We start from the raw sequence: 144,179 nt of genomic DNA, 5'->3' as shown, positions 1-144,179 counted from the left end.
CACTAATTTATTTATATTGCAACCAAACACAGCCCAAAGGAACAGATCAGTGATAAGTCTTTAATCGGCCCAAATCAGCAATTTAAAGGAAATTAAGGAAACATACATTAGGGGTAGGGTCTTCGGGTTCTCTTACACTTTTTTTCCCTTGCACCTGCATCTATATCCATCTATAGTTCTATGCTATATAAGGCTGATACTTGGTATTTGTGCAAATAAACCATAAAAGTTAAATTATAGCATTTGCATTGTAAGTTTTTTTTTTTTTCTGGAAGAGTACGGACAAGCCCAATGCAGATTTATGAATTCAACTGCAGACCTATAAACATTCAAAATGTCAAAAACCCCTCATTCTATACAATTGGCATCAATTCCCTGCTATACCTACCCCAATTGTACTAATTTGGGCTTAAAAATTCTGACCCTGGGCTGAACCATCATTCACCCTTTCTTTTACCCTTTAATCATGGACTCTTACATTGGTAAGAGATAAAGCTAAACCACTTGCACATCCTTCAGTAGGTTAGTCAATAGAAATTAAGAAAGATGGATGAAACTCATGTGGAATATGCAAAAGAATTTGAAAAGACTAAAAGGATAAAAACATTGAGGGTCCATTTGGTTTGCAACTGGAATCGAAATGGTCTAATCCTATAGTCTGTTTGGTTCAGACAGGAATAAAAATGAGAATTGGAATCAATAAGAATGAAATTTCATTCCTAAGGAAATGGTAGGAACTGGCCATGTTCTCAAATAGGAGAATGCCACTCCAGCAGAAATGGGATTTGGATTCTGCTCAATCAAACAATTGGAATCGGAATAGTTTATTCCGATTCCGATTCTAGACCCCTATTGCCACAAACCAAACGGGGCCTGAGTTTTAAGTGGAAGACTTGATACGAGAGAGAGACATTTAAGATCAATTAGTACTCAACAAAAATGTTGTGAGGTTGGTGTAAGATCAATTACAAGACCCGTTTGTTGATGTAACTAATTAGACTCAATTAGCTGGTGGGATACATCCAGCAAGTTAGTATCACCTAGAATTAAATATTAACACTATTCATATTAAATAACCTTAAGAAAATGTAAAGAAATAATTGAGGCTACAGATCTGCTTTCAGAAAAACAATGAGGTTATAGATTTTTTATGGAACTACACAACCAGCCCCATTCCCCGCTAAAGGTTGGGATTGATCCCAGGTCCTTGCTATAACTTTTTTAAGAACTTTCTCTCAAATTTACGTTTTTCTTTTATTTTCTATCAAATCAAACATAAACTTTACCACTTGAGAGCAGTATTAATGGCATATTTTAGTTGTATGGGAGGAGATGGGATTAGCTGAATGCAATATTTAGCTGTTTAGTAAGTTGTACGTGAGATCGATAGTAACATACCACACTAGTCATAAAATACATGAAGCCCACAATCATTCAACATCTCAGTGTGGGTCTAATGTATTTTGTCACTGCTTGGGTTATTATCATTTGAACCACATCCTGCCACACAGCTAAAGCGTTGAGCCAATCCAAATTCACATCAGATGCATAATAATGAAGACAATATCATCCTTATTGTTGTAGGTGCTGAGGATCGACTTCTCATTGTACATGAAAACTAATAAGTAGGTGTGCAAGACTCATCAACGGTGATCATATGGTGGATGAGATCAATATTACTGATGTCACTAAGGCTGTGTTTGGTTGCAATGCAAATAAATTTGTACTGATTCAAAACTATGATAGTGCAAATGATTTGAGTGTAAATTCTGACCTAATTTTGTTTTAAATTTTAGCTTATTTTGTTTGATTGCAGTACAAATGAAATAAATTATGACCCGAAGCAGAATAAAGTAAAATCCAAAACAAAATTAAACAAGAATTTACATTTTTTTCATTTGAACTCCCATGCATTTGTATTAGTGCATATAAAATTGCACTGCAACCTAAGACTCAATTTGGAAGGAGCACAAATACATACATACACACACATATATATATATATATACACACAAAACTTTGTACTCTATATATTTGCATTTGCACTCTTTCCAAACTAAGCTTAAAAATTAAAACATCCTAAGAAAGGGTTAATAGAAAAAGATTTGTGCTACGGAATAGGATTACTGGGCTAGCCCAAAACCTATAAATAAGTGCTTAACCCCTAAGCAATTCAAAAGGAAGATCTGTATGTAGAAATGCTTTATTCTAAATATAGTTTTTACACTAGGACTGTAGGAGGCAAATAATGCCACAAAAAAGCATCAGGGAAAAGCTTCCTCAGTCTGTAATGATAGGGTTTAATTGCTGGGTAGGGATCTATTACCAACAAACACTCCATTTTGCAGCAGTGCATTGGAAACATCTCCATTGTCATTTATAAGTCCGGATCAACTGCCAATGAAATACTTCCCAACATCCTACCAACATGATCTGACATCACACTTCTCATACATGGTGAGTCCAAGTCTCATGATGTGTGGTGTTAAATTTTATTGGTAGGGTGTTGGAACGTGTTTTATTGGTAGGAGATCCCAATTCATCATTCATAGTGAGATAATCCCTGTTGCCTTGCATGAGCCTAAGAAAAATCATCTTCCCAATGAACTTATCCTAGTTCATTTATCTAAAACACCTCAGTCAACACAGAAACCCTCTCACATGGGCCTTTATGTTCAGGCTTAGGCTTTATTGGGGCTTGAGAGGTTAATTAGCTCTTTTCTTTTGAACGACAAATTTTGATTTTTGATATCCAGATCATTGAAGTCCAAAGTTTAGAGCCCATGTTTTGGAGGCTCGTAACCAATGTTCAAAATATTGATATAAGTTGATACACCAGTTAGGGTGTATCGGCCTGTATCTTGGCTCTTTTTTTTTTAGTATTTTTGCTAAACTGATTTAAAGGAGTCGGTTTAAGGACCATCTAACTAACAAACAAGGATAATCATTTGGCTAGTCTAGTATGGTCTAACTCAGTGGTTGAATTGAAGCTGAGGTAATATCATATTTCTTCTATGTTGAGGAAGCAATGTTGTATGACAAATTGAGCCAACCACTAAAATAGGGGACCCTCTAAATTACCTACTTGTTCACATCAGCTTGTACCCTGTTTTATGGGTGTTTTCTGCAAGTAATATTGGCTGTTTAAGTTTCAAACTTTTATATTAAAGTCGTCCATCAAAGAGTAAAAAGATCATATGACTGGAAGTATTGGGCTCCAATTTATTTATATATTTTATTTTATTTTTTAAGGTCATTTATATATTTAATTGATACTTGTCTTATTCTTTCCATTAAATTCAAATATCATATATTATAAATATCTTAATATTTACTTGTACATATGACTTTATGCATTCCATATTATAAATATCTTAATATTAATGCTGATAGCCTACTATCCTGGACTGAATTTGGGCCCAATCCAACTCGAGTCCAAATTCAGCCCTTATGTCAGGTTTAATTGATTCGGTAACCTACACATGTTTATTAACTTGGATAAATGAGCTCAAGTTCAGATATGGGATTGTAGTAATCTTTCTTAACCCGATTCAGGAAACCCTTTTACATTTATTTATTTATACTAAATTAGATATTTGCATTGGGTTCTGTACAAGTTATAAAAAGTTAAATTCAAATTATATATAATTAATATTTTCTTGTAATGATATTAATGTTTTTATATTAATATTATTATATAAATTCAAATTACAATATTATTATATAAATAATAAAATTAATATTTATTTGATTTTTATATAAATAATAAAAAATTAAATAGAAATATATATACATATACATATATGATTATTATTATTTATACATGCTCTTACATTAATATAAGAAAATTAGGACGTTAATTTGCTAATGTTTTGGATGGGCCTAGGCCGCCTAATGTTCAGATATTTAAGCTATATTTGGTTTAAAGGAAAATGTAGGAAAAGGAAATAAAAGGTAAAAAAACCTTTATAATTTTTATATTGATTTTCCTATCTTTTCCTACTTTTCCTTCCAACCAACCATAATTTTAAAGAAGAGTTTTAATAAATAATAACTTTAACCAACTAAGCAAATTATTAGACCATTAATCTCTTTTTCTATAACATTAAATCATTAATCTCTTCGAGTTCATATTGATTGGTCCATTACTGCCAATAGGAGCATTTGAAACCTTAGAATTGGAATCTCTCTTTTTCATCGTGTGGTCATTCCGAATTATCAAGCAAATAGATGCCAATCCAAGTGTAAACAACAAATTTTCACTTCACCCTATACCAATTTTGGTGTGAACAATTGAGATTCTGGATGAAATTCCTGAAAATTTAACTTTTTTATTTTATTTATTTTTCTTTTTCATATTTAGATTCTCTCTCTCTTTCTCTCGTATATCTTCAACCCCCAACCCCTCGAAGCTCATTGAAACCCTAACCCCAACGGATCTATCGCCTGAAATCCCATTGCAAGAAGTTTCGAACTGTCTGCAATTTAAATCTTCGACGGTCGGGCACACTATCATGTAGGTTATCACAAATTCCCCTCTCTCATACATCCTTTTTTTTTATTATTATTGAGCGTTTAATGGTTATTGTTCAAACCGTGTTCTGCCACTTGATCCAAACCTCCTGCTTTTGTTATGGTTCGTCGACATTGAAGCAATATTTTTGAGCTTGCAGATTTTCTAGGTGCTGTCAGTAATACTTTTTTTTCCTTCCCTCTTTTTGGGGGCTTCCCCTGAAACATCTGAGTAGTTTTTGTCAGGGTTTTGATAATTTTGTCGAACTGGATTCTCCGGCTAGGTGCGAATTCGTCGTCGCCGGGTCTTTGGTCTTATTTACTTTTTAGGCTTTCTATTTCCCTTTCTAGGGTTAGTTCTGAATCCTTTTTTTGTGGCGTGTCCAAATTTGATGCCTGTTTCTTTCATCAAAATACTAATTTTTCCTTCTGTCGCTATTTTAACGGATACATATTATCAACATTCGAGAGAAAGTCCCGTCTTCAAGTTTGTATAGGGAGAACTGCGTAGCATTGTAGCTTCTTAACGCTGTAACTTCTGCCTCAAACTAAACAACTCTGCTAGGTTCGAAGGTTCAGTATTTTGAGGTCGCTGAAGAGTTGATTTTGGGGTCCAGAAATCTTCACTGGTAAATCCTAAACTGAGAGAACTGTAAGGTTGATCTTTTCTTTGAATGTGTGGATAGGTTTTATTTGCATTGCACATTAGAGGACATAAGTTTTAAAGAAGTAGCCTGTCTGTGCTTGCTTTCCATTAGTCACTTTTGCTTTCTCTCTATCCCCTTCTCTATCCAAAGGAGGGAGTTATTTAAGAGAGCACCGATTAGCCACGGGTTAGTTTTGCATGGGCGATCATGAGGGCTGGTCACAGCCAAGTGGCCTATTGCCCAATGGCCTCTTGCCTACTGAAACAACCTCGGTAACTCAAGTTCTTGACCCCGAGAGATGGTCCAAAGCCGAAGAAAGAACTGCAGAACTCATTGCCTGCATTCAGCCCAACCCACCCTCAGAAGAGCGAAGAAAAGCTGTTGCAGAATATGTACGACAACTTATCATGAAGTGCATTTCCTGCCAGGTTAGCACTTTCGGGTTTGTTTTATTTGATCTGTATTGTTTGCGTTTTTTTTTTTTGGCATATTGTTTGCATTTTGGTGAGTGTTTTAGTTGTTGCAACCCATAATCAACTCCTGAAAAATGATAAAACCATTGGTTATTAATGCCCTATAAATTGGCCTTTTTTTCCTGCAATCAGCATTCTGAAAGAATGTTAATCTTATTATCATGTTTCTTCCAAAAGTTTGAAATTGCTTTTCCTCCATTTTTTTTTCTTGCTATATTCTGCCATTCTAAAGGGAACTAGTTGTAAATAATGACCCTCTGCCAAATAAAGGAAGAACAAAAGGAAGGGAAGAAAATTAGACAGGAAGTAGCAACCAATAGAGACCATCTCTACAAAATTCCATCCAATGAAAAGAGACATTGTGCTAACAGAACTCTTTAAGAATCATTTCTATGAAGTGAAACGAGGTGAACTTTCAGAAACCATCTCTACAAAATTCCATCCAATGAAAAGAGACATTGTGCTAACAGAACTCTTTAAGAATCATTTCTATGAAGTGAAACGAGGTGAACTTTCAGAAACCTTGCTCGGTGAACAAAAATTAAATTCTAAGGATGAAAGATCCTCCAAAGGTAACACCAATGTCTGTTCGAACACCATAGGACACATGAAATTATGAAATGGAGGATTCTTTGATCCCATTGGTCCCTAAATAGCTCCACTTTTTGGTGGTCCCTAGTACACCTGCACACTTTTGTGCTTTCTTTTCCCTTGTTTCTTATCAGAGAATTTTTTGTTCCGACCAAAGTAAATTGACTTCCTTATTGATGCTGTGAGGAATGGGAGAGCACAATATCAAGAATATTTTCATAGGCAAGTTTACCAGGACCATCCAATTCATATGAAACACAAAAACAATTTTAGTTTAACCTACCAATCCATTCATTCATTTTTACAGAAAAGGAAACTTGTATTCATTGTGTCCCTAGCAACCATAGAGAATTTTTTTTTCCCCCAGAGAGACTGCAACCAACAAGTTGCACTTCTTTCTTTCCATTCACTGAGATATGAAATTGCATTTCAAGAACACATGTTTCTTCCCTGACCTTTATTGCTGGCAGTTTCTAAAAATATTGCCTGTTGGCATTTTTACAGGTGTTTGCTTTTGGATCTGTACCCCTAAAGACCTATTTACCAGATGGGGACATTGACCTAACTGCTTTCAGTAGGAATCCAAATTTGAAGGATACCTGGGCTAATGAGGTTCGTGATATGCTTGAGAATGAAGAGAAGAGTGAGAATGCTGAGTTCCGTGTAAAAGAGGTTCAGTACATTCAGGCAGAGGTATGTCATTTTTGATGTCTTAATGACTTTACTTGAAAGGCAATCTCCAACTCATGTAGTCATGTCAGCCAATTCAGTTTGTTGCACATTTGGCTACCATATTGAATTTCTAGTCTTGTTTTAGACCTTCTTTAAAGTGTTTTCTTTAATTTTATTACTTTGGTTGAAATGTTTGGTGATTAACCAATCAATAAATAATTTGTTGCAAATGCTCAACAAATCTTTTATGTTTATGTGGCTTTTTTATATTTATGGTTGTCTCACTATTGTAATTTTTTATCAGCAACACAAATTATTTCATTAATTAGAATAGATCATGGTTGCAAGTTGCAACAAGAGGTTGCGGAAAAAGAGCACAACTTTAGAAAGCTGACCCAATCCAAAATTACAATTGAGCCCAATACAGATGAGTTCTTTGTACACCTTGTTTAGCTAAACCATCTGCCAAGCTATTGGCAGTTCCCCATGCTGATAAAAAAAAAGCTATTGGCAGTTCCCCTCACCCATCCAACTCAGATTGACATTTCCTTTGCTTGCCATTTAAATTGCCTAAATTCATTCCTCAATTGCCATGTCACCCCCTCCCCTTCTGCAGCCATTTCACAACAGTTTTTAGTCTCCCTCAATGATCAGTCTATTAATACCCAACTCTTTTTCTTTTTCAACCCCATTTACTGCAGCCAAAAGCTTTGATCTTGCCATGTCACCTTGTTCCGCAGGTCTGGAGTATAAAGCAATAACATTTCCTTCTTTATCCCTAATGGCCCCCCTATGCCTGAGGGGCCTGGATTACCTAGACAACTCCCATCAAAATTCAGCTTCTTCCAGCCACCTATTGGGGGTGACCATGTCTCAGCAGATTTCTGTCTTCTAGATGAAGAGGCAGCAATAATGTTTCCTTCTTCAATGATCAGTCTATTAATGCCCAACTCTTTTTCCTTTTCAACCCCATATACTGCAGCCAAAAGCTCTGGTCTTGCCACGTCACCTTGTTCCACATGTCTGGAGTATAAAGCAATAACATTTCCTTCTTTATCCCTAATGGCCCCCCTATGCCTGAGGGGCCTGGATTACCTAGACAACTCCCATCAAAATTCAGCTTCTTCCAGCCACCTATTGGGGGTGACCATGTCTCAGCAGATTTCTGTCTTCTAGATGAAGAGGCAGCAATAACACCCCAAGCCCTACAAGTGTTTTCAATCTTAAAATCTGAAAATAGCTTCATGCTTTTTGCCTAGTCTACCACTGTCAAAGTTATTATTTCTACCAAGGCTTCCTTGCTTCTTTCTCTTTCTTCAAATGTTCTTGCATTTCCTTCCTCCCAAACAGTCCAAAGCACCACTGCTCTAGTACACCTTCCCGAGATCCTACCCCTCCTTTTAGTGCAGCTAAAACCAGTAGAGCTAAACAATCCTTCCAACCTGTCAGTAGAGGACCATCTGCATCCAAAGAGGGCAGCAAACCAATTCCAAATAAAGCTAACAAAAGGGCAAGGGATTAGAAGATGAAATGCAGTCTCACCATTCTTAAATTAAGAAGTTTTATCAACTCTGGGAAGTCACTTGTAAAACAGTTTGCTAGTAATTTGTAAGATTCATCAACTGTGATGTAATGATCAACGCATTCAAGCATGCATTTATCAGACTTTTGTTAAATAAAAAGTAATAACATGGCACAGTGGTAATATTACAGCAGAAGAGATCTATCAATCTTCCTTCACCCTTAGAAAAGAGAAATAGCCCCACTTCTGCTCTCCTCACATGCACTATCAGATGAAGATAAATAGCAGAAACAGCATACTAGCACAGGTGCTATTGTCTCTAGATTTGTGGAAACATAGAGTTGTAATTAAGGCAAGGGTCTACAGTTTGTATTTTTGTAGACATTTAAAGATATTGCTTTATTTTCTATTTATCTACAGTGGTTGACTCTGGGTTTCTTTGGTTCTTAGTATGGTGAAGATGAACTTTTCTCACTGTTCACTGGGCAAGACTAGTGATTATATGAGATAGATGCAAGCTGACTAACAATGAAAAGTAACAGCAATTGCAACATCTTATATATATATATATATATATATATATATATATATATATATATATTCAAACGAAATTGAGAGTAGACCAAAACCTGGAACAAAAAGAAGATTCAGAAGCACATCTAAAAATTCTGGAAGGACCTGCACCCTGTTCATGATATGATGCCAATATCAGCACTTATCTTTTTCATTTTCTGTTGAATATTCTTATGTTTCATTTTTTTCTTTCCAAGTCCCCAAAAATAGGAAAGGGGGCACAGTTCCAGAATTTTTTATTTTATAAGTAGCTCCAGAAAAATTTTGCCTTCTTGCTTCCTAGTTCCTTGTATAATCATGGGATTTAATCCTTGAATAATGTCATTAGTTGGGGGCACAGTTCCATTAGTATTGCCTTGTTAGAACAGTTAATCCTTGAATAATCATGGGATTTAATTTATGATGGTGATATCTTTACTCTGATAAATGTCATTAGTTGGGTATCTGGCAAAAAAGAATTGACTGTGCATATTGTTCTACATAACAAAGCTTATTTATCTGTCCACCGCTGGCATTAATACCCTTTCTCTAATTTCTATGGTGGAAAAGGAAATGAACATTTTGTGAATAGAGGAGTGATACAGTTTCAGTAAATTCCCTCGCCCCCAGTACTTTGTTTTTAATTGATCTTTCCCTGCCATTTGTTATTGACAATTTTACTTTCTCACATTGTTTAGCATGATGAGATTTACCTTTTTCCTTTTCCCTGTTCCATTTACAGGTGAAGATAATAAAGTGTCTTGTAGAAAACATAGTTGTAGATATATCCTTTAATCAGCTTGGTGGGTTATGTACCCTTTGTTTCCTTGAGGAGGTGAGTTGCTATTATCCTCATCACGCGGCTCTAAAATTCTTTTGTGTAGATATATCTGTTTTTTAATGTTCAACTGATGAGTAATCCTCTCTTATATAGGTTGACCATTTGATAAGTCAAAACCATTTATTCAAGCGCAGCATTATACTGATTAAGGCGTGGTGCTACTACGAGAGCCGCATACTGGGTGCTCATCATGGACTTATTTCAACTTATGCTCTTGAGACTTTGGTTCTATACATATTTCATGTCTACAATAATAAATTTGCTGGGCCACTTGAGGTAACTGTATTGTCAAATCCTTTTCCTTCTTTATTATTCTTTTGTTTTTTTGTTAACTTTTATGTGTATGAGTATTTGTATGTGTATGTATTAAACTTTGTTCCTGAAAGTCCTTCCTTACATCTACAGGTTTTATATCGTTTCCTGGAATTCTTCAGTAATTTTGATTGGGATAATTTTTGTGTTAGCCTCTGGGGTCCTGTCCCCATTAGTTCACTTCCGGAAATGGCAGGTATAGATGGAATAACGTGCATGTGTTTTTTTTATTGGTTGAATAATATGTATGTGTTCCCCATTGTATTTCCTTATTTACCTCCATTAAAAATATCAGTCAATTTGACAGTGTATTCTTTCTTTATGAAAATTTTCAGCGGAACCTCCTCGGAAGGATGGAGGAGAGCTATTACTCAGCAAAGTGTTCCTTGATTCTTGTAGTACAGTATATGCTGTTTTTCCTGGTGGCCAAGAAAATCAGAATCAACCCTTTGTTTCCAAACATTTCAATGTTATTGATCCTTTGCGTACAAACAACAACCTCGGGCGCAGTGTTAGTAAAGGTAAGTAAACATTAAACTTTATGCTTTTCTGTGAATCTTGTTTTCTTTATGTTCTTGTAACATTTTCTGCAAGATGATTGGTAATTCCATCATTTTCATTTTGGACATCGTACTTTCCTTTTCTTTTGTGTTTAATTGTATGCTAAATGTTTGACTTTATTTTCCCCTTGCAAAATGCTTAACTTTATTGATGTGTTTAATTGTACCAAATAGAAGGATTCACACTCAGTTAAATATTTAGGCAATAAACTTTGCATTAGAAGGATCAAATGCATTAGTGTCAACATGAAATCTTTCATACTATTTGATGACGGACAAGATTGAACATAACTTGCCACTCAGACTTTGCCCCAGCTTGGCAAATGCAGTTGTGGAGCCAACTCTGTCATGGGGTTCATTTGGGGACCATGTCATACCAGACATACACATCTACAGGGGGGGTATGTATGAATGAATTGGGAATGTACTTTATGATCACTTATTGAGTACAGATTTGGTCCTAAGAATAAGGTTCAAGCCAAAAGATCAAAAGAATCCTGTTTGTGCCATATGGCAGTACTTGTCTTATAGACATCTTATAAAGTTTTACTTTAAGATGCACCTCTCTACTTCAACGTGTCTTCTTCATCATCATGAATCCTGTTTAATATTTATATTAAAATAAACAAAAGATCAAAAGAAAAAGAAAAAACTTCAGTTCTTGTAGATAGCTTTACTTTATTTTCACAATTATAGATTTATAGTGGTATCCTATTTTAGCATAAAGCTACAATAAAAGATAAAAGGTGAAAAAACATGAGGGAAAATGTTTCCAAGCCTGAATTATGTTGAGTTAATTACATTTATGAGTTCATTTTAGTTCTAACACAGCATCATGTAAAATCACAAAATGTTATAATGATTAAAAAGGTTTTTTTTGCAGTTTAAGAGTTCATGGAGTGTTTCTAATGAGGAATGACTTTATTTTTACAAACAATGTTTATGAAGTACTGCATGCAATGATGAATACTAGCTTGCCCCAATTATGTTAATTGGAAATGCAAATTGGTGAAGTAGGGTATGAATATGCTGGCATGATATGTTTAGCAGATATAGATGCATATACAAAGACATGGTGTTATTATCCAAGTATAAAACCACATGAACTTCCATGTAGAAATCGATTTGACTACCCTGCATGGATTTTTTGGATTTATCTATTGTTCCACTAGAATACATTTACATATGTTGTTGCATTATTGTTATGTGGTTTATCATTTTTGCATTCTTTTCAGGAAATTTCTTTAGGATACGTAGTGCCTTTGCATTTGGGGCTAAAAGGCTTGCCAGGTTACTTGATTGTCCAAAAGAGAACTTAATTGCCGAAGTCAATCAATTCTTCATGAATACATGGGAGAGACATGGCAGTGGCCATCGCCCTGATGCTCCTAGTCCTGACCTGTGGAATTTGCAACCATTAAAACCAAATAATATTGATGGATCTGAGACTGCAAGGTGCTCTTCAAGCAGCAAGAAGAAGGTAGAGAATTCCTTTGGCAATGAATCTGAGGTTGAGGCAGCTCATGTTTATCATGGTATCTACTCTCAACATAGTAACCCTCCCTCAGAAGGCTTGTCTAGGACTAGTAATATATCTGCAATATCTTCCACTCAAAGCCAGAAGAGTTATGGCAGCACAAATAGCTCAAGGGCCTCTGATCAGAGTGCACGAAATATTAGCTCCAGTGACAGTGTACGTGCTGAGAAAGGTCAGAGAAGTAGTAGAACAGACTCCTTGGTGAATGAAGTACAGGGAAGGTATCATTTTGCAAGGACACGCTCTAGTCCAGAACTTACAGATTCATCTGGTGAAGTTTCAACTCGAGGAAGGCGTAATAAAGTACCAGAGACGGGAAAAAACCAGATTACTTCTGCAAGGTTAGATTATAGCTCTAGGAGGAAGAACTTGGTCTCTGATGTTTCTGGCAATCAAAATACAAAACCTTCAATTGATGATCCTTCATCAATGAGACATAGTTCATCCCATCAAAGCCTTGATGCTGCTGTTGATTCAAATAGCGCTTCAAATAGTTATAATGATGAGGCTGGGCTGGGTGCAGTGAGAGAAGAGATTACTTCTGTTGCTGAGGCAATAGAGAGGCATCAAGAAGAGCAAGACCTTGTGAACATGATGGCATCTTCCGGGGTCCATAGTTTTGATGGGCAGGTTCAGATACCAATAAACTTAGCGGCTTCTGCTCACCTACCTCTTCCAATATCACCTTCTGTTCTTGCTACAATGGGTTATAGTACACAAAGGAATCTGGCTGGGATGGTTCCTACTAACTTTCCCTTTATTGAGCCTCCTTGGGGCTCAAACATGCAATTTCCTCCTGGCCTAGTTTCTTCATTACCCCATTATTTTCCTGGTGTTGGACTGACGTCAAATGCTGAAGAAACTAGTGAAACAGGTAATGAAAATTTGGGTTTGACAGAAACAAACCAAGAGGATGTTGATTGCAGTTTTTGGCATGAGCAGGATGAAGGTTCCATCAGAGGCTTTGATTCTGATAATGGAAGTCTCCAAATGCTACAGTCGGATGATAGGCAACAGTCAACTTCAGTAGGGTTTAACTTTCCTCCTTCTCGGGGGAGTAGCTCTTCTAGTTATTTTAAACAGAAATTTGTCAAAGAAAACAGAGCGATAAGGGAGGAGCATGGTGATACTTTCCGGTACCAAAATAACAGGGGAAATGAGATCTACTCTACAGATAGAACTACAAGTTCAAGATCCTTATCTGTTTCACAGGCTAGTTCTTCAAGAGGTAAACTGTCATCAGAAAGTTCCTGGGATGGGTCTATGAGAGCTTCTAAGTCAACAAGGGACAAACGTGGAAGGAAAACGGTTCCATCTGCAGTTCCTTCTACCTTGTATGGGAAAGGTAAGAGCGGTTGGCAGCACGAGGGTCCTTCATTTGATCATGTTTCTACTCAAGTAGATGATGACAACAGAGACTGGATTCCTTTATCAACCGTTGGCACTGAAATGGCAGAACAAAGTGTGGGGCTATCATCTGTGGCTTCACCACATGTTCGAAGCCATCATATGCCTGGTTATGAACCCTTACAAATAAGGGCTATGGACAATTCTGGAATGGTACCTATTACCTTTTACCCCACAGGGCCACCTATTCCGTTTGTAACAATGCTTCCAGTGTTCAATTTCTCAACTGAAATGGGAAATTCTGAAGCATCTACAAGCCATTTTGATGGAGAAGAGAGTGTGGATAATAGCCACAATCAATCTGATCAGAACTTTGATTCAGCTGAAAGTGTTGAGCAGCAGGAAAACTTCAGTGCTTCTAGTTCTATCAAAGGCACTGCTTCTGTGGAATCTTCTGAGGAGCACAAATCTGACATTCTTAATAGTGATTTTGCCAGTCATTGGCAAAATCTGCTATATGGACGGTCTTGCCAAAACCCTCGATATCATGGACCTTTGATATATCCACCACCTGTTATGGTACCACCAATGCATTTACAGGGCCATTTCCCGTGGGATGGCCCTGGAAGACCTCTTTCCACCAATATGAACCTCTTCACTCAGCTTATGAACTATGGCCCCCGCTTTGTTCCTGTTGCTCTCCAGCCTGGTTCTAATAGGCCCGCGGGTGTTTATCAGCGTTATGGTGATGAAGTTCCTAGATATCGTGGTGGAACAGGGACCTATCTGCCAAATCCTGTAAGATGATATGACAATTACTTGCCACTGATTTTCCATTGTCATGAAACCTACTTTAATTTGTTCCTTAATAATTGTTTTGTCTATCTCTAATGTAAATAGGCTGGGTATTAAGTCATTTGGCACAAGGATAATTCATATGCTTGATGTGTCTGCCCCACATGGCATATTTGATGGACCTTTTTTTGTCTTTTTTTGCATGTTCTGGGTTTCCCAAACTTTTTCAAAGAAAATTTATAGATCTTCCTATACAAGCAAAAGCACCGTCAACAGGTGATCAGCACATCCATGCATTTCAAGTATCCAAATATGTAAACAACTAAAACTTGACAGATCAAATGAAAAAAGAAATGCAAAAGAAAAGAAGAATTCTTGTTTGGTGGTGATGCAGCACCCCAAACCAACTTTGTTTAAAAAAAAAAGAAAAACAATTTAAGTGTTTTTTTCCTCAAAAGAATGATATCACAACCTGTTGTTTTTCTGTTTGAAATTTCCTACCAAGTTTCAGGCCAAATGGACAAGATTTGGTACGTATATAGGTTTTTTTTTGGGGGGGGGGGGTTGCATCAATTTGATATGAACCAATATTTCAGAGACACAATGTGTATGAGTTGGTATTGAATGATACTCATAGATATGGGAGAATGCCACCAAAACATGGCTATTCCTCTCATACATGCTATGCTGCAAGTTTCCATGTTCTTTCAGATATTAAAGACGATAGCACTAACCAACCCCAAATAGTTGAGGTTAAGGGGTAAGTATGCATTAGCAGTAGCAGTAATAGCAATTACTTTGACATTGTTCTATTTTGCAAGCTTCTTTTGGTAGAATTTACGTATTCACCTTTACTTATTTATTTATTATTTGTTTATTTTTCAGAAGGTTTCTTTCCGGGATCGGCAAACTTCAACCACCAGAAACCACAGAGGAAACTACAACTATGATCAGAATGACCACTATGGTGACAGAGAAGGAAAGTGGAACATAAACATGAAACCACGAGCTACTGGTCGTAGCCATGGCCGCAATGAGAAGCCAAGCTCAAAGCCAGACCGACTGGCAGCAAGTGATAACCGAGCTGACAGGCCATGGGATTCATACAGGCATGATTCGTTCCCTTACCAGTCCCAGAATGGTCTATTCAGTTCATCAAACTCCATGCACAGTGGCTCTGCAAATGTTGCATACAGCATGTACCCACTTCCTCCCATGAACCCCAATGGCGTGTCACCAACTGGACCTGCTATTCCATCTGTTGTCATGTTGTACTCCTATGATCATACCTCCAATTATAGTTCACCTGCTGAGCAACTTGAGTTTGGCTCTCTTGGGCCAGTGCATTTTTCAGGTACAAGTGAAGTATCACAGCTCAGTGAAGGAGGTCCAGCTAGGACTGTGTATGAGCAGCAGAGATTTCAAGTCAGTTCTCCTGCACGCTCTTCGCCTGATCAACCATCATCTCCTCAACTTCAAAGGTAATAGCGCTGCCATTTTCTTGTGCAATATAAACTTTAGTTACATGTAATGCTAGACTTTTACTGGCCTAGGGAATGATTTTCTGTCTTTAATTTTCTCTTAAGCCAAGTGCTGATTTTCTTTACAGAAAGGGGCTTGTATTACAGGATAAGCTTAGCACAATTTAGCAGACCAATTCTTTGCCATACAGGGATGGGGTGGACATGTTCAATTGCTCATCAATCTAGAAATTCAATTTGACCAACTATCTCTGTTATTGATAACAAATTTGTAGAGCGCCCTAATCTTATTATCCCAAACAAAAATGTCCTGATCATATTGGTTGGATGGTAGTGGCATTCAGTTGTTGGGAATTTCAGAGCCCCCCATGCTCATCAATCTAGTTGGTTGCCATACATGTAGTGCTTGATCTTTAGTAATTCCTCCTTATTCCTATGTGGGATTGTTTGTGATGCTGTCAATGTATTATCTTAACAGGGGGGTTTGATTATTTTGCCAGATCGGCTGCTCAGAGGATTTATCAGTTGAAAGATGAAGATTTCCCACCTCTGAAGTTTCCAAACCAGGGAGGTAATAATGGTGATAACAACTATGATGACAGACCTCATTATCAGACCTTCTTGTTCACACCTTCCTCCTCCTGAAAAGGGGATCTGGGCCTGTTGCCCAAGGAGTTTCTGTACATTTCTCTCATGTAAGTGGAGACCCATCATGCTAATGTAGTGCTTGTATGTACACTACAAAGTAAAATTTTGACCTAAATCCATTTTACTAGGGCAGAAGGATGGTGGAGAAGACAATACAGGGCAATCCTTGTATTTAGTTCCATTTTATCTTTTTCTCCATTCTTGTACTTCTTCGAAGGGTACTACACTGAGCATTTAATTGTTTGACATTAGGATCTTTCAATGGCTTGGGACTTTAGCTGTCACCATCCTATAAAATTGCCCATCTTAGGTGTTGTTTTACATGGACTAGCTTCTTTAAAAAAAAATCATCAGTTCATTGTCCATTAGAACCGACTCTTTCTAAATTTTACATGCTCTGTTTACAGTGTAGAATATTATTGTCAAATGATAAATTGGTTCATGGAAGATTTCCATTTTTTACTGACGCCATATATTACGTTTCAATTTATTCTAGTGGGATCTGTACTACCCTTGCCAATTTGTTTGATGCTTGCCAATCATCGTTCTTCTTTCTTTCCTCTTGGAATAGTGGAGAGACTGTGCAGCAGACTGCAGAACTGCACTCGTATTCACGGGTTGAGCAGCATATAACTTAAGACGGAATAATATAGTTTACTTATTTTTGTCTTGTGTAGATCAATTTCTGTAAAATCAATGTGGTTGTGTATGATTTCAGATTCCAGAACAATCATGATAAACCCACTTGGAAGTGTGCACAGTGACTGCTTTTTTTAACGTCATCAACTTTGAAAGGCAATTCGTGGAAAGGTATTATATTGTAAGATGTATACGATATAAATACCAAGAAATATTAAAAGGAAAAACAGAGCCCATCTCAAAGGAAGATCAAACTATATCCTGCTTTGTTCTCTCATGGATGCTGGTAACTCTTGAATGTCATTGCCATGTTGCTATAGCAGCAGGCTGTGCAGTACTCGGTATCTTAAATGAAACAGGTTTCCTGGTGATAATGTTTCATGTGTGGCAGGTTGTAATTGTATGGGAGTTTAGTCGTTCCGAACTCAAAGGAGCCAGCCAATGTACGCGTCTACCTTATAATGACAGATTGCATTCATCTCTGATTCTCTGGGAGGGGGATATATATCATGTAATGCGGCATGGGTTATCGTATTTCTTTGTACATTATGAAGATATCTTATGAAGCAGGTCAACCTTGATTAATGGCAATGTGAATTAATAGTGCATGGCTGTACTAATTAAGAAAATAGATTCAATTCGGAGTCGATTTGGCTTGATCTTGCTATCGTGTAAAGCTGAAAGGAACAAATCTTAGGAATCTTAATTGAAATTCAAAAATATAATCTACGATAAAAAAGAGTTCGAAGCATCCTACATTTAAGGAGTTGGTACCTTGATATACAACAAGTACAAGCTATGTTGAAGGAATGGATTGGTAAGCTATTTCCCTAATAACCCGGTCAATCTTTCCGAGTAGTCATACTTGTAAATTCGTATTTTTTCTGTAGCCATGTAAATTTCATATTCGCAATTTGATGCTCAGAACAGCCAATATTAGTTTTGCAAACCCCCAATACAGGATGATCTAGTATATAGGTTATTTAGCAAGCTTTTTTTGCAAGTCTGCATTTGATTGCAGTGTAAAAGTACAAATACACTTGGAGTTGTACATCGATGTAAATGTTTAGATTGTTTTTTAACTAAGTTGTCTCGATGTGAATGAAATTTTACATCAAATTTCGGTGTTTAATTATATATCATCCAAACAGCTACATAACTGAATCGAGTTTTAATTACCAGTCCGGTGCTTGCACACGCAGCCTAAATGACCAATGAATCTTGTATGCGGCAAATTAATTTAAAGTTAGAAAGGGCCTTGATATGTGCACGAATTATGTAGCAGTGGTCAAGTTTGTTTTTTAGTCTGTTAGTATCTTTGAATATCTTTTAGCCAGTAGTAGATAAGCTTAGCTTGTTTTAGTAGATAAGCCCCAGGGGTGAGCAGTTCCTATTTTATTTCCTATTTTATTTCAGTCATATCAATGGTATCAGAGCCGGTTCCGACCATGGATACTCGCAGCAAAACCAACGCAGAATTTTGCAATAAAGTCAACGAAATCTTAGCACGATATGAGTCAAGCTTTGATCAGGTGAACTCTACCTTACAAGCAGTGTTAACCGAGTTCCAAGCCCTATGAACCACACAAATCCCTCCCGAGATCAACCCCTTTGCACATGAAGAGTCCTCACACCAACATACTTCTCGTTCCAACCCCACCAATGATCACCCTCATCAACACCTCAATTTGTCTTTCCCAAAGTTTAATGGGGATGACCCAAGTGGCTGGATTTAAAAGCAGAGCAATATTTTGATTTCAAAAATATTGTACCAGACCAACGAGTGCAACTAGCTTCCTTCCATTTAGAAGGCATCGCCTTGCAATGGCACAGGTGGTTGACAAAACATCGCGGACCGCTCACATGGGAAGAATTCTCCAAGGTTGTGCTACATCGATTTGTTCCAACCGACTATGAGGACCCGTCGAAAGCTTTAACTCGCCTTAAACAGACCACAACTGTGGCAGTTTATCAAGAAGCTTTCGAAAAGCTCTTCCATCGAGTTCACGGCCTGCCCGAGAGTTTTCTAATTGGTTGTTTTATTGCAGGACTTCGTGATGACATTCGCATAGACGTGAAAATTAAACAGCCTAGAACCTTGATAGATATGATCGGAGTGGCTCGAATAATTGAGGAATGAAATCAATTACAAAGGAAACCAAACCAGCAAGTTCATTCCTAACCAGCCTTAGTGACACAGAGGGTGTCACCTAACCCAACAGCTAGTGTGCTAGGGCCTCCACCAACCCAGCGCACAAACCAGATTTCCAGTGCTCCACCAGCAACATTCTAGCGAATCACCAACCAAGAGGTGTGAGAACGTCGCGATAAGAGGTTATGTTATTATTGTGATGAGAAGTTCACTACTGGCCACCATTGCGAATGACCACAATTATTTATGATTGAGGATCCAGTCCACGCGGATATTGAGGATGTCAAACTAGAGGCAGAAAATCAAGAAGTTATCCCTGAGATTTCTTTTCATGCAATTGCGGGAATTGAACACCCACAAACCATACGTGTTCTAGGCAAGCTGAAAAACAAGAATGTGATGGTGCTAATTGATGGCAGCAACACTCACAACTTCATTGACCAGGCAATAGTCTCTAAGTTTGAGTTACCAGTGAGCTGAGACAAGAAATTTCAAGTCATGGTCGCCAACCGAGAAAAGATAGAATGTGTTGGGTAGTGTCGGGCTCTCACCCTTGCCATTCAAGGATATTCCATTACTGCCGACTACTACGTTCTTCCAATCGCGACATGCCAGTTAGTATTAGGGGTGCAATGGCTTGAAACTCTTGGACCCATCAAGATGGATTACAAACAGATGACCATAACGTTCAAGAGGGAAGGAATTTCTCGCACCTTCGAAGGATTGGGATGAGCCAGCATCATCGAAGCCCTAACCAACAAGGAGTGCAATGGATTACAAGGTACTGGGTTCCTTTTTCAAATAGTTCCTTCCAATAGCAACAACCAACCAAGTTGTTACCCACCTGAGATGGACCACACCTCCTAATTGAGTTTTCCCATTTATTTGAACCACCCACCAACTTGCCTCCAAGACAACCACATGACCATCAAATTCCACTCCTTCCAGACAAATGACTAGTTAGTGTGAGGCCGTATCGATACCCATATTATCAGAAAACTGAGATAGAGAAGATGGTGAAAGAGCTTTTGCAATCAGGATTGATAAGGCCAAGTAACAGCCAATTTTCGTCATCGGTTCTGTTAGTGAAGAAAGCTGATGGAGCTTGGTGATTTTGTTCAGACTATCAAGCACTGAACCACATCAATGTTAAAGATAAATATCCAATTCCTGTTATCGATGAACTATTAGATGAGCTCCACGAATCCAAATTCTACTCCAAATTGGATCTATGGTCTGGGTACCATCAAATCCGAGTACGAGAAGAAGACATCCCTAAAACAGCCTTCCGGATGCATGAAGGGCATTACGAGTTCATAGTGATGCCATTTGGCCTAACGAATGCACCTGCAACCTTCCAAAGCCTCATGAACGATCTCTTCCGTCCATACCTCCGAAAATTTATTTTGGTTTTCTGTGATGATATTCTGGTGTATTCAAAATCATGGAAAGACCATATCTCTCATTTTCAAATTGTTCTAAAAATCTTATCCTCTAACAATTTGTTTGCAAAAATGTTGAAATGTTGATTTCGTGCTTCGCAGGTTGAGTACTTGGGTCATATAATTTCGGAGCAAGGGGTGTCGATTGATCCAACCAAAATACAAGTTGTTCTTGAGTGGCCTACACCTACAACAACAAAAGGGGTCCATGGTTTTCTCGGTTTAGCAGGTTACTACCGGAAGTTTATTCGTAACTTTGGAAGCATAGCGGCTCCTTTGACCCAACTCTTGACCAAAGGAGGATTTCAATGGAACGAGGCAGTAGAGATGGCTTTCGAACAGTTGAAGAAGGCACTAACTTCACCACCAATTTTATGTCTTCTGGATTTTTCTCAATGATTGTGATTGAGCGCGCTGTGAGCAGAACTGGAATTGGTGCAATCCTTACCCAGCAAAATCGACCAGTGGCATATTTTAGTGAAGCACCGAAGGGTTAGGCCTTGGCACTATCCACCTATGAGAAGGAGATGTTAGCTATCGTCAAAGCAATTAAGAAATGGCGCCCATATTTGCTTGGGAAACCCTTTATAATCCGCATAGACCAAAAAAGTCTTAAGTATCTAATCGAGCAACAAATAACTACACCAGCACAAACACGATAGCTGCCAAAGATACTTGGTTATGACTACGAAATTGAGTATAAAAAAGGGGCTGAAAATCAAGGTGCGGATTCTTTGTCACGTGTAGTTGAATTTCAATTTCTATCAATCTCAATACCACATGCAGATTGGTGGCTGATGCTGCAAAAAGAAGTCCAACAGGATGCATTTTATGATCAATTGATGAAGAAATGCCCCTCTCGTTCAAACCACAAGTTGTTCCAACGAGATGGAGTGTGGTTCAAAGGAGACAAAATTTATTTGAGCTCTGCCTCAACCTTGATTTCAAAGGTAATTGCTGACTGCCATTCATCTCCAGTAGGTGGGCACTTTGGATTCCATAAAACTCTCTCTCGTATCAAGCATAGTTTCTTTTGGCCTAATATGCGTCGGGCGGTGAAGGAATTTTTGCAAACAATGCGATGTATGTCAGCGCTTCAAGACAGATTGCATGAGGCCAGCGGGGTTGCTCCAGCCGCTACCAATTCTCGCTCAAATGTGGACAGACGTTTCAATGGACTTTATCGAGGGGTTACCGCCTTCTAATGGGTATATTGTTATCATGGTAATTGTTGATCGATTGACAAAATATTCCCACTTCATACTCCTAAAACACCCATTTACTGCTGTGACTGTCGCTAAGGCATTTGTCGCCAACATTGTTCGCCTACACGGAATTTCAACATCAATTGTTAGCGACCACGACAATGTGTTTATCAACTATTTTTGGCAAACACTTTTCCAAATGCATGGGACGAAGTTGTGTATGAGCTCAAGTTACCACCCCCAAACCGACGACCAAATCGAAGTTGTAAATCGAACCTTGGAGAATATTTATGATGTTTTGCCGGTGACCAGCCACGAAAATGGCTCAAATGGATTCCTTGGGCGGAGTATAGCTACAACACATCCACTCACTCTTCCACCAAGATGACACCCTTCGAAGCAGTTTACGGTATCCCACCCCCAAGTCTACTGGCTTATGTACTAGGTACTGCCCGTGTCGGGGTAGTAGATGAGTACATGCATGATCGAGATATCATTCTACGTGAGTTGCAACACAACCTTCGGCTAGCTTGGGATCGAAAGTAGTGTCAAGCAGACCAGCACCAACGTGAGGCTTCATTCATTGTGGGTGATTATGTGTATTTGAAACTGCAGCCTTATCGATAGACTTCTGTATATTTGAAGCTACTTTAGATCGACGTATTATCCGCAAGGGTAAATACCGTCCAAAATCTAAAATTGTGGTGAAATGGGTAGGTGCACCAGCAGAGGATGCAACCTGGGAAAAGGAGTGGCACTTCACCAAGTCATATCCTGATTTCCTTGTGGACAAGGATCCTTTAGGGGGGGGATGATATGTGCACGAATTATGTGGCAGTGGCAACATGATACTTGGCCAGTAGTAGATAAGCTTAGTTTGTTTTAGTAGATAAGCCTCAGGGGTGAGCAGTTCCTATTTTATTTCCTAGTTTGTAGCATTGTTGTTACACAGTAAGGCTATAAATATAGCCTGAAAGAGTGAATAAAAATCATCAGCATTTTCTACCGTAGAATTATTTCTTTCTCCCTCTTTTTGACCCTCTTCTCCTTTACTTAAATTCAGTCGTATCAGGCCTCCGAGTATAATTGTCAAGGCTTCACATGAATGCCTTGAACCATGGTTTAAAAACCAACAAAAAAATGAAACCACTTAGACAATTGATTCTCAGGACAAATGGTTCAACCTTTCAGTTCAAACCCCAGCCAAGCGGTTTTTAGGTCCAAAACTGGGCCCAGAGCCATGTGACCTGTTAGTTCTTGCCTTTTTGGGTCTACGTCAAACGGTCCAAAATCCATGCCTTGAATTATAGTAATTAGGTGCTTGCCCAAGCGATAAAAATCACAAGCCGCGTATGCATCATTACTAATAAGTTTTAACATTGAAATTTAAAGCATCCAAAGGTTTTTGAAAGAGAACAGAAAGAAGAATAAGGAGGTTCTCTTCCTTTACGTACTTTTTATCTATTCTTTTTTCATAAAAAATTATACATATGCATTTGCTGATTTTATATGAAATTGCTTTATATCTTTGAAAGTATTGAACTTAATATATTAAAAAAATTATTGCTCTATCAACTTATTCCATCATTGTCGGTAGCGGAGCCAGGAATATATATATATATATATATATATATATATATATATATATATATATATATATATAATTTTGAGAGTTGGAGGAGTGTTAAAGAGTATTCCTTTACACTTTAGTTGATGTTTTGGAGGGGGCCAAAAACCCACTTTATTAGGTTTTGATCCAACCTCCACTTAGTAATTGCATATAAATAATGGTTTTAATAAAAGGTTTGGGGGCCACCTAGATACTTGGCTGATCATTATGACGTGTGAGAAGCAATGTTTTAAAAATCAGTCCAAAAAATACACATACATTGAGTGTATATAACTTGTGATTCAATGGCCAGATTGAATGGACCAACAGTTCAACTCTGGGAGCCAAATGGATTTTACCAATAGTTTTTTTTTGTCAAACGCTAGGTTTCAGTTAAATCGGATCTGAAATTGTGATGATTCAAATGGACCATCTAAATCAATGGCAGGTTGAAAACACTCATGAAAGGTCAAACTAAGACACGGGCATCCAAGTGCACAAATTTGTGGGGAGATGTTTCTGATGTGTGGATGGATGCGATGCTCTTAGAGTTTTCAATTTCAAGATTTCCCATGTCACTAAATCATACTCTTCTTATTTTACACACACATAGTTGTAAAGCAGGTCGAGCCATCCATGAATCGGCGCAGCCCGTTCATTGTAGCAATAGGGTCGTCACAACCTTGGCACAAACCTTTGTGTCATGTTGGGCTTGGGTTTTGACGCCTAAAGGCCAGCACAACACGAAAAAATTGGTCGTGTCAACACAGCCAGTTATTGACCAACACAGCACGACATGCCATGCACCAACCTACCCAAATAATATAGGCATTGGGGACCCCTACAACTATTTTTCACTTTTTTGGAGGGGTTTACAGAAATAGCTCTAAATAGCTATGAACAACTAGTTTGGGGGTATTTGTTTATTTTGGCTTTAGGGAGAAAAAATGACTTAAATGCCCACAAAAGCTATATAACCGTTAGTTTGGAGGTATCTTGTAAAGTGACAAGTATCTTTGTGAAAGACCGAAATTCCCCTCCCAACAACTATAAAATGGTTAGTTTTAAAGGGTATTTTGGTTAGTTGAATTTTATTTTTAACTCTTACAAACACCCTTACCCTCCATCATTCTCCTCACACCAATTCTCATACTCTCATATACTCAAACATTTTCTCTCACTCTCATACTCTTGTTGTTTAGTCCCTAATTCTCAACTTTGTTCAAGTTTCAACAAAGAGAGAGTTTGCTCAAATGTCTCAAGTTAGCAATTTGAAAGGTTTAGAAGTTTCACCAATTGAAATCAAGTTGAGATTTTGGACCGATAGATTGGGTAAATGGTAACCAATTTTCATTTTTTAGGGTTTCAATATTTCAAACTTTTTGAAAATGGTCAATTCCTCTCAAAATCATTTTCCTTACAACTTTAGCTTCAATGTTGTCCAGTCATAGTATGATAACACCGATATCGGCTCGTAAAAAGCTCAATTCGGCAATGGATTTCAATTGTGTTTGAGATTTGGTTTGCTATATATATATATATATATATATATATATATTGCAAAAAAAATTACTTCCCGGGATCCATCTGAGCAGAGAGTGTGACACTGCACCTTGCAACCAGGGGAGAGGTCCTTCCCTGTTAGGCAGTGTTTGATCATTATGGGCTGAGAGGTTAAGTGTAAGAGACCATTAAGGGCTGATTACCTAATAGGCTTTATCTTACTTAAGTCCTATCCACGGGTCTTCATAAGATGGTTTAATTCAATGATCATTTAAGTGTAAACGTTGGGTCCATATTGAGCCCATAGTGATGTGCTCAAGGGTTCACTGCATTTAGCAATGAATTCGGCCAAGCCTTTTTACAGAGGCTGGGACGAACCCATGTGGACATATGTGAGGTCATTGTGGGGTCTCACACCATACAAATCAGGCCCAACTTGGCCATGCAACACCCTTGGGTCGTGAGCCTTATAGTTGATGGGTATAAGGCCCATAATTAATATGATTAATTTAACATGTGACATGGGACTAATATGAGTTTAGATTTGGGTATAGAGTACCTAATCTTATAAGATGATAAGGTATATTTCAAATTAGAGTTCAGATCTGACTTAGATCTGGATTATCTCCTAAATAGATTAGGAGATAGCTCCATAAGATATTATAAAAGAGGAGAAGGTGGACCAGTTCAAGACAGTTTCATATTTTTGTAGTTTTTTGTTCACTCTACACCCTTTTGTCTCTTAGTTTTTTCCAGTTCAACTTAGCTATTTAGGACTGATATAGATCAAAATTTCCTCTGATTTTTACAAGATAAATTCAGTGCATATCAGGCTCAACTTCCCTAATTCCATCCAAGCAATTGGGTTGTAGTTTTGCTGAAAAGTGTGTTATTGAATCTGAACCGGCTTCAGTAATACACTGCGTCGTCTTTAATAGAGATTGTTTTAGGACTGATTTCGACGTGAACTTCCACATTGGGATCTGCTTTTGTGGTATATGTATCGGATATACATCCTCTTTGATTGGTTTCAAATCTAGTCTGATTCAATGTAAGACTGACCCTAAAAAATGCAATTTTTCAAAACATAGAGAATTAAATTCCCAAAAGAATTAGGAAATTTTTGAAATTTCGTCCAGCCATCTAGCATGGTTCAATGATCCATATGATGGACCCTACCCTTCCAACAGTTGACACCCTACCTATCAGCATTTGAATTTTTAAGTCCTAACATGTCCAACATGTCTCTAACCACCTCACTAACAACCTAATTTTGTCTTAGGGTCTCTCTGAGTTGCTCTTCCCTCCCATGTCATTCCTTTTAATCCACATATCTTTCTCCTAAAAATTACAGCAGTGGTTGAATTGACATTTTGGTATGAATTGTCTTCGAGATTTAAGAATTTTAGGCTTGTAAGCTTAAAGAAGTAACTCAACGACTAGAAATGCTAGGGTTTATTTGCTTTGCAGTCAGAATTGGAATCGAAATCAGAATCAAAATATGTCAGAAACGAAATCATAATAGGAATTGAAATCAGATAGGGGATGGAATGGTCATTCCCTCAAATGGGAAAATCCCATTCCACTAGAAATGGGAATGGGATTCTCATTAAGTCCAACAAAACAGTTGGAATCAGAAAGGCCCATTCCACTTTTGATTCTAAACCCCTCTTCCCACAAACTAAACAGGCCTTTAGATTTCTTTTTGGTTGTGATCAACATGAACTTGATTTACATTCACTTGAAATGAAGAAAAGCAATCTACACTTTGTTACAAAGGCCTTCAAATTAATGAAAAAGAGAAAGATTAAAAGACTTAAACCTCCCTTACATTTCACATATATACAGAAACATCCCCTCATTTTTCATATTAGATTAAAATTTCTTTTGTTGGATGAAGTTATTAGACAAAGATCCCCCCTCCCTTAACAATCCTTTAATATCAGTTATGACATGTTGCTAAAATATTTCAAAAATTCAAAATTGCCCCTTAATGATACTTTGGCCACGATTAAATACCCTAAATCTTGAAAGTTTGATCGTTGTAGATCTTTGGTTTGTATATTAATGTTGCTACAATTAAGGGTGTAAATTGATTGGTTTTGGTTTGGATCCAAACTTATCAAATCAGATTTTGACGGTCCATTATAATTATTGGATTGGGTCAATCCTAAATAAATTGGTCAATATTCTTATTGGTTTGAATTGGACCTAAACCAATTTTCCAATAATCCGATCATGAGGCCAAACCCTTGTTCAATTTGAAATCAATCAAAGCTAAAACCAGCATAAAATCACTTTTATGAAAGTACTTTTACGAAAGCACTTTTATGAAATGTATTTTTACGAAAGCACTTTTATAAAAATAATTTTACAAAAGCACTTTTATAAAAATACATTTGCGAAAGCATTTTTATAAAAGTACTTTTATAGTAGTTTTATAAAAGCACTTTTACAAAATGACTTTAATAAAAGCACTTTTACAAAAGTGTTCTTTCATAGCCAAAAGTGCTTTTATATAATTTTTTATCTTTTCATTCAATTTGGATTGGATCCAATCCAATATGTTTACATTTTAATGGATTGGATTTGGTTTGTATTGGATTTGGACTGGATTGTGTCGTGTCCATTTGTAAGTGGACTCACATTGGACTGGATCTAATTGGACCAAATCCAGTCCAATTGACACATCTAGCTACAATACATAATTTATTTGTAATCTTGCCAGATTGTCACGGGGGTAATCGTTGAGGCCCCATGCGGCACTCGAATGGGGTGAATAAGCCTAAGCAACAAAGAAAACACACACAAAAAGACAATAAGATGGCACACGAATTAGCAAAAGGCTATTTGTATTGTATTAATAGATGGCAAGCACAAGCACACAATTCAATGTCAAGCGGATCCCATGCTTAACCTTTACACGCTACTGATTCACTCGACTACCTACCTCCCCTCAAAGATTACCTTAAGCTTTGGGGGGAGTGACAATAAGAAACATCAAAAAGGTGAAAAATCATACTACAGAATTACAATAATGCCATTGGAAATCCCCCGTACAAAATACATGCAATGTCCCACACAAGACACACACTTGGACACTCAGATGGCATGCTGTGGGCGTGGTGATGGCACTTGAAGGCACAGAAAAATTGTCACTTGTGACATTCTCCCCCACTCAATTCTGTCTTCGTCCTCGAAGACCAACTCTAGCTTGTGGCTCGAACTTCTTATTGGTGAAGGAAGGTTCTTCAACTGCTCCACAAATAGGGTTTCTTCCAAGGCTCGGATAGAAGGTTGGGTGGAAGGTTTTTAGATGTTCTTGACAGTGGGAAAACCTATGGCTAGTTCCTAAGTTAAGTCCCTGCCTAACTGCTTCAAGGTAGGATTTTGGATGTTCCCCACTGGTGGTAGGAAAACTTGTGGCCAAGGCTGGGTCAAAATGATGGTTTGGATTTTTTGGGTATTGGTTCCCCTGCACATTTGCCCAAGGATGGTTGTTCACTGTGCTATTACGTGGTTCAGCTTGAGGAGGGGTGAGAATGAGATTGTTCCTATACGGTTTGGGTGGCACTCGCTCTCCCCGATGAGTGAGGTAGTGGGTACGGCTACAGTTAAAGTTGGCCTTGGGTCTTCTCTTGAGCCCATTAGTTGCGGGCGTATGCAGCTTCTACTACGAAGGTGGCTTTCGCTGCTACTGTTGGTGTTGTGGCAGTGTTGGCGCTGGCATTGACGTCTTCTGGGAGTTGCTACGATCACTTCTACTTGTAGTAATGGTGGTTGTTGTAGATCTCTTTGCCATCCCTTGATGTTGAGGTTGGTGTTGGAGCTACAAGGCTGAAACTTGCTTCTTCTTGGTACTGACCGTGGTGATCATGTTGACCATGCAAGGTGACTGCTCGTCCAAGATCATCAAAGTATCAAGGTGAGGTGTCGATGCCGCTTTTGCATGTACCAAGAAGTCCATTCTAAGGACAACATCAAAATCATCCATGTGAACAACGAAGAGATCAATCTCCCCATCCCAAGTGTCGAATTATAACCTAACTTGGCGAGCCATGCCTTTAGTAGGTTTGGCACCTGTGTTAACTACTTTGAGCCAGCTTGGCTCTCTAGAGATGATCAAATTAAGTCTCTTGGCCTCTACAATGGATATGAAGTTGTGAGTGGCCCCTGTGTCAACTAGGGCCTTAGTCAACCTTCCGTCGAGGCTTATATCAATGTACTTTAGTCCTCTCTTGATTGAGGCGGGCTGCTTCGAGGTAGCCCCCTTCTTCATTATAACATTAAAAAGCTGGAGGGCACCCACTCTTGGCGCCTGGGTACTCCATTCCCCATCACTCTGCTCGTCATCACTTAGTTTGGCGATGAGGGCATTCAACTTCTCCCGCTTTGGGCAATCCCTGGTCAAGTGCTCCTCCCCACAAATGTAACAAGTGGGAGGACAGCTTGGTCTCCCTTGATATTTGATGTTGTAGTAGCTTCGACTTCCTTGTGGCTGCTTCCCTTTGTAGTACTCGACTAGTTTGTGGTTGAAGGTCGGCTTCTCCTTTGGGGGATTTGGTTGTCTATCTCCCCTACTCAAATGCGTGGCACGTGGGCTGGTTGTTTTGCTTCCTTCATCATCTGATAGTCTCAGTTCACCAAGTTGTTCGGCCATGGCCATGGCAGAGGTAAGGTCTTGAACATTACGTCGTTGGAGCTCAAGCTCGGCCCAAGGCTTTAGGTCATCCATGAAATTGAACAATAAGTCCTTGTCGGGCATATCGGTGACTTCTAGTGTGAGAGCTGAAAATTTTGACATATTCATGGAGCGACTCGCCTGCTTGAGAGTTTTCATCTTGCGGTGAGCGAGGTACTCTACGTTCTCCGAGTAGAACTGTCTCTTCAGCTCTCGCTTAAAATTAGCCCAGGTATGAATAGCACACGTACCACGTTCTATGTCAACACACCTTCTGCGCCACCACAACATAGCGACATCAGTCAAATACATAGTAGCAGTACACACATTAGCCGTTTCATCAGTCACACTGGCTGCGACAAGGTACTATTCCATTTGCCACAAGAAGTTGTCAAGCTCCCGTGCGTTGCGGGCACCCGAATAGGGAGTTGGTTCCCTTATCTTGATGTGGGAGGGAGTATGTGCAAATGAGGTGCTAGCTGGATTGGCGATGGCCCTCTTCAAAATTGCACACTCAGCTTTGAGTTCCTCTAATTGAGCTTGGACGTCAGAGGAGGCATACGCGGTTGACTTCATTGAGGCCCACTCCGCTTTCATTTCATCTAATTGGGCCTGGACGGCCATTGATGTGGAGATGGTTCTTTTCCACGTTGCCCATTCCTTCTTCATCTCATCGAACTGGGCTTGAAAACTGTCAACCTTTTCTTGGACCTTCGAGTTGGATGAGCTTGCTTCTTGTTGGCGCGTAGTGCTGCAAATTTCCTTGAGCGTGCCATTGATTATGTCACGGACCTCATCCATGACTCCACTCAGGTGGCCTTCCATCTCGACCAGTGTAATGTCCATGGCTTCCATGTTTTGATGCAGCTCGCTTATCAAGTCTCGCATCTCACTTACGATGACTTCACAATGTAGCATGCGCAAGTTAATGGTTGCATGCTTATTGGTAGATTTCTCACATTTGTTGGGCTTCGGTGCCTTGTCCTTGCTGATGTCGTCGACGGGTGCATCGTCGAGCTCATGGGATGTGGAGAGTCCATGCTCAATCTCCTCCATGATGTCTCTGTTGTGCTTCATACTATTACTCGCGTCGCGGGTCAAATAGCTAGGAAGGAGCTTCTGCTCTGATACCAACTATCACGAGGGTAATCGTTGAAGCCATGTGCGGCACTCGAATGGGGCGAATAAGCCTAAGCAACAAAAAAAAACACAAAAATGCAACAAAATGACACACAAATTAGCAAAAGGCTATTTGTATTGCATTGATAGATGGCAAACACAAGCTCACAGTTCAATATTGAGGAGATCTCGTGCTTAACCTTTACACGCTACTGATTCACTCGACTACCTACCTCCCCTCAAAAAGTACGTTAAGCTTTTGAGAGAGTGACAATAAGAAACATCAAAAAGGTGAAAAATCATACTACAGAATTACAATAATGCCATTGACAATCCTCCCATACAAAATACATGCAATGTCTCATTCAAGACACACTTGGACACTCGGATGGCATGTTATGAGCATGGTGATGGCACTTGAAAGCGCAGCAAAATGGTCACTTGTGACAAAAAGTCCACGAGCTCATGTTCTGATTTCTACAATTTTAACCACTCTATGCAATCTGCTCCATCAATAGGTAGTCGGTTCAGTGAAATGGGAACATATTTATCAAGGTTGAATGTAATTTAGTGCACAGATGTATATGGGCCGAAATGCGTATGAGAATCAATCTTTCATAATACGTCTAGGAATATCTAGAATGAGAATAAATTTAGCTCCGAGTAATTATCTCTAAGGATTTCTCTCGCGTTTTTCCAAGTACAAGTACTAGGCTCAAGTAAAAATGAACTGTCATGAGGTTTGATCTGCACCTCACTTTAGTTGCAATGGTGGTCCACTGGTCTGTCTATACATTAGGAGACTGAAGACGCATCTTTAAGAAAATCTCACATCACAATTTTAATCAGCTTGCTGTAATTCCACTATTTTGAAAATTTGAAGAATTAAAAAAAAAAGTAAAATGCACTTTATGATAATTTTATTAGCCATAATTTAACAAGGGAAGTATTAGTCCAATTTAAAAGGAGGGGAGGTTTAAGTGTTTACAACAAATATTGAGGGAGGCCAAGTCTCTTACCCAAAAGAGAAATACACATGACCTCCCCTGAATGCCATGTTTATCATTCTGTCCTTTATGTATGTATTACAAGTTATAGCTTTTATCCAATCGGAGTATCACAAGCCCCAACGGGATGGCACTAAACAAACGTATCAGCCTGGTGAAACAAACTGACTCCATATAGTTGAGACAAGGTTTAGATAATGATGAATTTAAGCTTTTATACCCTCGAGAGGATCACATGCCCCAATTTCATGTGTATATCTTTTGCATCCGGACCATTGGTGCAATACCAATTAGATGGTCAGAAGCATGTCAACTGCATGGATCAAACAACGGAAAACCTACAACTATTATAGCCTGCAGCACCAGGATTTTCTTAAATAAAATAGGGATTTTCTTGCTTTTTTCCCTTCTCAATTCATTTTTTCAAAAGCAAAGAAAATCTTCCACTAGTAGCAACAACTCTTGGTGGAAGTATTCCCGCCTGCAGCAGTGGTACAAGTGTTGTCCTTCTACATAACAAAAAGGGAGAAAAGTGCATTTATCGAATGAATTAAACCGGTTAAATTCCTTTGTGATAAATTATGAAGAATTGCAAGGATTGAGAATGCACCAACTTGCATGACTCGCTGCCTATTTGGAGCGCAGGCCAGGAACATTCCTGAGCCCCATCTTTCCAAGAACAAGTTTTGGGATGGCAGGAGGATTGTCTAACGCCATGCTCCTGCTGAATTCATTTGCAAGTTCCACAAGCCGGCATTTGTCTCGGCCTACAATCTTGTTCGAATTGTAGAAGCCAAGCCAGGCTTGGTATGCTGCTTCTTTGTTCTTCATCTCTACGTGGGACAATGCCCGTTCCACCTGTTCAGTCAACCCTCATCTAAATTAGTACTAGTCTTAAAAGTAACTCATAAAAGAGTCAGATCCAGGAAAAAAAAACCAGACTTCTACTACTCTTAAGGCATTCATAAAAGTAACAAGGCACAAGCAAGGTTCAAAACATCAAGACATATGGGCATGTATCGACAAGTACATATCAGTTTTCAGAGTCACCGAAATGCTAAATAATGAAAGTTGGGTCATTTCAATTGTTTTGATGGTTAACTCTTGATGTGAGATGCCCTTGTCAAGTTATCAAATCAAAATAATAAATAAATGGCCTTTTTTACAGTCCACTCCACCTCAGAATTCATAAATTAATTTCCCAAATGTATTTACTTTGATAAGCTACACCTCCATACTGTGCTGGGTCCAGAGAAATATTCCCAAAGCCAGCTTGAGGGAGTTCCATGGATCATGATACTCCATACTACCTAAAATTCTAGATTTTATTGTTACTAAAATTCTAGATTCCATTGATGAGTTACACCTCCATACTCCATTCTAGATTCTATTGTTACAACAAAGTTTCATGTGACACACAATGTGTATATTTATCTTCATGCTTTTATTTTTGTTAGCGTCTATGTGGTCAACAATGGTAGGATGAAAGTTTCAACCCTCAGGGTTTAGACACTAGTTTGACAAAACCAGCAGAAGCTGGAACCAATGGTTGTGCTCTACCCTGCTCCTGATGTTTTCCAGGTTTCTACAGCCATGGCACATTTAGAAGCATTAAGGATGAAAATTTCATCTTCCATTTGGAAGATGAACAACTTCCTTTATTTATTACCATATACTCTTCATTTTTATTTTATTTCCTTCTGGAAGGGGGATAAATAAGAGAAACAGGAATGCCATCAATACTCACTTTCTTCTTTGTATCTGGATCAACTGAGGGCATTGAGATCTTTTCTATTGGCAAATCTTTGACACTTGACAAAAAGAACTCCTCCCAAGGTGCCAGCAACAAAACTCCTTGCCCTTCTTTACCCTTTCGGCCAGTTCTACCAAGTCGATGAATATACTGTTCTCTGTCAGTCGGCAAACCAACCTGCATTTGCAATGATCAGCATATTAATCTCTGTTAAGCTGTATGGAGAAACCTTAAAAACAAATTAACAAATTTCACCCAATAAACCAAGCTAATTGAAGAAAGCATTCTCTAATGGCTTTTACTTATCCCTCAAGAAGCAAGAGCCCAACCAGAAATTTCTCTTGGAGGGCCGGAACAAAAATACTGAAGATAACTTACAATGATTAACCATAGATCAAGAGAGAGCAAAAACAATGCATAGTTTGTTAACTTATCATTTAAAGCTCTTTAGATTGTATAATTGTAATTGAAACCTTACAAATTGTAAATGTTTTTTATGTTTGACATTTTATAATTTTTAAATCAATTTGACCTAAAATTTAGCCCAAAATATGCTGACGTTAAGTAAAATTTCAATATCTACAGAAACTGTTACAAATAAAAAATGGTATTTTAATTTCTTCATATAGAACCAAACAAAAATCTCCAATGTTTCAGAAAGAATTGACGAAACTAAAAGACAAATTGAACTTCAGTGAACTTTACATTCATGCTTTATATAGAAAACTAGAAAAGTTATTAAAATTTTTTGAATACCAAATTCTTATATTGGGTTGGTAGGCATCCAACTTAACTCACTCAATTATCATTTTGCAATTGTAAATGCACTATCTAACAAGTAACAACATTACTATTTTTCTTAATTTTATGTTCAAATGCAAGGAGAAAAACTTAGACGGATTCAATTACCATCTCACAAGAGGAAACAATAAGAACCTTTCGGATAATAATGTTTTAAGCTAAAAATACCATCAATATAATACATAAAAATTGTCTCCAAGTTAAGCATATCTAAGCATGTACATCACAAAAGAATTTATTAATAAGAAGTCAAACCACATATATAATACAACGCAGAAAACTAGCAATAATCTTACTAGCATGGAACCACTAAAAATAAGGCCTGTTTGAGAGAGATGCCCAGTTTTCTTCTCCTCTACTTATTTCTGACTAGAGGATGGGATAGAAGGACGGGGAACTCTGCTTAATAGGGAGGGATTATGTTATTTTGGAAGAGTTAGGGTGTCAATTTCTTATAATGAACAAGTTCAAGGTTCAAAACATTGATACATCCCCATACGTTGAAAGGGGTGTATTAATACTATGAACCTTGCACTTTTTTTTTATTTTTAGTTTTTTAGGTATATTAGTAAGCAAAAGATGCAATACGATACACCCAATACAGGGCGTATTGTATCAAAATTTTGAACCTTGAACAAGTTTACTGATCAAAGGAAACTGGTTATTCAAATTGAAGAGTTGAAATAGCCCTTTGCCGATTTTTTATATTCCTGGTAATCCTAGCCGCTGCCAATTGAAAGATAGTATGTTATTTATATGATAAATGGCAGTTTTTTGATAGCCAACCCATAATGCATGTTATCCCTTTTTGCTGAAAAAAAAAATAAAGCTTCTTGTAATTCATTTTTGGTGACTATCAAGAAGGAAGAACAAAGGAGTTGTCGAAATCATAGGTAAAGTTGGCAGTGTTCTCAAGAATAGGCATCAATCTGTTGATTTCTTACCCTTCTTCCTTCAGTACCTAAAGTGGGTACAGCCCACATAAGTAGAGCTTCCATTCATTCAAACTGCTATACCATTTAAGCACCACCTACCAGGTACTATATAGAAACAGAACAAACACACAATAGTCTAGATTACCTGAACATAATGCCTACTTTAAAACATCTAAAGCAAGCAAAGATTAACATTATATCACCTGTATAACTAGTGTAACATCTGGATAATCAACTCCACGAGCGGATACATCAGATGTCACAAGAATAAGACCTTTTGACCTCCGAAATTCATCAGAAACCCTGGTTCTGTAACTCTGTGGTTTTCTTGAATGGATCTCCCGAACATTCAAGTTCAGCTCAGAAAGAAGATCAGCAACAAGTCTTGTGACCATTGCAGTTGTGCAGAATACAAGAACCTGAAGCTCCCATAGCATAATGTGGGTTATTTATGGTACATGCTTGGAGAATGCAATTTATATATTTAGAAACATGGAACCTATATTTTAAATAACACTTGCATTTTCTATTTCCACAAACTTTTCTTATTTTTCACTTCTAACCATCCAAGTCATTTTTTAAGAAAACCAAAAAAGAAAACAAAATGGCAGAAAACTTGTCTTGCCAATAAACTTCATAGAAGAATATATAGTGACTATACCTTGTAATCAACATTATCTGAAATGTGCTCCTTTAGAAGAACATATAGCAGTGAAAAATGCTTGTCGAGTGGAGCAACTAAGTGCTTCTGGATGACCTGAAACAATCTCAATTTGAAATTTGTTTTGATTACAATTTAGTGTGGAGAATGAAAAGGAAGCAAAAACACAGTCAGTTTCTCTCATGACATCTTAAAGACATAAAAAATCGATAAACTAAAATATGAACCAATAAAAGTGTCCACCTGTGAGTGTGTCTCCTCACTACCCTCCGCAACTGTGTTTACAAATTCATGGTCTCGCCTCAAAGCAATATGACTGATTTGGCGGACCTGCATAACAAACAGCTTACTGGGAGCTTTCCATAGTGTAATATTAATTTGTGTTTGAGAAAGAATAGAACCTCTTCTGGAATGGTTGCAGAAAATAGAAGTGTTTGACGCTGTTTCGGAACTGCAGCAATGATCTTCTCAATGTCTTTTCGAAATCCCATATCTAATAAATGGTCAGCCTCATCGAGGACAAGCACCTTTACACCCATCAGCCGAGTTGCAAATCCTGCTGTGTTCTCAATATGGTCTCTAAGCCTGCCAGGTGTGGCTACAAGAATCTGAGAATTTCAGGAGTTGAAGGTAATTAATTTAATAAGGTTGACCCCCTACTTGATAAATGCCACATATTCAGGGATAAAGTCATAGAACCACAAATTTGGTATCTTCTACAAAGATATCCTTGACACTCACTTGGCAAGGGTTTGCTTGCATGCGCTTCTGTTCCAGAGCAAGTCTTGTGCCACCTATAACAACTTGTACACCAATAGAAGGATGATACTTCAACAAAGTGTTGGCCTCTGCAGCGGCTTGCGTTGCAAGCTCTCGTGTTGGACATATAACAAGCACACTGATAGGGGGCCTCTTTTGATCACGGTCAATGGGAGGTGATTTTACAATTACTTCAATTGCTGGAAGCTGAAATTAAGAACTTCAATGACGAGTATGAAGAAACAAAAAGGTGAGCATGCATTCATGAAGAAACAAAAAGGTGAGGCATTTTACCAGAAATGCTACAGTTTTTCCAGTGCCTGTTCTTGCCTTGGCCAAGACATCCTTGCCTGCAGAGTAAAATCAGTTTATAGTACACACAGTATTTTAGCTCTGGTGAAATACTTTTTTCTTTTTTTCTTTTTTTCTTTTTCTTTTTCTTTTTTTTTTTTTTTTGCTTTGCCCCACATCTGGGGAGACTGATATAGCTCTGGTGAAAAAACAAAGACAAAAAAGGCACAGAAAGATAATCTAAACCATCACCAATCAAAAAGATGATCCTAACCATCCAAGATTGCTTTTTTTCTCTTTTCTTCTTCATGAAATGTTATAGATTGGATGCCCGGGTAGTTCTTATATGTTTTTTCTCAGATCAGCACATAAGGAGTCCTTATGTTGCTCTATCCCCTCCATACATGCAAGGAAAATGCTTAGATGGGTCTGAACATAAGTAGCATATGGACACACCCTGATACATCTTCTAAGGATAGACCATCCCTATACAGATTTCAGCTTTAGCTGCTAAAATGAGAATTCCCTACAAACACTTATTTGAGCAGACATGCCCTCCACAATCCCCACACAGGTTTCAGTTTTAGCTGCTGAAATGAGAACTCCCTATAAGCACTTATTTTTACAGGCATACCCTCCACAGAGACAACAAACTTTTATCTAAGCAAGTTCAACTATTTCAGCTCAGTTGAACAAATCCTGATGTGTCTTGCAATCTATTTAAGGATATTGGATAAATTTGAACTATGATATCTAAAAAGCACAAAAGCTCTTTTGACAGCTTTGATATCTGAAAACAGCATATCTGCTTTTCTGCTTTTTTCAGAACCTCTGTAATATTAAAAAGAAGGGTATTTTAGTCATTATGAGTCATCTAAAACACATCTACTCGCATTCCACTCATGGGCCACCTCTTACCAAACCAGACCTATTACCATTTTTCATAAGTATGGTTCAGATATTGACATAAACAAGATCAAACCTATGAAAAGCAAGTCCTTCGATGCCAGACCCTGTTTCAGCATTTTTTTTATCAATGTGTTTCGGCATTATCAAACACCACCTAAATGAACCAATGGTTTGTACTTGATGAATAAAGGAGAAAAGTCAGTGTATCTCCAACGACAAAACACCTTGAATATGCTGACTTAGACAAAACGCTAGTTTATACAGCAACTCAAAACATTTTTATTACTTCTAGAGGATGTTTGGAACCGTGGCCATTTTTCAAAAAATGGTGCCACATCAGATCCGCATAGGCGTTTCAACAAACGCCCATATATATGAATGTTTGGTTCAGGCGTTTATTGAAAAATCGGGCATGCCTCGTAAATCAAGACCCCACCGATGCATGAAACGCCAGTGAACCGTTTCCCCCAACGGTTGACTGATGTGTATCCTATGCGGTGCTTACCTGTCAGCACATACATGAAAAATGGTAATGAAAATCACCTTACCAAACAGCATAGTGTTGCTCACTGCCTATGTGGCAGAAGTGTTTTTTTTGTGAAAAACGGGTCTTGAAAGCATGGGCATTTTTCTTGAAAACCGATCCCAAAAAGCGCCCACGCTTCCAAACACCATCTTAGGTGTTTTGGGTTTTTACCATAGTTATCAAGGCAACACCTAGGCGACAAGGCGCCCTTAGAGGCTTGCCTCACCTAATCACCGAGAAGTTTTCTATAGTATGTTAGACAAAAGTTTTATATTCTTAATTTTTTGAGGTTATAGTTTTAAAATAGACATTTTTAAACTAAAATATTCATTTTGTGTGTTTATATACTAATTTCTTTTTATTATTTTCTTATTTGTTAGGGTTTAATCAACACAAACATTGCTAAATTCTGTATTGAACCCTGAAAGACTTCAAAACCTGAACCAATAAGTAAGGAATAACTTAAAATGTTTTCTAATCAACACATTTGCTTCTTTTTCTTTACTAATTTTGTGTCTATACCATATACCAATTTTCTTCTTCCACCTTTTCTTTTCTTCTTTTCCTATAACAGAAATAGGATTCAGCCCTTATATTTTTTGAAATTTCTTTTCTTTCTTTTTTTCTCATGAATATGTTGGAATATGTTGATTTCCTATACTTTAACATGAAGTTTATACTTTCCTCATGAAAATTATGGATAACTATTAAGGAAACATGATTATGGAACCTAGGAAACTACCCTAGGGTACATATTTTTAATTGAAAAAATTCATCGCCTAGGAGACTGCGACAAGGCGCCCCCCTGTCGCCTAGCCTCGCCTTGGCACCTTGAAAACTATTGTTTTTACTTAAATATCATGAACCATGTTTAAGGAACAAACCTTTCAGGATGATGGGGAGAGTTTCCTCCTGCACCATAGTCATTCTCTCATATCCAGCATCCTTTATTCCCTTTAGTGACAAGGGAGAGAGGGAACATTGATCAAATCTATAGACATAAAATGAATATCCAGATAACAATCAAAAGAAGGATCTAGAGAAACAACACAAAATTAGTGATTGTGAATTCATTGATCCTATTGGAAAGATGAATTTTATTGTTCGTTTGTAAAATTTCAAATTTAGTAGTTAAAAAACAAAAAATATTTATGCATCCAATCTCAAAAAAAAAAAAAAAAAAAACAAGGAATGTGTAACTGACATTATAAAGTGGAGTGAGGGACTCACACTTTTCACCTGCTACAATGTAAAACATAGGCTTTATACACCCATTCCTATTGGAAACATTAATTTTATTGCTCCTTTGCAAAATTTCACCTTTAGTAGTTAAAAGAAAAAATTGTTTATGCATCCGATCTCAAAAAATAAATAAATAAAACTGAGGAGATTTTCATGTTATTTCCAATTTCTAGTGAGGAACTGACATTATAAACTGGACAGACTCACACTTTTCACCTGCTACAACATAAAGCATTAGGCTTTATACATTCATTCTTTGATGTATTGGACTAACTAAAACAAAAATACAAATAGTTCATGTAGACTTTTCCATATTCTTAGTTTGTCCTAGGGAATATCATAGATTGCACGGTAGATGGGTCCCATCTTGAGTCTTTGTCATAATATTGTTCTTTCGGTAATATTGTTCTTAACATCTAAAGGTCATATGTTTGTAGAAAACTTCAAACAAGCACCCATGTGCTTTTTGCTTTAATTGTTCATATCATCTTATGTGCTGCCACTTAGAGCCTTGCTGGAATTAATTGATTAAAGGTGAGGACGCTGGGTGCCCTGGCATCAAATATCCAAGCCTCATGTAAATGACATTACATAAGATGCTTACACCTATGTCAATGCCATATCTCTTAGAAATCCATCTAATTTAAATACTCATTGCATAAACTTAGCATATAAGTCTTAACTAATTCTCAAATCCATTAAGGTGTTCTCTTGCTCTTCTTTTCACCCTTTTCCTGACAAGTGCCTTTGGGATTGGCCCTCTTTCACCAAAGTCAAAGTCTCTTGCTAAGAAGCCTCCATGATGGTAAACAACATAGGCAAAATGCCCCAGCATAAAAGGACTACTTGGTACCTAACTACCTATCTCCTCAAGTGTGCATCCTCTGATTAAGGAGTGAAGGTAATGCCAGTTACCTCATTCTGAAGTGCCCTTCACAATAGAGGTATGGTCCTTTCTTTTACCTTCTCAGTTTTACTCGGTCTGCTCCTTCAGATGTGTCTAGTTGTTTTCTTCATAACTCATCCCCATTCACACCAATAGGGGATTATATTTTTTTGGGACTGCAACAAGGAGTTGTTCCATAAGGTGTTCATGTGAGTGCAGTTCTAGAATTCTTTTTCAGACCAAAAGTTTAAGATATAGATAGCCTTATTGATATTTGCACAGGAAGCACACTGGATGGCAACTAGAGATAAATTTAGAGAAGTTCCAGTGGACTCAATAGTCAATTCTAAGAGGATGGTGAGCTATTCAAACCCAGCTCGGATCAGTAATTCATTAAGGGCTGAACTGCTGGCCTGCTAGCACCTCTCCAAGGGGGTAACTGAGTAACTCTATAACTGTTGATATCTATTTCGTTGGTCTTACTTTGTCAGCCAGTGGTTGTATAGCAGGTTCTGTCCTAAATTTCTAAAGACTTTTGGAAAGCAGTTTTATACTTCACATGCAATGGAAATTAATAGAACAGATTATTTGATATTGATACCCAAAAAAAAAAAAGAAAAGAAAAGTCTTAACAATAGAAGAAGGAAAAAAACAGATGACACACCATGAAAGGTAGTATTTTGGGACTCCAATGGAGTTGAAAACTTGCCTCGTCTGACTTAGATAAGAATCAGTTTTCGCAGTTGAACTTTTAGGCATTGTCTGCACATTAGCTTCTTTCGCTGATCTGGGCAACAAATTTGCATCCTCAAATTCGTCATTATCATCACTTTCCTCACTACCTTCCTCGCTTAGCAAATCTCCAAAATTAGATGGCAAACCTTCATCCTCATCATCTTCAGAAATCAGAGGGGATTGCCTTCTAGAACCCTTCCCCCCTCTTTGCAAATTCCTACCCCCATAGCACAAATTCGAATTTCTCCCACCACTCTTCACAGGGGCAGCAGCACCCCGAGACCCAATATCCCTTCTTCTTGGGGAAAAGTCTTCATCTCCATCCTCCTCTGATTCACTACGGAATCGCCTCTTTGATTCAGATAAGGAAAACCTTGAATCTCTTGAAAATGATCCCTTTGTGCCCCGGGACTTGCTCCCCTGAGAAACAGCAAAATCATCAGAATCACTGTCTCTCCACCTCTTCGAACGCGAAGTCCCGACTCTCCGGCTCTTCATGGATGAAAATTCATCCCTACCCCTACCCTTACTACTTCCCATGTCTGAATCATCGCTTTCACTGCTCAGTCCAAGTCGGATAGGATCTTTCCTCAATTCATCGATCCAATCACTAAGCTCGGCTTCGTCCTCAACGAGACTCTTCGTTTGTCCACCTCTCCCGCCAAAACCCCCCGCCTGAAACTCTCCTCTCTCCATGCCACGACTACGTTCGAACTCCAAATTCCTACTAGACCTACTGTCACTACCACCTCCACCATTTCTAGACAGAAATGAACGGCTCGAAAACCTCCGGACTCCAGATTCTTTACTTACCCACACAGGAAACCCTAGCTTTCTCGAAAACACCAGGTACTTCAACCTAAAAGGAAATACCTGGCGGAAATTGGAGACTCCTCGGGAACATTGAAAGTTTGCAGCATGTCTCATACTGGAGAAACCTCTGGCTGAAACAGAACTGTTGATCAAACGGATGGGTAGAAGATGTCCAGGCATAGCAGCTTCAGCAAAAAGGTGACAATAAAATGTCAGCCGTCAATGCTATAAGATTCACGTAAATGAACCGAAGTGACGAAGCTTGCACGAACAACGACAGAGATTCTTGTATGAAATTTTGTTGCAGAGGCTATGGGTTTCTCCAAGTTTCGAGTCGAGGCGCATATACGAAAGTACGAGTGGATTGTAGAACTTCAGGCATCAACGAGGGAGGATGGAAGGTCGCTGGTTAGGGTTGTAGTAGGGTTTAAGTCGATTAAATGGATAAGCTTTTTTGCGCGGTTTTGTGCCCGCGAGGCAATCGCGGGGTTTGAAAATCGACCAGACCTTAAACCGCTGAAAACGGTTCAGGCCTCAGGGTTGAGTATGGACGGTGAGATATGCCTGTGGGGTCGGTCGGTGTAAAGTGTGACGGGATCTGCTCCTCACAAATGGGCGCCTCACAGACACATACATCATGCATAATGACTAATAAGTACAGGAGATGTTCTCAATGCATGATAGGATGTGCATATGAGGCGCCAGGTGTGAGGAGCAGATCAGGTCCCGTGTAAAGTGCCCATTGTGAGGAACAAATCCTAATTCAATATTTTCGTATAATGGGTCAAACATTGTGTATGTTTAGAGATCGGGGGCCAAATCCCGAGTCCCGAATCACGCCTTGAGTGCGATAGGGGGATATAGGAATTAGGAATTAGTGGTTGTTTGAGAGATCGGGTTTTTTAGTCCTCATAAACGTTCTCACACCGTCTTCACAATATTTTATAGTCGTCACATCATCGGGAGATGTTCCCAATACATGACGGGGATGTGTTGTGGGGCGGCCCCTCGTGGGGCGGAGATGTGAACTCATAACTTTGCAGGTAGTGTCAAGTTATGAGACCAGATCTACTCACACATGGCGCCTTACACTGACCTCACGGGCACATCCCACCGTACATTGGGAACATCTCCCATAAATAATAATACATAAGTACAGGAGATGTTCCAAATGCATGGTGGGATGTGCTTGTGAGGTAATTGTGAGGCACCTTGTGTGAGGAGTATATCCCAATTCTCAAGTTACTACCCAAACTTTGTATCAATGCAGTATCTAAACTTTTAAAAAGTGTCAAGTTAGTCATTGTTGTTAACCAACTGTCAGTTATCTGTTAAAAAATGTTAAACTCTGGAGGAGTTGTGCTAGATCTTTAGAATTTCCGATGAATCGGGCAGTGAGACTACTCTTCAACATCAACATTTGATACTTAGTGAAGCCATGTCATCATTTTTGTAGATCCAAACAAATGAACAGTGGCTTTTCATTCACCTCTATACTCAATTGGGTATAAACAATAGCCTGAGGTCATTTCGAGAGGAGGAAGAATATGAATATTAAATTCTACTTCCCTTCTCAATTCAATGAAAATGGGCAATTTGGTCAACAAAAATGTATCGAAGTTTGCAAATCCATGAAACTTTATTTTTCTTTTTTCTTTGTAAAAAGCCCAATATTGAATTATCATTAATATCCATCCATCCATCTATCTATCTATCTATCCATAGGCAACCAAGAAACATCTAGTTGATAACTCAATTTTAAAATCCATGGGATGAAGGTCTTAAAGAATCCAAACTGCCTAATGTGACTGAATTCTAAATAGCTTCTCCCTTTTTCAAAATTTTTATATTTGTCAGCTAATTCTTGACAAGGGGAAATATCGTCTGAGGCTCCCCATGAGGTCCACCAAACATAGGCCCAATCGGGGAAGGGGCTTTAAAAGTCTTAAGAAAACCGAATGAACCATGAGTGTCTAAAGATGGAGTTTTGTAGCAGAAAAAACTTTATACCAAGCATCTTGATAGTCCCAATAGTTGAACATTATGGGTTTTTTGTCAATTGGCTTGGTAATAAACCTAGGCTTGCTGGAGTCACCCCATCCAAATTTAGTCATAAATCTCACTATTACTAGCTTAGAATAAGCTAGTTCAGTTTCGTTAGGATCTCTGAAATAATGTTGGATTCTTGCAGATCCTGTATGCACTAGGATTTTCTCATAATGTTTTTGGTTTTTATTTAGACCGCAGACAGTAAAATGATGACCGTCGAGAACCCTCGAAGCGAGATGCTGAAGAGCTCATTCCGGATTGGCATGAGACTAGACATAAGAAGCTTCTTATCGGGAAACAGTAACCACGAACTCAGTTGAATTATAGATATATTGGCTATAAATAACATCTTTCATGTCAGGTAATGGATCATTGATTAAGGGAGAGACTTAGTCCTTGAGTTGGATCCGATCTGATTAGATCTTGGATTGATCTCATTATATCTCTTTGGTTGCCTGGAATTGGGACTTATCGGGCGGCATTCTGTCGGTCATCTTGAATTAGATAACCTTGCAAAAATTCCCTAGTTATAAAATATGGCAGAGCATTATCAAATCCTTTAGTATATTTAATTTCGAAATCAAATACCAATAAAATAGTTTGTCATCTAGTGAAAATCTGTTTTGAAACCATGTTTTTAACATCTTTTTTCTAAAATCTCTTTGCTCGATTTGCAATCTATTTGAAAAGTAAAATGTTGATTTATCAAATCACTTTGAAATTTAGTGATGCAGAGGACTATGCTGAGCATTTCTTTTTTGACGGTATAATATTTTTTCTAGGTTTCATTCCAAGTTCCCGAGGTAAATCATTCTTTCTCAGTCTCCTTTGGAGCAACAAACGGTCTTGTGCCAAGTCTTTGTAGTAGTATGCTACGTAATTTAGACTTCATAAAAATCTTTGATATTTTAAATATAATCTTTAATATGGCAAAGTTGGAAAATTTCCATATTTCTTATTCTAAAATGTTTTATATCATAAATATAATTTTTATATTTATTTTTTAATAGTTGCACTATAATTTTTATAATTAAATTTAATTTGTAAGTTTAAATCTTTTGAACCGACTGACCAAACAAAAAAATCAACCCAAACCGATACAACTTGAGTGGGTCGGTTTTTACAAAAGGTTAGTCAATTTCAGTTGACCAACTCCCCAACCTGACCAGGTCAATTTGGTTTGCCAAATAGCTTACGACCAAACCAAACCAACTCATGAATACTCATAATTTCACCTAAATTAATAGTTTAATCTCTGATAAATAACAATAGTTTAATCTCCAATAATTATTGAAAATATATAGCAAAAATACACAATTATTGAAAATTACAAAAAATACAATAAGTACTAAATATATTAACTTAGTCAATAAATAGCATAATATCAAATAATAGTTTAATCTCCAATAAAGATTAATACAATAAGTATAATAAATTAAATTTAAAAGTTTCACTAATAGTAGTTTAATCTCTAATAATTATTGAAAGTTTTATATTAAATAAAAAAACAAAATAAATTTATACATAATCATTGAAAATACATTTATCACAAAAACAATAAATAATTACTAGAATACAATAAATATTAATCATAGTATATATACTTATATAATAAATACATATTAAGAGTTTAAAATTATTATTAATAAATATTAAATTTTTAAAAATTAATTTCTTGAAATATTACTTGATATAAGTGAAATTAGTTATTTACAATATTATGTAAAAATATTAAATTATTATTATTTTCAATACTATGTTATAATTATTTTTAAACTTTTCAGATTTTTTTTAATTTATTACATAATTTATTTATTTTAGCTATTTAAAATCTATCTATGTTAAATATTTTGTTATCTAAAATACCTAGTTATTTAAATACTTAAATAATATATAAAATATTTAAATTTTAAAATATTAGTTATTTATGGAATTTATTTATCCATAAAATCACAATTATACAATTATTACATAATTTCATTATTATGTTATAATTATTTTTTTGCTTTAAAGAAATTTTTTTAATTTGTTACATAATTTCGTTATTTTAACTATTTAAAATATAGTTATGTTAAAAATCTGGTTATTTAAATATTTAAATAATATATAAATTATTTATTTATTTTTGTTATTTGAGTTTTATTTATTTAAAGCTATTATATATTATTAAATGTTTGAAAAACATTTAAATCGATGATCCAAAAAAAAATAATTTAAATTATTAGTACATAATTTCATGATATATTTTGTAAAAGGATAAAAAATATTTATTAGATAATTTCGTTATTTTAACTATTTAAAATATAGTTATGATACATGTTTAGTTATTTAAATATTTAAATAATATATAATATATATATTGTATTTGAATTTTATTTATTTAAATCTATTACATATTATTAAATATTTGAAAAGCATTTAAATTGATAATCCATAAAAACATAATTTTGTGATATATTTTGTAAAAATATAAAAATATTTTTTGTATTTTTTATAAATATTTTAAAATTATTATAACATTTAAATAATTCTTAAATTTTCTAATCCCAACTTCCTTTAGATAGATATATATAAAAAAAGGGAGAGGATAAATAGGAATTAGAGATAATTTATGAGAGAAATTCTATACTAATTTAGAGATAATTGTGGAGATAAATTGGAATTAGAGATAATTCTGGAGTAAGTGGGGAGGTAGTTTAGGAGAAGAGATTATTTAGGTTATCAGGAAAGTGCATATCATTTTTTGTTTCAAAAATGACATGAAATAAAAAAAAAAACAAAAAAGGATAAAATTTCTTGACCACTTTGTTTTAATATATACTAGTAGGGACCCGTGTGATGCATTGGATTTATTAACCGAAAGATAAATAATTGAAAGGGTTATTTAGTAAAATAACTCTTATAGTTTCATGGTTTTACTAAAATCTATCATATAGTTAGCATTTCACTAAAACACCACTTATAATTTGTAATGGATTTAATCAATCTTCCATTAGACGATAGTATTGACCCTAATGTTCATTTAAATAAATTTAATTAAAAGAAAATAAAAATAAAATACCATTTTCACTCTTAATAAGACATGGGAAACTACTCTATTAGCTATATTTGGCCAATTTTTTTCTATACTAAAAATGTATTAAGTGTATTTTTGGAATAAAAATCATGGACCTAATGGAAAAACAAACACTCTTAATGAAAGGTTGATTAAGTAAATATATTATAAAATATATGAGATGTCTTAGTAAAATGAAAAATGTAGGTTTAAGTAAATATGTAGAACTATAAGGTGTGTTCTAGTAAATGACCCTAATAAAAACACATAAGAATATACAGTTGTTTTATATTTTCAACTTTTTAAATAATTAATAATTTTTTGTATTTTATATAATACCTTTAATAACTTTTTTATAATACAAAAATAACAATAATTAATCCAGTTAGGTTTATTCATCAAACTGATGAAACCAACCAACCCAATCAACTCGACCCGAGTTGGTCGGTTCTCTAGTATTTGAGGTCGACTTTGGTTAAAAAATTTCCCAATTCGACCAAGTTGGACCAGTTTCACTTTGACCATTTGTAAACTGATCAAAATTGAACAACTTAACCATGGATATATTAATATTTTATATTTTAAATATAATTTTTAACATGGAAAGTGGGAAACTTCTCATATTTCTTACTCTAAAATGTTTTAAAATTAATAATTGCAATGCAATTTTTAAAATTAAATTCAATTGTTATGCTTAAATCTTTTGAACCGACTTACAAAAAAAAAAAAAAAAACTCAAACTGGTACAATTTGAGTGGGTCAATTTTCACAAAAGGTCAGTCGATTTCAACTAACCAATTCCCCAACCTAACCAGGTCAATTTGGTTCGCCAAATAGCCTATTACCGAACTAAACCAACTTATGAACACTCATAATTTCAGCAAAATTAATAGTCTCATATCTGATCAATAGCAATAGTATAATCTCCAATAATTATTGAAAATTCATAACGAAAATACACAATCATTGAAAATATATTGATAATGAAAAAATACAATAAGTACTAAAAATATATTAACTTAGTCAATAAATAGTATAATCTTAAATAATAGTTTAATCTCTAATAAATACTGATCAATAAGTTATAACAAAAATGCAATAAATTAAATTTAAAATTTTCAAAAATAGTAGTTTAATCTCCAATAATTATTGAAAGTTTTTTGTTAAATAACAAAACAAAATAAATTTATACATAATCATTGAAAATGCACTTATCATAAAAAACAATAAAATAGTTATTGAAATACAATAAATATTCATTTTAGTATATATAATTATTAAATATATACATATTAAGAGTTTAAAATTTTTATTAATAAATATTAATATTTTTGAAAGTTATTTTTTTGAATTTTTACTTGATATAAGTGAAATTAGTCACTTACAATATTATGTAAAAATATTAAATTATGTAAAATATTTAGTTATTTAAATACTTAAGTAATATGTAAAATAAATAAAATTTAAAATACTAATTATTTATTGAATTTAATTATCGATAAAATCCCAATTTATACTATTATTACATGATTTCATTGTTAATTTTGTAATATATTAAATTATTATTAATTTTAATATTATTCTATAATTATTTTTCTATTTTGAACAAATTTTTTTAATTTTTTTATTTTAACTATTTAACATCTAATTAAGGTAAATATTTACTTATTTAAATATTTAAATAATCTATAAAGTATTTAAAATTTGTTGTTATTTGAATTTTATCTATTTAAAGCTATTACATATTATTAAATATTTGAAAAACATTTAAATTGATAATATCCATAAAATCATAATTTATACTCTGATTACATAATTCATTATTAATTTTGTAATATATTAAATTATTATTAGTTTCAATATTATGTTATAATTATTTTTCTACTTTGAAGAAATTTTTTAAATTTATTACATAATTTTGTTATTTTAACCATTTAAAATATAGTTATGATAAATATTTAGTTATTTAAATAATCTATCAAAATATTTAAAATGTTTTTTTATTTGAATTTATTTATTTAAAGTTATTACATATTATTAAATATTTGAAAAGCAATTAAATCGATTATCCTGGAAAACGTAATTTAAATTGTTAGTACATAATTTCATGATATATCTTATAAAAATATAGATTTTTTTGTATTTTTAATAAATATTTTAAAGTTATTATATAATTTTGTTATAATATTTAAATAAATCTGAAAATTTTCAATCTAAACTTTCTTTAGATAGATATAGATAAAAAGTGGGGGAGATGATAAATTGGAATTAGAGATAATTTATGAGAGAAACTCTCCACTAAATTAGAGATAATTTTGAAGATAAATAGAAATTAGAGATAATTTTGGAGAAACTGGCGAATAGTGGGGAAGGTAATTTAGGAGTTATGGGAAAGTGCATCTCATTGTTTGTTTCAAAAATGACATGAAATTAAGAAAAATAAAAAATTCAAAAAAAAAAGAATATTTATAGACTTCATTGTTTATATATATATATATATATATATATATATATATATATATATATATATATATATATATATATATATATATATATATATGTTAGAAATAATTTAGGAGATAAATAGGAATTAGAGAGAGATAGAGATAATTTAGGAGAAAGTTGGGGAATAGTTAGTTTCCTAATGAAAAATAAAGAAAAAAATGAGATAAGCCATATTAGATGGCAACTCCTAGAGGGAAGCTTTACTTTTAGTGGTAAGGAGATGACTGTTTGCATGACAAATTTGACAAGCTCAACTTTAGAGAGAGAGAGAGAGTATTCAGGGGGAGATGTTCTCGATACAAGGTGGGATAGGGCTCTGAGGTCGGTGTAAGGTGCGCGGACCAAATCCTGATTTGTGCATGTGAGGCGCCCATTCGTGAGGAGCAGATCCCGTCTCTCTTATGCAACCTTTGATCTACATGAAGTGTGTAATAACAAAGCTCCTTGTTTACTGAGTAGAAAAATGGGAAAACTAAGGTAGGAAGCCTATTAATGGTAATTCGTTAATTCTCAACAGACAAAAGAGACATTCACCAACACAATCGACTGTTCTCTTCTCTCCCCTGTTCGAACGAAACCAGCGAGCGGCGACGATCTCCCCCCAAACCTCCGGCCTCTCCTCTTCTCTCCGACCTCTCTCTCTTCCTTCTTCTTTCCTCTTTCTTCTTTCTTCTTCTTCCTCCTCCTCTCTCTGTTTCCATTCGTCACCGCAGCGGCAAACCTCCCCTCCATCAGAGCTCTCTCAGTTTCTACCTACCAATCCATCGGATTTCTCTCCGCTTCTACTTACGAATCCAACAAAATCGACCCTCCTTGCTCCGTTCATCGTTACCTCTTTCTGTGAAGAACAGAGCACACATTCATCGACGGAAGCATTGTTTTCTACCAGATCCGGTAAAGGCTCCGTCATTTTCGGTGTCGTTTCTCATTTCTCCATCAATCTCCGTGGATTTCTGCATTCTTTTTAGCATTCGGTAGGAGACCGCGACCTCCCCTGTTCCGCAAAAATTTTTCTGGAGTTCCTATTCGCGGCATCAAGAAACCGACGGCCAGGACATCACTCAGGAAATGGAACAAAGATTGGCAAACACTTGGCGGATGACAGTCAATGAAAAGAAGTTTATTGAGACAGCATTACTTTCGGACCTCAGGGTTGATGGTCGTCGTCCTTTCGATACTCGTCAGTTGACTGTTAAGTTTGGGAGAGAGGATGGATCTTCAGAAGGCAGCTAGGACAGACTCATGTTATGGGATTTGTCACTTCTCAACTAGTACAACCATATCGAGACAGGCCAAATGAAGGAACCCTTTCAATATATACTGAGTTTTCACCAATGGCTGACCCTTCATTTGAGGCGGGGCGTCCTGGGGAGTTTGCTGTGGAACTTGGACGAATAATAGACCGAGGTTTAAGGGAGAGCAGGGCAATAGATACAGAGTCACTTTGTGTGCTTGCTGGAAAGTTAGTCTGGTCCATTCGTGTTGATCTTCACATTCTTGATAATGGAGGGAATCTGGTTGATGCCGCTAATATTGCTGCTTTGGCTGCGCTACTGACATTCCTAAGGCCAGAATGTACATTAGGAGGTGAAGATGGTCAGGAAGTGATAATTCATCCACCTGAGGTGAAGGAGCCACTCCCTCTGACAATACATCATCTTCCTATAGCAGTAACCTTTGCATTTTTTGGTGATGGGAACACTGTGGTGATAGATCCAACTCACAATGAAGAGGCAGTTATGGGAGGAAGAATGACTGCCACATTGAATACAAATGGCGATGTCTGTGCTGTCCAAAAAGCAGGTGGAGAGGGTGTCATGCAGAGTGTGATTATGCAGTGTTTGCGAATTGCTTCTGTGACGGCCACTAAAATAACAGGCAAAATAAAAAATGCGGTTGAAGAACAAGGACATGTTCTGTATTGAGAACATCTCAATGATCACATCATCAGTTCTGTATTGTGAAGTAGGGCACAAAACAAAAGACTACAGAAATCAGAATGTTCAGCTTCTTCTTTCACTTTTACCCCCTTTTTTCTTATTTTCTTTCAACACCAACACTCTTCCTGTCTCTCTCTCTCACATCTAAATCATAGTCCATCGTCAAGTGATCAGACCATCGATGACCAACGACAAGCGATAGTGGTAAACCACTCTTGTAATAGGCAGTGTTTGTTAATAAGAAAAATTAAAACTTAGTATTGTTTTTGAGTTACTACGGTCTATGGGCCATTCGTACCTCCTATTCTATATTGTTTATCTAAGACTAAAACTAGAGGTGTAAATCAGGTTATGTCAGACACGATAAGATCGTCTGGGCCACATTGGGCCTAAGGTTTTATATCTATGGACCGGCATGGAACGATATGACCGATTAGCCCCGCGGCACAACCCATATATTTATATTACATATAATATAATATCTATATTATATATAATAATTATGTAATCTTTTATCTTTAAGTCAACAGCGTTGCTAAAGTGGAAAAGGGAGAGTAGAGATGTGAAAAGAGTAGTTGTTTAGTCTCACACTCTCACCAATGGCATTAAAGTCGGAAGTGTCATAAGTAATTATCATCAAATCTTATTGATAGCGTGGTAAAATCTAGTTGGAAGGTACATGTATGTTATGGACCGAGCAGTCCATTTAGTGCGAGCTCATTTAAGAGGGCTTTCATACATTGGTTTTTTGACATTCAATTAGTTAAGAAACCTGAATTACCATGAAGTTGTGTTTGTTAAAAATCTAAAAACCAAAATTACACTTACAAAAGCCACCAAATCCACTTTTCCGATGAAGTTACCTCATGTAGTTTCTTTGAAGTAGCTTAAACAACATAACTTAATAAACATAGAAGCCACTACTCCTTGAGCCCAGATTTCTTATAAACTTTTCCTGCCCACTTTTCACATGTCATGAATTGGAGCCACACATCTCTATTAGAGAGTGGGTAGGAAATCCCGAGTGCTACTCTTTGCTGTGTGAGCTCAGATCTCTTGAAATAAAAAGTTTGCACACACAACATCTAGCCGTACATCGAGAATGTCTACAATATATGTGATGTAACGGTTTCTGGTCACGTATCATTTTTTTCTGGCTAAGTACCTCGTCATCTCGTCTGATCCCAAGTGGCTAGTGACTCAGAGGCTGAAGTGGAGCTCCCTAGTGTAGCGTCACCCAGCTGCTCCTTGCAGGAGATGATTTGCTCATCCTTGTAGACGGCGGGGACTGAGGAACCTGCAAGAACTGAATCAGAGAACCCGGGGGTGTTTACCCGGCAAGGTCACTTCGATGGCTAAGTCAACACTTTGTGTGAGTTGATAATGATATTAGAGAATGGGAGAGCTAGAGGGCAGAGATTATCATCTCATATCTTTTTTTTCTTTTCTTTTTGCCTCCCTTTGCCCCTGGGAGGTAAGGTCTTTATATACTGAAGTCCTCGTGGTTTTGGTAGAGTATTTTCTGGATTCCCGCTATGATGGGATCTGTTTCCGTGTTAAGTGGGGATAATGCTACCAACCGGTAAGGTTGCTCATCTCCGCCTGAATCAGGGAGTGGGTGAGCTAATATAGTCGTTACAAGTCATAATCCTGTAAAATGTGGGGTACGGTGGTGAGCTCCTCGGGGTTGTCATGCGGTGGTCGGTCTGACTAGGAGGTGAGCTGCCTGTAAGATGCCAGGCTGCATGGTGGCGAGCTGCCTGTAAGTGCCAAGTTGCTTGGTGGCGAACTGCCTAGTGCCAAGCTGCTTGGTGGCGAGCTGTTTGTAAGTGCCAGGCTACTTGGTGGCGAGTTGTCTGTAAGTGTCAGGTTGCTTGGTGGTGAGCTGCTTGTGAAGTAGCGAGTTGCCTGGTGTAGTTAGCACTTAGTTGTCACGAGGTGCCAGGTGTCATAATGTCATTGGAGGGCCAAATCCGCCCTCATCAATATACATGCTAAATTTATGGGAATATATTTCTAATGTGCAATTGTATAGGGATGCTAATTTCATGAAAATTTGTAGGTACCCAACTCGTCACAACCTTAATGGGACTTGTGTATCAAAACCTTAGGTTTGGGTTTTTTATCTCAATGTACTCAACATTCAAACTTTATTATATTTAATGTGGTACCTGCTCTTGATGCCCAATTACAAACTTGTATATATTTTATTAAATGTATCTTATATAGAAGAGTTCTATATAATGTCAAATATTTTAAAGTTGTATGTTGGATCTTGTTGAATGTAATTAGTTAATAATATATTTTGAAGGACTTTTTATGTACTTTAATATTGAACTTGATGTTTGATGTTGAGTAATTAGCATTTTTTTATGATTTTTTGGTACTACCAATCGTGACACATTTAAACCAACATGATTAAATGATAATCAAGTGAGATTGGTCGTGGAAGGTTTAATTGATTAAATGATAATCGGGTGAAATTGGTCATGGCAGGTTTAATGAGTTTGAAATGGGGTGGTTATTGAGAAATTGAGAGTAAAAATTAAACGGGTTTATAACCATAAGTGTTTATGCATATTTAGGAATGGGAAGCTTTTAAAATAAAAACAACTACTATGTCAGAAATACAAACACACACATTTGTTGATGTTTTGGTTCTTACTGTTTTAAAAATGGAGAAGTACGGACAGGCCTAATGCAGAATTCCGAATTCTGCTGCAAATTTATAAACATTCAAAAGTTCAAAAACCCACACCTTATGCATCCATACCCACCCGTGAATTGACATCAATTCGAGCTAGCACCTACCCCAACTGCACTTTGGGCCTATGAATTATGACCTTGGGCTGAACGGACATTCTCCCTTTTAAGAATGCAAAATTGCTATATTGATGAACACCCTCTAAGATGTGTATTCTACTATATTTTGGCAATTGCTTTTTGTATCAAATCCATGCCCCTCTCAAGATTATTGAGGCATTTAATAGAATATTAATTAATGTACTAACAATGATATAACAATAATAAAATGGTAAGAATTGAGTCAAACTATGACATTGAAAGGACAATATACCTTGAAGAACAATGATAAGGTATCATAATAGTGGTAACTAGTTAATTTGTCAAAGTTTTCCTAGTATAATACCCCCCCATCATATAAATTGCCCAAAAAATATATAAACATTTAAATTTGAGGTTCAACTAGCATGCCATTAAGGAATGGTAATTGATATATATAACCAATCAATTATAGGCATGATATTTAAAAAGGGTCAATTACAAGGACCCCTTGTACTATGGTCAACTGGTAAGATCCCTCCTAACTTCCACTTTATGATAAATACCCCTTGGCCATTAAATTAGCTAATAGAATGCATTAAATTACCAAAATACCCACATGAGCTATCATTGTTTTATTTTTCTTTATCATTTTATCTTAAACATTAATTGAAAAAAAATACCTCAATTTTCTTCAAACGTGACCAACTAAAATAACAAGAATCACTTATCTAACATATAAAACATGTTTCTTTAGGTTAATCATAATTAAAAATCCAACAAAAACAATACACTCAAACTTAAAATGAATGTCCCTCTTCATCTTAAAATATAAAAATTATTCACTCATTTATCTAACAAGCTAAGAAAAATAAGACAAAATCTTAAATTTCTACCCATTATAAAGAAACCTCTACCATTTCATATGATTATTGAATCGAACTAGAAATCTACAAGGACATGTCAGAGTAATTGAGAGGACTTCAATGTTATATTTAGAAAACTAACCGAGCCATAAATTATTCAACTAAATAATAAAAGGTTAGCTCAGGGGTTAAAAAACTTTAAACAACTGAATGTTAATACTTTTTCAAAGTTAAATGATGGAAGTCTAATGGAGGGGTATTTGCCGCAAAGTGAAAGTTTAGTGAGATAATTGTTACTGGCCCCATGACAATTAAAAACAAAATGACCTTGATCCTAGAGGCCCTTCTTATTTAGAGAGTGAGCTATGCCACATTTTCTACTTACATAAACAAACTACACATTTAAAAATGATACAACTTCTAAAATGTCCCTCAAAACAAAAAAAAAATTCAAGGCTAAAATCTAAGAATTTCCTATTAACATTAGAAACCTTACTCAATTATACTGATTCTAGGATAATTTGAGAAAGCCCACATTGATAGGCCAACAACAAGCCTTGGTACATAGCAATTGCATTCATATTGAATAGTTGAGAATGAGGGGAAAGGGCCAAAACAATCTATTACACAATTTCCTCATCATTCTCTAATCACATCACCAAAAGCTAGCTTTATTATAACCAATAAAACCTCAATTAGAATTCATCTGGAACACACCATAATTTGAAACCGTGGCAGAGGGATTCACCTCCAAGTTATTAGAGTTCAGATAGCATACTTGTTAGCATTACTAGTAAGCGCGTACATGCTTTGCACGTAGCAATTCTAAATGATGATATTGATAGTAGTAATGTATCAAAAAATTTATATAAATATGTATTTTATATTTTTTATTATTAATCAGGTGCATATTGAAACATCCAAACATGAGTAGACATCGTCCAAATATGCGATAATCAAACCGAATTATAAAGTTTCAAGTGTTATTGATAGGCTTGCTTGCTTAGTTGGATTATTCTTTTTGTAACATTTTATCCTTTTGGTGTATCTTTTTTTTTTGTTCATTTATCAATAAAATGTAGGATTTAAATAGAGGGAATTTAATGAGGTAAAAAGTAGTAGTTAAGTTTACAATTTAAACCTCACAATTAAATATGGACTAAATTACAAAGTGAGTATTTTAGTCAAAAGAAAGTTCCATAATCTTATTCATATCCTTAATAGTATTGTAAATATAGAATTATAGATGTGTTCAATTTTTTATTTTATTTTTTTGTATTTTTGTGTGTAAAAATAAATCTGATAATGTCTACACTTACTTTTTGTTTAATACGATAATTATATTATACTATGCATGTGCCTAAGTGTTTTTTGTTTTTTGCAAAATTTATGTATTTTTTCCATTTTTTGTATTTTTTATATTTTATTAATCTTTGTTGTCTATTTATGACATTAAATGTTAAAACATTTAACCCAAAAGTTAACCTATTGATCTTTTTTCAAATAGTAAAATAATTTAATTTTTGGTCAACTTTAAATTATGTATTTCATTTTTATTATCAATAAAAAAATTATTGTTTATTGCACCTATTTTTTATTTTTATTAATAAAAATATCATAAATGTGTCTTATTTTTCTATGTTTTTGTAATTGTCTATATTTGTTTCTATTTTATTACCCAATTATGAATTCATAGGTTAATCAATTTGATTTGGATGTTTGAATTTCTTATGCCACTACTTGGATAAAGAATGGTTTTGTTTAAGTTTCAAAATATATGGGTTTATATTGCTAAAAATGTTGACATATATCTAATTAATAGCATTTATTAGTGGAAAATAACTTAAATATGGGATTTAATAAGAGAAAATGGGAGTTAATACCTTAAGTATAAGACTTAATGAGAGGTGATTAAATGAAATGGAAAGTAATAATTGAAATTATATTTTCAACCCTTACAATTAGAGATGGACTACATACACAAATATGGGCATTTTATGAGCCATTAAACTAGCATTAAATATGTAATAAAATGACTTTTATAGCTTTTATCAAACAAAAAATTAGAGGGTAATTTTAGTCCAACAAAACTTTCACTCTACATATGCACTTTTATATATAATATAGAAATATAGATAAATATCACATTGTAGTTAACATTCGATATTACCATATATTGATCAAAAAATAAAATATTTTGATCTTTGGCTAAAACCTCAACTAGGGGAAAAACTATTATTTTATTTATTTATTTTTTTGTGTGTGGGTGGGGGGGACTTGGCTCAACTTTGATATCAACATATAACTCATTACATGTATTTTTTTATACAAGCCAAAATATACATTAAAATATATATGTTAACACTATATAATCAAACCTCATCATACAACTATGAACCCATGCAAGTAAAGAATAAAATATAAATTAACATTATATAATGAAAATTAACTTTTACCATTTTGCACCAAACCCAAGGCAAGTATCCACTTTATACAATATAGATAAACTTTTATATTTCTTGGTATATATAATGTATAGATATTTCTTGGCATCTATATTGCTTTTATATGCCATATGTTTATAAATTTGCTCATTCTTTTAATCTTTCAAGAATATATACATATATATATATATATATATATATATATGTATGTTCATATATTTTATATTTCTATTTACATTGCTATTTTCACCTTAAATTATTTCAACTCAATAAATATGTTCTAGTTCAGTTCACCTTGGACGAAACTAAAACTCTGATGGATTTAATGTCATGCTTAATGACACTGCTGAATTTGCCTAGAAACATCAAAATGTAGGTGTAATTTTATGTATCAAAATTTGATGTATAATCAATAGTCAAGCATCCATTGACAATCATACAATAATACTATATATAATGAATTATTACAAAATTCAATTAGACCAAGAATAGTATATTGCCATAATAAAAATTTCCCGTCTAAAGCAATGTAATCATAGTTCAAATGCTTGATTAAATGCACGAGTTATATAAACTTTATAATAAGGTATTGAATGGTCAAGCCATGGTGGTATATGGACATCTAGATATGCTACCCACAACTACCTACAACCACAAGACACCACAAACCACACATCGGAAACATCTCTCCATGAATCACAATATAGAAATATGGAAAATGTCCCTAATGTATAGTTGTAATGTCTTGCAAGTAGCTATTGGTAGTATATTTGAGCATAACGTGCATATAAATTAGATAAATAAGAAAAAGAAGAATTATGTGTCGTATAACTTATTATATCAACAAAGTTTCAAATCGTGAGTATTAGGTTTATCTTGAATGGGTTGAGCTAGGTTTAGGGCCACCCCTGACTTGACCCTAAGACATAAACATTGAGGCCAAGCATGGTCCAACCAAATGTCAAAATCTGAGTTTGCCACCCAATCCAACTCAGGTGCACAATTTGGGTTGGTTAAAGGCTTGTTTACTATTAAACTGTAGGCCTTGTTAATATTGAAAGTGGTCTTAGTTATATCTTGCACCATTGCCTTTCACTTGGAATTTAAATAATTTATAGTCTAACTTAGGTGGTGTTGTGTAGTGTGGATGAGAAATTTGTGGGTATTGATTGGACTACACCACACATTGTGGTAGGGACCAAACACACAATGCAGACTCTCCGCAGTTGTTCTAAACCATGGATAAAATTGCGTGGATAGAAACTATCTACATCTGCATTGGCGTTCTACATGTGTGGTGTGGACCACCTATTGGTTCCATACATCTAATGTACAACTTGCGAAATATACGTTGGTCATGAATAAAAAACATAATTTAAGCAAGAAATAATTTGAAATAATAATATAAAACAATAATGGATAAAATAAAAATCAACATATAATTACTAATAAACATATTTACCATTTGTGTCAATTATTAGAAGATAGAATGCATATAATATGAATTTATGTAATAGTACAAAACCATTTTGATGAACAAAAATTGTGATAAAAATAATTAAAAATGGTACAATGCTTAGAATAATCATTATAATATTACACTTAGCAATAAACAATTAAAAAATGAAATTAATTATATATAAAGATATGTTGGAAATTAATAAAAATGATGGTGGTTGGGCCAGTGTAACACAAGTAAGTTACACTGAATCCTTCCCACAAATTGTCCGCACCATTCAATTGTGGACGATACCAAAATAGCATTGTCCAATATATGTTCATGGTATTGAACACCCCCTTAGAGACAACATAATAAAAAACACATGCACATATTAAGGGGTGGAGCTATGGCCCCCACAATCCCCATTTATATTCCGCTTTGGTGCTCCCATCCATGTTAGTTACCCCAAGAAAAAAATCCTATAATTATCTATGAAAATATCATTATAACTCACATACATATAGTTAGAAAAAAAGGGATGTGTGTATGTATGCAATATATTATATGCATCATCGTTATCTAAGCATTATCCCAACTATGTCGAGTCTTCTATAGTTCTTAGAAGTACGCCCATTGTCATTGTCATTCTTACTATTTCAATCTATGATTATATATATAACAACAAAATAAAATGTATTTAAAGTGAATGGGGTTAGATCAAACTTAAATTGTTCTTTCATGATTAATTTGTTAAAGCTCGAGCTACCTTTGAAATCGTAGCTTAAAGTCAACATCTTTGGTTGTGCTTGTTTTGAAGTCAAAAGTACCTTTCCCTAACTCTTCCTTCAAACCAAAACAGCCTAAAAGTAAAACCATTTATTGGCTTAAAGCCTAAAAATATAAACCTTGCTTTTGGTAAGCAAAACCAAGATCTCGACCCATACACAACCTCAAGTTGAGGGATATAAATAAACAAAATTTACGCTAGCTGGAATGAAGAACACAAACAAAGCATATACTCATTAAAAAACCCAAACAAACAAATCATTAATGAAAATGCTGTTATGATGGTTAGGGGTGTTCATTATATAGTCCAAACTGTTAGACGAAATTAAACCAAACTGTAATTTGCAGTTTGCTTTGGTCTAGACTTACCTGAATTTTAGAAACCAAACCAAATCATAAACCAAAATAAATAAATAAATAATATATATATATATATATATATTATAATTATAATATATAATAAGATATATATTAACTAAATAACATATATAATATATATATTATATTAATATTATAACATATAATAAGAAAAACTCTCAAAACACTATTTCCTTCTAATTAAATTGATGATTGTATAGCACATCAATTCTAATTAAATTGATAATTGTATAGCACATCAATTCTAATTAAATTGATAATTGTATAGCACATCAATTAAAATGATTTTCAATGACTTCATGGGTTGTTGGATATTAGTGAAATTTATTGACATCTGGGTTGGGGGATGGGCTCTTGTTGGTTGTTGGAGAGATTTGGTAAGGTCTCTTTATTATTTATGCCAACCAGCTGATTGGTAAGGTCTCTTGTTGGTTGTGGGAGAGATTTGGGATTGAATCCCACCCCACCTGGGTTGGGGGATGGACTACCCCGATTGTGTAGCTATTCAAAAGAAATATTAAAAAAAATATATGTATTGTTTGGGCTTTCTAATTAGGTCAATGCTAATAGAATGGCCCAACTTTAATTAAAAATGTACCAAATCATAATAAAATTATTTAATTTGGTCTAAAAAATTTCCTATACTGAATTTTATTAATTTGATGTGAGATATACCATAAACCACACCAAATCAAACCACAAACCAGTTGGTTGGTCTCGTGTTGGTTGTAGCTGAGACTTTCCTACGTTTGGGCCGGGATGGGCTATCCTCATCGTATAGCCTATTCATAATTTGACATTTAAAAATGTAATAATTACATTAAAAAATATATATTGATATTAGTGAAATTTTCTTTCTTATCAACTCTGAATGCGATAATGTTCTAAATTTTAAAAATGATCAAATATATTTTTTAATCCTAATAATTTTTTATTTTATAGGATATGATTGAGAAACAAAAAGTTGTAACTTGTAAGCTTTAAATCACAAAACGACAATAAGCAACGCTCTGTCTGGCAAACCGCACTTAGATAAATCATCCATGCCACCTCCTCATCGTATGTCGTGTCTGCTAAACTAAAAAGTATCTATGTTTTGATATTGTGCACTTTAGGGTTATTGTCGAACAAAATCCCGTGATGCTAGAATGCTCAACCCCAATAGATTAATAGTTAACAATAATAAATCCAAACCTCACATTGACGTTAGTTGGTCGGCTTCTCTGTCTCTGCTCGAGCTGGACAGAGTATGGAGATGCGGCTCGGATCCATTTGAAGCCTCTCGTACTTTGGACCAGGATATTATCAGGTTGGTTATTTATCTGGTTTAAGGCTCCAAGTTCGTTTTGTGCTAACGCTCTAACCGTGAATCTGTGATATGCGAAACCCTGCACCATGCTTATATCAATCTTTGGTTTCAATCCAACCTTATACAGTGGAGGTAAGCTTATCTAGAAGAACGAAGAAAAATGCCATAGGCTCTGAGGTTAGCAATCTGGTATAGTTTACTTAGTGCTTGAATCACAGTTTGATCCACACACACTGATTATTGGTTTTGAATCTCTGGTTCCGGTTCAACCGAACGAACTGAAATAGGGTCCCAATGTAGTGAAAGTAATAAGTTAAGCTGAAGGAAATGGAGCCTTACAGAATCATTATGTGGTTTTCTCTACTGCTGTTCCTTGTTGTAAATTGCGCTGTTTCTGAATTAGAGGTAAAAGAGCCATTTTCTTTTTTCCTTTCTTGTGCTGTAAGGGGCATATAATACAGAAAATCAGAGTTAATCTCATTAATCTTATATTCTGAATTTAGGTAAACACAACGAATTCAAATAACGGATCTGATCAGAAAACTTTCCTGCTCTCGAGTGATAAAAATTCTGTTGTGAATGGAGTACATCCACTTCTGAATTCTTCCAAAATTGACCATGAAAAGAAGGGCGAAAGTCAGATTGGAGGTGGAGCACAAGAGGAATTGGAAAAGAATACAAGGCAGAGCAATTCAAGTAACCAGTTGGGTTTGAAAGAAGGTCCTAAAATAGCATCGCATAAAAATGATTCGGCTATTGAGTCACAGGTGAAGGAGGGGCACACAAAAGAGAAGCCAACTGAAGGATCTGATTCTAAATTGGTGCATGAAGAGGGAAACAAGAATGGGGTTACAGTCCCTTTGGAACCTTCGAGAAGGGAGAGTTCTTGGGGGGAAGAATGCGATTCATCCAACAGGTGCATGGATGAGAAAAGCAAATTGGTTGCTTGTTTAAGAGTTCCTGGGAATGGTAGGCAGTCCCATCCGTTCTGTTCAGTGCCATATCCATCGATAATATTTTATCATGTCCTTGATATTTTTTTGGTAGGCTTTTTTTTTTTTTTTTCTTTGGGTTTGGCATGCTCTTGATAATTTGATTTGTCAATTCTATATGCTATTGCGAATTCCTCTTCAGACATACTTCAGTTTATGTGTTTGATCAAGGGAACCACTTCACTGAAGTTCCCATTACTCTAGTCACTTCCCTTTTCTAATATAACATTATGATTTTGAAAGTTCTGCTTATTGTTTTTTTTTGTTTTTTTTTGGTATAAAAAGCAGTGTGTCAATAAAATTGAACCAGAAAAATTACAACACTGCTTCCCAAATGCTTGTAGGAAAGAACATGCACCAACACAGTCAAAGACTGTCTCTATTACACCAAGACAAGTCTGCATTTTATTGACTAGCATTATTGCATACTTGGCATGTTATTGCCTATTGGATCAGCTTTCTAGTGAATAAGTAGGGAAGTTGGTTGATTCTTGTACAGTACACATTTAATGAAATTCTTACTTGAAGAAAAGGAATGAATCAGAATATATTTATGTTAGCTACATAACCTACAGAAAAATCATTCTTGTTGCCAGTGATAGTGCATATTGGGTAAAGTGGATAGTTAACAAAGAAATGTGTGTAGTGAATACATATATGTTCAAGGAACAGAAGAGTAGAAGTTGTTTGCAGAGAGTCAATTGAAGGCTGTACTCTTCTAATTCTATTATTTAGGAGATCTGCTAGATCAAAAGTATATTAGCCTAACCCTTTATCTGCTTGACCTATTTTGGCCCATTTCCATACTTTTTTCTGGTCATCCACTAGAAGTATTACAATTTGTCTTGATATGTTAAGGACATTCTACATTTTGGATTTATAATTTGTAATATAATTTGAATCATGAACCTATTAGTTTATATTGAAAGTGATTGATTGACTGCAGATGTAGAAAATTGGGTAGAAGTGGAAGACATGCTGAAGAGCACTCACATATAATGGGATGATCATGGAGTGGTTGATAACTAAGATTTGTTGAAGAGCACTCACATGAAACAGAGATGGAAGGTAACATATGTTCGAATAAGGAAGACATACAAAAGGGGGATAAGGAGTCATTGGGGAAGCAAGATATTGATGCCTCATTGGTAGACAGACATGAAGCGTTTGGACTGGAAGATTTAAGTGCTGACAGTGTGATTGCAGAGATAGGTTAAAAGCTGGACATCACATAGATAGCTACTGAATTGGTGTCAGGCATGTCAAATCTCCAAGATGTGGGAGCACATAGTGCAGATGCTATAGTGGAACTGTCAATGATAGTCAAGTGAAAAGGGTTCACACTTATCCAAAAAAATGAAAATGGTTTCTTGCTTTGAGGTTGTTATAAGATATTTGGGGTTGACTTGGGTAGGAGAAGGAGCTTTTCCTAGAGAGTTGTCTTAGAGCCTGAATGGAGTGATGAACTAATAATTCTGCTGGAGGGGATATTCATGTTTACATGGGGAAAAGAAAGAGACAGGATCAACAGAACCTAATTCATATTACAAAAATTACTCTAGGCTAAAGGTGGTTTGGCTTATCCACTCATGTGGTGTTGGGCCATACAAGAAGGTTTATAAGAAGAAGAGGGTTAAGAATTGTTAAGATGTGCCGAATAGGGGTAGTTTAGTCTTCTTCTGTTTATTAAGTAACTTGCTTATGTGGCAGTGTTATTAGAGTTACTCTGCCCCACACTTAAGTAAGGGCATTTCTGTCTTTGTAAACATTATTAGAATCTAATATAGATTAAGGGGGTCGACTGGATGGGTTAACCATCAGATTTTCGACAGACCCTTCTTCTTCTCTTCTTCTTCTTCTTCTTCTTCTTCTTCTTCTCCTCTTCCTGTTCGGACTACTGTAGCAGCAGTCGAAACATGGTATCAGAGCTATGCTCCTGACCTACTTCAGTTGGTAAAGCACCTCAGCATTGTTCGTGACTCTTCACCTTCGTTTCTGGTCAGTCAATGGAGAGAACTGGTTCGCCCTAGGTCAGAAACATTACAGCTTGTCTCTCTGCTGCGCATAACCTTCTTCAACAAGGAAAGTGACTTCAGCAGTGAATGGTTGATTGATATTCTCAAAGGAAGGTCGGTTCTCTCTTCTTCTAGTGTTACTTATATTTCTGGGTAGAAACCCTACAAAAAACTGTTAGTATTGATTAGAACCTAGAGAACTAGGTTCATAGTTGCCCTAGGAAGGGCTGTGTGTGCAGTAGCCGAATGGTGTAGGGCTGCTGTAAGTTGTTGAATGGTGTAGGGCTGCTGTAAGTTGTTAAGTGGTGTTAGGGCTGCTGGAAGTGGCCGAGTGGTGTAAGGTAGAATGCAGTGACCTTGCCAAACTCCTTGTGGTTGTGTAATGGCCTCTTAAGTGTGTTAAACAAGTCTGAACTGGGTGCAGCAAATTTGATTGTGTTGTGGTGCTTGTGATGCACAATTTGTTTTGAGTGGTTGTAAGAGGGCCTACTTGTGATTAGTGATTGGTAAACTGATGCTTATGTGGGACGTAAGTGTGTGAAGTCAGCAGTAGTGTGAATAAGAACAAGTGTGTGCTTCCACTGTTGTGTTTAGAGGCTGCAATAGGTGTTGAAATATCAAACTGTGAACAACATCAATCGGCTTGTAGCTGAGAAGTAAAGTTAGAGGCAACTGTGAAAGAGTACAATGGCAGCAATAGGAGATGGCTACAATGATTAGAAACCTAGTGTAGTAATTTCCTCCGACTACCTAGGGGTACAAATGACCTCAATTAAGCTAAATGGGGAAAACTATGTTCCATGGGCTAAATCAGTGGAGTTTTTCTCAAGGCAAAGAAGAAAGTAAAGCATGTGAGAGATGAGAAGCCACCGGTTGACTCTCCAGGGTTTGATGATTGGGAACAAGAAGATGCTCAAATCATGACTTGGCTGTGGAATAGTATGGAACCCAAAATTAGTGCCAACTTCATGTTCCTTGATATGGCTAAGGATATATGGGAGCATGCTAAGAAGCTATATTCTGGACAAGATAATACAACAAGAGTATATCAACTGTATCAGGAGTATTTTGATTTACAACAAGGAACCAAAACACTAGAAGAGTACTATGCCTGCATGAAGAATATAAGGAATGAACTCAATGTCTATCATCCCCTTACTCCAGATATTCAAGTTCAGCAACAATTTCTGTTATGACCGACATGGCCCTCCCTCTAAATGGGCTAATCATGCTGTAGCAGGCGAGGTTGCTATTAGTGACAGTAAACTGGCAGACCGAACACCTCCCACATCTACATCTACTTCTGGGAGGGAGATGGTGAGTGTTCCGCGTGATGAGTATGAACGGTTCCTTCAAACTACTTCACAGCATACCACTGCCACATATGCCCAATCAGGTATTGCTTGCATGCCATCTAAAACTCCTTCCTGGATTATTGACTCTGGAGCCTCAGATCATATGACTGGGACTCCAGGTGTGTTCTCTTCTCTTTCTGAAACCTCCACATCACAAACTATTACACTTGCCAATGGGTCCTCATCTCCCATCTGTGGTGTTAGTAATGTTGAGATGGCTTCTGTCCCCTTATCATCTGTTTTATATGTACCTAAGTTTTCATTCAATCTTATGTCTATTAGTAAAATAACCAAAGCTCTTAACTGTTCTGTTACCTTCTTTCCTTCCACTTGTGTTTTTCAGGATCTCAAGACGGGGAAGAAGATTGGTGGGGGGCATGAAGCTGGTGGATTGTATTACCTTGACGGTGGTGGATCTTCAATTGCACTTTAGACTTCCCTTACTCCTCTACAATGGCGTTGCCGACTGGGACATCCATCTCTCAAGGTTCTCAAGATGTTGGTTCCATCGTTGAGTCAGTTGTCAGTTTTACAATGTGAGTCATGTCAGTTTGGTAAACACCGTTGTGTGTCCTTCAGTCCAAGAGTTGAGAGTCGTATGTTGAGTCCTTTTTCTTTGGTTCATTCAGATGTTTGGGGTCCAATAAAAAAAAGTCTTATAATGGGTACAAGTATTTTGTCTCCTTTATTGATGATTGTTCAAGAATGACATGGATTTACTTAAAGAAAGAAAGAAGTGAATTATTTTCCATTTTTCAAAAATTTCATGCTGAAATACGCACACAATTTAGTGTTCCAATCAAAGTTCTCCGTTCATATAATGGTCATGAATACTTTCTTACTTCATTTCAATAGTATTTAGAACAGCATGGCATTATTCATCAGACCTCGTGTGCTTTCACCCCTCAACAAAATGGGGTGGCTAAACGGAAGAATCGTCATCTTCTTGAAATTGCTCGGTCTATGCTTCACCACATGAATGTTCTTAAACGGTTTTGGAGTGATGCTGTACTCACTGCATGTTTTCTCATTAATCAGATGCCCTCCTTAATTCTTCATGGTCGGTCCTCCTTCTCCATCTTGTTTCCCACTTTATCTCTGTTTCCATTAACTCCTCGTGTCTTTGGTTGTGTATGCTTTGTTCATAATCTGAGTCCTAGAATAGACAAGCTAGATGCACGCTCAATTAAATGTGTCTTCCTTGGCTACTCTCGGACTCAAAAAGGGTACAAGTGTTATAATCCCATTGCCCGAAAGTGCTATGTCTGCCCCAATGTCACCTTTTTTGAGTCTGTCTCCTTCTTCTCCAGTCATGAAGCACCCTTGTCCTCACCCTTACCTCCTCTTCCTCTTCCTGTCAGTGATTCAGTTCTAGAGGCTGTTGTTGGAGTAGACTCATCTCCTCATCCAGTGCAGGTCACCACTGAATGACCACCGATCCAACAAGTGTATACACGTCGAACGACACCAGCCCCTCCTCCTGCTTCTACCTCATATGCGGATCCTCTCATGGCTCCTATTGCTGAACCTTCAGACCTTGACCTACCCATTGCCTTACGGAAAGGTAAACGTAGTTCTACACTCCATCCCATTTCCAATTTTGTTTCATTATCTCGTCTTTCTACCTCACATCGCCAGTTTGTTTCACTTTTGTCTTCTATTTCCATACTTAACAATTTTCAAGAAGCTCTTAGTTCACCTGGATGGTGACGGGCAATAGAGGAGGAACTTTCTGCTCTTCAACATACTCAAACATGGGAACTTACTACTCTCCCACCTAGTAAGCATGCTGTGGGCTATAAATGGGTGTGTACTGTGAAATACTTGCCAGATGGTTGTGTGGAGCGTCTGAAGGCCAGACTTGTCGCTAAAGGTTACTCACAGTTGTATGGTGTGGACTACATGGAGACATTCTCTCCGGTGGCTAAAATTGATTCCGTTCGTGTCCTAATTTCCTTGGCAGTTATGTATGATTGGCCTCTCCTTCAACTTGACATAAAGAATGCCTTCCTCCATGGTGATCTAGTGGAGGAGGTATATCTCAGGGGGAGGGTGGTAAGGTGTGCAAGCTGAAGAAAGCAATTTATGGGTTGAAGCAATCTCCACGTGCTTGGTTTGGGAAGTTCAGCGAAGTGGTGAAGAGTTTTGGAATGAAGCAATGCCAGGTTGATCACTCAGTGTTCAGCTATGACTCAGAAGCTGGGAAGATTTTATTAGTGGTCTATGTGGGTGATATTGTCATCACTGGTAGTGATAAATTGGGGATTGGCAAACTAAAGGTATTTCTGCAAAATCATTTTCAAACAAAAGACCTTGGAACATTAAAGTATTTCTTGGGAATAGAGGTTGCCAGGTCAAAACAAGGTGTGAATCTGTGCCAAAGGAAATATGTCCTTGATCTATTGGAAGAAACAGGATTGTTAGGTGCAAAATCGGCTGAGACCCCTATGGAACCAAATGTTAAGTTGAGCAGTGATACAGGATAAGTATTTGAAGATCCTGGAAGGTATAGACGACTAGTGGGAAAGCTGAACTATCTGACTATCACGAGGCCCAACATCTCCTTTGCAGTCAGTGTGGTGAGCCAATTCATGTAGAACCCTCGTATACCTCACTGGGATACAGTCCTTAGAATTGTGAGGTATCTGAAAGGAGCTCCAGGCCGTGGGCTATTGTATAAACCAGGAGGAAAACTTGAAGTAGTTGGGTATACAGATGCAGACTGGGCAGGCTCATTGAGTGACAGAAGATCTACTACAAGCTATTGCACATTTCTGGGAGGAAATCTTGTGACATGGAAGAGTAAAAAGCAGACGGTTGTGGCCAGAAGCAGTGCTGAAGCCGAATATAGAGCCATGGCTCACACTACCTGTGAATTAACGTGGCTGAGGAATCTCCTACAAGAAATTGGGTTTCACATGGATAAACCTATGAGATTGTACTGTGACAACCAAGCTGCACTCCATATCTCATCCAATCCTGTCTTTCATGAGAGAACAAAGCACATAGAGGTTGATTGCCACTTTGTGAGAGAGAAGGTTCTTGTGGGAGAGATAAATACAGAACATGTGGGCTCCAATGACCAGTGGGCAGATTTGTTTACAAAAGCTCTAAGCTCAGGGAAAGTGAACTATCTATGTAACAAGCTGAGATTATATGACATATATTCTCCAGCTTGAGGGGGAGTGTTAAGATGTGCCGAATAGGGGTAGTTTAGTCTTCTTCTGTTTATTAAGTAACTTGCTTATGTGGTAGTGTTATTAGAGTTACTCTGCCCCACACTTAAGTAAGGGCATTTCTGTCTTTGTAAACATTATTAGAATCTAATATAGATTAAGGGGGTCGACTGGATGGGTTAACCATCAGATTTTTGACAGACCCTTCTTCTTCTTCTTCTTCTTCCTGTTCGGACTACTATAGCAGCAGTCGAAACAAGAATAATTGTCACATGAATGAAGTTGCTAAGATCGTTTGGTTGAGCTTGAGTGTACCCAATGACACTTCTCTGCAAAACAAAGGTGGCAGTTTTAATCGAACTATAGATGAATTTTAAAAGCATGAATCACATCAAGGGGAAACACTTAGATATTATCAAGACACAACTGTATGTTTATATGACCATTTGACAGAAGCCTCAACAGATAAGTTACAGGATCTGCATAATTTATCAATGATAAATGATTTGAAGAAAAATTATAGAATACTGTTAGTCAATGAAAAGGTGGATGTACGGGTCAACATGAATGAACATGAGCTAGAAGGTGTCAAAATTTAGAGGAAAATGAAAAGGAAGAAAGTGTAATATAAATTGATGAAGTATATAAAGTAGATAAGAAGGTAGATTTAAATAGAGTGGTGGAAAAGGAGGTGAAGGTTAGCATGAAGCTGAGATTGTTGTTTTAAGGAGGAGAAGACTTTGTTAGAAAAAGCTTTTCTGGAGTTAGAGGAGAAAGGAAGAAGTAAAAGTGTTTAGGAGAAAGGAAGGGGTAAATGGGATTTGGCTGTTCAAAAAAGAATGAAGAACCTTGTAATCAGAGTGGTTGTAAAATAAGAGCACAAGATTGAAAGTCCTCTCACTAAACCTTGGTGACTAGTATGTATAAAATCCTAGCTAAAGTCCTCTCACTAAGATTAAAAGTGGCCCTCCCAAATATGATCTCTCAATCTCAAGGAGCTTTCATTCAAGGGAGACAAATTACAAACTAAATACTGATAGCAAATGAATGTGTGGAGGATTTTAAGAGAAGGGGGAAAGGAGGCTCTGTGTGTAAGTTAGATCTGGAGAAGGCTTATGATACGGTGGATTGGGTATTCCTTTTGGGAGTCTTGAAGTGTTATGGTTTTGGGGAAAGATGGTGCAACTGGATTGTAGGGTGCCTGAAAACTTGTCATTATTCAGTGCTAGTGAATGGTGTGGTAAGGGAGTTTTTCCCTGCTACAAGGTGACTAAGACAAGGGGACCCCCTCTCCCCCTTTCTTTTTACTCTCATAGCGGATGTCTTTAGAAGAATTCTCCAAAGGGCGGACAAGTTGGGCTTTTTTAGAGGTTGGAGAGTGGGTAGGAGTGATACAGTAGTGACTCACTTACAATTTGTGGATGATACAATCATTTTCTGTGAGGGTGGAGACCCAAGGAATGCAAGGCACTTAAAGGAGGTGATCAAGTTGTTTGAACATATCTCCAAGATAAATATCAATTTTGAGAAGAGCTGTGTGGTAGGGGTAAATTTGAGGCAGGAAGAAGTGATTGCATTTGTAGAATCCCTAGGTTGTGCTATTGAAAGCTGGCCTTTGAAGTATCTTGGCTTGCCTTTAGGGGATAATCCAAGAGAATCTAGGTTTTGGAACCCAGTTGTGGAGAGGTGTACCAAGAGACTGGCAGCTTGCAAGAGAAATTATATCTCGTTGAGATACAAAATTACTTTGATAAAGTCCACTCTAGCAAATTTGCCAGTCTATTACTTGTTGGTTTTTAGGATGCCTAGAAGGGAAGTGCAAAAATTAGAAAAGCTGATGACGAATTTCCTTTGGGAGCCTGGGGAAGGTAGAAAGGATCACTTGGTCAGGTGGGAGGTAGTGTGTCGGAGTAAAGAACAGCGAGGTTTAGGGTAGGAAATCTAGGTAAGAAAAATACTTCCCTGCTAGGTAAGTGGTTGTGGAGATGGCCGTTGGAGAGGGGAAAGCTGTGGCAAGAAGTGATAGGCAGTATTCACAGTGGTGCAGGCAATGGTTGGGATGCTAGGGTTTCTTCGAGGGCTACTTTGTATTCTCCATGGAGATCCATTTACGGAGTGCTCCCTCAGTTCCTTAGCCTTATCGGGTATGATGTTTGCTTTGGAGACAAGGTTTTATTTTGGGAGGATCTTTGGATTGGTGACTCAACCCTTAAAGACCTCTATCATTCTCTTTATTCCCTTTTGTTGCTTAAAAAAGAACCTGTACATCGGTTTGTGTCCTATTCTCAGTTGTCTGGGGTAAGTTGGGACCTGGGACTAAGAAGAAACTTGAGAGGCAGTGAGCTTGAACTGGCAACTTCACTCTTGCAAGTCCTTGATACTGTTTTTTTGGATCTTTCTAAACCTGATGGTCTTATTTGGACTCCACACCCTAGGGGTTTGTTTTCCTGTGCTTCTTTCTTCTCTTACTTGTGTTCAGCCCTGACTCACTCCCCTTGTCCGTTTAAAGAATTCTGGTCCAAACCTCTCCCTCCCAAGGTTGGGGCTTTCTGTTGAGAAGTCTTTCTTGGAAAAATAAACACGTTAGTCACCTTGCAAAAAAGAGGACCTACCTTGTGCCTTACCCCAAACTGGTGTATCCTTTGCAAAGCTTGTGGTGAAAGCTGTTACCACCTCCTAATTTCTTGCCCTTTTGTTGTAGGCCTCTGGGAAAAGGTTTTTGATCTTTTTGGTTATAGGTAGTTTGTGCCTCTGCAGATTGGAAATCTCTTTGACTCCACAACCTTCAGTTGGCCAAAGAAGAGAGGTAAAATCATGTGGAGATGCATTAGGGCTGCTGTGATATGGACGGTGTGGGAGGAGAGAAATGGTGGAGTCTTCAGTGACAGAGAAAGGAGTATGGAGGCAGTTTGGGAGTGTATTTTTAATAGAGCTATACATTGGATTAAAGCCTCAAACTTGTTCTCAGACTTCTCTGTTGATGACTTGTGGAGAAACTGGGGAGCTGTAGCTAGAAGTTCTACTGCAAGGAACAAACCAGTGGTAGCTTGGGAACCTCCTAATGAAGGTTTTATTAAGTTGAACTTTGATGGCAGCAGCCTAGGGACCCCAGGTCTAGCTGGTTTTGGAGGGGTCTTTAGGAATAATGAAGGACTCATTGTTGCTGTATTCTCAGGCCCGGTTGGAATAGGGGACTCAGTTTTTGCAGAGTTCCAAGCAGTCTTGCAAGGAGTACAGATTGTGAGACAGCTAAATTTTGATAGACTACTCATTGAAGGTGACTAAATTGATAATTGGGTGGCTGAAGGAACCAGAAACAGTGAGTTGGAAGTACAACGAATCTATGAAAAAGTTCAAATGGCTAGTTAGAGACATGACAGTTCTTGTGAAATGGGAAAGGCGGTCTGCAAATGGAATGGCTGATTATTTTGCGAAGATGGGGGTGTTTGAGTCTGAACTGTTCTTGTCTCAGTTGTAATTTGGGTCATTGTAGAATGGGGTCGCACCTCGCGTCCCTATTGGGATAGTTTGTCTTCTAAATCTTGATGTATTCCCTCTTTTTTAATAAAATACTATCATTTACCAAAAAAAAAAAAAAAGAGCACAAGATGTTTGAATCTGAGTGGGTTGTTTATTATTCAACAGGAAAGACAGGATATGAAGACAAGGGACTAGTTGGGGGGGGGGTAGCATTTTTTGGGCTGCTTTGTAATTTGTTTTTCAGCAATTGTAATATTTTTAATTTCAATTAAAAATTACCATTTCCAATAAAAAAAGATAGGATGTGGAAAAGAGCTGGCTAATCTCTGAGAACGTTTGAAACTTCATGGTCTGGATGTTGATTACTGGTTAGAACAGGTGTGCTTTATTCATGGTCTATTTGTTCCAGGAGATTTTGTTTATGTTTTGGCTGCTGATTTCTTATCACCTCTTCTTCTACTCCCTCTAATTGCATTACAATAACCAGTAGGACTAGAATATAAATCAAGAATGCTTCCATCAACATTTCTAAATACTCCCTCTATACCAGCAAATCGGCATTGCCTCTACTGCAGCCATCAACTTGAGCTTTAAAAAAGCATGCTGGAGGGGCCCAACTAGGTTGGACAGATACTCTAGCAATGAAAAAAGTTGATACCTTGCTATCAGCCTCCAATTTCTAATAATATTATTGGTAGAGAAGGGTTTAAGAAGGCTTAAATTTTTTATTAACAGCAGAACAGAGGAGAAGAGAGGGAGAAGAAGAGAAGAGAAAGGGAGGAGGGAAGGGAGAAGAGAAGTGAGTGTTTTGGAGTCAACTACTATGGCTGGCGGTGCCAACTTATATTAATATATATAGGGCGACCATAGTTAAAAGGGAAAGGACCCTTATGCCCCTACTTAAGTTACAATACATAAAACAAAGAAAAAAACACTTTAACTAGTCCAAATGGACCCTAACTCAGCAGAATACAAACATAAGAAATAAATTTAACATTCCAACACTCCCCCTCAAGTTGGGACATGGATGTCAATCATGCCCAACTTACACAAATTATTATGCCGCACATGATGAAGGCTCTTGGTGAAGATGTTTGCAAGTTGTTCCTCTGAACTGACATATGGAGTGCACACTTCTCCGCACACAAGTTTTTCTCTAATAAAATGCTTGCCCACTTCAATATGTTTTGTTCTATCATGGAGGATTGGGTTAGCAACAATATTGATAGCAGCTTTGTTGTCACAGTAGAGTGACATAGGTCTGTTAATTGCAAACCCAACTCTCCTAACAAGTTTTTTATCCACATGATTTCAACAACTCCATGAGACATAGCCCTGTATTCTGCTTCAGCACTGGATCTAGCCACCATACTTTGCTTCTTACTTCTCCAGGTGACTAGGTTTCCCCCACGAAGGTACAATATCCACTGGTACATTTTTTGTCATCGATTGCCCCTACCCAATCGACATCTGTATACACCTCCACTTTCAAATGCCCATGTTTTTGGAATAGCAAACCAGCTGCTGGGAGCTTCATGAGGTATCTAAGGATTCTTTCTCTTCAAAGTGAGTTGTCTTAGGGTTATGCATGAATTGACTAAGACACCCACTGCATGAATTCACATTTTGATAATGATCTAGTTCCTTCCAAATTGATGTCAAGTCTGAATAGTACGCCAAGAGCTCCTCTCCCCTTGCTTGCAAGTGGAGGATTCTGCTTGTAATTGATATATCTTTGCATAGTGTCTCTGTTATGAATAAGTAGATTTTACTTGTTCCCATATTTCACAAGCTGTTTCAGCCCACATAAATGTCTTCCCTACTTGTGGCAGCATGGAAACCAAGAGCCATGACATCACCATGCTATTTTCTTGGTCCCATCTGTCATGTTCAGCACTACCAATCTTTGGTTCCTTGATTTTACCATTAATATACCCAATTTTTCCTCTAGCAATGATATAAAGTTTAATTCCCCTAGACCATTCAAGATAGTTCAGTCCATCAAAGGGGATTACAGCCATGGGGAAACTCATATCCATCCCCCACTTATTCCATTTTGACCTCCTGAAATTCCAGAAGTTGCAGAATTCTCAGAGGACATGATTCAAACACTTTTCTGATCTTACACACACCTTATGATCCCTCCTAGCACCAAAAAAAACAGTCCTAGAAACACACCAAGGATGAAGCCCACATGCACACACTGCAATCTGGACACAATCTGACCACAAACCAGCTTGGATTGTCCAAAAAAGGCAAGATTTTAGGTTGATCTCAGTGCTGAACTGTCCTAACAGTCACACTCCACCCAACTTCCAGACCATCCAAACACATCGGCTGCTAGGAGGGGTCATAAACCAGTACGGTCACACCACAAGGGTTAAAAAAATCAGGTCATCCACGACCTACAGATCTGTATTTCCAGATATGGGATCACACGATCCATAAAAAAAAGAGGTTCGAACCTCACAACTTCTTAGAAGGCATTCAACAGTCTGGATTCATTTGGTTTTTCTTGGTACACAACCAAGATAAAAGAAAAGAAATATTAAAAAAGGATCTGTACCAGTCGTAGATCTGTCCTTTTGGTCACAGTTGAAGAAGACAACAAGTTGAGGAAGAGGAAACTTGTTCGATCTGCTCACAGGCCTCGCCGAACCGCTCTGATACCATATTAACAGCAGAACAGAGGAGAAGAGAGTAAGAAGAAGAGAAGAGAAAGGGAGGAGAGAAGGGAGAAGAGAAGGGAGAAGAGAAGAGTGTTTTGGAGTCAACTACTATGGCTGTCAGTGCTAGCTTATATTAATATATATAGGGCGGCCATAATTAAAAGGGAAAGGACCCTTATGCCCCTACTTAAGTTACAATACATAGAACAAAGAAAAACCACTTTAACTAGTCCAAACGGACCCTTACTCAGAAGAATACAAACATAAGAAATAAATTTAACATTCCAACAGTTTTCACCCAATGTGCCACTCTCACTGTCATGAGGTCAAATAAGTACTCTATTTTGTATTGTTTCTTTGTGAGAATTGTTGCATTAGTGGATCAGATTCTACTATTGTTTGGTTTCCTTTCGCTATAGGTTCTTTTTGCATGCATTTTGTTCCATTTTGTTGAGATAAATTGAATAAACATATTTCACGTTTACGTTTTTATGTTCTGAAATGAGAAAAAGTGGTTCTATTTTTAGAAAAATGCTTATCTATTTCATATACCCTTTTAGACAATTTTCGTGGATTATTATTATTATTATTATTTTATTTTTTTGTGAGACTTGGGCCTCAAAATGCCACGAGGCTTATGCCTTGCCTCTATGATACTCAACCACCTTTCCTCCACCTTTAGCCTTTTAAAACCTTGGTAGGGACTGTTCACTCAACCAAGGCTAAAGTGCTGCCCATGCTTGCAGGAATTCAAATTGCGAAAGACTTGGGTTTGTAGCCATAGCCATTGAAGGTGATTCTGCAAACAGCCAGACGGTTAGGAGAGGAGGATGGGGGCCCTTGGAGGCTGGCTCATTACTTGGCACTTGGTAGAGGCTAGAGACTCTTTGAGAAATATGAATGCAAATCTTGTTTGGATTCCTACATAGTTGAATAAAATAGCACATGATCTATCTAAATTTGGGCTTCACAGGGATTCATTGTGTAATGAGAGAACTCTGCCTAGTAATTCAAGTGTATCTCTTTTGTTTTCTATGTGGTACATCTCGTTTACCTACTTTATCGTTCTTAGAGTTTGCTTGCCTGTGAGCAAGCATGCCTTTTCCCAGATAACCTTCCACATCTCTTTAAGCTATGGAGTTCAAGCCGGCTGCAAGATGGCGAAGAGAGCTGGAGTTCGAAGCCAAAAAGTATGTGTTTGAAGCTTGTAGAAACAAGGGACAGGTGTGCCTTTAGATCAGGGAAGATAAAAAACAACGATTTTTCTTTGCAGAGATGCCGTGATTTGGGTGAAGGGTTTTATGGATGGAGTTATTTGCAGCAAGAAGTTGGATGGAAAGGTCATCTGAATATGGAAAGGAAGAACTTTATAGCTGAACTAAGAAACAACTGAAAGGGGTGGTTTACAGTGATAACAGAATGTTTTGGAGAAGGCAGTAGGAAGTTTGTGTGTATCCTGGAAGGAAATAGGAAGACAGGTTGGAAGTGTTTTTCAGAAAAGCTACAGGAATACCTGGTATTGAAAGAGATAATTGAAAAGGTTCAGCAAAAGACTTTAATGGAGAAAGCAGAGTTGGGGGAGAGTGAGAGTGATATGGTAGGCAAGGGAGAGCAAATAACTCAGAAGGCAGTGGAGGAACAGAGACTAAATATGTCAGTTGCCTGCTCTGTTAAATTAAGTTGGAGTTGGAAGTAGATAAACAGAAATGGAAGAACAGATTTGTGTTGATAACTGGAAAAAAGATTAATGACTGGCAGCTCATTGCAAAGGAAATAGTGAGGATTTTTAGCATTTAAAAACCTGTTCTTGTGGTGCCGTTTAGTGAAAACAGAGCCATTCTCAACACAGGGGAGGCGAAGATAGAACTTTCTATCGAAACCCAGGAAGGGTTGATCGTCATCGAAGAATGGTGTATGTCTTGTAATGAGTGAGATATTGCAGTAGGATGTTTCAACACTAAGCTTGTTGGGGTGCCGTTCAACTTCTGGAATAAGTTGACAGTAGAGAAAATAGTCCACACATTGGTGGCTTGATGGAGGACTGCAGCTTCAGTGACATGACGGTGATCAAAGTAAGAATCCATGGGATCAAGCCTGAGGAGGTGCCCCGCTTGGTGACTATCTTCTCGGAAGAACTATGGGGGAAGATTTGGGTACTGATGGAAGTGGAAGCGTCTTTGTGGAGGAGTTGTTCGAAGGTGACGTGGAGGAAAGAAGCACACATGGCAGAAATATAGTGGGAGGAGAAAGGAAAAGGGAGAACTTTTCTGGGAAGAGGAAGAGTCGGGTCCCAAGGAAGTCTTGGGCGACCACCTTGAAAGAGAATAATTCAAAAAATATTATGTTTAAAACTCAGGTGGTCAGACCATCATATGCTGACGTGGCCAGGAGCTCGGGGCTGATGTGGGTCAGCAATAAAAACATTATGAGTTTAAACTGGGCCCAGGATATTCGAGCCTCTGGGTCGAACCGGGGGGAGGGTGCATGTGACTCAATTTATCATGTAAGGGGTAATTTAGGGGTGAAGATTGCAAATGGTTTTTGGGGTCTACTATCGTCCCCAAAGAGAATTGGTTCTGCTCAAGAATCGAAGAACTCCAAAAAAGAAAACAGGCAATGGATGCCTCGACCCCCGTACAATTAACAGGTATTGGGGAAGAAGATTACGGATCGCCCCAATCCGAGATACTCTAGGGAACGGCTGGAAGACATGGATGTGGAAGATGATGGGTGGATTGACGGAAAATCTTCTGATGAGGAGGAAGGAGACTCGACAAATAATTCTGTTGCGAGCAGCTTGGACGATAAAATTGTAGTGGTAGCCAGCGAGGAAGACTTGCTTGACACTACTCTCCTTTTTGACGTTGAGCAAATCAAGGGAAGAGTAACCCCTTGTATGCATCCATCTGAGGAGGTGAAGGTAGTAAATAGTGTGGAGTATGTTTTGGTCCACAGGGGGGGATAAGCTGGAGTTGAGTAAAGATAAACCCGACCATGTAATGAACAATGGGCAGATTTTTGGTGAGCAGGTAGGAGGCGCTTTTCGTGAACCAAGCAGAGACAACGAAAACATGGATGAATTACAAGCCTAAGGAGTTTATTGAAAGATAAGCCTCTGACAGGAAATGTATCCCAACAGTTAGCTTCAACTAAGGAGATTTGCAATCCTCAGTTTCCAAGTGTAGTAACTGCGATAGGTTCCCCCTGCTCCTCTGCGGATCCCGTCTCGGAGTCAAACCAGGGTATGGCAGTGAATATTAAGTCTAGTACTAATCATATTCTTCTGTCTGCTGCCTGTGTGCCAGATTCCCTGCTAGCCGTATTGCCACAAGCTCAAGAAAACCCTAGGGTGCAGAGTTTGGAGAAAAGAAAATGTGTAGAGGGAGAGGAGGAAGTGGGGGAAAGGATTTGGAAGTTAATAGAAAGATTCTTGGAGGAACTGAAAAGAGAAGAAGCTGAGAAAAATTACAGAGGTAGGAGTTTAGGGGGTGGAAGTTCACAAAGAAGTAAGAGTGGGGATAACACATGAGAATAGAAATCTGAGAATTTAATAGAGAAGATGGGTGCCAATGGAAGTGAACAGAAAGTGTTGGATGCGGACTTGGCTGAGCAATTAGGCTGTAAAGTAAAGAAGCCAGATGATTTGAAGGTCTTTTTTAGGAAAGGAAAGGAGGATGGCAAGATTAAAAAGAGAAAATTGAGTGAGGCTGAGAGGCTAAGAAGAGATGTTGAGGAAGATAAGGAATTTAGTGAGAGAAAGGGGAGAAGGAGGGGAGTGACTAAAAGGGTAGAAGAAAGGGATAAAAAAAGAAGTGGAAATGAAGATTTTAAGCTGGAATATTAGGGGGTAGAAGGAAAAGGCCATTGATAAAGGAAGTGATAAGCAGAGGGGACCCAGATATAGTGCTGATTCAGGAGTCGAAATTAATGGAATTAGATGGAAGATGAGCAAGATCTATATGGAAGGCAAGGGGAATAAATTGGGCAATGAACCTTGCTTAGGGTAGTTCAAGGGGAATAGTGACAATGTGGAAAGAAGAAAGTTTAGAAGGGATGGAAGAGTTGATTGGGAGGTTTACTGTGTCCCTCAAGTTTAGACAAAGGGCAGATGGGTTTGGGTGGGTGTTGATCAATACATAAGGCCCACCTAGATATAGAGAAAGAAAGGAGCTGTGGGAGGAATTGGAAGACATCAGAGGACTATGGGAAGGACCATGGTGATTAGGTGGGGACTTCAATGTCATAAGATTTGTAGAGGAGACAAATAATGGTAGGGGTGAGGGAAACACAAGTATGAGGAGGTTTAATAGTTTTATTAACTGCTTTGAACTAAAGGAGGTTCCACTGATGCATGGCACATTCACTTGGTCCAACCTATAGGCAAATCCTATTTGTTTGAAGTTGGATAGATTCTTATTCACAACAGATTGGGAGGAGCACTAGGGGGTGATTACTTCTAGAACCCTGCCTAGGGTAACCTTAGATCATTGGCCCATTGTTTTAATGAGGGAAAATATTGGCAATAGAGGGCCGCCACCTTTCAGATTTGAGAATATGTGGTTGTCCCACCCGGGTTTTGAGGATCTAGTTAAGGATTGGTGGAATTGGAGTGCCCCAAGGGCCAATTAGGAGGGTATGAAATTTCATTGGAAATTGAAGTAGTTGAAAGCAAAAATTAAGGAATGGAATACCCTTCACTTTGGTAGGATTGAGGAAAGGAAACAGGTTTTGATGAATCAAATTGAGGAGTTGGATGTGAAGGAAAATGAAGGCACGCTTGGTGTTAGGGATAAAGAAGAGAGATGGGGACTGAGGAAGCAATTAGAGGACATACTGTTTAAATAAGAAGTTAGTCGGAGACAAAAATCAAGGCATTAGTGGGTGAAGGAGGGGGATAGAAATACCAAATTCTTTCATGTAATGGCCAATGGGAGAAAAAGGAAAAATTTGATCTCAAAATTGGAGGTTGATGGGGTGACCCTTACTCAGCAGGGTGAGATTGCCAGGGTTTTTGTGGAGCATTTTAAGTCTATATATAGAAGGCTCCTGAATTAGAGGATCTGGTTGGAAGGTCTAGATTGGTCAAAACTTTTTGAGGAGGCAAAGGAGTGGCTTAAAAGAAAATTTGAGGTGGAGGAAATAAGGGAGGCAATATTCTCAATGGATAGATCTAAGGCACCAGGTCCGGATGGTTTCACTTTGGCCTTTTACTAGGATTGTTGGGAGATATTGAAGCAGGACATCCTTAAAGTTTTCAATGAATTTCATCAAAGGGGGGTGATAAATCTGAGAGTAAATTCAACTTTTATTGCATTGGTTCCAAAGAAAATTGGAGCAAGTCACCCTAGAGAATATAGACCTATTAGTTTGGTTAACAGTTTGTACAAAATCATTGCTAAGGTATTGTCTAGAAGAATCAAAGAAGTACTTCTAGATCTAATATCACAGAATCAAGGGGCATTTATGGGCCAAGTTTTAGTTGCTAATGAGTGTGTGGAGGATCTAAGGAGAAGCAAGAAGAAGGGGATTGTGTTTAAGTTGGATCTAGAGAAAGCTTATGACATGGTTGATTAGTCATTCTTAATGCAAGTGATGGACTGCTTTGGCTTTGGAGTAAAATGGTGCAAATGGATCTTGGGATGTATTGAGACTTGTCATTACTCAATCTTGGTGAATGGGTCTGTAGTGGATCGTCTCCCAGCCACTAGGGGAATTAGACAAGGGGACCCCCTTTCCCCATTTCTCTTTACTTTGATAGCAGAAGTGTTGGTGAAATTAATTGAGAGGGCAAATTCGAGGAACCTACTTAGAGGGTGGAGGGTTGGAAGAGACAGGTTGCCTATCACGCATCTATAGTTTGCTGATGGCACAATCCTATTCTGTGAAGGGGAGGATGTGAGATGGGTCTGAAATATGAAGATGATAGTGCAATTATTTTTTTATTGATAAAAAAAATAGTGCAATTATTTGAAAAAATGTCAAATTTGAAGGTTAACTTTGATAAGAGCTGTGTGGTAAGGGTGAACATGGAAGAAGGAGAGATGAGGGAAAGGGTTGAGATTTTGGGTTGTGAGGTGTCACAGTGGCCTATGATATACTTGGGAATGCCTTTAGGGGATAACCCGAAGAATAACAGTTTTTTGAGCCCAATAATTGATGGGTTTACGAAAAGGCTAGCCCCTTGGAAGAAGAATTATTTATCTCTGGGTGGAAGAATCACTTTGATTAAGTCTACATTGGCTAGATTGCCAGTGTATTACTTATATGTGTTTAGAATCCCAGAAAAAATAAGTAGAGTGCTGGAAAAGTTGATGAGAGATTTCTTATGGGAGCCACGGGAGGAAAGGAAAGATCATAGAGTGAGTTGGGAGATAGTCTCCAAGTGTAGAGAGGAGGGTGTCTTGGGATTGGGTAATATCCGGAAGAAAAATGAAGCCTTGTTGGGTAAATGGTTGTGGAGGTTTGGAGGGGATAGGGATAAGCTGTGGACCAAGGTAATATTGAGTATTCATGGAGATGCAGTTGATGGCCGGGACTTTGGACTTGTGGCAAGGACTAACATGGCCTCTCCTTGGAAATCCATACATGCCATTCTTCCCTCGTTTTTGCAATACATCAGGTATGCTTTGCTCTGGGAATTAGGTTAAATTTTGGGAACATTTGTGGGTGGGGGATGTACCCCTGAAAGACCAAATTCCCTTTTATTCTCCATCTCCCGTTTCAAAGGCAAGTGTGTGTCTGATTTTTTGGTCCTTTTTGAGTCATATTTTGGGTATGATTGGGATTTGGGTCTTAGGAGTGACCTTAGGGAGTTAGAATTGGGAAATGTTGTGGATTTAATTCAGGTTTTGAATGGGGTGGTTTTGGACCCTTCAAAAAGGGATAGAATTTGGACTTTGTCCCCCTCAGGGGCCTTTTCTTATGCTTCTTTCTTTAAGTCCTTGGCACAATAGACCAACAATTCTATCCAGTCTTTCCCAGTTAAGGAAATATCGGGTAAGCTGATCCCTCTAAGGATTGGAGCTTTTTGTTTGGAGGCATTCCTGGAAAGATGTAACGCATGTGATTTGCTCCAGAAGAAAAGGCCAAATTGGTGCTTGTCCCTAAATCGGTGCACCCTCTGCAAGGCTAATGGTGAAATCTCGTATCACTTACTTAATTTCCTGTCCTTTTGTTTCTGATATATGGCAATGGTTTATTTCTTTATTTGGTTGTAGGTGGGCCCCTCCACTAGATATATGAAGCTTGTTTACCACCTCTTTCCTTAGTTGGCCTAAGAAAAGGGGTAGGGTTATGTGATGGTGTGTGAGGGCTGTTATTTGCTGGACTATATGGGAAGAGAGGAACTCTAGGACCTTTTCTGATAAGGAAAGGAACAAAGAAGGTATCATTGAGGTAATATTGGTTAAGGTGGTGCATTGGCTGAAGTCTTTGGATATGTTTGTTGATGTCTCTACAGTTATGCTACTGAATGGCTGGTTGGAAGTGGCAAATTCTGCTCCTCTCTCATCAGGTGCCTCCCTTATTGTCTCCACTAGGCCCAGGGTTTGTAAAATTAAATTTTGATGGCAGTAGTGAAGGTAATCCTGGGCCCTCAGGTGTTGGTGGGGTGTTCAGAGATGATAATGGAAAGGTGATTGCTTTGTTTTCAGGCCCCAAGGTTTACGAAAAACAAAGGAGATGAGTATTAATAGGCTAATTGTTGAAGGAGACTCAAAGCTGGTTACAGAAGGACAGTGGATTGTGGAAATATGCAAATGAAAGAAGGGAAGCTAAATGGTTAACTAGGGGGATGGAGGTTCAATTTCAATGGGTGAAGAGGACATCAAATGCTTTTGCAGATACATTGGCAAAACAAGGGGTGGGAAGGGAACAGATGTTTTGGGCTGTATTGTAATCCTCTTTTCTTTTTTCTTTTTCAGGAGAGTTAAGCATCTTTACCTCTACCTGGATTATTGTAACTTTATTATCTATTAATAAATTGATTTCTGTTATTGATAAAAAAAAAGAAATTTCAGTTACCCTTTCTTAAAAAAGAGGTTATATGGGTTCAAAGGTCTGCTAATAGTTTGGGTGATTGGCTTGCAAGACAAGTAGTGAATTGAAGTCAAGTTTTTTTTTTGCTCAGTTGTAATTTGATAAAAATGGGAAGAGAGCAAGGCTATGCTCTCATGGCTTCTTTTATATATAAAAATGTAACCACACTTGTATGCTTCTGTTTTTAAGTTTCTAATATTTTTGTCTATTACTTATCAAGAAAAAAAATCACAATCAACGCATGCATTGTTGAACTATCTGGTGGGGATTCAAGACACTTTCATCCGTGTAGTGGTGAGGAAGACAGTTCATATTGGAAGTGAAAATCTTAGGGTTTATTGCAAACAGATGGGGATGGAGGAAGCAGCAACTGCTGATCACCATTGCTAATGACAAGCAACAACAAAAGGCTACTTAAAAGTTAACAGGTCCACTAGGTGCACTCATTTTGAAAGTGGTGATGCCTGAGTTCAAGCAAGGTGTATGCCTTAAGTGCCTTGCCTGTGTGCCTGCGTGCACCTGAGGTATGCCTTTTAAAACACTGGTTCAGCCATCACGGCAAGAAATGGGATTATATATTAAAAATGTAGACATGCAATATTGGAAATTAAAAGCTTGGGGAGGTGATAAATCTGATCCAGTATCTTTCTATGTATGGTACTAGATGTTAATTGCGTATTCAATTAACATGTAGAGATACACAGATGCAGAGATATGCTAGCACACATGCAGCATGTATACCAACACAGAAGATTCATATATTAGACAATGTAATGCTGAAAGTACTGCAGTCTAGTTACTAATACCAATAAAAACCTAGAACATTTTCATTTTGTAGGCCACTGGATCAACTTATCTTAATGCAAACTAATCACAGATTTTTTTGGTAGTAAATAAAAAAAGAAAATTTATTAATAGAAAAAAGCATATCTAATAGTGACAAGATATCACTAGAGAGCAAAGTTACAAAGGGGAGCAAAACAAGAGAAAGATACACCGAGAAGAAAAACAAGTCCACATGAATGAAAAGAAAACAATTAGGCCAGCTGCAAAGAGTTCCAAAATCCAAAGCCAAGACCTTTCTTTGTGATTCCTTCAAACTTTGGGAGAATGAGGTTCTAGTTCATAATTAGTTTGCTGCATAAAGTGTTATATGTTTCCTTGACCGAGCTTTCTCATCAATATTCTTCTATTTCTTTCTTTCTAGAGTTCCCAACAAACTGGGAAAGGAATATAGCTCCAAACGATCTTTACCTTGACATTTCCAGATATCTTAGGCCATTTGGAGAAGATTTCCTCCACAGAATTGGGAGACCACCTGCCAGCCTTGAAGAACTTGAAGAAAAAGCCCTAAATGAACTTGGAGAAGAGACACTCAACAAGCAAATGAAAAGACATTCTCCTCAACATTCTCACAAAGATAACATTTGCTAGCTAAGTGAAAGCCTCTATCTTGAAGATGTTTTAATGTCAATATACTATCCAATGCCACTAGCCAAGCAAAAGCTTCCACCCTCGGGGGAACAGAGTTTCCCCAAATGCCTTTTGAACCAGAATTTTCTCCACTTGACCTTGACAAGGACTTGTAGAAGGATTTGAGTGAGAATAGACCATTTTTAGATTCTTTCCACCATCTTGAATAATTCTTTTCCGTCTGAGGCTCAATTGGCTGTAACTTTGCTAGAAGATCTAAACACTCTTGAATTTCCTAATCAAAGATAGGCCTCCTAAATTTTGGACACCAAATTGCTCTACCGTGATTAATCTCAAAATTCTCTTCAATAGAGATATTCTTCATGCCCAACCTATACAGGTGAGGGCAAAGATCTCACAACTTTCCGATACCCAGCTAATTAATTATCTTCCCAAAATTTAATTTTTGAGCCATCACCAACTTTGAAGAAAATTAGACTAAGAAAAGTTGATTGGAAACACATAATTTCTTTCCACACACTTACCCCATAGGATTTCTTCACTTCTCTAGGGTCCCACCTGAATCCAATAACCCCATATTGCAATTGCAAGCCACCACCCTTCTCCAACCCAAATCTCCATAACCATTTCCCTAAAAGGGCTTTATTGAATATCTTCAACTTTCTTATCCCCAATTCCCCATCTTTTTTTTTTCCTTGCAAACTTTATCCCACTTAAGTGGAATTTCTTCTCAAACCCTTTAACTCCCCATAAAAACTCCTTTTGCAAATTTTCAATTGAGCTTATCACATAAAGAGAGCCTTTAAGAGTGAAAGGTAATAAACCATGAGATTGGACATCAAATTCTTAATAAGAGTAAGCCTTCCACCAAACTCATAAAAAAAAGAGTAATCCTTTTAGAGGCCCAATTAGAGGAGACCGAAGCTTTTGCCCCTATAGGGAGGCCCAAATTAGTAAAGGGGAACTCCCCCACCAAACAACCCAGAGATGAAGCACAATCCTCCAATAAGCATCAGGGATATCACTCACATCAGTCATCACACTCTTCTTTAGATTGATCTTTTGTCATGCCAACATTTCTTAAAATATGAGAATCACTCTTAAATTCAGCACTTGCTCAATTGATGCACCCAAGAATACCAATGTGTAATCCGCAAATTGAAGATGAGTGTTGGAGATTCCATTGTCTTCCTGCACTAAACCCTTCAAGCATCCCAACTTCTGATCCTTTGTAGAGTAAGTGATTTAGAATTTCTGCTACCAAGACAAACAACAACAGTGACAGCGGATCTCCCTGTCTCAAACCCCTGTGAGCTTGGAAGAAAAGGTGTGGATATTCCATTTACAAGAACTGAAAAGGAGATCGAAGAAATACATGCAAACATCCAACTTCTCCACCTCTCCCCAAAACTCATCATAGCCAAAATATCCTCCAGAAAACCCCAATTCACATTATCATAAACCTTCTCAATGTCAAGCTTGCAAACTAAACCTGGATGACCATTTCTCAGCCTTGAGTGAACACATTCACTTGAAATCATCACCCCATCAAGAAATTTCCCGTCTTCTACAAAAGCCATCTGGGTTGGGCCCACAACATCATGCAAGATGGATCTTAATCTTCTAGAGTGAACTTTAGCAGTGATTTTTTAGGAGCTTGAGATCAAGATGATTAGTCTAAAGTCTTTAATTCTAGAGACTCCTTCTACTTTTGGAATTAGAGATATGAAGGTTGCATTGGCACTTCTCTTAATGATCTTTTCCTGCCAAAATTCATTAAACATCCTCAATACATCCTCTTTTAGCACATGCCAATAACTTTTGTAGAAAGATATATGAAACCCATTGGGACCTGGAACCTTGTCACCTTTCATAATACTTATTGCCTCCCAAATTTCCTTTTCATCAAACTCCCTTTCCACGAACTAGTCCCTTAAGCCCTCCTCAATCCTTCCTAATTCTACATTACCCAAGAAAACCTTTTTACTTGGGGTAGCCTTGTACAAGTTGATATAGAATTTTCTAATTTCCTTCACTTCTTTTGGATCATCAATGATTCTGGAATCCTCTTCTAAACTAGAAATTAAATTATTTCTCCTCCTACCCCTTGTTTGTGCATGAAAGAAAGCAATATTCTTATCACCTTCTTTTAGCCAAATTGCCCTTGACTTCTACCTCCGCATAACTTCTTCCATATGAATCACCTCCAATAATTCCCCTCTCACACTCTCCTTCTTCCTTTTACCTTCCCTTGATAAGATATCCCTTTCCTCTAATCTCTCTAGGTCTGCCATCTTTATGAGCAATTCGGCTTTTTTAATTGAAATATTCCCGAAAACCTCCTTCTTCCAAACTTTTAGGTCCTCCCTAAGAGCCATCAACTTCCTCATCAAAATGAAACCTGCCCTCCCTTCAAAGCGATTATGGGTGAGATGGTCTTATTATGGTTGACCAAGTTATTCAATATGGTTATTAAAACATAGAAAGTGCCTGATGAGTGGAGGAAAAGTACAATAGTCTCCCTAAGAACAAAGGTGACATATAAAGTTGCAATAATGATCTTTCTTCTTCTTCTTCTTCTTCCTCTTCTTCTTCTTCTTTAAATTTTTATTGCCTGTTACAATAATCATCATAGGGTTAAGCTTGTGAGCTATATACTATGAAACTTTGAGAAGGGGTGAGTGGTTAAGACATGAATAGAACTAGTGAATTAGAAAACTAATTTGGATTCATTTGGTATTTATTGACTTGCAAAAAGAATATGATGGGGTCTCCATAGAAGTCATCTGGTGGGTTTTGGGAAGGGAAGGGACCTTCAGTAGGTACATAACTATATATTAGAGATATGTGTGAAGGGGCAATAACCGATGTAAGGACTCAGGAAGGAGAGATGAGAATTTCCAATCATAATGGTTTTATACCAAGGGTCAGCACTTAGTTTATCATTTTGCATCATTTATGGATAAACTAACTGGAAATTTACAAGAGGGGGTCCCATGATGTATATTGTAATTTTAGTAATGATGTTAGTAAAATTGGAAGTGCAATTAAGATTGATGGTCAAGGGATACCCCAAAGAAACCATTTTTGGTACCATTGTTCAAGCATCCATAATTAAGGAGAAATTAGAGAGGATATTCACCATAGTTATATGGGGCAGAGTGCTGAGCAATCAAGCAACATGTTTATGATTGTTGCCAAGATGGATGAGTGGCAAGGTTACAAAGTCAGAAATGAGAGCATTGGAGCAGACTCAGCAATGACTGCACCAGGTAGGAGTGACTTGGTTAAAGTAGAAGGTTCTAATAGAGCAAGGGGAGGACCAAAGAAATCAGAGTCTGAAGCAATGCTTTTAAAGACGGGAATTTGAGGTGTACAACTGGAGGTGCGCCTCCAGGTAGGGTAGTATGGATTCCTCTGAGGAAAAGAAAAGAAATTAAAAGAACTCCTCCTCTCCCTCCTCTTGATTAGGTTTACGCTTCTTGTGTTATGAAGTGGAACACCCTGTGGAGTGGAACGTGGGTAGTGGAACACCCCACATCACACCTCTTTGTTTTAAAACTTTGGTCTGAAGTGGTAAACAAGAAGGGCTTGCAATTTGACAGAAGCATGACTTTTGATATAGCAAAATGGCAGGGGAGGGCTTGTATGGTGAACTGCAGATAATAGGGTTATGGTTGAGTTGAGTTTAGTTGGTTTTGAAATTTTCTCCAAAAGAAATCTAGAGGTATGAGATGTGTATCAACATTCCATGAACTTTAACCGGTAGGGCACCAAATTATTCTCCTCTCTCTCTCTCTCTCTCTCTCTCTCTCTCTCCAGACAGTCTTAACTCCAGAAGCACAATACTGATAGATTTATCGGGCAACCTTGTTCTTCCTCTAGACCCTAGAGTTTTTCTATGCTGTTAAAGGTGTTATTCTTTGTTGGCCATTCATTTTTGGTTTATTATTGTCTCAGGCACATTAGTGTCTAATGGAATGAGCTTAGAAGTGTGACTGATAAGAAAAATGAGCCTAGAAGTGTATCTAGAGTTGTGTGTATGCATTTTGACTAGAAACTGAGACCGCTATTTCTGATCAGAAAAAGGGGGGGGGGCTGAGGCCACTAATAGAATGCTAGAGTTGTGACTCTTACACCATGGATTATGACCCATGCTTCATAGGCCATACTAGTCATTCATGCATTGGTGGCTCTCATTCATATCGTAGACAGATCCCTCATATCAGTCCTAATTGCAGATGTTATTCCTAGGTTTCCACACCATATCTGTGTATAAGAAAAAGATGCACTGAGATTTTTCCAAGGATCTAGTTTTCTTATTATAGAAAATTTGTAGCTTCTTTTACCTGCAAATGAAACATTCAAATTGCCATGTTTGACTTGTTCTACACCAAACTGTCTTGGGATGTTTTCATTATAGCTCAATGTTCTATACTGGTCTAAGCATGTCTTGAGTTCTTAAGTTATTTTTTATATTTAAAACTTAAGATAATTTTTTTGATGGATGATAAAGTTATAATTTGTGCTTCCCAGAATCTCCAGATCTTTCACTTCTGATTCAGAATAAAGGGACAAGCCTCATTACTATCAATATAACAGCTCCTGATTTTGTCCACCTAGAAGAAACTAAAGTTGAACTTCGTGAGAAAGAAAACAAAAAGGTACTTATAAGTAAACTAATTTGGTGGTTGAAAAACATGTTAAAAATAACCCATTTAGGTATCTATAAAAAGCCTGTTTTTTTGATGGATATCTATGAAATGTTTCTTCTTTGATGCATGTGGTCGGTTCAGCCTGAGCAACTTCAATGTAAAGCTAATGCCTCATGTTAGCCACTTTGCTTTCTTTCTCTTCTAATCAAACCATGGAATAAAGACATCTATCCACTTTGTTTATTCCTTTTCAAAGTTTTTACAAAACAATGCTTATATCCATGCTTATAAATACCCATACAGGAAGATGCATCACCATGAGTTCATATGCAGTTCTTTTCTTTTTAGCCATACACAAAAATCAAATAATTCCTTTTTTATCAATAATATATCTGATTTATTAGTTAATTAGAAAGAATGACATTCACACATAATTGCCAAACTGCTTCCAGTGGGCTAGCATCTGCTAGACTGCCATTTACCCTTTCTTATTGTAGGTTTTCAAGACTGCTATTCAGTCTTGACCACTAAAAGATTTCAGGTTCGATGAGAAGAGAAAGTGAAGAAGTAGAAGAAAGAGTGGTGAAAGAGCAATAGAACACAGTTTTTGAGGAGAAGAACAGAATGTCAATTATTCTGCCGCCGCCACTTTAAGTTAATATATATAGGTTATGCTAGTTACATGAAAGGACATCTGCCCTTGGTGTTTACATCATAACTGCTAACAAATAACAAACAATATAGAACTGAAACTAGAAATAACAGAATAGTAAAATAACCGCAGCTGTGACTAGATACATTCTACCCTACGGACAGAGTGGGACCACAGCTGTGGGGCCCACATCAATGTTCTCTACACTCCCCCTCAAGTTGGGAGTATATGTTCATCATTCCCAACTTGGATAGATCCGCCTCTAGCTTTTTTCTTGATACGGCTTTAGTGAGGATGTCTGCTAGTTGCATACTGGATATGATGTAAGGGAGGCATACTTCTTGAGATGAGACCCTTTCTCGCACAAAATGGCAGTCAACTTCAATGTGTTTGGTTCTGTCATGCTGTATTGGATTATGTGCTATATTAATGGCGGCTTGATTATCACAGTACAACACCAGGGGCTTCTCATACTCAATACCCAACTCCTCAAGTAGAGATCTTAGCCATAGGATTTCAGCCACTCCATTGGCCATGGACCTGTATTCTGCTTCAGCACTTGACCGGGAGACAACACTTTGTTTTTTACTTCTCCAGGAGACAAGGTTTCCTCCCACAAGAGCATAATATCCTGAGGTAGACCTTCTGTCATCAACACTCCCAGCCCAATCTGCATCAGTATAGACCTCCACCTTCATGTGATTGTTGTTCTTGAAAAGTATACCCCTACCTAGGCATCTCTTCAAGTAGGCTAAGATTCTTTTTGCCGCAAGAAGATGTGTGGTTCTAGGAGAATGGATGTACTGGCTGACAACACTAACAACATAAGTAATATCTGGCCGAGTGAGGCAGAGATATGGGAGCTTTCCTACCAGTTGCTGGAACATAACTTTGTCTTCAAGAAGCTCCCCACTCTCGGCACTAATCCTATGATTCTGTTCAATTGGTGTATCTGCAGGCTTGACACCCAACTTTCTAGTTTCTGTCAATAGGTCTAGGACATATTTCCTCTGAGATATAAAGATCCTCTGTTTGGATCTAGCAACCTCAATACCCAAAAAATACCGGAGTACACTAAGGTCCTTCACCTCAAATTCTTGGTGAAGAAGTTGTTTAAGAGACTCAATCTCATGGCTATCATTCCCTGTGACCACAATATCATCAACATATACTGCCAATAGTGTCAAAGAGGACTCCACCCTCTTGATGAATAGGGTATGATCTGACTGGGCCTGTACATATCCAAACTTCACAAATGCTAGTCTGAATCTATCGAACCAAGCCCTAGGTGACTGTTTCAAACCATACAAAGCCTTGTTGAGCCGACAGACCTTCTTACCTATTTCTGCATCATAGAATCCAGGAGGCAAATGCATGTAAACTTCTTCCTGCAGATCTCCATTCAGAAAGGCATTTTTCACGTCCATTTGGTATAAAGGCCAAGTGTGACTTGCTGCAAGGGACAATAGAACTCGAATAGTAGTCATCTTGGCTACCGGTGCAAATGTCTCCAAGTAATCTATGTCATAAGTCTGTGTAAACCCTCTTGCAACTAACCGAGCTTTATACCTCTCATAGATCCATCTGCATTATGCTTCACCGTAAATACCCATCTGCATCCAACTGATTTCTTTTCTTTTGGCAAATCAACTACCTCCCAGTTGTTGTTTTTCAACAGGGCATCCATCTCAACTTGCATTGCATCTTTCCATTCAGGGACAGATAGGGCTTCTTGCACTGTTCTTGGAATAGGGACATTGGAAATGGAGCTAAGGTAGGACCTGTAGGTAGGAGATAGGCGACCATAGGATAAAAAATGGGAAATACAGTGGGTTGTGGATGTGGTACAATGTCGTTTCCCTTTACGGACTGCAGTTGGAAGGTCAAGATCATCTGTAGGGGAAGTCTCTGTGGGCTCTAGAACTGAAGTATCTGGACCTGGAGCTGCAGATGAGATTGGAGCTGGTCTGGACTGTTGATGACCAGGATCAACCTGCCTACATCGCCTGTGATAAACCCTTAACTCCTTATCCCTCTGACCACCCTCACCATTGCAGCTTTCCCTCAACTCCTGATCCCTCTGATCACCCTCACCATTGCAGCTCTCATCACCTAATGGAATAGGTAAAGGAACTGCCCTACTCTCACTGCTCTCCGCCTGAAGACAAGAACTCAAACCCCCACTCTCATTACTCTCCCCCTGAGGGGCAACCCGAGGATAATAGGGTGTCCCCTCAAAGAAAGTGACATCCATGGAGATAAACTTCTTCCCGGAGATAGGATCATAACAGCAATAACCCTTTTGAGTTTGTGCATAACCAGGGAAGATGCATTTGGAGGCTTTGGGTTCGAACTTGGAGGGATGGGGTCCAAGAAGCTGAACAAAGCAAGTGCAACCGAATGTCTTAAGGGGAATAGAAAACAAGTCCTCACGTGGGTGTAGAAGCGAAAAAGGAGATCGAATATCAAGGACCCTAGAAGGGACCCGATTAATAAGGTATACCGTCGTGAGGATAGCATCTCCCCAGTCAAGTTACCTGAGTGAGTATGATCTTCCCCCAAGGAATTTGATGGCATTTGAGGTACGACTTATGGATTCTCCTCAGCTCTTGAACCTGATTGGCCTTTACGACGACGAGAAAAAACACGGAAAGGTGGAGGATCAGAGAGAGAAAGGGGAGAAGGAGTAGGGAGAGGAGGTAGTTGAACCAGTTTCTCCTCATACCTACACTCCCCCCGAGGAGAAACAAGAAATAAGGGCTCATTCTCAAAGAATGTAACATTCATGGAGGCATAGAATTTTCGTGAAATAGGATCAAAGCAACAATACCCTTTTTGAGAGAATGAGTAACCAAGAAATATGCACGAGATAGCACGAGAGTCCAATTTTCCCCAGGTGGGGGATAGGTTTTGGACAAAGCATTGACAACTAAAAACACGAGGAGGAATAGAAAGAAGAGGGGCCTTAGGAAAGAGAAGCTGATGTGGAGCTTTGTACTCTAACCAACGAGAGGGCATTCGGTTAATGAGGTATGTAGAACAAAGGACGGCCTCAAGCCAAAAACGTTTGGGAACATTCACGTGGAGTAGTAAACCCCGTGCCACTTCAAGAAGGTGATGGTTCTTCCTTTCAGCCATACCATTTTGTTGTGGCGTGCGGGCACAAGAGCTCCGGTGGAGTGAGCCATGTGAAGCAAAGAATTCCGTAAGGTCACTATGAAAAAATTCTTTTGCATTGTCTGATTGAAATATTTGAATTTCGGTCTAAAATTGGGTGAAGACCATCCGTTGAAAATCTTGGATAATTTTTGGTACTTCTTCATAGGTTCGCATTGGATATACCCAAGTGTATTTGGAATAATCGTCAATGAAGGTAATAAAGTACTTGTAGCCACTCTCAGAAGGTAAAGTAACAGGGCCCCACACATCCAAATGCACAATGTGAAAAGGAAAGTCAGATTTACTATTTCTTTGAGGAAATTGAGTTCTACAATGCTTGCTTAACTGGCACGTTTGACAAGAAAAGTTGGAAACAGACACGGACTTACACAGTTCTGGGAAAACAACGTTAAACGACTCAAAAGACAAGTGACCCAAACGACAATGCCATAAATACATTTTACTCTTTCTAAACTGACTCATAGACTCTATAACAAGAAGGCCAGCCGTATTCTCCAGCATATAGAGTCCATCAACCATACAACCCCTACCAATCGTCCTCCCCGAGGCTAGATCCTAAATCGCACAATAGGAAGGGAAAAAAGTCACGAAACAGTTTAAGGAATTTGTAACACTACTGACTGAAAACAAATTCATAGGAAATTTTGGAACATGAAGAACATTAGAAAGAGTAAGGCCAAGGGGAAGAGAGAGAGTTCCTTGACCAGCTATGGGAGAATATGATCCATCAGCTAGTCTCACTTTATCTCTTCCGGAAAGATGGTCATAAGTTTGGAAGAAAGAGGACATACCAGCCATGTGTTTTGATGCTCTAGAATCAATGATCCATGGAGAGTCAAGGTCGTGAGAAGCAACATGGAAAGCTGTGGCAAGATTACCTGATGTGGATGCAAAAGAGATGGTGGGAGGAGCATCCATTTGGCGAATTGTTCTACCATAAAGCTCCAAATGGTCACGGAAGGGATTGACAATATCCTCCCTTGGGTCGGATCCAGAGTAGTTATGTTGGCCATGTGGTGGTTGAGTCAAAGTGGAGGTGGAGGGCTGATTCTCCCGAGTAACCATATTGGCTATGTGGTGTTTCTTAGTACCTTGCTGCCTGGGTCTTCTAATACCATATGAGCCTTGCTTCTTAGGTAAATCCTGAGCCCACTTCGGTTTCCCATGGAGATCCCAACAAGTATCTTTGGTGTGCCAGGGCTTCTAACAATTAGTGCACCACAATTTTTCCTTATCTTCTGCTTTCTTCTGGAGATCCTCTCTCTTGAAAGAAGGTCCACCACTAGTAGAGGGACTTCCCTTTGCTGCCAACACAATTGCATCCCCTCCGGTGCTGTTCATCAAGTTCCTTCTGCTCTCTTCAGACTGGACAAGTGCATAGATCTCCTGAATTGAAGGAAGATCCTTAGAACTTAGAATTTGTACTCTGATGGGTTCATAGATAGGATTGAAACCATGTAAAAAGGCAAACACCCTTTGCTGTGAGACAAGTTTCTTATACAATTTTGCATCTTCCTTACACTTCCGCTCAATATTTTGCTAATGGTCCAGCTTCTTCCAAACACTTGTTAGGTTAGAGTAATAAACTGATAAACTCCTCTCCCCCTGTTTACAAGTAGATGAAGCTGCTTGCAGTTGATAAATTTTGGCATAGTGTCGAAGTTCAGAATATGTGGACTTTGCCTGATCTCAGATCTCATTTGCAGTTTCAGCCCACATGAAGTTCTTCCTTATTTGCGGTTGCATGAAGATCAAAAGCCATGACATAACCATACTGTTCTCTTGATCCCATCTATCATGTTTTGCATTTCCAAAAGGTGGTTCTTTGATTCTTCCATTTATGTAGCCTACTTTTCCCCTTGTAGTTATGTATAGCTTGATCCCCCTTGGCCACTCTAGGTAGTTTAACCCGTCAAGAGGAACAACAGCCATAGGGAAGGATAGGTCACTATTCCCACTCATTCCATTCAACATTGTGGAGATTCCGGATGTAGCTGAATCTTCACTACTCATGATTCTCAGTTTAGAAATACACAAAACCAAAGCACAGTCTTACAGAGCTGCAATAGTCCACAACTAGACACTTGCTGATTTTCGGCCTCACAAAGAACCAAGCACAAACACTACAGTTGCAATACTAGGGTTTATGACCTACACTGTGTAGGAGTCCACAGAACAATATACGAACTGCACATGCAGTGTAACAAGGTCTGAATGACCTACAGTTACAACTTTGATACAGCTTCTCTACCCCCCCAAAAAAAACACAATAGGAACAATAATACAAGTGGTGATTCACCACACCTAATCGGCTGATATCCACTTTCCAGGGCAGCCGAACAGTCACTCAAGTTCTAGGGTTCATCAACAGCCCCTTAGAGAGCAGACTAGGGCAACATACAATCAAAGGAAGGGGAACAGTCTCTACTCAGATTCTGGGACATTAACAGTCGTGCAAGAAGCCATAAACAGGGAAAAAAAACGGTTCAATACCAGCAATAGGCAGTACAGTCATGAACTTGAACTTCCCTTCAGGTCAGAGCCTTCCTTCGAACATCTGGGATGGATTTCTACAGTCCTCTTAGCCGAAGCAACCCAGTTACTAGCAAAAAATACATGTAGCAGAGCCCTACTCGGCAGTGGAGACTAACCGCAACACTAGAAAAGCTTCATCTTCCTTGTCTTCAAGCATCAGTACTATAGCTCCTTCGCAGTAGTGGAGAGAGACCTCAGATAGTTGTTTTCTAGGCTTGGACGGACCTGCTTTTATACCATGTTGAGCAGGAGACCAAGAAGAAGAAAAGAAGAAGAGGAAGAAGAATAAGATGCAACCGAGTTAAGGCCTCAACAAAACCTTAGCTTCAGTCGAGTGAAGCTTTCTATTTATACTATTCTGGCCATACATAACAATATGTCTACAAAATTACGAAAATACCCCTGCGGGTACTAAGCCTGTGTATAGTACATATAATACACCTGTTAACATGTACTATAAATTTATTGTTTTATTTTTCTCGAAACCTATCTAGAACTATTTTGTATAATATAATATAATATGTAATGTTATAATATAACACATATTAATAGTTATATATATATATATTTATATATTATGTTACATAATATAGTTGGGGCGGGGTGGACAAATACCATCCCCGCCCCATCCCTGATCCCTAGAGTTTTGGGTTTCCCCGAACCCACTCCGGACCCCGATCAATAATCAAAAAAGCCCGCTTCGACTGGGGCGGGGCCCTACAAGGGCGAGTCAAATTTCCATCTCTACAAGTGCTGAACCTTTCCAAGAATGCTTCCTAACAAAAACACCCAACCCTAAGTGGAATAGGTTTACACGAAACATCCTTAATAGGGAAGGCTTGCCTAAAAAACTTAGTCAATTGAAATAAAACTTTGGAAAAGGATGCACAAGTGAAGACCCCAGAGGCTGATAGAGTCCAAACTCTACTATCAGGTTTTGTGGGATGTAAAAAGACCCCCTCAAGAATACTTAAAAAGTGTCAAGGTGTTTTTTTAACTTTGAATCCTTAATGGCTCTTCTCAAACCCAAGTTCCATCTAGACCTGTTTACGGGCTGGGCTTTGGGCCCAATTTTACACTATCTCGGGTCGGGCCCATTAGAATTTTTACAAAAGCCAAGCCCAAGCCCTGCCCATGAACAGGTCTAGTTCCACCCAAACCCTGGGACTGCATGTGAAGGTACTAGAAAATTGGAGATAAGCTTGTTCTTCAAGTTAGATAAGGCAAGCAAGGATGGGAATTGATCCTTGAATGGGGAATCCCCAATCTAGACTTGTTCCCAAAATTTAATGAGGTTACCAGAGTGCAATTCATACTTGATCTAGGGCAAGAAAAGGGGCAATGAAGCATGGGTAGCTTTCCACGGAGAAGCTCTTATAGTCCTAGCCAAAATTCCAGCATCCCATCCATTATCCGCAAGCCCATGAATACTTACCACTATCTTTGTCCACCGTTATTCCTTTTCAAATGGAAACCTCTACAACCATTTCCCCAACAAGGTTACATTTCTTTTCTGAATATTTCCTAGGTCAAGGCCTTTTAACTCTTATTTCTGCTAACCAATTCCCACCTAACCGTATGGTCCTTTTTCTTCTCCCCTGGTTCCCACAAAAAATCTTGCATTAACTTCTCCACTCTTCTTGAAACCCCTTATAGAATTTTAAAAATTAGCAAGTAGACCGGGAAGTTAGCTAATGTGGATTTAATCAAAGTGACTCTTCCCCCAAGACAGTGAAGACACAAGTAGTTTCTCTTCCAAGAAGCCAGTCTCTTTTCAAATCTTTCTACAACCAGGTCGAAGAAACTTTGCCTCAATGGATACCTCACACCCAAGAATTCCAACATACTCTACCACCTCCCTCTCCTCTAAATTCAACCCTACTATTCAACTTTTATCAAAATTCACCTTTAAATTTGACATTTGTTCAAAAAGTTGTACAATAAGTTTTAAATTTCCAATCCAACTCAAGTCACCACCTTCTTAAAACAAGCATTGTATCATTTGCAAATTGCAAGGGAGTCAAAGGTACCCCATCTATTCCCACTCTCCACCCTCTAACTAGATTCCTAGAGTTTGCTCTAGTGACTAGCCTTCCCAGAACATCAATGTAGAGAAGATGGGCCGAATGGCCCATAGGTTGTTTATTCTTCTTGTTATTTTGGGCCCATCCTGTCAATATTAAGTTCTTTGTAAATTCTTGCCCAACTAAGGGTCTCCTTGTAATTATTCAAATATATCTAATAAAACAGTGTTAGGGGGCTGAGATAGGGTGAGTTCGAAATCGTCTTCTCAAACCCTCATTGCAAAACACTCAACTCTCCTCTCTTCAATTTCAACATGGTATCAGAGCGTATTTGAACTTGAATATCCTAGGGCTGGAGGCTTAGTCACGTACTGCCTGATTCTTGGAGGTCATTGGACGAGCCCAAGACTAGAATCTCTTGGAGAAGGGGTTCGGTGACCAGGAAGAATCAGAAAAGAAGAAAAAAGCGGGGGGGGGGGGAAGGGGAACAGCTCGGTTCTGTTTTTGAAGCTCGACTGTGTTTGGACTGTTGAAGCTCGAACAGTAAGTTGTGCTCAGTTTTCTGGTTCTGTCTTGAAGCTCCACTGTGTTTGGACTGTTGAAGCTCAAACTGTAAGTTGTGCTCAGTTTTCTGGTTCTGTTTTGTATTACCTTCGACTGTGTTTGGACTGTTGAAGTGTCCGAAAATCCTAGCTGTTCTGTACTACCTTCAACTGCATTAAATCTGGTTTAACCCAGAAATTTCTGGGCTGTTTTTTCTCTTCTTCTTGGACTGTTAAAATCTGTCGAAACATCCTTGTAACAAGGCTGTGTATTGTTACTCTTGTTCGGCTGTTTTAGGGGGCTGTACGAACTGTTTTTTGGGGTCTTTTCTCTTCCTTGACAGTGGGGTTGTCTCTATTGCCCACACTGTGTTTGTGAAAAGGACTATTCAGCAATACCGATTGGTACTTACTCTTCTTGGATGAGTGTACAACTTTGAAAAGGTACTTCGGCTGAGTGCACAATGCCTAGGAGTTTCTGATTACTTCTTGAAGCCTGAACTCAGTGTATTGTCTTCTTGTGGTCGGCTGAACTCAGTGTGTTGCCTCCTTGTGGTCGGCTGAACTCAGTTATTGCTTGTCCTTATTCAGTATACTTGTAGAAGTCATCTGAAATCATATTTGGAGTGTTTACATGATGTACTCCTCAGAGTTTGAAAACAAAAGTGGTGCTGAATATGGACTGGTTCAGGGGACTCCAAGTGATTCCTTATTGACTGTGACCATAGTTAAACTAGATGGAACTAATTATCTGGCATGGTCACTGTTTGCTGAAATAGGGCTGTCGAATGAGAGAAGAAGAGGAAGAAGAAGAAGAACAGAAATGAAATGGGCGGCAGAATGATGCTCAGCTAGCCCTAATCTATTATATATAAGGACATTACATAATGTTACATAAATGGACAAGAATGCCCCTAATTAGTGATGGGACACCTAGTCAAAATAAACACTAAATAAGATTAGGCCCAGTAACTAAGGCCCAATAACTAATGACTTAAGACCCAACAAAGATAAACATACAAACTAAGACAGCCGAACCAACACTCCCCCTCAAGCTAAGCATGGATGTCAATCATGTTTAGCTTGCCAAGTAAGTCCACGAATTTCACTGTAGCTAGCCCTTTAGTCAGAACATCTGCAATCTGCATCTTGGAGGGAGTATAAGGAATGCAGAGTTCTCCTGAGACAATTCTTTCTCTAACAAAGTGACGGTCTATCTCAATATGTTTTGTTCTATCATGTTGCACTGGGTTATTTGCAATGTTGATGGCTGCCTTGTTGTCACAATACAACCTGAGAGGGCACTCAATCTTTATTCCAAGTTCATCAAGCAGGATCTTCAGCCATAAGAGTTCAGCAACACCATGAGCCATAGCTCGGTACTCGGCCTCTGCACTAGATCTAACAACCACATTCTGTTTTTTATTCCTCCATGTAACTAAATTTCCTCCAACAAAGCTACAGTACCCAGAAGTAGACTTCCTGTCCCCAACAGAGCCAGCCCAATCTGCATCAGTATATCCTTCAACTTCAATCTTACTGTTTTTCCTGAACAGAATCCCTTTCCCCGGGTAAGACTTCAAATATCTGAGGATCCTTTCCACAGCTTTCATGTGAGGGATTTTAGGGGTGTGCATGAACTGACTGACAACATGTACAGCATAAGCAATGTCAGGGCGAGTAAGGGACAGGTAAATCAACTTCCCCACCAGCTTTTGGTATCTTTCCTTATCAAGGTAGTCCCCTCCTACTGACACTTGTAGACCATGATTCTGTTCTATTGGAGTATCGGCTGGCCTACACCCCATCATGCCTGTCTCTTGAAGAAGATCAATGATGTATTTCCGCTCACATATATAGATGCCCTCTTTGGATCTTGCAACTTCAATCCCAAGAAAGTATCTTGGCCCAGATCTTTGATCTCAAATTCAGCAACCAAAAACTCCTTTAGTCTTTTAATCTCTTCCTGATCATCCCCTGTAATTACCATATCATCCACATAGACAATAAGTGCCGTAAGTTTGCCATTTCTCTTCCTTATGAATAGGGTATGATTTGCTCCACTTTGAGTGTAACCCCCTTTCTTCATGACTCCACATAGCTTCTCAAACCAAGCTCGAGGGGACTGCTTAAGGCCGTATAGGGCCTTTCTCAGTCTACATACCTTCTTGCCAAAAACATAACCTGGTGGAGGATCCATGAACACCTCTTCATGCAGGTCGCCATTCAAGAAAGCATTCTTCACGTCCAACTGATGTAGCCCCCATGAGAAATTTGCAGCTAATGATGATAGAACTCGGATTGTGTTGAGTTTTGCCACCGGAGCATTTGTAGTCAATCCCTTCTTTTTGAGTAAACCCTTTTGCTACCAGTCTAGCCTTGTACCTCTCAATGGACCCGTCCTCCCTATGCTTCACAGTGCACACCCACTTGCATCCAACAGTGCCTTTCCCTTCTGGTAGATCCACTAATTCCTAAGTCCTTGCTTTCATTAAGGCTTTCATTTCTTCATCCATAGCCTCTTTCCATTTTGGGTCAGATACTGCCTCAGTATACCTGGTAGGAACATGCACAGAACATAGAGCAGACACAAAAGAACAATAACGAGGAGACAACTGTGAGTGAGACACAAAATCAACAATGGGGTATTTGATAGTACAAGAACAAGTAGACTTACGAAGGGCAATAGGAAGATCTAAGTCAGAGGAACTGATAGGATTACCTTGAGTTTCTGAGACAGGTTGATCCGAGTCCAATTGGTCGCTGTCATGAGTTAGAGGACCCTTCTTCCTTCTGTTGTAGGCGGTTCTGATATCTCTTTGCAGCTTGCTGGAGTCTTCAGTAATATTTGCAACATCACTAGTAGTAGCTGGTACAATGGGAGCCTCACTAGATTCACCCGGGATACCACAACTAGGTGGATCAGGAGGAGAAGATGGAAGGCCTGAGGTCGAGAGAGGTACAAAGAATGGGGGAACAGAAGAATCCTCTTCCATCCCACTAGTCTCCCCCTGAAGAGGATTCTGGGAAGAGTGAAAATAGGATTGAGACTCAAAGAATACCACATCCTTTGTGACATATTTTTTCTTGGTGACTGGATCATAACACTTGTATCCCTTCTGAGTAGGGGAGTACCCCAAAAAGATTCCCTTTGTAGCCCTAGGATCCAATTTGGTCTTCTTCGGATCCTTGACATGTATAAAGCATACACAACCAAAGACTCTCGGTGGAAGAGAAAAGTCAGGAAGATGAGGGCAAAGAACAGAGAAAGGAGTTTTCATCCCCAATACCTTGGATGGCATTCGATTTATCAGATATGATGCCGTAAGGATTGCTTGAGACCAATAGCTTTTTGGAACTTTGTGCTGAAATAGTAAGGCTCGAGCAGTCTCCAATAGGTGCCTATTCTTGCGCTCAGCAACCCCATTCTGTTGGGGGGTACTAGCACAAGATGACTGATGAATCATTCCAGCATCCTCCATAAATAGATTCAAGGACCTTTCAAAGTATTTTGCAGCATTATCTGACCTGAATTGTTTGACCTTCGTACCATATTGTGTTTCAATCATTTTGCAAAATGTCATGGTTACCCGTGGCACATCTTCTCGTGCTTTTAATAAGTAGATCCATGTGCATCGAGAATAGTGATCAATAAAACTGATAAAGTATCGAAAGCCATCAACAGAAATAATGGGAGAAGGACCCCAAATATCAGAGTGGACTAAGTCAAAAGAAGCTCGGATTTCATTACTTGAAGTTGAATAAACAGTTCTACATTGCTTTGATAGTTGACAGACTTCACAAACTAACTCTTGACTTGAAACACCTTTGAATAATTCTGGAAACAACACTTCCAATGATGAAAAAGGTAAATGACCTAGCCTAGCATGCCATAGATGTAACCTAGCTATTGACTCCATATTGGACTGACTACAAGTAGCAGATGTTTGCAAGGCCGAACTGATGTCTGCATCAAGGTAATAGAGATCTCCACACTCATGACCGCTCCCAATCGTTCTCTTCGTCAATCTGTCCTGAAAGACACAATGAGTAGGAAAAAAGGTTATGTTACAATTCAAATTTTTGGTAAGCTTTGAAACAGATAAGAGATTTGAAGAAAGATTGGAACATGCAAGACAGATTTTAGTGAGATGTCCTTGCTTAGGTCAACCACTCCCTTCCCAGAGATGGTAGAGAAAGAACCATCAGCAGCCCTCATTTTATCTTGGCCATACATTAAATGATAGGAAGAAAATCGAGAAGACATGTGTGTCATGTGGTCAGTTGCACCAGAATCAATAATCCAAGAGGCAGGATCAATAGAACTAGTTGCACTAAAGGCAGAGACAATACCTGATCTGGCAAGGGAGGAGGATGGAAGAGAATTGGTCCTTAGACGGGCTAGGGCCCGGCTAAGTACCTCTACCTCATCGGCAGTAAAACCCAAGGACCCGGTTCGAGGGGAATTAGAAGTCTGTCCCATGGAAGAGGAAGTAACTGTAGATGAGTGTTTTGAACCATCATCACTTTGACCCGTAGCCAAATTCACACTTGCAGATTGACCCTTCAGATGCTTCTTATCTTTCCTCAATGCAGCTGGCTTCAGATGCGGATGGAGAATCCAACAGGTCTCTTTCACATGCCTTTCCCCTCCACAGTGGGTGCACTTCAGATGTCTCTTGTCAGAGTACCTGTTTCCCCTTTGATTTGTAGAGATTAGGGCCGAATGCTCCACAGACTGTTCAGCTAGTTTTGTTTGAGTATCAACCTGCATCTCTTTTCTTCTCACCTCTTCATTCCTCACAAGGTAGTAAACATGATGTAAGTCTGGCATTTCATCCCTTTCCAGAATTTGGGATCTTATGCTCTCATATATAGGATCTAGGCCTGCCAGAAACTTAAATGCTCTACCCTCTTCAATTTGTTTGTCATGCTTTTCTTTGTCTCTGGCACTCTCCCAATCAATAATAAGGTGGTGATCTAACTCTTCCCATAGTCCTTCTAGTGTAGCAAAATATGTTGCAACACTCATATCTCCTTGCCTCAAGGTAGCAATATCTTGATTCAGTCTGTAAACTCTGGCATTATTCTTTTTCTGCCCATAGGTTTTAGAAACCTTTTCCCATATTTTGGCAGTCGTGGAAAAATGTTGAACAGTCCTAGCTACTCTTGGAGTCATTGAGGCAAGTAGCCAGGACATAACTGTAGCATTTTCTTTGCGCCAAGCTGCATATTCAGCATTTCCCACTTCTGGTTCCTTCTTCTGCCCGTCCAAGTAACCAGTGAGTTCAAGGGATGTGATGAAAAGCATGGCTGAGACAGACCATTCCTTGAAGTTGTACTCATCCAACAACACACTTGTGATCTGTAGGCTGTGCATATTTGGATTCTCCAGATTAGGAGACCTCCCACAAGCCCTAACATCTCTAGAAGACACTTCCCTGGATATGGAGGACATCTTCACTTGTAAATGTCAAGACTGTAAATGCAATGTATAGAGAACTGTTTCAACTTACGGAACTTGCTGCACTGTAAACTCAGTCCTGAGAACAAGACACAGAGCTGAAACACCGAGTACTACACTGCACACTGTGCCCTAATTACTGCTGTCACCGAGTACTACACTGCAACTTGCTGTGTTGGCTTCTACTGTGTGCTAAGCACTGCTATCGTAGGTTATAACCTCACCCACGTACAGTTCTAGGACTGCTGAGATCAGTCCTTCTGCCTAGATCTATTCTACACAGATCTGTCTTAGCCGAATGGCTACAGTCTACTGTACTGCGTCTATTAGGGCATCAGCCTCTGGGTCTAACTCCCCTTGGGCCCTACAACCAAGGGATACCCTAGATGTAGGTCTAGCTGTGTTCTACGACCAACCCTAGGGTTTCTTTGCAGCAACCAACAAGAAAGATGGGAGAGTTACCTGCGAGTAGAAGAAGATGCGGTTGCTGTAACCAGTCGAAAGATCAGTGCTCTGATACCATGTTTGCTGAAATAGGGCTGTCGAATGAGAGAAGAAGAGGAAGAAGAAGAAGAACAGAAATGAAATGGGCGGCAGAATGATGCTCAGCCAGCCCTAATCTATTATATATAAGGACATTACATAATGTTACATAAATGGACAAGAATGCCCCTGATTAGTGATGGGACACCTAGTCAAAATAAACACTAAATAAGATTAGGCCCAGTAACTAAGGCCCAATAACTAATGACTTAAGACCCAACAAAGATAAACATACAAACTAAGACAGCCGAACCAACAGTCACAATCAGTAAAGATTCATGTATGTAGTAGAGGAAAGTGGGGGTTCATTTCCGGGAGTAAGAAGGCTCCCTCAGAAGATGATCCATCCTACGAGAAGTGGATGCAAGAAAATTACACTGTCATTGGGTGGCTTGTGAACTCAATGCAGCCACAAATCAGTCAACACTACCTATGGATGAATTCAGCAAAAGAAATTTGGGACAGTGTTGCAGAAACCTATTCCCAAAAACTCAATGTGGCCCGGGCATATAAATTGAGAAGTGATGTAAAGAATATAAGGCAAGGAGAGAAACCTCTTGCTGTATATTTCTCAACCCTGAAATCCCTATGGCAAGAGATTGACCTAATAGAAGCTGTAACTTGGGACACCACCAATGATGTAGAGACCTACAGGAAATTGGTTGAAAGGAACAGGGTTTTTGAGTTCTTAACTGGACTAAACCCAGAATATGATATCACAAAACAGAATATTCTTTCCAAGGAGTGTCTCTTTGTCACAAGCTTATGCATTGGTGAGTAGTGAAGAGAGCAGAAGGGCTGTCCAGGTTCAAGGGGCTGATATTAATGATCACTTTGCCAATATGGGGATTAAACCTAAAGGGAATGTTGGAACTTCTAGTGGCACAGGAAAGAAAGAAGTTATATGTGAATACTGCAAGAAGCCGAAGCACACCAAAGACAAGTGCTGGAAGTTACATCCTAATCTTGTTCCCATTCGGTTTCAGAAAAAACATGATAGTAAAAGATCAGGAAGTGCAAATGTAGTTGCCGGGCTAGATAGTGAAGAGATGTCTGCTTCTGCACAGTTGGCAGCCATGAGAGCAGAATATGAAAAGTTTGGAAAGAAAATCAGTCAGCTGAGTGATGTGACATCTCCTTCCGACCCTTCAGGAAATTCTACTACTTCAGCATTTGCTCATTCAGGTATAAGGGCTTCTGCTAATCATGCTACCTCTTCAGGTAATCTCAAGATCCCTTGGATTATTGACTCAGGTGCTTCTGACCATATGACCAATCTGTCTACCTTGTTTGTTTCATATGACTTACTTCCTGGACGTGATAAAATCACTTTAGCTGATGGTTTACTTGCTTCTATCTCTGGTAAGGGAACCTTCAAGGCTACGGATTCCTTGTACCTACCTTCTGCCCTTCATGTACCTAAACTAAATACAAATTTGTTGTCTGTGAGCAGTTTAACCAAGTCACTAAACTGTTGTGTAACCTTTTTTCCTTCCTATTGTGTTTTTCAGGATCTGGAGTCTCAGATGGTGATTGGGAGTGGCCATGAGGCAAACGGAATATACCTGCTTGATACTCCGGGACAATGCACTGATCATCTTGGGAATGTTGCTCTTGGATCTGTTTCTTCAGAGTCTGTTAGTCGGATTATGTTGTGTCATTGTCGTTTTGGTCATCTGTCTTTTTCCGCCTTGAGTCATCTATTCCCTGAACTGTTTAAGGGAATTAGTCTGTCCAGTCTTCATTGTGAGTCTTGTGAATTGTCAAAGCATTGTAGAAGCAAGTATCCTTTGAGCAATAAAAGATCTTCTGTTCCTTTTAATATTGTGCATTCTGATGTGTGGGGACCTTACCACTTACCCTCCATGGGTGGCTACAAATATTTTATCCTATTTATTGATGACTTTTCACGGTTCACTTGGATATTCCTGATGAAATCCCGTGATGAAGTTCCAAGACTTGTAAAACAATTCCATGAATTTGTTCTAACCCAATTTGATACCAGGATTAAAATCTTCAGAACGAACAATGCAAAAGAATACCTTGAGAAAAACCTATCCTGCTATCTTTCTGACATGGGGGTTATTCATCAAAGCTCATGTGCTAGGACCCCAGAACAGAATGGAGTTGCTGAGAGGAAAAACAGGCATATTGCTGAGGTTGCAAGAAGTATCTTATTTGCCTCACATGTTCCTACCAGGTTTTGGGGTGATGTTGTACTTACTGCTACCTATCTTATAAACCGCATGCCATCTAGGGTTTTGGGGTTTAAGTCTTCCTTCACTCTTCTTCATCCGGACAAAGATCTTTTTCCTGTTCCTATTCGTGTCTTTGGCTACACCTGTTATGTACATGTTCCAAGTGTCCAAAGGCATAAGTTTGAACCCAAAGCTCAAAAGTGTATCTTCCTTGGTTATTCCCCCACACAGAAGGGTTATTGTTGTTTTGATCCAAAGTCTGGCAATCGGTATGTCTCAATGGATGTCACCTTTGATGAGTTTTCCCCTTTTTATGGTTCCTCTCCAGAAGGACATTGTCCACAGGGGGAGGATTTGACACAGGTGTTTGCTCTTCCTCTTCCTGTTCCTGTTGAGTCCCTTGATGTGTCTGCCTCTCCTTCAAATGAATCAAGGGTGGATCAGTTGTTCCATTCTTCTTGTCCCAGTACTCTACCTCCTCGTCCTATCCTCAATCCCAAGGTGTATCAAAGGCAAAGATCCAGAAATGTGCAGGTTGTTTCTCCTACAACACATGAGCCTCATACACTTCCAGTCACAGAAGAGACAACAGGTACTGGTTCAACACCTTTGGATTCATCCTTCCCTGACCTTGATATTCCCATTGTTGTTAGAAAAGGAAAATGGAAGTGCACTGCACACTGCATTTCCAAGCACCTTTCTTACAGTTTGCGTTCACCGTCATATTTTGCCTCTCTCTCTTCTGTTGCTTCTCATCCTATTCCCAGGTCTGTGTCAGAAGCTCTTAAGATTTCAGAATGGAGGGATGCTATGAAATTTGAAATCGATGCCTTACACAAGAATGACACATGGGAAGTGGTGGATTTGCCTGAAGGGAAGGATCCCGTTGGTTGCAAGTGGGTCTTTACTATCAAATACAGAGCTGATGGCACCATTGAAAGGTACAAGGCCAGGCTGGTTGCAAAAGGCTATACATAGATATATGAGATTGATTATTTAGAGACTTTTGCACCTGTTGCCAAGATGACATCTGTGAGGGTTCTTCTATCTTTAGCTACTCACTTTGACTGGCCCCTTTATCAATTGGATGTGAAGAATGCATTTCTGAATGGCGAATTACATGAGGAGGTTTACATGTCTCTTCCTCCAGGGATGTATAGAACTGATATGAAAGGGAAGGTATGCAAGCTGAAGAAATCTCTTTATGGACTAAAACAGTCCCCTAGAGCATGGTTTGAGAGATTTAGAATAGCACTTGTTAACTTTGGCTATGTGCAGACACAGTCCGATCATACTCTTTTTGTGAAGAGTGAATCTCTGGCAGTATACCTCATTGTGTATGTAGATGATATTGTAGTGACGGGTAATGATGCCTCAGGAATTCATGATCTAAAATCTTTTCTCCATACAGAGTTTGAGATTAAAGATTTGGGGGAATTGAGATACTTTCTTGGCATAGAAGTGGCTCGATCCAAGGATGGGATTCTTATCTCCCAAAGGAAGTATGTTCTTGACTTGCTCTCTGAAACTAGAAAGATGGGTGCTAGACCAGTTGCTACTCCTATTGATATGAGTCATAAACTCTCAACCTCGGAAGGGACATTGTTAGAAGACAAAGGAATTTTTCAGACTTCTTAGGAAACTTTTGTACCTATGCATGACTCTGCCAGATATTGCATATGCAGTCAGTTGCATTAGCCAATTCATGCATGCTCCTCGAGACACTCATTTGGCAGCTGCAGAGAGAATCCTATGTTATTTGAAGGGCTCCCTAGGAAAGGGTATTCTGTTTGCCAAGCATGGTCATATGAAACTTGAAGCTTACACCGATGCTGATTGGGCCGGGAACATTGGTGACAGAAGATCTACCTCTGGGTATTGCAGCTTGGTAGCTGGTAATGTTGTTTCTTGGAGAAGCAAGAAACAATCGGTTGTTGCTCGGTCTTCTGCTGAAGCAGAATACAGGGCCATGGCACATGGGGTTTCTGAATTATTATGGCTAAAATCTTTGATGGAAGAACTTGGAGTTGAATATGACAAGCCAATGATGTTGTACTGTGATAATCAGGCTGCCATCAACATTGCTCACAACCCAGTGCAACATGATAGAACCAAGCATATTGAAGTTGATTGACACTTCATTAGGGAAAGGGTCTCTTCGGGTGAAGTGTGTCTTCCTTTCATCACATCTGAAGGACAGTTGGCAGATTTTCTTACCAAAGGCATTCCCAAGGCAAAACTTCAGCATGATACCAGCAAGCTTGGCATGATTGACATCTATACTCAGCTTGAGGGGGAGTGTAGAGAAGATGGGCCGAATGGCCCATAGGTTGTTTATTCTTCTTGTTATTTTGGGCCCATCCTGTCAATATTAAGTTCTTTGTAAATTCTTGCCCAACTAAGGGTCTCCTTGTAATTATTCAAATATATCTAATAAAACAGTGTTAGGGGGTTGAGATAGGGTGAGTTCGAAATCCTCTTCTCAAACCCTCATTGCAGAACACTCAACTCTCCTCTCTTCAGTTTCAACGAGAAGTATACAGATAATGGTTTCTCCCCCTATCTCAGATTCTTCACATCACTTCTCAACTTGTAGGCTCCAGTCACATTTAGTTTTTGGGAATAGGTTTCAGCAACACTATCCCAGATTTCCTTTGCTGAATTCATCCATAGATAGTGCTGGCTGATCTGTGGCTGCATCGAGTTCACAAGCCACCCAATAACAATGTAGTTCTCTTGGATCCACTTCTCATGAGATGGATCATCTTCTGAGGGAGCCTTTTTGCTCCCGTAGATAAAACCCCACTTTCCTCTACTACATATATAAATCTTTACCGATTGTGACCATGCTAGATAATTAGTTCCATCTAGCTTGACTGTGGTCACAGTCAATAAAGAGTCAACAGGGGCTCCCGGAACCTGTCCGAATTCAGCAACATTCTTGTTTTCAATCTCTAATGAGTCCATCCTTCTAACCACTTCAAATAAGATTTCAGCAAACTTCAACCAAATAACACTGGATGAGGATGAACAAGGGCTGTATTAAACCAGCCTCAAGCAGCAATACACAAAGCTGAGTCACACCTAAGCTGTGAGAGCCCCAAAAACAGAGGCAACACCTTGTTGACTGCACGAGACACCAACAAACATGGTTCGGCCTTCAAGAATAAATCAGAAAACTACCAAACACTGTCCACCCAGTCCAAGCTCCTTTCCTAAACAAAAATTTAGGTACTTGCCAAACAGTACCCCAAAAGAGAAGAGAACAGTTCCTACTGTCGAAGAGACCTTTTTACAAACACAGAGTGGGCAGTAGAGAAGACCACACTGTCAAAGATGAAAACAGCCCCAAAGAACAGTCTGTACAGGGGCCCGAAAACAATCCAAAAAGGACAATAAACAGAAGTACTGATTTCAGAGGTATTTCGGCTACTTGACAGTCCAGAAAAGAAATGAAAACAACCCAGAAATCTCTGGATTAAACCTGATCAGAGGATAGCTGAATAGCTGTACTGTTTCTATAGGAACTTTGGAGTTTAACAGTCCAGAACAGGAAAAAATAACCCAGAAATCTGAGCACAACTTACAATATTTAAGCTTCAAATCAGGAACTGAACTGTTTCCCCTTTTTTTTCTCTGATTCTTCCTGGCCACCGAACCACTTTTCCAAGAAATTTGAGTCTTGGGCAACTTCCACTGACCTCCAAGAATCAAGCAACACGACCTGAAGCTTCCATCCCTGGAATACTAAAGTTCAGGCCTGCTCTGATACCATAAAGAAAACAGACCTTGAGAGTTCTGCAATGAGGGTTTAGAGAATGAGAGTTTCGAACTTACTCTCTCTCTAACACCCTAACACCATTTTATTAAGATAAACTTTGAATAATTACAAGGAGGCCCTTAGTTGGGCAAGAATTTACACAGAACATAACATAGAAAGGATGGGCCCAGAGTAAGGCCCATTACAGACAAAAACATAAACAGTAAGAAAGAATAAAAGAATAAACAGCCTATGGGCCATTTGGCCCATCTTTTCTACAGAATCTTAAAATATGAATCACAAGTTATGACGTCAGAAGGACAGGGATTATTACAGAGATACATTGATAATAACTAGAATTGTTATAGTGGCACATTTCTTATTTATTTTCCCCTAGATGCCCAAGGATAATTTCTGATAATGTCCTCCTAATTAGAGCTTATAAATTGTTATTTGTGATTGTGACTCATTCATGGGAAATCTTGGAATTCTTCAAAACAAAAAATCTTCAATTTGTCTGTGGTTAAGATTGTGTTGACAAATGGAAATTAACATGTTTATGCTACCCATAACAAACTAATATGTTGGATGCCCTTGGATTGACATAGGATTTTCTGCAAACAGTGGTGTGTGAAACAGGCTATGTAACCAATTATAAGTGAGCACGCCATTGTTCCGTAGACATGGGGTCCACTACACTTGCGGGCCCCATGTGTATAGAACACTGACATGCACTTATGTTTGCAGCTCCCTGTTCCCTTGGATTGGGGTTGCAATGTGGCATTTTTGCAATATGCCAGCACAACTCTTGCTGTATGAGTGGATATCTGTGAAGCTCTGCAGCATGATCCTTAGAATGATAATTCTTGGTCCAGCCTAGAATCATACATAAATATTCAACCCTCTCCATGTTCTGTGTCCTCTCTTTCCAGTTACTTTTGGTTATTCATGTAGTCAATATTCAACCCTTTTCATGTTGTATGTATGTTTCAAAATGGGTTCTGTGTTCCTGTTTGATTCTGCAAGTTTTAGTGCATCCCATTTTTGATACTTTGTCTATGCCTTTCATGTAACTTAGTTTATTTATGTTATCTTATTGAACTCTTCCTATATTGCACTGGTACCGCAAAGCTTTTGGTTGTTTCGTTCCTGTGTCCATACCTTCTAAGTAAATTTTTATTATTAATGGAGTCAATATTTTAAAACTCTTCCTAGTAGTCTTACGAAAAAGATGCTTCTTTTTTTCCCATTACATTATGCTGAGTTTCTGAAACTTTGATTTAAGCTCCTTGCCTTAACTATCCTTAAAAAAATTACATGTGCATGTTTCCCTGTGTGTACATGTATTTTGGAGTGAGATTGTGGTTAGTAACCATGCAACTACAGCATGCTAAGGTATCCCAAGTATATTTATGTTTACAAGTGAAAATAATGCAGCAGTTTTGTCTCAGCATATTGTGTGGTCTCACTTTGGAGGAAGACAAATATTTTGCAATGTCTGATGTATGTATCCATGTCTGCCCATAGTGTGGGTGCGGGACCAACTTTCCTTGATTGCTTGCACTCTGTGCAGATCAAGCTAATTTTAACTTCCTTCCCACCAAGATTAGAATCTTGCTTTCAGGCCTCACCATCTCTTTTTGGATGTGCACTAAAGCATTCTTCTCTGGAGAGGACAATGGGTGCCTATTCTATATCCATCTATATTTGCCCACTCTGGTTTCCACAGTTTTGTCATGTATCACATTCGTTTCTTTGGGTTGTTATAAAAGGTTGGTCTGTGTAAGTTTGATTAACATTGTCTGGAATCAGGACCAGACTATCCTTACCACACATTCCAAAGGTAGATGGTTTATTGGATTTGTAGAATGTAACTGGTGGAGTTGTGGCAAAGACACAAGGTATTATCAGAAATTTGGCAGTTTGAATTGGCAATGGTGTTCATGGATGTTGTTTCTTTCTCAATTATTTGAACCTTGAACTGTTCCTCTTTTCCAATGAGTGAATTGTGATTTGAGACTTGAATACTGCAGGTAAAAGTACCAATTGGAAAAGTTGGTAAAGACACCACAATTGTTTTGACAACTGGAACTGGTTCTTGCAGCCTTGATTTCAGGGATCTAGTCTTGCACAATGCTGTCGAGAGAATTGATTACTCCCCCAAGTCTGCATATGCTATTTTTCTGATACAGGTCCCCTCCATTGTATACATGACCGCTGCTGTACTGCTACTAATGGCATCATCCTGGATTTGTGCCAAATTCTATAGGAGATTGATCCCTACCAACAGCTCTAGATACCAAAAGTTGGAGACAGAATTGCCAGTTTCAGGTGGGGGAAAGATGGAATCAGATGTAACTGATGGATGGGATAACAGTTGGGATGATGATTGGGATGATGAAGAGGCACCGAGGACGCCTTCAAAACCTGTTACACCGAGCCTTTCCTCCAAGGGCCTTGCCACAAGACGAGTAAGTAAGGAAGGGTGGAAGGATTAGGTGTGTTTCGGATGGAGATTGGAGACATGGAAAGAAATGCACTTGTGAGAAAAAAAAAAGGTGTAAGTTTTTCTCTCATACACGTTAATTAAAGGACAAATTAGATTGCTACCTATACGCCTAAAAATTATCAGTCAGGAATACTTTTTTGAATGCTGAAAGGAAAATTAAAATTATTTGAGTCTTACTTCTCTTCCATGAGCAATTGTTCAAAAAAGTGTCCTCTGTCAAGATCGTTCAACCTACCAGATGTGTTAAGATTTGTATTTTGTGGGCTAAATACTTAACAAAATCCCAAGTGACCAGGGATTAAATAGCATGATTTCTTTCTACTACTGGGTGCTGTAGTAAGACTGTAAGAGTGTTATTCTTAATTTCTTATGACATAAGCAGTGCTCTTGCTCAGGGCAACTGGGCAACGTTATTTTCAAAATTTTCTTCATATGCTGAGTAATTCTTATTCCTAGTGACAGTGTTGTCTGATTCGGATTGGACTCTTGGCTTGGTCAAACCCGTATCAAATTGATGTGTTAAAGTGCAGCTTATTTTGATCTGAAATAGTTTTAAAAGATGATCTGGATTTATTTGTTATTTTTTAATTTTCTTTTCTTGTTATACACTTTTTTTTGGGATAAGTGGATTGCAATCCACCTCAGAAATCTGAATTGCAGTCCCCTCCTAGTCTATTTGAATGAGTTCGACAAGGAAGTAAATGCTCGGACCATTTCACTCATGACTCAGTAACCAAAATGGTTTTATGGTTATGTCCGATCCGCTTGTGACAAGTGACAACATCGCCAAGTGGTATTAGTGAGTATTTGATGTTTATTCAGAAACCCTAAGATGGTCTTGGAGTCCCACGTCAATCCAGTGTGGATTATATTGTCCACTGTTGAAACGGATTTTGAGCCCTGTTGCATGTTTGCTTAAAACTATTATTGCGCTCATTAGATATAACTTGTAAGGCTCGGTTTATTTTTAAGTATATTTACCTGTGCAAGTGTTTAGGTGAGAATGCTATTGATGCATGGGTAGGTTGTTTATCCACCTTTTTAGTGTATGACTGATGCCTTCTCATATCTTCAGTTATTGTAGGATATTAGGCTCAGTTTGGAAGAAGTACAAATGCAAATATATACAAAATAATGTAAAATATAAGGTTTTGCACTCTATAAATTTGTATTTGTACTCCTTCTAAACTGAGCATTAGCGGCAAATGAATGCGGGATCACAATCAATTGACCAACTTACCCCTGCTAAATACTGACAAATGAACCTAAAATTCCAAGTAGCCAAAAAATCCCAATTTATCTTGGATTTGATTGGTGGCGTTATTAATTGTCAATATAGTTGTCCAAATCAATAGCGGCAAGATATACGATTTTTATTCCGGAATCCTGCTAATAAACACATTATATCCCCACAGATATCTGGTGTGTGACCCACATGAAGTGGCGGACGCAGACCCACCTGAACATTGTTCCAGATCTACATGTGTACGATGCACTTTGTAATTTTAAGGACCAAGACAAAGAGGACAAGGAGGGGGTATGGGTTTTTATTGTCGCTAGCGTTTCAAAAACATGCGGCCCAGAGCGCAATTGAATGGAGGAATCTTTGTCTCCATTGCAATTGGAAAGAGAAATCCACTCCAAAAACGAAAAGGCTGTCTCCACTAACCAACGTGCCACCGCTTTCACAATATTCGCGCCCTTCTGCAACAAATGAAAGGCATGTCAGCTCCGATGTGCCTTTCGCATCAAATGATAGGATCCACTTTCCTAAAGCATCGGAACAGACTCCAAATTTCAATAAATCTTCGGTTTTTATATAAGGAATATTCACCTTTAAAAAATAATTTCAAGGATGCTTAGAATCCCAAAAGAATTGAATCCAAAGAACTATTTAGGTGTTCCTCTAATTAACAAAAGAGTGACAAAGAATACGTTTTCAGTCGTCAAGGAGAAAATGTTCTAAAAACTAGCAAATTGGAAAAAAAAATTCTTTCACATTAACGGGAAGACTTACTCTTATAAACTCCACTGCAAACATGACGCCCCAATATACCATATGAGGTCATTTAAAATTCCAAATAATGCTTTAGAGGAGATGGAAAGAATTCAAAGAGAATTTTTATGGAAAAAGAATGAAGGAAAGAAGCCCTTGCACTTAATGAAATGGAGATGCATTTGTACTCCCAAAAGATGGGGAGGTCTTGGAGTTAGAAATATCCAATGGGTAAATGAGGCAAACCTTGCAAAATTAGGATGGAAAATTTTAAATGAAAAAAATAACTTTTGGGTTAAACTTATTAAAAGCAAATATACGAAAGGTTTTTGGGATATTAGCCCAAAAAATGGGTCATTGTGGGCTTGGAAAGGCATTATCCATTCTAGAGATCTACTGAAAAAAGGTATTAGATACCAAGTTGGGAATGGTAGAACAATTAGTTTTTGGCATGACAAATGGGTTACCAACAAACCTTTATCAGAAATTATTTCCTTTGAAAATGAAGAGAACGATAGTATTATAGTATCGGATTTAATTAACTTTGATGGTGAGTGCTGGGATAAACCTAGAATTCGAGCAATTGTTCCTAACAATTTATGGGAAAAAATCAAATCCATTTTTATCTCTCCTAGACAATTTGAAGATAGAATGATTTGGGAGGGGAATTCCTCTAGAGTGTTCACTATTAAATCAGCCTATTTGCTGAAATGTTCTTCAATCTTGGGGGAAAATAACACTACAAATTGGCTCGACATTATTTGGAACATCAAATGCCCTCCTAAGATTAAAACTTTTCTTTTCCTTCTCTTTCAAAACAAGCTACATACTAAGATGTTTTTGAGGAAAATAGGTTTTGATATTTATGGATCTTGTATCTTCTATGGTGAGGATGAGGACTTGGAGCATATTTTTAAATTCTGCCATTTCTCTTACCAAATTTGGTCGATTCTATGTGACCCTTTAGTGGGTCCGTCGAATAATGACCAAACACTCATTCACTGGTGGGGGGAATTGGCAAAAAATAATAAAAAACTACATATTAAAGAAAAAATAATAAAAAACTATTTGGAAAAATCGAAATCAAAAAGTTTTTAATAACTGTGCGAGCCCCCCTCCCCCCCCAAGTAATCCTTGATTGAACCCTTCATGCTTGTATAGAATTCTTGGAACTTGAGATGGGTGGTCTTAAATCCCATCCACAAGATTTGGAAGCCCATCCGGTGGGCTGCTCCATCTCAGGACTGCATTTAAATCAATTTTGATGTGTCTCGTTACTTAGATGGTCCTTATACTGGTGCGTGTATTTGCCCATAATCATCTTGGTCATGTCCTGGATGCCAAAGCTGTCAAGATTGGTTATTGTTCCATCAATCAAGATGACCTTAAATCTCCACCAATTTCCGATCATTATTGAAGGCAACTCAAAATTGGTGATTTTGTGCCTCAACCAAAAGACAAAACCCCCTAGGAAGATGATGAACATTATTAAGAGCTACTTGAGGATGAAGAATACCTTTTCTAGAAGTCTTTTCTTCTGTCATGTTACAGAGAAGCGAACTAGGCTGCAGATTGGATGGCACGCGAAGCCCAGATTGCTACGTTAGAGTGTTTTTCTTTTAATTTTTCTTCCCTTCCCCCTTCTCTTTTCTCTATTTGTTTAGATGACTTTTTGGGGTGCACTACCCCCCGTTTGTTGTAGTACCCTTTGGGTTTTATTCAAAAAAAAAAAAAAAGCAAGGTGCCAAGTGAATAGTTGGTAAGGTTTGTAGCAGGGACTTGGGATGGAATCCACGTTTCTAAAATGAATTGAGTGGGGATTTGGTATTTAGGGTTTGAACATGGTTAGGATCACTCTATATGAGCAAATGCTTGAGAACCGAGCACGTCTATTCCATAAAGATACGATTTTTTTAGCAAACTTGGCCTAGGCAAGTCTCTAACTCTCTCAATTTGAAGCCAAAAAGAGGCTATTCTCTTGAAGTTCAAAGGGCAAAGTCCTACTTTTACCCCTTTTGTTTTTTTTAACAAAGTTCACTGTTAGGCTTTGTTCGTTTACAATAGTGCAACTTGCTTGGGTAAATGCACTTACCCATATTCTTTTGATTTACAAGATTCCCTAATAAATAATAGAATGACATTTTTACCCACAACAAGTTAGTATTAAAATGGTCAAAATAGTTCCATTATGTTTTATAAAAGTTTCTCTTAGGTGAGAAAGTTACTTACTTGCCTAGGAGATGGGTAAGTTTTACCCAGGAAAGTCTACTTGAAAGATGGTAGATGACTGGTAAACGAATGGGGCCTAAGCTCAATTTACTAGTAAGTAAACTTGTTCATGGGTCGGGCCGGGCCGGGCTTTCACTCTGTATTAACAAATTTTTCTAAGGCCCGAGGCCGAGCCCGGCCCGACCATCGGGCCTACAACTTTGGCCCGAGCCCGGCCCTCATAAAAAGCCCGAAGCTCGGGCTTGGGCCCGAGCTCAAAATTTAGCCCATGCTGTTACTATTGCTGAAGCGGCTGGAGAGAGAGAGAGAGAGAGAGAGAGAGAGAGAGAGAGAGAGAGAGAGAGAGAGAGAGAGAGAGAGAGAGAGAGAGAGAGAGAGAGAGAGAGAGAGAGAGAGAAATTATAAAGAAAAAATAAAAAATGTATATATATTAAATTATAAATATATATATATTTCAATAAATATTATATTATTTATATATTTTATGTATTTTATAAAACATATAATATTGAGTCAGGTCGGGCCAGGATTTTTTGACAAATCCCGAGCCCGGCCCGAAACACAGTTGTGCTTACTGTGTTAGGCCCGCGGGCCTAATTACATGACCAAGCTCGACCGGGGTGCAGGCCGGGCCATCGGGCTACCTGGCACATGAACTAGTCTACTGGTAAGCGAACGTGGCCTATGCTCAATTTTAAAGGAGCAAATGCTGTGGGTTGAGGGGTAAGGCAATGATGGAAGTCTACTTGGAGGATGGTAGATGACTTGAAGGATGGGATAAAAAACATGGGAAAAGGAGGAGGGGAAGATTGTAGGTGGTAGAGAGCTGGAGTGCTAGGGTTCTTACAAGTACTCGATGGATGATCTCATATGGAGGGCCTCGAGACTTTCCTTTTTATAGATAGAAAGGAGAAGAATCTAAGGCCCTGTTTGCTTTTTGGTAAGTTACTTGGGTAAATGCAGTTACCTGGGTAAGTTTTTCCTAGGAAATTTACCCATGTTCTTTAATTTCTCATGTAAATAAGGTAATGACCATTTTAGCCATAAAAATCCATTATTAAAAGGGGCATTTTTGTCCCATTCAAGTGTTGGCAACTTCCCTCTAGGTGGGAAAGTGATTTACCCACCTAGGAGATGGGTATCACTTACCCGAGTAAGTGATACCCAAGAAAATAAACTTTCCACATAGATAAAAAAAAAGAACATGTGATTCTTGGTTAATGGGAACCAAAATCCCATTGACCAACTTCCCCCCCCCCCCCCTCTCAAAATCCAAAAAAAGAAAACCCCCTAAGAGGAAACGAGGGGGGAAGAGGAAAACTTTTCCGCTTTGGAAAAGTAGTAAGGCCCCGTTTGCTTTTCGGTAAGCTACTTACCCGAGTAAATGCAATTACTTGGGTAAGTTTTTCCTGGGACACACTTACCCGGGTAAGTGCATTTACCCATGTTCTTTTATTTCTAATGTAAATAAGGCAATGACCATTTTAACCATAAAAATCCATAATTAAAAAGAGCATTTTTATTCCATTCAAGTGTTGACAACTTTCCCACTTACCCATGTAAGTGATACCCAATAAAATAAACTTTCCCTAGTCCCCACATAAATCTGAAAAAAGAACATGGGATTCTTGGTCAATGGGAACCAAAATCCAATTGACTAACTTTCCCCCCTCTCAAAATCCAAAAAAAGAACCCCCTTAGGCCCCGTTCGTCTTTTGGTAAGTTATTTACCCAAGTAAATGCACCTGGGTAAGTTTTTCCTAGGAAACTCTTGCCCGGGTAATTGCACTTACCCATGTTCTTTTATTTCTCATGTAAATATGGCAATGACCATTTTATCCATAAAAACCCATTATTAAAAAGGGCATTTTTGTCCCATTCAAGTGTTGGCAAGGTAAGTGATACCCAAGAAAATAAACTTTCCCTAGTCCCCACATAAATATGAAAAAAGAACATGTGATTCTTGGTCAATGGAAATTAAAATCCCATTGACCAACTTTCCCCCCTCTTAAAATTTGAAAAAAGACCACCCCCTTAGAGTTAGATCTAAAACAAACAAGCGACTTGGGTTCTCGTCATGTGTAGGGGTGGCAACGAGCCGAGCTTTTCACGAGTTGCTCGAGCTCGCTGGCTCAAATATATACATATATACATTTGATATTTAATATATATATAATAATATAATATAATAAAAATATTATAATTATTAATTATTATAATTCTTAATTTTTTAAATATCAAATAAAAAATAATTTTATATATAATTTTTTATTTTTATAAAATATTTTTTCTCAAAATCGAGCTCGAGCCGAGCTCAAACTTATGAATTTTTGACTCGAGCCGAGCTTGAGCTCAAGGTTCTGGCTCAAACCGAGCTTGAGCTCGAGCTCGGACCTTGTAGTATTCAGCTCGGCTCAGCTCAAATCCACCCCTAGTCATGTGTCCATGTGAATTTTCCAAGATCAGGAATTCCTATTCTTCAAAGTCCACATGTAGGCACGTTCGTAACTATGACCCCTTGTAGAAGCTTGCCCATTATCTTGTGATGTACTCTATCGTGGGAACACTTTAAGTGTTTGAGGGTAGCATCACAAGTGGTGCGATGTCAAGGCGTTGTGGGAGCGCACCTAGGGTGTTGCTCAGTTTGCAAGACTATAATGTTATGATCATGTTAGATGTTGTTTCAGAGGGTCTTGGCGATGTTGAGTCACGCAACAGGGTGATCAAGACAACGTGTAGCCTTCATCACAAATTGGAAGCTAGATATGCATTGCGATTTCCACTAGGGCTGTTCATGGGTCGGGTTGAGTCGGTTTACTGAGGTTTTTCCAACCGACCTGACCTAGTTGGGTCACCTAAGATGGAAACTGAAACCGACACAATGTTAAGCAAAACCGACCTGGTCGGTTTGAGTCGGGTTGGGTCGGTTTGGGTCGGTTTTGGCTCTAAGTTCATCCATGCCCCCCATGGCCACCTAGTTTTTTGGAAATATATTTAAAACCGAAATATGTATTTTATATATATATATATATATATATATATAAACAAAAATATACATACAAATATATTGGAATATATATTTTTTGGAAATATATATCTGACATATTTCATAATATATATTTTTTAGATATAGATATTGGAATATATATTTTCAGATATTTCAGTTTTTAGTTATGTAGGAACTAAGTCGATTTGGTTCGGGTCGGTTTCGGTTTTCACACAAGAAAATCGAAACAGACCCGAACCATCGGTTTATGAATTTGTACAACCTGAAACTAACCGATGCTGATGTAAACCCAGCCGACTCGGGTTGGGTCGGTCTGACTTGGTCAGTTTGGTCGGGTTGGCCTTCTTATGAACAACCCTAATTTCCACGACTTGATACTCGTGGTGTGGCATTCTTGATTTGTTGGTGTCATTGTAATACTACCCTTTTCAGGTGTCTATTTAAGGTGACATGACATCACTACCATTGGAAGGGGTAGTGCGATATCACAAGTGACATTGCAAACTCTTGTAATTTTGGCAAATAGGGGTTTAGGAGATATGTGGATTGTGATTCTAGTTTTTGGATGCACGACCATGTCTGCTCTAGCAGTGGTCATGACCAAGGTTTAAAATTTCGATATGATATGCCCGATACGGGGTGTATCGTATCATATCTTTGAAAAATAGATATGAGATACACATGGAAATCGGATGTCTAGTCTTTTTTTCATGTGTACCAGACCTGTATCGGGGCATATCGGGGGCATATCGAGGTGTATCATGGGTGTATTGGGGCATATCAGTAACGTATTGGCGAAAAATATACGACCAAAAACTGAAAAAAAAAGGGGAAAAGTGAGCTTATTTTCCCTGAAACAAGCCTTCTTTTACCCCCAAATGACTCTAAAACTCTAAACCTCATTCCTAGAGTGCTAAATTTGCAAAAAAAAAAAAAAAAAACAAGTGTGAATCATTAATTTTTGTTTGAAAAAAATTCAAATTTTGAAAAAATATGGCAAAAATAGATAAGTTTATTCAAATTTTTATAATATCTAGTGATTTCATTTTTTTTGAATGTTTAAATTTATGTTGATCTACATTTCTTACATTCAAAATCATATTTTTTTTGTGTTATTAATAAATTTATGGAAATTTCATGAAGATATTTAGGGAAAATATAAATCAATAAAAATTTTGAAAATATAATTTTTCTCTGCCTATAAAGACTAGATATGTTTTAGATCTATGAATTTATCTTTAATATCCATGGAGCAATTGAAATTTCTTCTTTAGTATTTTTTGATTTTTTATATTTTTAGAACTAAAAAATAAATAATAATCAATTATGTTTTATCATTTGATCACAATAATTGAATATATTATAATTCTATAGATGATCTATCATATCCACAGACCAATCGAAATTTCTTATTTAATTATATTTTATCATTTGATCACAATGATTGAATATATTATAATTCTATGGATGATCTATCATATCCACAATGCAATTGAAATTTCTTCTTTAATAACTTTTTTTTGAATATATTATATAATGTTTATTTATTTATTTATAATTTATTGAAATAAATAATAAATAATTATTGATTATATTTTCACTTGGAAATTATGCTAGTGCATGTTTTATGGTTGGATAGGAGAGTTGGGTTTTTCCCATCCAATAAAACATTAAAATTTAAGAATTATAATTATAAATTATAGTTAAGCATAGGATTTTTAATGAAATTATAATTAACTATAATATATTTCTTCATAAAACCATTAAGATATATTAATTTATTGTATATACACCTCATTGAGGTCTTATATTTAGTGTTATTAATGTATTTTTATGATTTATTAAAGTATTTATAGTGTTTCAAGCGTATCTATGTGTATCTTAGTTTTCTCTGATACGCATGCATATTCAAAGCGTATCCCGATACGTCTCTTAAAATTGCCTGTCTGATACTTTGAACCTTGGTCATGACCTTCATTACAGGTTTTGCAATGGTTACCTCCATGTTATTACGTCTTTCTTGTGATGGCTATTCTATCTACTTAGAAATACAAATATTTAGAGTGCAAAATCTTGTATTTTGTATATATTTATATCGTACATACATATTTGTATTTATATCCTTTTCAAATTGAGCCTTGTATCCCTTTCAAAATTGAGCCTAAGGCTCCATTTGGGAAGAGTTCAAATACAAATATGTAGAATGCAAAACCTTGTATTTTGTATGTATTTACACTGTATATATTTGTAATTTTACTTTTTCCAAATTGAGCATACTCAGTTTGAAAGGAGTACAAATACATACAAAATAATATAAAATATAAGGTTTTGCACTCTACGTATTTGTATTTGTACTCCTTCCAAATGGATCCTTAAAACAAATGAAGAATCATGAATCATCCTTCCACGGTTGATAAAAACCTCATTGCTTTTGCAATGAATATCTCCATTGCCTAAATATGCACCATGTGCCAAGGGTAATTTGGGTTTTGATTGACCAAAGTTCTTCTGGTGTCATACCTTTCTGGCATCATGGATATTTCTAACTATGATATCCGAAAGGTATTGTCTAAACAATTTATAACCAGTCAACCGGTATCATAAAAGTGGTAGGTAACCAAGAGGTCAATGAACTTTTCTCAAAAGCGCAGTGTTGGTGTAAAATCCGTTTAGGCTGCGTTTGGAAATGATGCAAATTAGTATGAATGTAAATATGTAGAGTATAAAATGGTCCATATAAATTGCAAAATTAGGCTAGTTTTGCACTAGCAAATTTACCTTCTTACCAAGCAGACTTTTACTTGTGGAAGCAAACACGAATTCCAATAATATGCCTTTTTTATCAAAAGCTCACTTGAATGCAAATTTACTTCTTTTTTATTGATGTACATTTACATCTTATTATCAATGTAAATATGCATTGAAAAATATGTTTTCAGTCATTTGTCAATGTATAAATGTAATGTTGCCGAACACAGACAAAAGTGAACTAGAATGCAAATTTACATTGAGCCGGAATTTACACTCCATTTGTATCATTTCCAAATGCAGCCTTAGGGACTCAATTATCATACAAAAAAGCGTGATATCAAAAAAATTCTTAGTGAATCAAACGGTATCATAACAATGATAACCAATTAGGTGATATCTATCAAATTTCACGAAAGGGTTTTGATTGATCAAAACTCTTCTGGTATCATGTCTTTCCATAGCAGCTTAGATAACAAATTAAGATGGAATAATAAAAATGCACCGTCTTGTGGCCAAAATCACCATAAGATACCAAATTTCTACAATGCAAGCGATGGGTTATATGATCTACATCCAGGTCAGTAAACCTATGTAAGAATCAGAACACTACGTAATTGGAAATATAGAATCATGAATTGGGAAGCATGTATATATATAGCTTAGATAACGAATTAAAATGGAATAATAAAAATGCACCATCTTGTGGCCAAAATCACCATAAGATACCAAATTTCTACAATGCAAGCGATGGCTATAGACCGCAACTCTGGTAGCAACTCATAATAGTTTTTCCCAGCGAGACAACCTAACAAATATAACTACTTTTGGCACTAACTTGAATTGTGCTGTAACATTTGGCTTAATTGTTTTTCATTGTTAGGGGTGGATTCGATTCAAGTCGATCCGAGCTGAACACTTGATTATTCAAGCTCAACTTATAGGAATAGTATTAGGTTCAAGCTCGAATTCGAGCTAGAGACTTGAACTCGAGCTCAACTATAAGCCAAGTTTTTTGAAAAATAAAAATTATATGTATAAAATTATTATTTTTTATTTTTTAGACAAAAAAATTAAGAATTATAAAAATTATTTAATAATATTAAAAATATTATTATATAATAAAATTATTTATTATATATATTTATATGTATGTATGTGTGTATGCATGTATATAATAAAAGTCAGTCAGTGGACCAAGCAGCCAGGGTAGGTCGTCCATAGTCCCTATTCCCTACCCTAAAAATCGTGTCTATAAGGCATTAGTGGTCCTTGTTGGGACGTTTGACACAAGTGGACTCAGGCTTTAGTCAGAATGTTCACCTCCTCTCTTGTGTGTGGACAAAGATGTGGGGGATGACCTGCCAACAAAATACCTTCCAACACCTATTAATAACACACGCACATTTCATACATGGTGGGTCCCACTTTGGTGGGCCCTAGTTTTATGGTAAGATGTGTGGTGTCAGATCAAGTTGGTACTTGTTTTGTTGGCAGGTGATTCCAACTCACTCACATGGGACATCAATTCTAATTGTTTAGCAAGGCTCTTTTGTGTTTGTATTTTGCAGGGTCCAATTTGGCAGAGTATCGGTAGAGTTGCATAGCAAGGTCGAGTCATGAAATAATGACATTTGGGTAGGTCACCTTGATGAGGGCGGATTTGGCCCTCCAATGATATTGTGACACATGGCACCTTGGAACAACTAGGTGACACCCGAAACCACTTAGGCAACAACTTGCCTTAGCCAAGTTGATGGTGTCCCACCTGGCGGTCTAGCCCAAGTGCGAATTGGCGGCCTAGCCCTGGCGCGACCTGGCGACTTGCGAGACGTGCTCGCCGAAAAATTCGGCATGCATATCCTAACACTCCCACGATCCTTGGAAGTTGTCCCACATGCCGAACGATCCGGAGGGTGGTCAACGTGCATGGCGGTTGCCTCAGGGAATCTCGGATTACTTATACGACTTCTCAGTAATCTCGGATGCGGTGTGTGAAGCCCACACCAAACAATGCCTATATAAAGACACCAACCCCAATGGCATATTGGGGGCAAGTAAGCATATTCTAGCTCTCATATTTTGTGATTTTTAAATCACAGTCTACTATGAGAGTACTGACTTAAGCATCGGAGCGACCTCGCTGGGTTGGCCACCCCGGGTCCTCTAACATTGATTCCTTACAGGTCTCTAAAGAACTACAAAGATCAACAATCAATCCAGCTCACCACTAGGAAGCTCGGCACTCTGGTCAGCTCGACACTCTGGTCAGCCCATCACCTAACCTGCCTAGCTCGGCCTAGTCAGTTTGGTACCTAACCTGCCCAGCTCGACCCAATTAACTCGGCACCTAATCTGCCCTCAACTCGGCTTGGTCAACTTGGCATCCAGGTCCTCATCCAACAAAAGTTCACTTCGGCCTCTGAGTCATCGACCACTTGGAAGCAGACCAAATGACGAGGTACTTAGCACAAAAAATTGATACATCACCAAAAATCAATTCATCAATTGGCACCGCCTGTGGGAAATGCTACAAAAAGCTAAGTTCTCATCCTCTGAAGGGCTAAGTCCTCTTCTTCCAGAAAGCTAAGTTCTCACCTTTTAGAAACTAAAAGCTCTAAATTTCTAGTTTTCATTTTTTATGAACTCAAAGACTATGTAGGAAGATGATGGCCAACAGAGTAAGCAACTCTACCAACTTTATTTCAACTCAGATAAAGCCTCATTAGTCCTCTTTGCGAGGCACCCTCTACAAAGATGAGCTCTCCGTGGCTTCCGCAGGAGTAGGCGGTCAACAGACTGCATGGACGCCGTTGCTGGTCGAGCCCTCCAAGGCTCCCGTGCGAGCTGGTGACCTAAAGTCAGTAGTACTGCCCTCGTAGGTCGAGCTCCTAGTAGCTTCTTGTAGGAGTGGGTAATTGACGTCACTAACGAGGCTGATGCAGTGCAGCCATAGCTCTGAGGTGCTAAGCTAATAAAAGACCTCAACACCACATAAGACATAGTCGCCTCTTCGGATGGGCAAAATCAAAGATGAAGGAAAGTGGACTACGAGTCGCTTCCAGAGCCTAAGGGCTAAAGTGCAAAACTAGCAAAGACTTCGGCACCACATAAGACCCAGTCGCCTCATCGAATTAGTCATTTCAGGCCAAAAGGAGCAATCTACTCCGTTCACCGAGTTACTTTCAGCTTGGGAGTGGGGGGCAAATGATGAGGGCGGATTTGGCCCTCCAATGATATTGTGACACATGGCACTTTAGAACAACTAGGTGACACCCGGAACCACTTAGGCAACAAATTGCCTTAGCGAAGTTGATGGTGTTCCACCTAGTGGCCTGGCCCAGGCGCAAACTGGTGGCCTGGCCCGGGTGCAAATTGGTGGCATGGCCTAGGCACAACCTGGCTGCCTGGTCCAAGCGCGACCTGGCGGCTTGGCACAGGTGCGACCTGGCTATCTGGCACAAGCGTCGACCTGGCGGCCTGGCCTAAGCGCGACCTGGCGGCCTAGCCCTGGCGCGACCTGGCCCAGGCGCTGACCTAGCGGCCTAGCATAGGCGCCGACCTGGCGACTTGCGAGACGTGCTCGTTGACAAATTCGGCATGCATATCCTAACACTCCCACGATCCTTGTAAGTTGGCCCACGTGCAGAACGATCCAGAGGGTGGTCAACGTGCATGGCGGTTGCTTCAGGGAATTTTGGACCACTTAGACAACTTCTAGAAAATCTCGGATGCGGTGCATGAAGCCCACGCCAAACAATGTCTATATAAAGGCACCAACCCCAATGGCATATTGGGGGCAAGTAAGCATATTCTAGCTCTCATACTTTGTGATTTTTAGCTCGCAATCTACTATGAGATTACTGACTTTAGCATCGGAGCGACCTCGCCGGGTTAGCCACCCTGGGTCCTCTAACATTGATTCCTTGCAGGTCTGTAAAGAACTACGAAGCTCAACAATCAATCCAGCTCGCCACCAGGCAGCTCGACACTCTAGTCAGCTCGGCACCAAATAGGCATCTCGACACTCTGGTCAGCTCGTCACCTAACCTACCTAGCTCGACCGAGTCAGTTCGGCACCTAACCTGCCTAGCTCGGCCCAGTTAACTCGGCACCTAATCTGCCCCCAGCTCGGCCTGGTCAGCTTGGCATCCAGGTCCTCATCCAGCAAAAGTTCACTTCGGTCTCAGAGTCATCGACCACTTGGAAGCAGACCAAATGATGAGGTACTTAGCACAAAAAATTGATACATCACCAAAAATCGATTCATCACACCTCAACGCAGCAAACTTGGGGTAAAGTGTTTAATTTTTCCCATGTTGTTTAAAAGAAGCTTGGAAGAGTTTTGATGAATCAAAATCCCCGTTAATTTTGATAAATATTATTTAAATGGTTACCACTTTTATGAATTTGTATGCATCGAAGTTAATCCTTAAATTTCGAGTTCAAATCTAGTCCCAATTCAAGGTTCCAACAGCTGCATTGCAGTGGCGCATTGTAGCATTGAGAACATCTTCCTTGTTCTTCAAGGATTCAGGCTTTAAATATCTTCTATGTTTGAAGGGTTAGTAGTTTCAGCACTATTGCTTTAATATAGACCTGTTCGTGGGCCAGGTAGACCGACGGGCTGGCCTGATCCAACTCGTTTTATATTGGTCTTGGACAAATGTTCAAGACTGATGGTTTGGGCTTGGGCTCTAAATACCGGACCCAATTATTTTTCAGGCCAGACTTGGGTTTCCGAAATAGGCCTGATCCAAGTTCGTGCCCAGTTTGATAATACTATAAATTAAAATATTCTATACATTATATATTATATAATATATTATTAATAAAATATAATTAATATATTACAAAATTTATGTTCAAACTGGGCATTATATTCAAGCCCGGGCTGCTGGTTTGGGTCTAGTCATTTTTTGTTTATAAAGAGGTTAAGCACGGCCAGAATCCGGCATGGCCCAGTTCATGAAAAGGTAAAACATAGTGGAGGTGCCACATTAAACGTAACCATCCCCACTAGTGTTGGAGTGCCTTCATTTCCTTTTTGTAACATCGGCCACACTTACAATCATAAGGAAGGTGCCACCCCACTTCAAGATCCGACCTTGCTGCAAATCTCCTATCCACAAGAAACTTATTTACACCTCATTAGAGCTATACATTGAGAACATCTTTATGTTTGCATGTTATTATTTGTGGGATGATATTCCCAATTTATAGCTATAGTATCATGGGGTTATGAGTGTGTAGGATTCTTCTAGGCAGGAGATCTGAATTGAACCAACTCAGCTCACCCCGCCCCACATTAGACGTGACCATGACAGTCTTATGCCTCTTGTTGCAACATTCTAATTCCCTGCTTCAGCTTCGTTTCATATCCACATGCTAAATGCCTTCCTTTTGATTTCTCCTTTTTCATATTTTTGAATTTTGAAATCATGGTAAAAAGGAGAAAAGAAGAAAGAAAGAAAAAACTTTCAAGGAGATTACTATGCTATATACAATATTCCGTTCAAAACGGAGAAAGCAAGCATTTCATATATATATATATCAAGGTTCAAAATATTGATACACTCGATACACTGGTAGGGGTGTATCAGGCATTTCGATACTTATTTTTTTACTTTGTTTTTATTTTTATTTTCAAAACTGGTTCAGGGGAGCCGGTCTAGGACCCCTCCATCCCCTGAACCGGTCAAACCCCCGATACACCCACTGTAAGGGCATATCGGAAGGGTCCCGAAATGATATATATTGGCCGATACATAACGATAGTTTGAACCTTGATATATATATATATATATATATATATATATATATATATATATATTATAATATTTTATATATTTTGTTCACGGAGCTACGTTATAGGGTATCATGTTCTTAGACCCATTGATATTCAATAAAAATTCTAAGGCTGCAACTTGGGCTGCGTTGGCCCGAACCCAACCCGAAAAAGTTGGGTTGGGTCGGGTTAGGGTTAGGGTTGACCCCTTAGCCAACCCGACCCGACTCTATAGTACATGTCATATATAAATATATGTTATATGTAATATATAACATACTTTGATTTGTTTAGATGCATGATATTTGTATAGCCCCCATCACATAGTATCATGCATTTCTTTTAAGATAATTGTTTCACTTAATCCTAATAAGAAAGACTAAAACCTTAATAACATTATTTTATGTTTTTTGAAAATTTTATTCTTCATCTCCTTTATGTTGTTTGCCACCCAAGAAAGATCTATCGTAGGTCATACATAACTCATAATAAACTATAGTCATTTCTAACGCTTGTTTTTTTTTGTACCAAAAGAACAAAAAGAAAAAAAAAAAAACGTCAACAAACAAATACTAATGAAACATAGGATTAATATATGCAGTGAAAGTTGAATTAAGATCTAAAATCGAGAAATTCTATAAGGTTTTAAGGGATGGGAAGAAGGTTGGGTTGGGCCCAACCCAACGACTTCGGGTAGGGTTAGAGTTGAAGGAATTTAGTTAGGGTTAGGATTAGGGTTGGGATTTAGAACTTAGGGTTGGGCTAGGGTTGGCCTCAACCCGACCTAACTCGGCTCGACTTGCAGCCCTTAAAAATCCACAAGGGTTCTAATGGGTTAAAATTTTTCTAGTACCACATCTTATGGCCTCATAAACATAGCTTAAGCCTATCAGATCTAGTTATTTTGTTGTAATCCTTGTGAATGAGAATGAAATCCAATGTTTTAAAATCGATTTGGAATCGAAACCACTTTGGCCATCAGTTTTCGGATTGCCAATTCAGTTGTCTGATTTGAATGGATGACCTATTTCAAATTAAAAAAATTTAAAAATGATTAAAATTAAAAAATAACCAAAAACCATTGTTGGGTTGAATGAGTTAATGACTTGGATGCTTGGGTTAGCAGGTTGCTAATCAAGTCAACATCTTTTGGCCATAGAACAAATTAAAGGTGAAATGAAACTAGTTGCTTGAATGGTTCTCAAACTGAATGGTCTGACCGTTTGAATCAACAACAGTTTGAAAACACTTTGGTGTTAGGAAAAAAAATTGACGTGATGGTGCTAGTGATTATCATATTAAATTTTATGCTAACAATCTAAGAAGGTGGTCATCCAAGAAAAGAAAAAATCAAGTAAAAAAAAAGAGCGAGAGAGTGTGTTGGATTTTAATCTCATTAGATATTAAATCCAATGGGATTTAATTGATCAATTACATGAAAAACATACCTACACAAATGTCTTGAAAAAATGGTTTTTTTCTCTTACCAAAACTAGTTTTAAAATTGTCCCACATTGGAAACTTATAAGGCTTGTTTTGAGTTTTTAAATAGTAGTTTATGCTTCATTTGGAAGGAGTACAAATACAAATATGTAGAATGCAAAACCTTGTATTTTGTATTATTTTGTATGTATTTGTACTATACATATTTGCATTTGTACTCTTTTCAAACTAAGCCTTATTCACACTATTCAGAAATAAAGAGGAGAGCATAGAGGCTTGCTACCGTGCAACGCACACACATATGTGTGTGGCACAACGAGATACACTTTGCTCACACCTGCATGACTTACAAGGGGCGACTTTGACTTTTTGGTACGAGGCTGACCGTTGATGTTTCAACAACTACAATTCGATTAGGTGTGATCAGGAGACACTATTCAAAGCTAACAATCATTAATTAACTATCTTTTAATAATCACAATTTTTGAAATTATGATTGTTCAATGAACATTTTCTGAACCATCAATTTTCTCTGCTCTATAACCCTTCAGAAATGACTTAAGGAACATGAATCAAACAATTATACACAAGTTTTTAAAATCACTCCTGCCTTTCTTAGTCCGATTTGTTATGTCTTACAGAAGATTTTTTCGAAGACTCTTTAACTTTGTTAGTTATAGATTCTCCCCAAAACTATTGTATCATAGGAATGGATTTATTTCTAATCCAACAACAAACTCAATAGAATTGAATTAAGACAAATAACGTTTTAAAGATGAGTATCTTTAGACACCCTCAAAACTTCTCCATCAAGTTTCAATGACTCAAATTTCCCATCAAAGTGTTCATTGGTTCGGATTCACCCTTCGGTGCGCGCTGGCGTGGGGAAGGGACGGGACGGGGAAGCATTTCATTCTTTTGTTTGTGACAGTGAATACTGATTGTGATGGTGGTGGGACCTATAGACGATGGATGGGATCATGGGATGATGGAAACGTCGGAAAACATTTCAAATTTCATAGTCGATGAAGGGATGTCCAGACCCAGACACCAGAGTCAAGATCAAGATGCGGGTAAGTGGGAATTTTGAGAGCTTTGCTGTCCTCCCCAGGCGACAAACACGTCGCGGCAATCCAAACAAAACGATAAACGGTCATCTATAGAGCCACAATTCGCCTCTTCCCTTGTAACACGCGTCCCTTTGATTCACCAGACAATATGTCTACAAACTGACGACGCCGGTGTCAGCAAATGCGGTCCATGCTCCAGTAGAAAACAACGTATTATCGTCGTGCACCGTAATGGCGTAATCTGTGGTGCTAATTTCTTAATTACTACTTATATTAATTTTGTTGATGTGTGATGTACCACCAACGGTAGTTGTTCAGTAGCTGCTACTGCGAGAAACCATTTTCGCAAGATTTTGGACTGGTGGTTTTTTAGGAGCCCGGATCTCCTGCACTCGAAGTATGTGGGCGGGCGTGCACTTCCAATAACAAATGAATATGTCTTGTGTTCAGAGTGTGGATTTTACCCACATGTATGGAGTGAGACTAAATAGCAAAACTTTCATTAGATTAATATTTAACTTTTAACTTTTAAAAAAAGTAAAAGTGAATAAAAAGAATGAAAACAGATCCTGGACTCCAAATGATGAAACCCTCCTTTAAATTAATTTTGAAAGATTCAAATTCAGGACGAAGAAAAAATCAGTGTCTTATTTATTTGTATCTCGCTCTTGACCGAAAATGGAAGAAGAAAATTCAGTCTTGACTAAAACTAGAATAAAACTCAGATTTGTCTTGAATGATACCTTTAAATCCCGCTTTTGATCTTGACTAAAGATAGAAGAAAAAAAAAATCAGATTTGAAAGAATATTGAGTCTCACAATTCAAAAGAGGTTTCACCATGAAGATTCAACGAAGCAACTCGCAAATGAGTGCTTTCGTATAGATTTTTCGCTCTTGGCTGAAGCTTGAAGGAGGCCTTCTTCTGCGATCGTTAATGGCTGAAGCTTGAAGGAGGATTTCATCGTTTGGAGTCCAGGGTCAATTCCCGCTTCTTTTTGTTCCCTTCAAATCTTTTTCTTAAGTTTTAAAAAATAAAATATTAATTTAATAGATTTTTTACCGTTTGGTCCCACTCCACGCATTGGGTGGGGTCCACACTTTGAACACAAGACGTGTTCATTTATTAATGGAAGTGCACCCCGCCCACATGCTTCCAGTGTAGGGGATCCGGACTCATTTTAGGCATTTCATCCATTAATGCGAGTGAAGCTTGGGTGGCTTGTGAAGCTTATGATTGGGTGTCAAATTTCACAGAATCTTTAATTATTACATAAGGGAATTTGAACTTTGATATTCATAGTGTCTTGTCTCAAAGGTCAGATTTCTCCTTCATGAACTTCTAAGAATATCATATGGGATTGGTTGCAGCTGAAGGGGAAGCATGGCAGAAGTATTGGGTACAGGCACATGTGGTGGGGCTAAAACAATAAATCAAATGCCTAGATTTTTTGTTTTAGCCTTACTGCGTAGCAAAAGTGAACTCTAAAACATATAAGCACCAAAGCACTTATAGACACCACATAAGATTGTGCCAAAGTGAAAATTACTTGGTTACCCAACACCCTCGTGCACATAACCTGACCTAAATAGTGGTACAACTTTTTATTTACCCAAATTGGGAACAAAAATTTAAACTTAAATCTGTCAACCAAAATCAATCTTTTTGGTATGAATGACAAAGTCAAATCACCTATATACTACATATGTGGAGTTTAAACGAGTAAAAGGGATTTCAAGTAGGATCATATCTACACTATATTACAAGGCTAGATGGTGACCGCAGAAATCGGTTTCAGTGCTCATAAATAGACCTCTTTATGGGTCAGGTAGTCCGGGCTGGTTCAGCTCGTTATTAAGTTGGGTTTGGTCATATTTTTAGGCTCACGGATTTAGGCTTAGGCCTAAAATACCAGGCCCGACTTTTGGACTTTCTTAAAAAAGTTCGGCCTAAGCTTAAGTCCGATTTGATACTATATATTAAATAATAAAAATATATTTTATTTAATAAAAAAATATATAATATTTTTTTCTTTGTTCTTCTCTTTTTTTTTTCCAAGTAATAGTGAGATGTTTATTATTTTTGAGTTTTGAAGGTTTTTAATATAAATAAAACACTTTTTTATTGAATAAAAAAGAAAAATCTATTTTCAAATTTCTAGCTGGACTCGGGCTCAAGACTTAGTCCTGATGGTCAGACCGAACTTAAACTCGGACCTGAGTGTATTCTATTGATACATATACAAAACCTAGCCTGGCCCAAGAACAAATCTACTCATAATACCATATTCACATCGTAAAAATATATAAATACAAAGATATTCTCAATGAATGGTGTAAAAGGCTCTATAAATAGCATAATCACTGAAGCCAATGTCGTGGCTGCAGGGTCAATCTGATGAGGATAGGACAATTAGTTTACATAATTACCGTTAAACACATACATACGAAAAGGATGTGTTTTAAAAGTCAGTTTGGAAAGAGTATAAATATAAATATATAAGTTTAAATACAAGGTTTGCAAAAATGCTGTACAGGATTTTGCATGGTTCAAAATGTTGTGTATTGTATTTCTAAACCTTGAATTTACACTTACATATTTGTATTTTTATTCTTTCCAAACTAAGCCTTAATAACTTTTTTCTTGTAGCGTGTAAACCATGTCATTAGAGAATAGTTCAAAGAATTACATAAACTTGTTCTTCACTTAACATTAATCCATTAATTCTCTTATTTATTATTTCTTGTTTAATTTCAATAATTACATGGGCTGGGAAAAGAGGAAGACGTTATAAATTGTGGAATCCTCCTCACACCCTCACACCCTCACAAGTCATAATACATTTTGATGAGGGTGGATTTGGCCCTCCAATGATATTGTGATGTGTGGCATCTCGGAACAACTACATGACATCTGGAATCACTTAGGCAACAACTTGTCTTAGCCAAGATGATGGTGTCCCAGCTGGTGACCTGGCACAGGTGCCAACTTGGCATAGGCACCGAACTGGTGGCCTAGCATAGGCGCCGAACTAGTGGCCTAGCATAGACGTCGAACTGGTGGCCTGGCACAGGCACCGAATTGGCAGCCTGGCATAGGCGCCGACCTGGCGACCTGGCACAGGCGCTGAACTGGCAGCCTGGCACAGGCGCCAACCTGGCGACCTGGCACAAGTGCCGACCTAGCAACCTGTGAGACGTGCTCGCTGACAAATTTGGCATGCATATCCCAACACTCCCACAATCCTTGGAAGTTGGCCCACGTACCGAACGATCCAGAGGGTGATCAACATGAAGGGGGCAAGTAAGCATATTCTAGCTCTCATACTTTGTGATTTTTAGCTCGTAGTCTACTATGAGAGTACTAACTTAAGCATCAGAGCAACCTCGCCGGGTTAACCACCCCGGGTCCTCTGACAGTGATTCCTTGCAGGTCTCTAAAGAACTACGAAGCTCAACAATCAATCCAGCTTGGCTCTGGTCAGTTCGGCACCTAACCTGCCCAACTCGGCTCAGACAGCTCGACACCTAATTTGCCCCCATCTCGGGCTGGCCAGCTCGACATACAGGTCCTCACCCAGCAAAATTCTCCATTTCGACCTCTGAGTCATCGGCCACTTGGAAGCAAACCAAATGATGAGGTACTTAGCGCAAAAAAATGATTCATCACACCCTCACAAGTCACAATATATTCTAATCCCGCATATCGGGAACATCTTTCATGCTTGTGTGTTATTATTTATGGGAAATGTTTTTATTACATAACCCCACACATTGGAAACATCTCCCGTGCTTGTGTGTTATTATTAATAGGAGATGTTTTGATTACATGATGGGATGTGTCTGTGATATGCATATGAATTGAAAGAGCAATCCCAATTCCAAATTGTGTGCATATTATATCTTCAAAAAAAAATTAAAATTTGTGTGCATATTAAACCTAGACCCAACCAGTCAGGTCGTCAAAGTAGATTTGTTTGGGAAAGAGCCGAAACCACATGTTAGAATTACCCTAATCCAAAAACCAGGAAGCGGTTTGTCAAGCTTAGGCAAGATTTGCTGCCCCTAGTTCCACAACTTGGGCTGACTTTAGTAGTTATCCAAATACCGTATACTAAGCACATAACGCTAGGTTTGGAAGGAGTATAATTCAAATTTGTAGAGTACAAAATCTTGTATTTTGCACTGTATATATTTTTTGATAATCAACTTTTTAACCAAAGATAAGACATTAGAGCATAATTTAGTTGGAACATTTAATGATGGGCCCACAGCACCAATTTCAAGCAAACAAGATGAATGCAAAAAATTGTTTAAAATATGAACCATATTGACGATAAATATGCAGTGTACATATTTATGTTTGCATTGCAACCAAACGCAATGCACGGATACCATTAGTCTGTTACTAAAGGTTGTGTTTGGTTTGAAGAAAAAAGTAGGAAAAGGTGGGGAAACATTTATAAACCTTGTATGAGTTTTCCCTTCCTTTTCTTCAAACCAAACATAGACTAAAAGTTGGACATGCATCTCTAAGAATTATTTGGCCCATGTTTAAATTGCCTCTCTCTCTCTCTCTCACTGCCTATTGGCTATTTACTTTGCTTTCATCAGCATTTTTAACCTATGTGGTCCAATATACATACATACATACATACATATTCACACACACACACACACACACACATATATATATATATATATATATACTTTGCTTTCATTAGCATTTTTAACCTATATTCGGCATTTTGGTGATATGCTTGAATCTCCCAAAGGGGTTGTTTGAATAGCAAAGCACCACACTAATAATCTCTTTCCCCAATGTTAGTGGTTGCAGGAATAGAATTCATGCCTCTTTAGGAACAAACTAGCTAATTATGTATCAATTGAATTTATAATTTTATTAGCCATTATCATAAGGGAACTAAAAGATAACAGAAGAGGACATGGTCCGCCTTGCCCCAATAAGCAAAAGAAAATCTACGACACACTCTACCCTGCCTAGGGCCAACAAAGAAGAGCTTAGGGACTTATGAAAGGAATTTGAATAAATGGAACCTGGGGTATTACCGTTTAATTCTCACCGTAGCTTCCATGTACTTTTTCACTCACATGGGGTATTATCAGTGGTTCTCTGAACAACTATCGCGTTCGGCCGATACGAATTGTTACTAAAAGGATCATGCATGGCGACATATAGAAATGCTGAGAAAATCTTCAAAGAGGTGGCAAAGCAACTAGTAGGAGAGTGATTGAGGTAATGGGAGAGAATCTAGTTTTGTCAATGCCTTTGTTGGCGAGGAAGGCTACATATTTGTTGTCCTCATTTAGAAATTGGAGAAAAGCTACAGTCGTGTGGGAGAGAATATCTTTGATTCTTCTCATAAGCTATCTCCCACGGGCTGTTGATGTTACCTTCCATGATGTCAACAAGGCTCTTGCGTTCACTTTCTACTTCCATCTTGAAAATTACATGATTATAGCAACATTTGAGACCATCATAGAGAGCCCTGAATCATGAATGAATAAGAGTGGTGTGGTGGTTTCCATAGTGGTTGTGAAAAGCAAGTTAAAATCCACCATGAGAATTCCTTAGCACTCACTCCTTCAGCAATGTGACCCGAATTCCTTCTATTAGCTCCTTCCACATTCAGCTTGTGAGGGTGATAAAGTGAAAATTTCCTGGCTTTACTCTTCAGGGACTGTGCCTAACACCAACCTCACAACATTTGCAGTTGCACATTGTAATTAAATATCTCATGTACTTCTATGTTGTTATTTATAGGGAGATATTTTCACTACATGGCTGCAATGTCTTGTGAGGTTGGCATGAGGTGCACTATGTGAGGATTAAATCTGGACTCAAATTTTCAAGAGATCCAAATCCAATGAGGTCTGTTCACATATTATACCTTTGATAGGGATGTTCAAGAGTTGAAGCACTGTAAAGTTGCTGTTGTTGTAGAGAGGTTTGTCCAAAATGTTCTCTCTTTAAGCCTGTGCTTGATTTTGTAGGCCAAAATATTGGCTGGCTGACCTTTACCTTCAAGGGTCCATCATTTTTTGGATTTTGAGTGGGGGGAAGTTAGTCAATGGGATTTTGGTTCCCATTGACCAAGAAACCCATGTTCTTTTTTCAGATTTATATAGGTTGTTCAAGGAAATTTTTATTTTTCGTGGGTATCACTTAATTGCCCAAGTGGATAAATAATTTTCTCACTTAAGGGGAAAAGTTGCGAACACTTGGATGAGACAAAATTGTCTCTTTTAATAATGAATTTTTATGGCTAAATGGCTATTTTCTTATTAATTTAAAAAATAAATAATATGGATAAATACACTTACCCAATAAGTATTTTCCAGAAATAACTTACCAAAAAGTGAATGAATCCAAAGATGCGCCTGCATCTCTCCTTCCAAAGAATCCATAAGATGAGAGAGAGATGCTATTGATAGGAGTAAATGGGGCTGGACTAGATGGTCGGACTGTTTGGGAATCAGTCATGGCTTTAGGTCTGGTTTTGGACTGCACTGCTCTCAGACAGTCAAATTTCTAAACCGTTTGACTGGGGCAGTGGTTCACTTGTCATGTTTAATATTTATTATTTACAATTAAATACAAGAAAAACAAAAATGAAAAAGATATTTAAGTCCTAAATGGAATTTGGGGCATTAGAATCTAATGATTCCCTCTTTCTTTCTCAGTTCAAACTTGACACTTGAAACCCTCAACCGTGATAGGCGACCAGCGTTATTTACAGCGACAACCTGGTTTTTCTCCTCCAATGATTTTTCTTCCAAAATCTAATTTTTAAACTTGTTGAGTTTGCTCCACCTGAGTTATCTGCAGTGGTAAACCGGTGACTTCGGCCCAGACCACACCAAATCCTCTGCTCTCTTCCTCTCTCTGTTTGACACCACCATTACCAACGGTGGTTAAGGTATAAAATACACCAAATAATCCTTTTTTATTTATTGAAAAAAAAATCTATGATACATTGTTATTTGATTTTGTGAATCAAAAGCTTGTTACCATTACCAATAATGGCTACCTATTTTCTATATTTTTAATTTTCTTGGCTCTTGCTTCTTGCTATTTTTTTCAATTTTTTATAAAATGTAAAACCTAAATCTCTGTAATTCTATATATATGTAAGAGCATATCAGAATAGCATAATTGTGTAATGTTGCATATGTGAAAATGCGTTGTTAAATTATTCAAGCTGTAAATTAGTCTATAATAGACTTAATAGTACAATATGTTCTGTAAATTTGTGCAAATAAATTTTTAGTTTTTCTATATGATGTTTTTTTACAATTTTTTCTTGTATTTATTTAATTTTGATGAATTTTTTCATTATTTATAAATATTTTATTATTTAATGGTATTTTTAGAATTTATAAATATTTTATATTTTATTTTATTTAAAACATCATGGGTCAAACCGCTTGACTCAGATAATTGGGCCATGACCAGGAAAACGGTGACCAAAGTGGTTCCGTTTCTGAGTCGATTTTCAGAACCTTGCCTTTGCCTTTTTTATCTTATTTTCCTTTCAACCGAAAGAAAAGAAAAAAAAAAAAGTGCAATCTATTGAGCGGAGAAGGAGATAATAATCAAATTGACCTTTAATGCAGGAATATTTAAGATGTACTAATTTAATTCTTTATTGATTAAGTGATACTCAATGGAGAAAGATAAGAAAACCTTTACAAAGGTTTACAATTGGCTAATAAAATTGTTGTCTTTTAAAAATTATTTACTATTTATTATTAAATTCAAATAAACTTGTAGCCACATGACATCTTCATCTTCAAAGTTCAAACGAAAGATGAGTCTCTTTGTGAAAATACACCATTTCAAATCATCAAATGGTCACTTATATATGAAGGAGGCTGGGGGAAAGCCACGAATTCAAATATATTGTGGGCACATAAAATCTTCATATCCAAACAAAAGATGAATCTCTTCTTTGTGGACCGCTTCAAATGGCCACTTGGAAAAAAATATTATATAATATGCGGTATATACCAAACGTTTGGGGTTTTTGAAAATTTGAGATGATAGAAGACATCCCTCTCAAACTGTTAAAAAAAAAAGAGTATCAGTCTATTATATGCACCATGGTTTTTAAAATCGGACCAGATTGGACGGTCGGACCAAAAAAACTAGGAATTGGTCACTTGATTGGTTCCGTTTTTCCTCAAAACTGTTTTTTTCCCCAAAATTGTTGATTTTAGTCAATAAACTGCTGAACCGGCTGGTTAATCGTTCGAACGATTTTGACCGTTTTTTTTTTTGTCAAAATAGGTCGACCGTTCGAACCGGTAACCGGACCCCTGATCGATTCGGTCACCAGGTCGGTTTTAAAAACCATGATATGCACTAATAGTCTAATACCCAAAATGTGCATATATTGATATTTTGGTCCTTATTGGGAATCTTTTTTTTGGGGGGCTTTAGGCCATGTTTGGGAATGATTATATTAAAAATAAATTCTTATTGAATAAGTGCTTATTTGAATAAGCACTTCACTTATTTGCATTTGGCACCCAACTTTTTCAAATGCTTATTTTAAAAAATAAGCACTTACTTTATATTAGATGTTTAGTGGTCTTTTTCTCCATTAATCACTTAAATAAGCAATTGTAACTTTTTGGTCCTTCATTTTCTTTCAAAATTTCAAGCATCCAATCCAAAGTGAATGAATAAAAGTACTTTGATAGAAGTGCTTTTATAAAAAAGTGTTTTCGTAAAAATACTTTGATAAAAGTGTTTTTATAAAAGTGTTTTCATAAAAGTGCCTTTATAAAGTTACTTTCATAAAAAGTACTTTTATAAAAATGTTTTCATAAAAATACTTTCATAAAAGCACTTTTAAAGTACTTTCATAAAAGTTCTTTTGTAAAAATACTTTATTTTCGTAAAATTGCTTTTGTAAAATTGTCTTTGTAAAATTGTTTTTGTAAAAGGGTTATAATTGGTATTCTAAAAATTCACTAGAGACAATTATGGGAGAAAAGAATTGAATAAGTGCTTATTGTATGAGCACTTAAAAACAACAGGAAATTTGAACTTAAAAAATAAGCCCTTATTTTTAAAATAAGCACTTATTTAGGCTTATTTCCCAAACAATAATAAGTGCTTAATGGTGTGGTCTCCGCCCCAATAAGCACTTATTTTTAGTAGAATACTGTTTAGCTTATTAGTGTTGATTAAACTGATCTTGAGGGCTAATAATTACAAGCATATTTTTAACATTTACATGGGCCACTCTACTGTGAAGTGAGGGTCCATTCACTTTTCGGGAAGTTACTTATTCGGGTAAGTGTTTCGTCCAAAGTACTTACTCAGATAAGTGAATTTATCCACGTTTTTTTATTTCTCAGATAAATGTAAATAAGATAATAATTGTTTTAGCCATAAAAAGTCATTACTAAAATGGTAATTTTGTCTCATCAAGTGTTGGCAACCTTCTCCTTAGGTGGGTATTTTCCCTACCCACCTAGGAGTAGGGCTGTACACGGGTCGGGTTGGGTCGGTTTACTAGGGTTTTCCCAACCGATCTGACCTAATCGGGTTACCTGAGGTGGAAACCGAAACTGACCCACTGATAGACAAAACCGACCTGGTCGGTTTGTGTCGGGTTGGGTCGGTTTTGGTTTTGCTCCTATAGTCAAACTTTATTTCTGAAACTTGTCTCACCTTTGGTCCAATGTCAACCTTACTAACCCCTATTCCATTCAAAAAGCTTTTGTATTCAATAAGACAAAAGACAAAAGCTATCAATATTCAATAAGACAATAAAATAGAAAGTCAAACTATTTTATAGAAAGAAGGTGAAACATTTTATATTTAAATAAACTTTCTAAATTCTAATCTAGGTAAAAGAGGACACCTAATTCTAATTGTAATTGCCTAATGGGTTGCCTATTTGGTATAAAACACTATAGAAACTAGGATAGATATAATTTAGTTAAGTAGGAACTAGAAGATAGGATTGTTATAGTTCTAGTAGAAGACTAGCTAAGTAGGAAACTAGGAACTACCGAACTAAAACTGACCCGATATTTTGGTTTATAAATTTGCCCAACCCAAAACTGACCGATGCTGATGAAAACCCGGCCGACTCGGGTTGGGTCGGTCCGGGTTGGTCGGTTTGGTCAAGTTGGGCCTTCTTATGAACAGCCCTACCTAGGAGATGGATAGAGAAAATAAATTTTCTATAAACCCCCCAAATCTGAACCAAAATCGCATTGGCAATTTCCCCCTCTCAAAATCCTAAAAAAGAAAAGAAACGAATCAATTGGATTCAACAAATACACTTTTATGTGTTGGATAAATCATACTTTCTATGTGTTGTCAGTGCATTTTTTATCATTGGATTCCACAAGTAGGTATTCAATTGTGTGCCATAGGTATGGGTTATCACAAAACAAAAACCTCAATCCAAACCCAACCCCACTCAAGGTCCTCAACTCCTAGATTAGGTTGGAGTCATCTCCTTCCCTCCTTCCTCTATGATATCGAAAAGATATCATATCTAAAAACTTGTGACCAATCAACAGCGGCATCATAAACATATTAACCAATCAAATGACATTTATCAAAATTTATGGGTAAGTTTTGATTGAACAAAGCTCTTCGGGTACCATCCGCATCATAGATTTTCCCCTTACACAAGCTACCCTGGAATTTGAATAAAACATAAAACAAATCTAATCCCATTACCAACTTATCATTTTTAAGATATCTAAAGGGGAAAAGATGTTTAACTTCTTATGTATCTTTTCCTTGGATTGGTGTCATACTGTCAAATGGGATGTAGATGTCTATACCCTGTACAAGGTGGTGTGAGGAATGATATTTATAACCCGGATTTTGGTGAATTGCGCTCTCATGTGAGACCAACACTTGACTCTTAACCAGTACGTGTTGATCCAAATGGCTGAACGGGTGAACCAGGCAATGGACCCGATCTAGAGATTTGGACTGTTTTAAACATTAGAACAACTGAACAAGAAAACCACTCAATTGAAGTATTGAACCACTGAATCGGTAAACTGGATAGCTGACTGAGGCAATTCCAGGTCGGACTTTTAAAAGAATGCCAATCGGATGAGGAGACATGTGCAATCACTACAGATAAAGGATCCTGTTAATCTTTTTTTTTTTTTTTTCTTTTCCATTGCACACAGAAGAAGTAAACCTCTAGGTGTCCGTTTGGGAGGGCTGAAGCACAGCGGTTTCTGACTCTCCCAGGTGAATCTCACATGTACAGCTTAGGTTGGAAATTTGGAGAGCCCAAATCAGCTGTCAGTCAGTTATTTGACGGCCCGTTGAAAATGGTTGAGCTGAAGATTTCCGCTAAGTTGATTTAATTGATTTGAAGCTGTCCCGATAAATTATTCAAAGAGGCTGAAGGGGACAATTCTTCAAATGAATGACAGACGACCAATTTGGGCTCTCTAGATTTTTCATGAACATGATTTATAAATTATTCATGTAAGACCAATCTTTAGAAAGTTATAGTAATTGTTGTGTTTCAGCCGATTAAAGTATTTACATGATACACTCGATACGGGATGTGATATATCAGTTTAAAAAATCACCAAGATAAAATCATATGAGTTTGGAAGTTTTGGATGTCTGCGAGATAGAGGTGAAGGCTTTTTTCAGGTCGAGCCTCCAGCGGCAGTAAGTGAGATCAGTCAAGATGTATACAGCAAGGAGGAAGATCCAGAAGGACAAGGAAGCTGAACCTTCTGAGTTTGAGGAGCCAGTTGCACAGTCACTGTTTGATTTGGAGAATACCAACCAGGAGCTTAAAAGTGATCTCAAGCATTTTTACATCAATTCTGCAGTCCAAATTGATGTTTCTGGCAACCGGAAAGCTGTTGTTATCCATGTTCCCTACCGAGTACCGATTGAGAAAACCTTTCTGCAAAATTCACGTTAGACTTGTAAGGGAACTGGAGAAGAAATTCAGTGGAAAGGACGTAATCCTCATTGCAACCAGAAGGATATTGAGGCCCCCGAAGAAAGGCTCTGCTGTGCAACGGCCCCGTAGCCGCACACTTACCGCTGTGCATGATGCCATGTTGGAGGATATCGTGTATCCAGCTGAGATCGTGGGGAAGCGGATTAGATACCGCATTGATGGTTCCAAAATTATGAAGATTTTGCTTGACCCTAAGGAACGGAACAACACAGAATACAAGCTTGAAACTTTTACAGCAGTTTACAGGAAGCTTTCAGGAAAGGATGTCGTGTTCGACAATCCCATAACAGAGGCGTAGAGATGTTACTATGTTTCCATTGAGTTTTTCATAATTTTGATGTTGGGTGCTATTTAAATTTTGACCACTTGGGTAGCATTTGCTAGGGTTCTAAAAAAAAGAAAAAAACAAAAAAACACCCAATTTTTTTGTTATCGTGTGTATCAATGTTACAACATATTTAAATAGCTTATCAGGAGAGACTCAAAGCAGTTGAATCAGGTTAACCGAATCTTAAGCTCACTTGAATCAGTGTGGCTATAATGTTTTACGGGAAGGTGTGGGTAAGGTGGCCTAGTGTGTAAATATTGTGGACGGGACCTTTGTCCTATACACGATAAAATATGGTGTTTTGCTATGTCTGGGGATTGTTTACAAAATAGTACGGATAGAGATGGACCACACCCCAAATTATTATTTATAGTATTTTGTCGTGAATGACCCACACTATGGTGTGTATAGTTAATGGGAAGGTTTCAGTGTAATGTACTTATGTTATATTGGTCGAATTATTTTAAATTTTATAATTTTTAATATTTTATCAATAAAATAATAAATTTTAAAATTAATTATAGCACAAATCCGATGGTTCTCCTTCTCTACTCTTTTTTCATTATTTAAATATTAATTTTTTTAATAATTTTATCAATAAAATAATATTTAAAATAATATTTTTTTAATTATTTAAA

The 144,179-nt window shown here is 37.9% G+C and overlaps 4 protein-coding genes and 1 pseudogene across 33 annotated transcripts; 4 read left to right on the top strand and 1 right to left on the bottom strand.

Moving 5' to 3' along the window:
• Positions 1 to 4,383: 4,383 nt before the first annotated feature.
• On the top strand, positions 4,384 to 17,738 carry LOC148864485 (uncharacterized). Of its 25 annotated transcripts, XR_016110893.1 has the most exons (12): positions 4,419 to 5,587; positions 6,728 to 6,916; positions 9,712 to 9,804; positions 9,904 to 10,086; positions 10,216 to 10,318; positions 10,458 to 10,643; positions 11,918 to 14,364; positions 15,247 to 15,470; positions 15,716 to 15,842; positions 16,343 to 16,537; positions 17,209 to 17,300; positions 17,521 to 17,738. XR_016110893.1 is itself a non-coding variant. In XM_088981497.1 (11 exons), exons 3-11 carry the CDS (start codon positions 5,357 to 5,359, stop codon positions 16,485 to 16,487), a joined length of 4,173 nt encoding a protein of 1,390 aa, XP_088837623.1. In that variant the 5' UTR covers positions 4,384 to 4,516; positions 5,078 to 5,141; positions 5,310 to 5,356; the 3' UTR covers positions 16,488 to 16,961. The 25 variants fall into 25 exon arrangements, 6 of the variants coding, with proteins under 6 accessions (XP_088837623.1, XP_088837625.1, XP_088837626.1 ...); XM_088981497.1 differs by lacking the exons at positions 17,209 to 17,300; positions 17,521 to 17,738 and having other exon boundaries at positions 4,384 to 4,516; positions 5,078 to 5,141; positions 5,310 to 5,587; positions 15,247 to 15,842; positions 16,343 to 16,961; XR_016110892.1 differs by having other exon boundaries at positions 4,416 to 5,587; positions 17,209 to 17,738.
• A 14,477-nt stretch (positions 17,739 to 32,215) lies between these two features.
• LOC148864484 (DEAD-box ATP-dependent RNA helicase 31-like) lies at positions 32,216 to 42,641 on the bottom strand. Of its 2 annotated transcripts, XM_088979993.1 has the most exons (11): positions 41,320 to 42,641; positions 39,367 to 39,473; positions 37,051 to 37,106; positions 36,739 to 36,963; positions 36,399 to 36,605; positions 36,241 to 36,327; positions 35,998 to 36,093; positions 35,540 to 35,755; positions 33,595 to 33,777; positions 32,462 to 32,705; positions 32,216 to 32,356 (listed from the first exon to the last, which is right to left on the bottom strand). In XM_088979993.1, the coding sequence occupies exons 1-10, from the start codon at positions 42,336 to 42,338 to the stop codon at positions 32,478 to 32,480; spliced, it is 2,424 nt and encodes an 807-aa protein (XP_088836119.1). In that variant the 5' UTR covers positions 42,339 to 42,641; the 3' UTR covers positions 32,216 to 32,356; positions 32,462 to 32,477. The 2 variants fall into 2 exon arrangements, with proteins under 2 accessions (XP_088836119.1, XP_088836118.1); XM_088979992.1 differs by having other exon boundaries at positions 32,216 to 32,705.
• Positions 42,642 to 49,340: 6,699 nt separating this feature from the next.
• Positions 49,341 to 51,813, top strand: LOC148864483 (exosome complex component RRP45B-like). Its single transcript, XM_088980402.1, is given in 2 exon segments — positions 49,341 to 50,989; positions 50,992 to 51,813. Coding segments are annotated over 2 exon segments (855 nt in total). The 5' UTR covers positions 49,341 to 50,835; the 3' UTR covers positions 51,693 to 51,813.
• A 9,602-nt stretch (positions 51,814 to 61,415) lies between these two features.
• On the top strand, positions 61,416 to 113,354 carry LOC148864482 (uncharacterized). 5 transcript variants are annotated; one of them, XM_088977278.1, is made up of 6 exons: positions 61,434 to 61,712; positions 61,840 to 61,889; positions 62,000 to 62,117; positions 62,216 to 62,681; positions 89,407 to 89,534; positions 112,457 to 113,354. In XM_088977278.1, the coding sequence occupies exons 3-6, from the start codon at positions 62,040 to 62,042 to the stop codon at positions 112,919 to 112,921; spliced, it is 1,137 nt and encodes a 378-aa protein (XP_088833404.1). In that variant the 5' UTR covers positions 61,434 to 61,712; positions 61,840 to 61,889; positions 62,000 to 62,039; the 3' UTR covers positions 112,922 to 113,354. The 5 variants fall into 5 exon arrangements, with proteins under 5 accessions (XP_088833403.1, XP_088833404.1, XP_088833407.1 ...); XM_088977277.1 differs by having other exon boundaries at positions 61,416 to 61,889; XM_088977281.1 differs by lacking the exon at positions 61,840 to 61,889 and having other exon boundaries at positions 61,465 to 61,712.
• A 29,456-nt stretch (positions 113,355 to 142,810) lies between these two features.
• LOC148864481 (small ribosomal subunit protein eS7 pseudogene) lies at positions 142,811 to 143,586 on the top strand (annotated as a pseudogene).
• The last annotated feature ends 593 nt before the right edge of the window (positions 143,587 to 144,179 follow it).

Source organism: Nelumbo lutea, chromosome 3, assembly GCF_056320005.1.
Source record: "Nelumbo lutea isolate HS-2025 chromosome 3, American lotus-T2T, whole genome shotgun sequence".
NCBI lineage: Eukaryota > Viridiplantae > Streptophyta > Magnoliopsida > Proteales > Nelumbonaceae > Nelumbo > Nelumbo lutea.
This window is presented reverse-complemented; position numbering and strand designations above follow the sequence as displayed.

Bases quoted from the DNA above. Each gene is read 5' to 3' on its own strand.
- LOC148864485 (XM_088981497.1), top strand. From the start codon at position 5,357: ATGGGCGATCATGAGGGCTGGTCACAGCCAAGTGGCCTATTGCCCAAT. The intron at 5,588-6,727 runs GTTAGCACTTTC...GCATTTTTACAG, and splicing joins TGAAGTGCATTTCCTGCCAG to GTGTTTGCTTTTGGATCTGT. The intron at 6,917-9,711 runs GTATGTCATTTT...TTCCATTTACAG, and splicing joins TTCAGTACATTCAGGCAGAG to GTGAAGATAATAAAGTGTCT.
- LOC148864484 (XM_088979992.1), bottom strand. From the start codon at position 42,338: ATGCCTGGACATCTTCTACCCATCCGTTTGATCAACAGTTCTGTTTCA. The intron at 39,474-41,319 runs GCAAGTTTTCAA...TTATGTCTATAG, and splicing joins TCTTATCTAAGTCAGACGAG to ATTTGATCAATGTTCCCTCT. The intron at 37,107-39,366 runs GTTTGTTCCTTA...TTTACTCTGCAG, and splicing joins TCTCCCCATCATCCTGAAAG to GCAAGGATGTCTTGGCCAAG.
- LOC148864482 (XM_088977277.1), top strand. From the start codon at position 62,040: ATGGAGCCTTACAGAATCATTATGTGGTTTTCTCTACTGCTGTTCCTT. The intron at 62,118-62,215 runs GTAAAAGAGCCA...TTCTGAATTTAG, and splicing joins GCGCTGTTTCTGAATTAGAG to GTAAACACAACGAATTCAAA. The intron at 89,535-112,456 runs GTACTTATAAGT...TGAATACTGCAG, and splicing joins GTGAGAAAGAAAACAAAAAG to GTAAAAGTACCAATTGGAAA.